Below are 121,896 nucleotides of genomic sequence, written 5' to 3'. Positions count from 1 at the left end.
AACACTCAAAGGTTTCTGTGCCTCTTTACATGAAGAAGCTGGAAGGGAGGGTAGAGCCATACACCCCTTCCCAGCCTCCCACGGAGAACTGGGGGGCTCCTCTCCCTCAATAGTCACAATCCATGAATCAAGCATGGAAACAGACACCAGTCTGCCCAAGCAAGCCAGCCATATGATTGAAGACAAGGTTTGTTCCTCACAGGTGCAGTAAAAAGAAAACAGCAAAATTAAACACATGCAATGCTTCAGGTCTTTATTGTTGCTGTAGAGTAACTGGTACATGGTTAAAACATTCTAATAATATCATCAGTGAAATCTGAAAACTAAGGCTTTCTGTAGGTTTGTAGTGTCCTGGTGTTTCTTTTCACACAGTGCACATATAAAATCAAGTTATTAAAACACAGATCTTTTTTAAACAACACCGATTAATGCAATGCAAAAAACTAGGAACTACATTTCCTATGATCAAGACAACACCTTACAGACCAGCTTTGGGCCTTGCAGCTTTGAAGTCAAGAGAAAAATGTCTTGGTCTGACATCCTGCTACCCAGATGAGCCTGGTGACACACACAGGTGGCATGATATCAACCTTCTGTTCTGAGCAGAGAGAAAGAAACCCCCTGATGCTGATGAGGAAACATTTGATTGAGCAAAGGGGAGCAGCATCCTTAAAGCACAGCCTTGATCCCAAATGATGCATGCAAGACCCAGCAAGACCTGTAGGCCCTGCAGACAGAGTTCAGAGGGGCAGCTGCTGGGACTACAAGAGAAGATGAACTGGGACAAACCTGCTGCTGAGTAAGAGGAGACCCAGTGCCAATCCACGTCCCATGGAGAGGGCTATGTGATTCCTGACAGATTAGCACCTTCATCCCAACAGTATTGAAAAAAATTTCCAAGTGATTTACCCAGCACAGAATCACAGAGTGATGCAGGTGAGAAAAGATCACTGAGTCTAACTATAAACCCAGCACAGCCAAATCCACCACTAAACCACGACCCTAAATGCCACCTTAGTGATCTTTGAAAAGGAAGACAGGGTAGGAACGAACTAGTCTCCAAGAAATTTGGGTATCAAAACCTTTTGATTAAAAAGCTGCATTTTCACCAGAGGGGAAAAAAAAGCTTTCACAGAAAAGTTTTCCCCAGTTCCTTAATCACATTTTAAACAAAGAAGCTTCTCTATCCACAAAACTTTAAGTTTTCATTCAACATTTTTCCCATCTTGCATTTCTAATTGACCTGGAAAATGATGCACATAATCTAAACATTTACTAGAGACACAAAGCCAACACCCTTCCCTGTGAGAGGAGGATTCTTCACTTACCACTCACTCTGCATCATGGAGTTGGGCACTGCAAACACAATCTGTTTGACAAGCAGATTATTCTTTCTCTTTGATCCAAATACATGAGAGAGGAAGACAAATTACAGATTTTGTGGGATGTTTTAACCACATTACAGTAGGTTACATGCTTGACTCCTGCTGGGAGAAAATCCCTTGTAAGGGTAAATGTTGGATTGCCCAACTTTAATTACACAGAGACATAAATCCTGTACTGTGCCATGACCAAGACTCACACTGATGTTGCCGGTACATTTGATGACACCACAAAGTTCTCAGACCGACTGAGAAAAACGTAGCTGGTATTTTATGTCACCAACACCTGGAACCTGTCCTCTGAAGTCATTCCTGAAGGTGATGTTAAGGCTATTGGAGTAGGCTGGCTATGGTTACTCCTGGTATGAAAGCACAGCCGTGGCTCAGGACAGACTGGAAGAAGCTGGAAGGTCTCCTCTGCATTAACCACAAATGAGGTTTTTAGGTTTTCCCTTGCAGTGGGTTACCTGAATGTGCAGGGTATTAGCTGAAGAAAAAACAGGCTATGGAGGTTTAAGCTGCAACCATGCCTGTGATATCACAGAATTGCTTTAAAAAAAGACCTCAAGGCGCAGAAATTACATCCTTCACTCGTGACAATGCAACACCAGTTGTCAGGTACACAAATACAAACATGAAAAATCATTAAGAAACATAACCCTAAATAGAAACCTACTTTTATTTATTTTTAAGAAAAAAGGGATTAAAAAAATTGGAGTAAACCAGATGGCTTCAAGTACTTTGCGCATAATAAACAATTAGTTATTATAAGCATAGATTAAAAAAGACTTGTCACCTTGCAAGGGACAGTTGAATAGAGGCTGGTGATTCGTTCAAAAAATGATCTTTGAAACAAACACATTAGACATGCTCAGTGTTGTAACTTAGAAGCAAACAGGTGTGTCCACCATGCTGACCCAACACTTGGGATATGCAGCACAGTATGAGATACATTTTGCACTCTGGACTTCCACATTTCATGGCAATGCCACTCAACAAACAGAGCTAGCCATCTGGGTCCAGCTCAAACAAGCCCTCATGCAAAAAACCCCAAATATTTAGTAAGTCAGGAAGGAAGGTTTTGCAGCAATACAATTGATCAAGTTGTCTAAAATTCTGGAGGTTGCAAAACAATTTAACCTGAAGACCTGAAGTGTCTTTGAAGTGCTGGCAATGTTTTTGTCTTTTTCTACAAGAGCTTGAACATTACTTTTACTAATATGAAAAGGGATACACTTGAAAGTGCCTTGTCTGAGTTCAAACGTTCAGGTTTTCTGATTGTTATGAAAATAAGGGAAAGTACCAAAAGTTGCGAAGAAGGTTGAAAAAGTAACGATGTCATCAGGCAAACAAAGCCAGTATGCAAAGGGAAGATGCAGCTCTTCCCTGTGCTAAGTCTAGAACTCAAACCCATCTCTTGTACACCAAGGAGAGAACTGTTGCATTTCAACAGGTTTGTCTGACATGCATGGAACAAGCAGTCTTCCTGCTTATGTACATGGACACGTGAAATGCCAAAGGAACCAAAATTAATACTAAAAAACAAATTTAAAAGAGAACAAAAAAGGTATTTTGCCTACTCTGAAAACCAAATAAAATGTTTTCAACCAAAGAATGTCTACAAGGATACAAGGAAACCTTTTTGAAAAACATTTTCCAGTTACTCAGAGACAAATAGCTATTTTTGCCTCTGTGAGAGAAAAATACCAAAAAAACCCAATAAAAAACCAGCTCCCCTATCCTGCAGCTCTACATACTACAGTAGGAACAAGTCTCCCACAGCTAACAGGGAGACTAGAACAGTATGAAACAGTGAGATATAAAACTTAGGTCTATTAAATAATCAGCAAACACTTAAGTGGAGGCAGAGTGAGCACTGTACTGCTTTCTGTACTATGATGCAAAACTGCAAGGCTTAAAAATCCTCCTGAGTGACCAAGCCAGAATAGCTGAATACTTGGTAGGTTCAGTAGTGTTTGGAAAAGCTTATGCAAAAATATTACTTCAAAATAAGTTTGAGTACTTGAAATAGAAAAAAGAAACAGAACAATCTCTCCTTCAACTTTCACCTACCATCAAAACTTACCAGTTTTCCAAATTAGGTGCTTACTTCACACAACGTGACTCTAAAGAAATCCTACATCTGCCTCTCTTTGCTGAACTGTTTGGGTTTCTACATGAAACTTCAGTGCATGTCACATTTATTAATGTCCTTATGATTGTTCAGCAATCCAGCAATTCTTTTCTTAATGACAGCAGAATGCAGTTGCTAGCTGCTTGTGAGAGCAATGTCGAAATTACATTCAGAGATTAAAAACTACCATTTTCACGTGTAGCAATAACTAACATTGTTCTTTCTCTTCACAGAATCATGTGCAAATGTCTAACAATGGCAATAGTAAAAGACAATTCTCATGCAAAAATTGTTCCCTGTGCATAAAATTTGCAGGGCATCTCAAAACCACCCTTCCTCTCCCCCAGAACTAATTGATTTTTACTTTCATGTCGTGAAACTTCTGTTGCTTTTTAAAATACCGATGGCAAGCGAGTTCAATGAGTTCCAGCCCACCAAAGATCTTCTGCTGCACAACGAAAAAGACGATCATGGCTGCGAAGTACCACTGTGCAAAGCTGTAGAGGTACAGCAGCGCAAGCATTGCCAGCGGGAACACCGTCCAGTAGAGCAGCGAGGCGCACTTCACCGCCAGGACCCTGAGCTCGGATTTGCAGGGTGGGACAATGCCCTGCCCTGCCGCGCTGAAGCGTTTTCCACCTTCGTAGAAGTGTCGCAGTCTCTCCTCTTTCTCTTCCCAGCGTTTCCGGCACCAAAGCTCCAGCTCCTCCTTGGAAGTGGGCACTGTCTCTATGGGGTATCTCTGGACGTGGAAGTGAATCTCCTTTGGGAAGTTTCCTTTCAAAAGGTGCTTCTCTGTCTGAGGAATGTTTTGGGGGTATGCCACAGTTATGTCATGAATGGCATCCAGATTGTCACCTAGAAGAAAGGTTTGGGGGAAAAAGGATCAATATAGATCATGCAACAGTCAGAATACTAATCTGCTTCAAGACATGATTGAAAACTGTCAAAATTATGGCAGAAATCCCACAGATACATTAACTATGCAGACTGTGTTTCATCTGCTAGAATATCTAAGGGCTGAAAGGTCAAACTTTTCCCAATCACTGCCTGTTCTGAATCTGAACAAAAAGCTTGGGAACAAGATTATACACAGTACAAACTAATGCAGAATTACAATAGTAAGAGAATTAAGTCAAATGTAAAGGAGAGAAGAGGCACATCTGGTCTTGGATAACGAGTGCTGTATGTGAATCTGATGTTCAGCTGTTTGGGTAAAGGGAGCATAGCTAACCATTCAAACAGCAATTGCAGATTAGAAATTCAAGGGGCTATTGATGAAAAACCCCCTACTCTTCATTAGCATGCCTGATTGAGCCAACATTTTTGAAGGGATATTAATATTACCAAAGCAGGGCTTGCTAGAGCATCCTTGTACCAAGTGTTTTTACATTTTGCACTTTCTAAATACTGTCTTTATCCCCCAGCCTCCAAACAGACATTCTTTTTAGATTTCATAAAGTAAATTCTGCTAGTGTAAAACTGATCTAAAAATAGGCATGTGGTGCACTGGACGTTGCATAACTGTTAAGTTCTGCCAGCAGTGATTTATGTTGCTGTTTTTATTTGGCTGGCTGGCTCAGGGCAAAATAGAATTGGAGACTAAAAGCTGTCTCCAGTTGCAGCAATTGAAGACTTTTGTTCTCACAGATGATGCCACTTCTTGCAAAGATGATCAAAACCTACTCTTTAGTCCCACTCTTCATTTTAATTTCCTTTCCTTCCCTGGCATTTTGGTTTTCCTTTACAGCCCTAAAAATGACAGGGCAGGAATAGAAAGTTACTTTAAAAGGCCATGCTTAAAATGATGTATCTAAAGTTCAACTCCAAATATCACAAGAGGGGTAAAAACCCTATTCAGCCTTTGAGAGTATTTTATAATTGTGCTGTCTTGAAGCAATCTCTCTCGGACAGTTTTGTGGCAGGTTACTTGGGGTTTTAAAGAGATTTATATGGCTCCTTGGAGGTCTATCAGAGCAAAACTCAATATTCCATATTTTGTCTAGCTCTGGGATCACCTCCAAACTGAGCAGAGAATCCCTGTTCTGTTCGTTCTGCACAAGTAAAACCTTTCAGATCTCTTTCCAAGAGATGCCAAAATCGATCACGTCTTAGAATCTCAGCCCTTAAAAAGGGAAATAATTGCCAGCCTGTTGCACCTTAGCACAAAACATTTTACTTTTGAGAACAGCTTGTATTTTAACTGCCCTATTCCACATATTTCTACCATCAGATTTAGAATCATCCTTCAGGACAGACATCCATCTCTTCATTTCTGGCCCAACCAGGGGAAGAGCTGCTACATAAACCTCCAAGAGATTTCCATCTCTTCCATTTTCCTTCCTCAGGATCCTCCATAGATCCCCAGGCCTAGTGGAACATAAAACCTACACACTTTACCCCAAAAAGAGAGGATAGAAAAGTCCAGCCTTCCTGATACCTTTGCATCAAAAAAGACTTTTATGAAATGAGTTTTTGGCCAGATGAGTTTCTTGCACATCTTGCAGTCATTCATGTCTGGGCAGCTAAACTATCAGTCCACTAGCTACATGGACTACTTGAGAAATCAAGGCTTTACATTTAAGGGCCACTGGCATACAGACCACAGGTAACAAATCATCAGATCCGCTAAAGACAAAGGATTTCTGACTCTGGGCAAGCAGGAATGGCAGGATTCTGTGCACTCACATAGCTGGTCTGATCTCTTTAGTATGCAGGTGTATTTCTTCCCATGAATTCCTGATCAGAAAGAGGAAAGCCTCTACTCCTTGCCTATGGATCCATACCATCCCCAGACAAGATACCTTCCAGCAGGGCTTCCCACCAGACTGTAGAAGGTCTAGACTACATTATGGCTTCTTAGTGACCCAGAACAAAGCTCAAAGAGCTGCACAGAGGAGGGTGGGCATTACTGTTTCAAGATTACACGTGGGGAAATCGAGGCAAAGAATGATTACAGGGCCTACTCTCTGTGTCCAGCTGGAACCAGCATTTCCTAATTCCAGCTGCAAGGTTCACCTATGAAAGTATTTTACACAAGAAGAAAAGAAAACTTTAAAGGTATAATTAGCATATCTGAAAGAACAGAAATATCAGAAAGAGTGAAGACCAAAATACCAGGTTTCACATGCAAGAGGCCCCTTGCTTGGGTCACCCATATTTAACAATTCCACACAAGTGGCAGACTGAAGCTTTAATTCCCTGGCAGGGCAATCTACAAGACAATCTGTAAAAAGAAGAAAAGTCACCATAGCAGACAAAGGTAGATCATCTATGAGAAGGGACAAAATTCCCTTAGGCTAGGTTTAATCAGGCAGCTCTGAACCTGCATGCTTTGAACATCTTTACTGTCTCTTTCCCCGTGAAGTTGTCTCTGCAATCTGGAGATATCTAACAACATGTGGTTCAGATCCATAGCAAAGTGCAGGTCAACCAGAAAATCAAGTGATCATAAAGTGAAGAAGACACAGGGCAGTCACTGGCTTAAGGATGTTTTTTCCACCTGAATTTGAAGATCTCCTTCAGCAACTTGTTTCTGCTTGTTTTGAAAAAAATTTCCCCACAGGAAACCGCACCATTCTACATCTCTAGCGGGTCAAAAAAAAAGTCAGCAAATATATCTGTTCACAGCTCAGAGAAACTGAGGAGGGCAAAGCACTTCTGGCAATATTGTCAGTGACATCTGAGGGATCATCTTTATCCTCTGAGTATCCATGACCCCTTGAGGAAGGAATGAAGGACAAAAGAAATCAAATAATGTTCAGAGATTTGCATCTGAAATCTAATTAACCTAAGAAACTGCCATTTAGGCTAAAATGTCAGGCAGGTAGCCCAGCTCCTCAGGACAGATAGAAACACCAATTTCAGTAGCTTTACAGTCCCATGACTTTCTTCCTGTAGTAGTAGAACTATGTATCCTTCATACCCAAGAATAATATTTTGTCCTATGCTTTTTAAGTGCACCTCAAAAAAGGAAAGCTTACTGCAATGCTCAGGAGTGAATATAAAGTTTATTTCTAATTACTGTTAAGCGGCTGTAAACTGCACAACATGCAGATGATGATTAATCCATGTGGCAGTCTGCATTTTGGGATGACAAAATGCCTTAAAAGCACTATTCTTTAACTTACTGAACTTCCTGTGCCTAAATCAAAGTTATTTGTACTTCAGTTGACACACGACATTACTTCAGGCGATTACAATGCACAGCTGGTTGCTTTGGGCACTGGACTCAGAGGTGACACAGAGAGAACTTGACCAGGCTCAGGACCAAAATATCAGAATCAGAGAAAGACATGTTTTTTCAAAAAAACACTTCCAAGGAAAAATGAGGATGTTTTCTTTCACTACACCAGTTGTTCCATCAGAATTTTTATCCTGCAGCATCTGGTAGCCCTGTACAGCTGAGTTTCTGCAGTTCCCTGCCCTGAGCACACATTCCCAATATGCTCACACACAATACATGCGCACTATACACGGGTACAGCTCATCACCTATTATAAAACTTTACAACCAAGAGCCTCTTACTAGGTTCAAAATAAAGATGTTACAGGTAAACTGAAGATTACTTTTAATTGTGTGTTCAGTAATACAATGCCAGTACAGTATTTTAATTCTAGGGGAAAAAACCCATCCTGAATGTAAAAGGCAGGATTAAATGATTTTCAGCTTCCTTCAAACATATTCACCAAGAGAATACTGCAGTGCAGCTACAATTGGAGACAACTGGCAAAGGTGAAGCTCAGCCCTACAGAGCAATCACAAGTTAGTTGGATGGACCCAGCCCCTGGTCCTGGATGGATGGGCCCATTCCCTGTGCTAAAGCTTTGCTTTTGAGCTCAAGCATGGCCTGTTCCTCAGTTCTGATTCTCACCAGCCACAGGGTTGTTTGCTCCTATCCAGTGATGCTGAGCAAGCTCACCATGGGACAAAGGGATCTGTACAAACAGGGACTGGAGTGCCAAAGTAATGACTCAGAATAGGACTTCTGAAAGCCAAAAGGACTATCAGTGAACTAAAAATGAGGATGGCCCCAAGGCAAATCCACGCAATGAACTACTCAGATTCTCAGCAGCCTCAAAGGTGAATTTGAGTCTCCTTGGCATTAACAAGGGTGGCTATTACCCATTTCCATCCCTAGCAAGGATCTCAGCAGCCCTAATTTATCCTACTTTGGTTATCATTGATATTCCTTTAAACCTCACAAGGATTATACTGGCTCTTTTCCTGCTCTGATCCAGCAAAGAGGATGCTATTCTTAACCAGGGTACATCACAGAACAGCATCTGATGAGCTGCTGAGCCACCATGGGGAGAGGCACATGGAGATGCTCTCACAACAGAATAATCACTCTTAAATTAAGCTGCTCTGTTGAAAGTGAGACCTATATTGAGGCTCTTGTCCATTCCACCTCCCAGCTTAACATAACTGCCTTCTGCTGCAAAGTGACATATGTATCCCTCTATTGCACAGCTCCAGGTATTTCATACATTTCCAGGCTTCCATTAAACACTGGCTGTCACTTGCCCACCTATGCCTTAATATCCTCCACCCTCATCACATTTTCTTATGAAACCGATAGGAGGAGGCTGGGACTTCTGTAAATAAACTGATCAGCAAGATAATGAAAGAAAGATGGAAACAAGTAAAAGAAAACTTTTCAGGTTATACAATATACCTGAGTATTGTATGTTAGCCTTGAACACAGGACATTAAAACAAAAGCCATCTAAAACTGCTTGCTGGGAAATATTACTGTCTTGGCTCACGAGATTTGAGTGATTTTTCTTTGAGAACACAGTATCAGGAGGGAGCAGCTTCAAGGATTTACAGCTCCTCCTGGGAAGTATCACGCTCATGAGGATTTAAAACTTCAGGCAGCCCTCTTTAAAGCAGCAGTGTCAGCTGGGGTTAATCTAAATCACTTTCAACTCAGTAAGTATTGGAAATCTTTTTTAGGTAAGTGTAGCAATCAAATAAGCAAACAAAAGAAGACAGAATGATAATGCTGCTTTGATTAACAGAGGAGAGTGATCCTGCATACCAAATCTTTCTATACCTATATGATTTTCCACTGGCATTGTGATACAAAGGAGAGAGGGAGATCTTCCACCTGCTGATACTAAGGAGTTAAGGACACTGCCCCTCTGGTTCCTGAGGATGGGAGCCAGGGGAAAGGACAGCTCTGTCTGTTTTCTGCTGCCCAGCAGGAAGGAAATGTGCTCTGGATGCTGCATAAAGGAGTAAAGTTGTACTGGGATCCCATCTCAGGTACAAAGATCAAGAGATATAAGGATATCCTCACAGCTATCAGCAACCATTACATGTGCTTAATTCTTTTGCTAAATACATTTAAATCACATAGTTTTGCAGCCTGATGCTACATCTCATTAATATGTAAACAATACCACTAACTGAAGCTGCTGAGAGGGGGGTGGTGGGGAGGGAGATCCGCTTTGACTTTGAAATCTCTGTAAATACCTCATTTAATTATTTTAAGACCAGACAGAATGTTATCATCATCTAATCTCCTGAATGACACAGGAGCTTATGCAGAATGCTTTGGGTTTTGCCATGGGATATGATGAGAGAGACATCCCTAAAGCTTTTACCATGAGACAAGCAATTCCCCTAATTAATCAGGAGGGAGTGTATGTGTCTGTGTGCATTATTTTTGTACTTCTACTTCCTGAGCATGTAACTTGGCTAAATTAGAGAGCTGTCTACTCACAGAGCTACATGATGGTATGATCTGTCAACCTCCTAAGTTGCTCCTGAACAAACTAAACCTATTTAGTTTTTGAAATCTCAATATGAAACATGGCTTTTAAAGCTCAAATCACTTCAGCAGCTCTCTGAATCTCTCCTAATATTTCAATATACTTTTCAAAGCATGGGTGAATTTTCCAAAATGGCCTCATTAAGTCCATACACAGGCATCTAGTACCAACATTCCCTCTCGTTTCTTGTTTTTCTACTCTTAACCTGTGACAGAGCCTGACATTCTTACACCCCAGGCTGGTGTCTGCTAATAGGCTCCACCAATTGGGCTGCATGTGAAGCAGCACGGCCAGCAGGTCCAGGGAGGTGATTCTCTCCCTCTGCTCCCTCTAGTGAGACCCCACCTGGAGTGCTGCAACCAGCTCTGGGAACCCCAGCACTAGAAGGACATGGATCTGTTGGAATAAGGCCAGCAGAGACGATGAAGGTGCTCTGAGTGCTGGTGCATCTCTGCTACAGATAAGCTGAAAGAGTTGGGGTTATTCAGCCTGGAGAAGAGCCCTGTGGAGGCCTTAGAGCACCTTCCAGTAGCTGAAGGGGGCTACAAGAGAGCTGGAGAGGCACTTTTTACAAGGCATTTAGCAACAGGACAAACAGGAATGGCTTTAAAGCGAAGGGTGAGATTAGATACTAAGAAGAAATTCCTTACTGTGGGGGTAAGGCACTGGCACATGTTGGCCCAAAGAAGCTGTGGATGCCCCATGACCTGAAGTGTTCAAGGCCAGGTTGGATGGGGATTGGAGAAACCTGATCTAGTGCAAGGTGTCCCTGCCCATGGCAGAAGGCTTGGAACCAAATGATCTTTAAGGTCCCTTATTCACACTTATTGTTTGAACATGTCTCTCCCCTTGCCCTCTCCATTGGTCAATTAATAAGGAGGACTGCAGTTAATCCTGCCAGCTCCCTTCTTGCTCTCCAGACCAAATCAGATGATTTAATATGGAGTAGTCTAGTTATGCTATGAGAAGTCAGTACTGTGGGAGACCTACCAGCTGATGAAGAAGTATCTTCTGATCTGCAAGTTAAGATGTATCAAGTGCTAAACCGATCCTTAGTTTGTGGATTAAACTGGACAAAAATGCTGGGCACGGGAGTTAAAGCAAAACACAGAAGATTTAGCTCAGAATTATTGCAAGCATTGTTTGCACAGCTGTGCTTTACAGGATAAATACAAGTATGGGTTGTGGTGGTGGATTTCATGCATTTCAGAACAGCTTACAACCTCCACTAAGATTTCACAGCCTTGCCACCTCTCCAGACTTGGGGCCCCTGACCCTGCTGCTGTCGAAGTCACAGCCAGCTGGTCTGAAACATCTCACGTGGCTCCTGTCAACACAAACCCATTAATGACTTCAGGAACCAAGGCTGCCCATGCAGATGTGGGAAGAATGTGCACAGGAAAGGGGGGATCCAGTCACAGCAACAGGGAATGATCCAGTGGCTCCATTGTCAAGACTGCCTAGGAGCTGCTACTCCTCAGTCCTCCTGACTCTGAAGGGTTATTCTACAAATTGCAAAGGAAAAGCTGGTTGAGCTATAAATAAGACACAAAAATATGTGAAAGAAAGAAATGAAGGGATAAAAGGGTTGGAATAACAAGTTATTTTCAGTCACTGGAGATGACCAGGCAAAACTGACTCACCACTCTTTACTCTATCATTCCCAAACTATATTTATCAAATCCAGATAACAAAAATGCCATGTTTATTCCTTTGCCTGCATATTTGCTCTCTCCCAGCCTCCCCTGCTACAGGTTTTCTCTACACATACATATGGGATTTGGTTTTCATAGGTATGTTACAATTTAGGTAGAAGAAGACGCTGTTGTTTCTAGGCTTATATTACACCACTGGTTTTTCAAACAGAAAAATGATGTTTCATGTAACAGACAGACACTGACACACTGGTATGCAACTTTCCAACTCCTCTGAGCTCAAAAATGCATTTCCTGGCAAACAGCCAAGCAGCTCAGATGAGAATCACAATTATGCTTGAAATGAAGATAATTTGCTACACTTCAGTGAATTTTTTTCAAAAGACTTCATGTGTACTCTACCTTGTCACGATAAGATGTCTTGCTAGGCAGGCAAATGTATCTAAATTAGGAAATGGCTGAGTTATTTTTGTTTTTGGGGAGGGGGAAGAAAAAAAAAAAGCATAACTAGTCATCCAGGTATTTCTGGAAAGCTAAGTATCATTACAATTAAGCAAAAACAAGACACCAGATACCCTTAAAATAAATCTTACACAGACATACAGAGCATATTCTTATCTTTAAAATCACGGACTACCCACCTAATTTTTCTGTTACTTGCTGGGCATTTCAAATCCCTGGGAATCTGGGAAAGAAATAATCCACCCCTGTACATTTCTTTGCTGTCTATTTGAATGAACAATCTCTCTCCAGTGCAGAAATTAAGCATCAATCTCTACAACAGAAAACACATTCCTATTTGAGGTTATCCAGTTCTACCAGAATCCAGCTGTTGTATCTGCAATTTCCACTGCCATTTCTGACTGGTCTCTCTGAGTTAACAGTAAAACAAAACACTCTGGAACAGTTTACATACACAACTGTCATACCAATGATGCTCAACATTGCAGGATGTTACTGCTAGGTAAACAATGGAGCTGGCTTAAACGCTGGAATTTTTGGAGAAGAAAAGTGGTACATTTTTAAAGATGCAAGCAGTAGCAGTATGTATGAACTGCCATGTTGTAGTACAATAGCATATGCAGGCTTTCAGGATCCCAATTAAAATACAAGGGTTAAAGAGGTTATATTTCCCGATCTCCCTGGTCTTCTTATTAGATGTTATTTAATTCCCTCAGTTCTTCCAAAGCCCTTGCTCATACTCTTTTCAAATGCTTCTTTCTCTTTTCTATACTTTTAGGATTTGTCAGCATGTAAGGTAGGAATTTTCTCATCATTTTTAATCACTTTCACATTGCCTTAAATAAACATTTTGCCAAACCTGCAGACTGAGCATGCAACTTATTTTGAGCCTTGTCTTTGGTAAAGTCACAACCAAAAAAATACAGTGAGTCACTGTGAGTAGAGGAAACTAATTCACCACAGATACTCAGAAGGAAGCAGCTGTGGCAGTTCTTGCTTGCTAATCAACAGATCAAAGTGCACCCCATCTCCTCGGAAATGCCATGGATTCTTGCTGTCCATCAGGTCCTTCAGGCCAGTGGAAGGATGGTGCTATGAATAGCAAAACACCATCCCTGCTGCATTGCAACAGTAGCAATAAGTAAATAAACGATGAATATCAGAGAAAAGACATTTTATTCTTGGCTTCTAGCACATTACAACTATTCTTATTTGTAATTCAGATATAAAGGTCAGCTTCCTTTCCTCACATTGCTGTGTTTCTCCCTTTTCCCAGTCGCTACAGATGAGTACCCTTTCCTTCATTCAGTGCACTTTGCTCTCTGTCCTCACTACCCACAACCAACCGCTAGAGAGAACTCTTCAGCTGCACACTGACCTGACACCGCCTCCAACCCTGCCCCTGCACACTGTCCCAGGCATCATCACTCTCGGGCCTTCAGCAGCCCCAGGAACAGCAATCTGGGATCAGCAGGCGGCTCTGATTCTGTGCAATACAACAGACCGGCTAGATGATATACCCAGTATCATTACATTTGGGATACGCGACACTGAAAACGCATTTTGAGATATTTGATATTACAAATACAGCCCATCCCAAACCAAAACACTAGATGAAAATGTACCCTGCACCAAAAATAGAGTCTGAACTGGATATTGAAAAAAACACCTGCTAGCTGCCACCTCAAATATTTGGATGGAGTGCTTCTGCAGATGTCCTGAGCCGATCTCTTGCACGCCTCACCAATCTGTGCTATTGCCATTCTTGGTCACAGTGGTTTGTTTTCATTTCTGTGTACAAAGCAGGAGGAATGCAGAACAGCACCAGCAGCCCCACAAGAAGGCATAATTTCAGCTCACAGAAAACAGTGATGCCTATAAGCTCTCTCCAATGGATACATACACTAACGCCATATCACACTTTAGTTTAACCTTGATTTTGAAATCCAGGACAAGGATTTTGCTCTGAAAACATTTCTTTCTCTGATGTTAGAAGAACTTTTGTCAGGAACATCTGTTTTATTATCTGAATTTTCACCTGAGGCCTATTTACACTGAAATTAGCTCATCTATACATCTCAGGGACAGAAAACGGTTTGGGGTAGAAAAGCACTCAAGTGTCAACTCAGCAGCAAAGCCCTAGTCATGAAAGAGTCAAGAAAACAGAGCCTCTAACATACTTTAATCTTCCCTTCTTTATTGCAACCGTCTAGATATAACTCAGCCCTTTGAAATTTAACTCTAACACTGCTAATTCAATTTCCAGTTTTTTTTTCCCACCGCTGGTCGGCCACACAAACCATAGAGCCCCCTGAAACAAGAGTGTACAGCACTGCACAAAACAGGCATTTAGACCCATGGCTGCCTGCACCAACATAAGAACTTAAAGTTCCCAATCCCCTGGTGATAAAACCGTTTCCACCAGACCATGATACACACAAGTGAACAAATCTTATTAAATTTAATCAGCCCGGTACTTGGGGGAGCCATCTTAATCAGAGAGGGATTTAATGAAAAGCCGCAACGCCAATGAATACTCTTTAATTATGACTGACTAATATTTATCCAGAAAGAGGAATTTGTTTCAGGATTAGTCTGAGACCTGGAGGAAGCCAAAGACATCAATTTAATAATGGAATGCCTAATTAAAGTATAATGGAAACCTAATTGTGATATACTGCTTTGTAGCGCACATGATTTATTTAGGACAATTGCTTTTCACTGGGCTCATTAGGGAAAGTTAAACAAAACACGATAGTAAAAAAGAAGAGGGAAAAACAGACACACTGGAACTTCCAAGATGATTATAATTAACTGCTGAAAGACAGTGATGTATTTGTCAGATAAAAACACTGCCATCTCTCCACAGGCTGTGATCAAACTTTCTAAAAAGGATAATGATGATACAGTTTCTTTCCTCCCTAAGGACACAGGATCAGACCCAAACTCTATAGCAGCTAGTTGGTGGAGCTCCTCTGATGGAAATGAGCCATAATGTTGAAGGGTCTGATGAACTCTGGATCTTCCTCATGCAGAGAAACCTCACATAACACATGCACTTCTTTAAGAAGAGATGGCCCTACAGGTATCTGTGGCACATAACTGAATGTCTCCTATTTTTTTTTCCTAAATAAAAAATAAAAAGCTGCCCAATCCATTCTTCTTGCAAAACCAAACATCCTTCTGATGGCATCCTGGTGGCACTGGCATGGTGGTCACCACAGAACACTGGGCTAGTTGCTACCCCTCCCTTCACTCAAGCCAAGGTGAAGGACATGCACTGTTTGTCCTGCAGCACATTTCTATTGTCAGAGCAGTGCTCCTTCCCTTCACTGGTAAAATGGTAGGAAAACTGAAGGAAGTGCTCCTCTACCCAGCAGCGCCCTGCAGAAAACAGACATAGAGAGGTCCAGGAGCAGATGAGTTTTCTCCCACAGTGACTGCTGGAACAACTGCGCAATCCCCTCAGCTGCAGCTCAGTTATGTTTAACTGGTGATGTGAGAATGGCTGTACCAACAGAAGCTGTCATGACAATGCCATAGAAAAGACAAAGGGATGCTACATACCACGGGATGTGTGAAAACACAGTACCATGGCCTTACAGATGCATGAGCAATTGATTGCAGCAATTTTAAACGCACAGCGACAAAAAGATCTGTCTCCAGTGACAAAACAATTTGCTAATGATTTTTCCCAACTACTGTTATTCATAGAGATGCTTATAAAAATTACAGTAAAATCAATCCCTTAAATGAAAATGAATGAAGCCTGCTGGGAGTGCCTGGACAATCATTCCTGTGCCCAGACAGAAGCTGAATTTTGCACACCCATCTTGTACCCCCATATGTGTGATGCTGCCAGTCTGCCAATCAGAGAAGTAAAAACTGAATTCCTTTTGCAAGGACAGTGAAAGAGCCAGATACAGGCCACTGGTTCATCTTCAGATCTGGTCTCAGTATCATAAGAACAAGGCTGAGAGAGACCATTTATTCCAGTATGCAATGGCCTAACTGAGCCCACACTGAGCCAATGTGCTTCTCTGCTCAAGGCAAAGATAACAAGGTTTAGGGTCATCCTCTACGCCTTGTACCTTCATATTAAAGATGTGTACAGCAGTGGTCAGCTGGTTTTTATACTGATCAGAAGGCAAACCCATGCTGGCAGCTGAAGTCACAGATGGGAAATGTTGTAAATCTTTCTTGTAGAGGCATCTTTGAACAGAAGTCTAAAATTGGTTTCCTGAAAACATCTGCTATAAACTTCCATTTCTGAACTCCAGTGGAACATTTAACTCCATTGGCACTGCATGCTAGAAAGCTCTGAAAGCACTCATCACTAATGTTTTAAACATTGCCTTTTAACGCAAATATGAGTATGTACATAACTAAACCACAATGAATAGAATCAACTTAGGCAGTTGAATTTATTTCACAGGAATTATAGAGACAAATGGCCTCCAATTTAAAAAGCCCATTGTTGTCACTACACAATTGTTTTCCTTAAATATTTTAACTGAAGGAAAAATGTAGCCCCCTAAATTTCACATAGTGCATGGAGAGGACAATGCTTAATTAAGGGGAGAAACTATGTGTCACAACAGAAAATCCTTCTGAGCAATGTTTTCCACAAATACATTTTGCTATTCTTAAATCATTTGAGCTCAGAAACATTTTCCCTCAAAACTACCTGAACAATCAATCTATCTGCATGTTGCTCCCTAAGGCTTACCACTGAAAGCACAAAAGGCATCATGAAGATCCTCATTCCACAGCTTCCTCCACTGGGAGATCCCAAGGTGTACAGGAACAGCAAACAGATGGGAAACACACCGGGAGGACATCCAAGAAAACTCCATGTTCCTCAGCAGAATGTTGCTATTTTCCCTCAAGTGCTCCTGAACATAACCCTGTACACTGCAAACAACATTAAGCCTTGCTAAATTCTGCCTTAGTGCCCATGGACAAGCTCTACACCACCTGCACAGCCTTCAAAGGAAGACTGCTATTCCCACTCATATCTGGCCTATGGACACAAACAGCTGTGGAGGGCTTCAGGCAGGAGGGAATAGAAAAGAGACCTCCTGAAAACCACTAAACACACCAACACCTCTGCTCTGTGGAGGAAGAGGCTGTCCTGACAAACAAGAAAAAAGAAGTTGCTGCTGGGTCACACGGCAGGTCAAAAAAGGTGGTAAGAGTTGAAGTTTATCTGAAGAGCATAATCTCTCTTCTGAGGAAGAGTCAGGCTTTTCAAGAGCTGCTGAATGATAAACTGCCAGTTAAGTCTTCCAAAAATAAACAATGGGGCGGGTGATGAAAAATCCAGTGTAGCTGGGCTGAGCAAAGATAGTTTAGCTCTAAGAGGCAATTCTGGTCAAAGCTTGTCTCTTTTTGGGCAAACACAAGTCAAGAAGAACACCTTTTGAAACATGGAATGCATGGAATGTTGAAACCTACTGTCCACTGCAGTATATTTGCTGCCTAAGCAATGGTGACACAAACTACCTCCCACCAACTGTTCCATCTGCCCTGCTTCCAAGAGCACTAAAACAAATAAACACACCAAACAATAAGCAATCATAGCATGAATATCTCTGGAACTACACACACTTAGTGACTGAGACAAAAGAAATGCAAACCAAACAGTAATATCTCTTATTTTTATTCTCCCAATGCCATGTCAATCCACAGTCATGAGCTCATGAAGTGATGACAGCAACATTAACTGTGTTGCTCTATCATAGAAACAGCCTTTCAAATATCCAGGCTACAACAAAATTCGTTTGACCATCTGATGACAACTGTCCAAGCACCTGCAGTAAGTCATGTTTAATTGGCCTGCCACTTAAACCAAAGTGATAAATTCCTTGATTAGCTTGTAAGACATTTTGTAGGACAAATCAAAACACAGTGTTAGAAGAGTAAGTATGCTGCTGCAGTAACAGCTAATGTCTCAGGTTACAAATGGAATATTTTTCTAGATCAGTCTGTGATCTGAGAAGTTGTCATAGTATCACTCTACTCACCAACCTCAGACATGAATGAATAATTCTATCCATAGAGTAAAACCCTGGCACATTTTGGCATTTTAAATTGACTAGTACATTGAGTTATAGCAGTGCCTGTGATGAAATAACATTGTAGGCAAGAGACCCAAGATGGAAATGAACTGGCTACTGTCCATCTGTCTTCACTGACTTTCAAAAAACTTTTCCCTCAACACTAAGAGTGAAAAATTAGGTACCAACATGTTTTTAGATTCACTGGTAAATTATCTTACTTAATCTGAAATAGAACTTACAGAAATCTGGAATGCTAACTTTATTCACACCTTTTAAGCTATTTTAGCTACTTCTCAGTTACAATTGCAGAGCACGTTTTTCTGTTGCTCCCTGTGCTACGCATCTTCAGAGAAGTAGCAGAAATGTACACAGTAGTAGACTGATAAAGCTGCATCTCCACTGCTCTCCTGGCAGTCTGAGGGCAAGCAGGAGGCCAAATTAACTACCTGTTCCTAGTTCTCAGGAGCACCCTCCTGGGGCAAGCTGCAGGGAAATCCCACTGAGATTCAGAAGGAAAGCTACAGATGTGTCCAGTGGTTAGCAAAGAAGCCCTCCTTACTTGCTGTATTGGGACCTGGTGGTCTTTGTCCTCTGCAGCCAGGTTAACACAAGGCAGACCCTATTCATTGTCCAAGGTCCTGCACAGAAGGGCCTTGGCGGGATTTGTACAGAGCCTAAAGTGACAGATCTGCAGGGGACAGCAGGAGGACCGTGCTGCTGAGTGTTGTCACCAGCCCAGACCCAAGGGTGCCATCACAGCCCTCTGGCTGAGCACAGCATTCCTGAGCCAGGCAGCTCCACCAGAGATGCATCCTAAAAAGCCCAGGCAGGCCCTGATGCTTGGATTTACCATCTGCAACAGCAGCAAACAGCTCATCCATCCAGAGATGCCACAGGCACACTAACACACAATAATCATTTACACAGCACTTCGAAAAATACCCAAGAGTGCTTGTACTCTTAAAAAAGAACTGCATGCAATAAAAGGGGAAAAAACCAGATGAACAATTACCTTCTCTTGTTTCCCTGCACTGAAGACACACTTCTACTGCCAACAGCTGAACTCAAACTGTGACATACAAATTTGAAGTACACAACCAGAAATGTATCCCCTAAAGCAAGATGAAGATGACTAAATGCTGAGGACATACATATTACCAAGGAAGAATTTCAAAATTGAGAAAATAATTTTGTTCTGTCATAAGTAGGACCTCAATTAAAAATGTTGTGTAGCTACTTCTGATTTACCACACATCACTTTCCCTTCATGATCCACGGTCTGAAAATGTTAGCCAGTAACAATACCTGTCTCATTTTTAAATACTGAAAAAGGGAACAGCAGAACAAAATACCAGTAAATGCATGATGCCCTGAATTCCTGACTCTTAAGTATACATTCTCAAAGGGCTTTTTAAAGAAAATATTTACTTTTTGGTTGTTATGGTGATCATCTTTTCACAGCAGTTTATAAAAATAGGGATGGCTAAAAATAAAAATCCAAAGGAACCTAAGGCACTAAAAAGGAATATGGCATGCAGATTTGTCTGCTTCAGAATAAATCTGCATATAGTGTCCTGCAGCAGCACGTTTTACAAAGGGAATTAAAGCCATGAAATTAACATTTTAATGAAGTAGAGAGACCATTGACGTCAGGACTACTCACTGATTGTTGCTTCCAGGTGGCCTAATGAGATGAAAATGAAGTTTATATCTTCAGCTAGTCTAAGCCAGCCTTGTTTTGTGACTGTGATTGAATTTAAATGAGAAGATACTGCTGTGTGCAAACATGTCTAGGCTGGTAAGTAGCCTTATCAAATCTAGGCATAATAAATGCTTGATTTTAAATATTTTATGTTAAGAAAAGGGATTTCAGTCTTCCTTTCACAGTGCAATACAAATGCAAAGCGCAAGTCTTATCATTAATTGTATAGAATGCCATAGCTTTTGTGCTGGCTGCTCGAGGAATTCCCACATAAAATTTTTACTGCAAGATGTGCTCATTTATCTATCCAGGCACAGAAAACATTCTGCTTACGAAGGTGAAATAGGAAATTGTAAATCCACCATAGCCTGTGGATAACCCACAGTGAGATGTTTTGGCACCAGAGGCATGTCAGGCATTAAAGCACACTGATGGAAACATGAGACAACCATATATTGTGAAACACAATAAACACAATAAACAAGGAACTGCAGCACATCATAAATTCCATATGTTCCTAAATGCCACTGAGAGCACTGTGTTTCATTTTCTGTCTTCACTATCCATAGTGAATAGATGTGTATAAATATTTTTCAGTATTTTTTTATTAGAGAAATGAACTGACACTGGGTTTGCTTTAAATAACATATTTCTACCAAGAGAACAAGACAATTATTGTGCTGGGGACATACCCTCACAATTTCTGTGAACTCCTGTGAACAGTTTAGTACTCTTTCACTTTTAACCCCTTGACACCATATAAAAAAATTAATAAAGAACCTAACCCAAAGCCAGTTCTGAAGACTACACATATTACTTAGGTCTAATTCTCACTTAATTCCTGAGCTGAAACATCTGTGAAGTAGTCTTCAACAGTTCTAATTTCTCACTTCCAAAGATGTCCTGACATGCAATCTGCTAGTGCTGTTCTAATTGATCAGCAGTAGAGACTGGAGAAGGGCTAGAGAAACACAGGAAATAAATTGACTGACCTTCCAACTCAGCTATTCTCTGTAATCTAGGGTTAAAGAAGAGTTATGAGGGGATTTATTTTAGATAATCTCTATTTTGTCCATTATAATGTGCATACTTTTAGGTTCACCTCAAGAATAAAGGTAACCCATCAACAGCTCCTTGCTCTTTTTCACAGGCAAGCCCCTTGTTTCTCTGTAAGATGGGACCACTAATATTTACTACTTTTAGCAGACTGCTTCTAAGCCTTTTAAAGAGTCATCTTGCTTTCTAGGCAAAATGCATCTCTGAATACAATATGTATATTTACATTCCTATTTTTTTTCCTTTTTTTTTTTTCTTCTTTTTTTTCCCTCTCTTCCCCATGGGAACAAGGACTGTTGCACACAGGTTACATTTAAGGACTCTGTAACAAGGTCTAAAAAATGGCCCCAAAGGTAAGGTAAGAGTCATACCATGCTGAGCTATCCCTAGCCCCTACACAGCATGGCCAAACAATCTTCCTGCCTGTGAAGGTAGAAATTTTCAGAAATTTCTTCTTGTTTGGGATCTTGAGATCTCCAAGAAAGCTGGTGAGGGCCTTTTTATAAGGTCATTTAGTGACACAAGGAAGAATGTTTTAAATTGAAAGAGGGTAGGTTTAAGTTAAGTACTAGGAAGAAGTTCTTTACTGTGAAGGTGGTGAGGCATTGGGAAAGGCTCCCTAGAGAAGCTGAGGATGCTCTATTCCTGGAAGAGTTCAAGGCCAGGATGGATGGGACTCCGAGAAACCTGTACCAGTGGGAGGTGTCCCTGTCCCTGGCAGGGGGTTGGAACAAGATGGTCTTTAAGGTCTCTTCCAACCCAAACCATTCTGCCAAAGAGCTGTACTGGGGCTGCTGAGCAATCTGAACCCCAGACTATGGATAGAAGTGAGACACAGGTATTCCTAAGGCTAGCCTGTGCAGCCAGGGGAGTTCATCAGGCTGGATGCTATAGGAACAGTATGTTTTCCTATTAGAAACCCCTTCCTTCATCCACCAAAGAGAGTAAGTGCTGTTTCCCCCACTCATCCGAGATGTGGGTCCAGACTTGTCCTCTCACAGCAGAAGACCCAACCTGCAGCTGACATCTGTTGTGTTGGTAAGATGCAAAAACAAGATTACACAGAACACAATGTCCTCCTGCAATTCATATGAATTCTGGGCCAAGGGCTGGGACATTTTTTCTTCATTATTCTCCCATTGCCTAGAGTAGCATTTTCCTCTATTAGCTGCTATTGCCTAGAACAGCATCTGGAACAAGTTAGGTAGCCAGAGGAGAGCAACAGACATGAGCTCAGTGTGTTCCCAAGACCTGATTTTCAGAGATACAACACACCTGCAGCTTTCAGCAAATTCATCACAGAGCTAAAGGGCTCAAAGATATCTGAAAAAATCAAGCCCATGCTGATTAAGTCTTCTTGGGAAGTATGCCACTGCTTTGTGCACACCAGCTAAATGCTCGGGAGACTTAGGAACATTTGCTCCAAGTATGGATTGCAGTATTTCAGCCTGGGAGGTGACAAAGACATGAATAACCTCAGCAAGATCCACATCTGAGAAGGATGTTCACAAATTCCTGGCTAGCAACAGATGGAAAAACAAAGGCATGGAACCACAGCTGTTCCTTTTCTGAAACAGTGAAGTGCCCAAGAGGACCTCCGAGGTACAAACTCCAGCAGAAGTGAGGGGCACATCCTCTCTCCTCCCTCCAGAGGTGTAGGCATTCACTCCATCCCTGCAGACAAACATGCACATCATTGCTGCTCAGAACTCAATCTCTTAATCACTGACAAAACACAAAAGAGACTGGATTACATACAAAACAGGTACCTGCCTCGTGTGCTTTATCCCACACGTCCCCAAACTAGGTGAGAAGAAAACAGCAATGATAGCCTCAAGTTGTCAAGAAACTGTGGGATTTAGCACTTTTTAATCCCTCCCCCAGTATCCTTATGCATTCATTTACCTAGAACAGCAAAAGTTGCTGCATATTCCTGAAGTTAAAAGTTTTCAGGGAGGAAGAAATCCGTATTAAATATCATCCTGTGCCATCAGCTGGTGCTCAGCTCTGACACCTTCATACTAATAAAAAGGTTCCCATTGTCAATAGGAGATACTCAAAACAGCAGTGACTCCAGAGAGGTGCTGAATGCAGATTGGGCTATGGCACTGCCTCCAGATGTATAGCCATGAACTCCTGGATATCAGAACTTTACAGATCCCATTTTTAAAGAAAAATAAAAGTGCAAACAGAAATACAAGTGGAATAGTTTCTTAGAATTTTTTTTTTCCTTCTCCACCAGCAGAAAAAAAAGCCAAAATTGAATTCAATTTGTAATTTTAGGTTTAGGGGTTTTTTCCTTTCTTTTCCAAACTGAAGGTCTGTGTTTCAATACAGCAATGTTTACAAGATGCTTCCTGCATCTCATCAGTCACCCAGCTCTTGATCTGATGGGGAACTGACAAGACACATATATTCCTTATTACACTGCAAGATACTTAAAGCCTCCTCTACGACATATTGAGCTGATATTGTTTTAGTAAACAGTGCATTTCTGCCTTTCAGTGCTTTTCAGTTTCAACATAAGAATTCTTACTGAAGACTTAATACATTCACTTGTAAACTGACAGATCAAACAGTGCTAACGCTTGATGCAACATAATTATTTCTGCAACAGAAAGCACTGCTGAAAATGAGTAACTATGTTTTTTATAAGAAGAAAAAAGGAAAGAAAACAACCCCTGCTTTGCCTAGTCCTTTAGTCTTGCTTCCTTGAGTTTATACTGCTTTCCAAATGGCAAAGTGCTTGACCAAAAAATTAACTGCAGAGACAGAAACAGTAACCAAATCCCACATAGGGTTGTTTATAAGAAACCATGCGAGGCCTGAATGCACCTCTACAGTAATAAAACTCTGAGTAAAGGTCTGCAAAAAACCTAGTTCAGACAAAGAAAAAGAGATTTGCCATCAAAAGGGCATGGAAGAGACAAGCCTGAACTAGACACTTTTGTTACAGCTATGAAAAAGTAGTTATAAAATGATGGTTAATGCATTTTCTCAAAACCAGGTTGTAGTCTGTGTGCCTAACACTTGGAATTTACAATGCTTTAGGAGACAGGAGTACTTTTTCCACACACAAGAACCATGCATGCTTAAACCTGTCTAATTTTATTTTCTGCCTTTATGAAACGCATCTAGAATTTCCATCCTCAATTACACCTAGGATTCTTTATTGTAAATGACGTGACTCACGCCTGTATAGGTAATCTGCCAAAAACTGCATGGCAGGCACATTACTGGCACCCCTTTGCATGGATTACCTCAGCCCCTGCTCTCCCACCCACCAAAAAGGGATCTCCAAAGTGTTCAAGTTCAAGGATGCTTCATGCTGTTTTTTGGGAATGCTCCCACCATGTGCAAAATGACCAAAGTTCTGCATGGAAACAATTTTCTTCCAGGGAGGATCCGTATCTTTTTTGTCTGTTTATCATGTGTTCTCTGTGCTTTGCAGATATGAATCAAACCTTTGGGTCCTGGTTGGAACCTGCAGAACATTATTAAAATGCAATTCATTACAACTACTTTCAGCTTTATGGATGAATTTCAAAACAACCCAGTGGGTTCCAGGGAGGCTCTCACTAGAACAGAACACATAATTTATCATTACAATTACCCAGACTGCTAAAAACCTTGGTTCAGGTTTTTAAATGGTTTCTATGATGTTTCACTGCCTGTTTCTGAAAATTAGCTTCTGAGTGTAGCAGATTCACTTTCTCCTGTTGCTTAACTGAAGTACTCGACAGTTCAAGGATGCCTCACTGAAACAGAACTTGAGTTTGTATTTTTCCATTTCTCAGGTGCAAACAAGATCACACAACTAAATGCTATGTACACGTCTTGCTTCACGCACAGAATTGCAATTAAATGTTAACTTCATACATTCAGAGAGATGAACCAAGGTTTCAGAAAAGGTATTTTTATATTCCACTCCAAAACAGAAAGGAGAGGGGCTATTTGGAAAAAATAATGCAGTCTTTCTGAATTGAGGATGATTGCATTGCATTTGTTGAGGTAAAGTCTGCATTCCTTAACCACTTTATAGCACTGGATATCCTGTGTGTGAAAAGGACTCCAGCCCAGGTACTACAGAAAACATGGCCAATTTTGGTTTTGAGAGAAATGCAAAGACAATTGTAACTTACTTTTGCATTCTGTAAATACATTTTCATGTACCAAGCCCTACTAAATTAGCCTAAAAAGGAATACAGTTAGAGTTTTAAAAATTTACTATTAAAAGTATCAACTGCCCATCTGGAAAATGACACATTTATATGTACATATATACACACATATATATATATGCAGCTGTATTTGTTTATCTACATGTCTTTAAAAAGCAAGTTGAAGGTTTTTATTCCTTTAGTTTTAGAGTGAAAAATTATTCAAATTGGACAGAAAGTGACTACTGACAGCAGTTAACAAAATGTGCAAAATACATTTGGAGCAAAAACACAATAAAACAGAAATCAGGCCTGTTTATTTTTAGTTGACAGGGTAACTAATAAAAATATATTGTGTTTCAACATGTTTGAAAGAAAGAAGATGCCTGCAAAAGATGAATTACATAAGGAACGCTGTTTGGGTTTCATATAAATGGCTTTATTTTTATTTTCAGAAACCCAATGCACTAACAGTCCTGAAATCAGAAGTGCATAACTTGCTCTGTGTATTTGTGCAGTCCCTTGACCACAAATGAAATTGCTAGATTAGGATCAAAGAATTTAAAGAAGCCCCTTTCACCTCTTGTATCTGTTTATTCATATGCACGGCCACCAGTGCCTTGAACAGTTTGAACCCCTCTGTGCATGCTTATTAATTTTCCCTGTGCCAGCTCCTTCATATCTCTTCATTCCCTGCAATCCACAAACCACATTCAGGGCAGGCAGAAGAAGCCATGAAGTGGTCAAATGCGCTTGCTTAGGCAGTGAATAGGAGAAGCAAAGAATTATATAAGGTGTTATTCTCTCCTCACATACATGATTTGATTTTCTCAGACACACAGTTTTGAAAGGAGTAACACAGAGCCCATGTCACTCTTTGCACACACAGCTGCTGTAACAGGACACAGCTCAGGTGAATGCACACACAGTCATTCTGAAAAGTACCTTTGCATATCCCGACCTACAGAGCTTGCTGTGAGCCCACCTACCTTTAGTGCTGTAATTTTTAAAACCAGCACTAAAGGTTATTTTCATAGATTTGACTTAGCTTATGATTAAAAGTATTACCTCTAACATTTACCAAAAAAAGACTCCTAAATCTTTGTTTTTTAAAATCTGCCAGTGAAGCTAGGAAGACCTTGGTTTTTTTACTGTTCTGAATTGAAAAGATTTAAAGAAAGATAATACTTTTTAAGTTGCATCTCACAGACCCTTAGTCCTCACTGGAAAGTGTTTATATAACATTTCCAAGTTATTCTATGTTGATATATAGACCCTGAATTTTATTAACAGAATTTAGTGTGATCAAAATCCCAGTAGGGTATGCTGACATTGCTCTCTCTCCAGCTGCTCTTCTCCATCTGAAATGTTCTTCAGTCCATAAACAGGAAAAACTACTAAGAAGCCGACAGCATCATACACTGCAGACACATGGGTCCCTGCAAATGTGCAGTTTACAATATCAACAGCTGTATGGAAAAAACCACCCAGAAAACAAAAAGGAACATTTCGTAACAAGATTAAACAAAAAAAACCCCCTCTTAACAATTAAGCAGTTTTTCATTGAAGAGCTGAAGCTTATTACAAATATCCTGTCTAAAAGTATTGGATTGTCCAGATGCAGAAACAAAGATAATATAAAAAGACAGATGTCACTCTGAATATGGTGCTGCATGCAAAAATGTCCATTTTCACATCTACTAAAACACAACAGAGGGTGTGCAGGAGGTGGGATCCTTCTGCCAAAAGGACAGAGAAAAAAAAAGGAATTTCAATATGGGATCTGTCCAGAGAAAGAGGTCAGAGAGAAGAGAAAGGAGAAAAGGTCACATTCAAGCTTTTAATAGGCAATAACATTTTCTGGAGGATATAATTCCAAAACTATTTGGCAAAACTTCAGGACATCCATCAGCACAAGCAAAATGAGGGTCAGTTGGCTATTCTGTGAAATATTGAGCATTTTATGAGTCATAAATTTAATAAAATGTGGATGTGCTAAATTTACTCCACTCCCAAGTCACACACACCCTTTTTTGGTAACCTCTGTCCATGATATTCTTCAATGCATCAATAACTGAAACCCTCCAAAAAAACTAAACTCAAAGGAATTAAGACTGAATAAAACCAGACAATACATGAAAACTTAAGTCCCATTTAAGGTTACAAAACAATAGCGTAAAAACTACACTCATGCAAAAAACCAGATATGTCATTTTTGCTGCAGGGTTGTAATTACTGATGGAAGAACCAACATTTCACTAGGCTCCCCTAGTTGAAGGAGCAGAATCTCATGAATAGTTTTGCTAGCATCTGATAGATGTTTGGCACCTATTCTACCGAAAATCTCAATTTTTAAGCTGAGCCATTTCCTCACACACCTGGTACATGACACTACAGAGCTGCAGAATGTGTTCTTTCAGTCTGTCTGCCCTCTGCCACAGGTCACCAAAGTAAATTTTGCCACACACAGATTTATAGCACATACAAACCCATGTTCCTCTCTGTAGCAAACCAGCAATGATCTAGGTGGCAGATTCAGAGCATTTACATATTTAGGTGATTCCTAGATAGTCTGGCTATTACACAATTTCTCTGTTTCTTGTATCTCTTCCCAAAGCAGCTGCTGAAGGACTTTGGATATGAGTTACTTTATTTTTCTTTCCTTTAAAAGACCTTTGCCACTGCACTATATCGCCTGCTCAAACACCATCCTCTCAACCACAGTTTCAGTGGACAGGGCTCCAGTTCCTGAAGTTTTCAAAGGGAGCATGGGAGACTTGCTGCTACACCACCCCTTCACAGTGCTCTGCCCAATATTCTTTTTATTTTGACTGTGAGTTCCTTGGTTCAGCACTTAAAATTCCAATGGAATGAAGAAAGAACTATTGCTACATTAAAAAAACCCAAAAAAACCCCAAAAATACCTGAGCAATGTGCCCCAAATAAGTCGGACTTTACATGAGTTACTAAGAGGTGGAGACTCAGGCAGGATTTGCAGAGAGCCTCACAGATATGCTCTGTTACAGTTTAAAATAATTCCTGGAAGAAAGTCAGGAGTGGCAAAGGGACAATCTGTAGATCCCAATACTTTTACTACCTACAAATTAGCGTGAGTCATGAAGAAAATGCTGGGTGGAGTGGGAGCGCAGGGGAAGCAAGGCCTAATTCAAGAAACCACCAAATGGAAACCAACACTTTCTATGTTTCCTTTTCAGGAAAACATGAGAGAGAAAAGGGGACAGGAGGCTAAATAGACCTGAAACTGGAAAAAGTCAGGTTGCCAGACAAATCTTCATGTAAGAAACTATATCAAAACCACCGATAGATTAATGGACCTTTAAAGACACTGTTTTAAGGAAACCCTTCTGTGGCTGAGGCTTTGAATTTCAAGCTCCAGCCAAGAAATTAATACAAGAAAGTCTCTTATTCTTGGAAATTCAGAGGAGAAAATAGGTTATCACTGTTTTACAAGCATGATTTAGCCTGTATTTTTGCATCTTTCAAAAAACACATTTATTTTTATATTCACTTTTTTGACTGCATATTTCCTTAGGAGTTTCAATTCATCAGATGTTCTTGCACAAGCTACAATGGTCAGCACAAAATGACCCGATTTCTTAAATTGCTGGAAAAACAGTCACCACAGGTGACAAATTTTTACTGATTACATGTATTAGATACATGCAACTACTCTTCAAATCTCCGAAACAATCTTCTGAAAATACTCCTGCTTAGTTAAAACTCCTAGGATGGTCAAGAAGAAAGGCATTTGTTCCTAAGGCTGTGCCTGCAAATAGGTTGTTCTCATCATTACCCTAAAGTTGGCTGCACCCAGGGGTTCAGCTTTTACAGCTCCTTTTGAAGTACTCACGCGTTAAATTTAAATTATGCAATCTCTTGCAAAACCACTAAAATTGCAACTGCTGGTAAGGGTACCAAACAAGGTCATTAAACTGCAAAAAGATGCTTTGTTTCTGTCTAAGGGTTTTTGTTTATTTGTCTAGAGTGAGGAGGATATTTGCTCCTTTTGGAATGATCCTGTCTCATATGAAGTATAGAAGGCCATGCCATGATTTTATCAAAATAATTTCTTTATTATGGTCACTACAACACACAAGCCACTGCTGGCTTATAATTTCACGTTAAGTACTTTTAAATACAGGATAATAGCCACATTTAGTGGAACGTTTAGTTTCCTTTGTTATGACTCCTGTTGTTTAAAAAGCAAAACAATAATTAAATCCAACAATACCTGCAGTATGTGTATAAAAAAGTGCATACATTAAACAAAAACAAGTGATGAAGCTGTATAAATTCTGGTAAATATCTCTTATCTTTTGGTATTTCTAACATATTCATTTTCAAAGGGAGATTAATCCAAATTTAGAGACTACCAACACTTTACTGAATTATTTTATACCAAGCACAGTAGGTTTTTTAAGCTTAAAAAAAATTTAAAATATCAAAAGAACCCCACGACCTAAAAGATATTCTAGAAAAGAAAAATGTTTAACTGTTCCTTGTTAAATACTTGTAATGAATTGCTTTGCCAGGTTGGATGGGGCTTTGAGCAAGTTGGTCTAGTGGAAAGTGGCCCTGCCCATAGCAGGGGACAGAACGAGGTGTCTTTAAGGTCCCTTCCAATCCAAACCTCTCCATGTGTCTGAGATTCACTGTTTTTTGGAACCCAACATGGGGCTCGAAGAGCTTAAGATAATAACAGATTGATCAGAGAGTATTAGAAGGCATTTACACTTGTTAATAGTTTTGGGTTATATTTGTGATTCATCTGTATCAACAAGACACGAGCAATTTAAAAACAGCAATGTCGAGACATAATATCAAGCTGATTTCTAATGAATTCGTGTTTTTTCCTGGATCAATAGAAATAAAGCATTGAATTCTCAGCAACCTCTCCTCATATACAATAGGAGACAGCAAATACTAAATTTTGGGAGATGACAGTCAACTGTGAAAAACAGAACAGTACCCCAGAAAATGTCCAGTGTACCAGATTTACCAATTTATTCTGTAGGCCAGCAAACAGAGGAGGTTGAAGAGATCAACCTCTCAGTGTGAAGAGGAGGTTTTGCAGAGATCTGGACCTGCCATGTGCCCATCCCCCTTGAAAGTAAACCAGTTCAATACCCCATGGTCTTTCCAGATGTATCAAACTGAGTCATGTGCCTATTCATACATGTAAGAATCAATGATTTTCTTTTGCCAGCTGGTCTGATTGCCCTGCTGCTTTAGATGAAGCACAGCACTTGAGGTGACATTCTCCATTGTCATCAAAATGAAACAGCTTCATATACCTCCCTTGTTTTCTAGCTGTGGCATTGTAGGTTTGCTCTTTCCCTCTACAACCACTGCTTGTGACATCAGGATTTGAAGGCCAGATGGTGAATCATGTAAGAAAAATTCTCCTCTTGTAAAACAATCCTTCTCCAGTATTTTCCCCCAGTGGCAGTCGCTGGTTTACATGCACATAAAACTACACAGTTGGTTACAAAACTTTTGGGTGGACTAATAATCCCCCCATCCCCTCCACCCCAGTTGTGTAACTTGTTGAAAACCAAAGCAACTCATGAATGGCTTCCTGGTTTTTCTTTACTAAAGTTTAGCTGGGAAATTAAAATCTGAGCTTCCAAGTGCAAATCTACACATTCTAGCTAAAATAAGTCCAAATACTTGACTGGATGTACAGTGACAAATTGTATTTCAAGACAGCTGAACTAATTCACCTCAGACTTGCAAGAGTAAGGCAGAAAAGTAGCAAGAGCTGGATTCAACTTGGAAGGCAGTAAAGTAACACTACCCATAAAGGGCAAGACACTATTAGCAACAAAATTCTTCACATTCTTGTCACAAAAAGGATGTTTCCTATTGCAAGACGATATCCTAACAAACCAGCCTTAGATGGTTGGACCGAGTCTGCACAGTGGCAATGCCAACATAGCACACGTTCTCCCGACCAAGCAAGAACTGCAGTAGGACAGATTGTCCAGTCCAGACTGGGCTATTTCATCTAAAAACAAAAGTTCCTGAACACCAATTTTATACTAGTATGAAACAACTCAGGAGACAACAGCCAATTTATTTTACCATAAAGCAGGCTTAGTACCTCCACATTACAATTTTCCAACTCTTTAGTTACAAGAACCTACTGTAATTGCTATGTGCAACAACAAGTTTAAACATCTTGGACTGAAGCTGTTTAAATTTCCAGGCTCTTTCAGACTCAGATTCTTTCTTTCTTTTTTTTTTTTTTTTTTTAAGGAAAGAAGAAGCACCATGATCTCAGTTAAAGCAATTCAGCTGTATCAAAGATTAGGCTATGGAAAAAATGTTTTTGTTACTTAAAAAGTCACAAAGAATTTCAGATGGTTTGTTCTTTGGAAATTAATAACATCCCCAGGCCTTGGAACCAGGACTTGAAGTTTGGCAGGAGATGGTATTTGTGTCAGTAATATGCCTTTTGCCAACTTTCAAGAAAACATCCCAAATTTGGCCAACAACTATGAGCCTTTGAAGAATCTTAATTTTGCACATGCTCAGCAAACATTTTGTAGCTCAAATTTAAAAAAAATATGTCCTTACTGAGTATTTTCAACTTCTGGTCCTCAATTCATGCACCATTCCCTCTGAGTACAGGATCACACTATATCCCCATCCTGTTGTGGCTCCTGCATGTGACCACCCATGCAGCACGGAGAAGGAAGCCATCTGATTCAAATGCAAAGGGGACAACTATTTAACAACTCTTGAAGGGAATTTGGCAACCAAAACAGAGACCCAGCCAGTGGAGGGATGGTGGCAGTATCTGTTGTGTGATCAGCAGCTGATTTAGTGTTTGAAAACATCAGTAGTTAAGAACATTAGGTTGTAAAGTCAATTTCTCAGATACAGGGAAATGCCAGATCTAAGGCTGCCTGTGCCTATACAATGGATACTATCTTTAGTTCTGTGGTGATATACTACTTCTCCCCAGGACCTGAACCTGCAGTGAATCAGGGCTGTCTAACAGCTGAATGTAGGAGCTTTGCTCCATCTGCTGCATAAAGCTCTGCAGCAAAACAGAGTGTGGGGGGAGCAAACAGGCCAAGTTCAACTTTAGGCAGTTGAGCCTCAAACCAATCTTCATGCTAAATGAAACACAAGAGAACTGCATGGTATTTCTGCCTTTTTCATAAACAGACTTGAATTTCTCATCTTCTGGCTGGCTGAGTGGACGTTTCTGGGGTCAGCTCTGCAGCTGCTGAGCAGGCTGAGGTGCAAGGGGCATGGAAAGCACCATGGCTGGAACACAAACCCACAGGTGGTTGAAACCACGCAGCAGACCTGACCTCAGTTTTGCTGCACATTTCCATTTCTCAACACATGAGAAATACAGGCATTGTGAAAACAAATTCTTTCAAAATTGGGAAGCACTGTAGTACTAGAGCAGCAAGCAGCAAAGATGCTTGTATAGAAAATCTGTTTGCAGAGAAGAGTTTGAATAATGCAGCACATAAGCCCCAGGGCCACACACTGGAGAGGAGAGGAAAACAAAATATTTAAATGTTGGTCCTTCAGTGAGTGCTCAATGAGGCAGAGAATGTGTGTGTGGAGAGAATGGCATGCAATCATTTAGCTAAAGACCAAATCACTTCATATATACATGTAAGAAAACCAAATTAAGATTCCATAAATAGTTTTATGATGTTGGTCAACTTCTGAGAGTCAAATTTTCCAAACACTGCAATCTTTTCCTCCTTCTCTCTCTTTTTAATTTTGTTTTCATTGTTGGTTTCATTCAATTAAAATTACCAGTTCTGCAACTAATGGAATAAAATAATCTTGTAAGATTTAATGATATTGGATGCAGAAGTGTGTTAAAGAAATTTGGCCTCAGTCCTAAAGAATATGCTAGATCTTCAAATATTCAGTTTTGCACCAGTTTTGAAAACCAAGGCTTAAACCTGATCTGTGAAGCAAGACACAAATTTTATAATGTCAATGATGAAATCTTAGCACTTTCCATGTAAAAAAACAGTGCTCTTTAGCAACTATAAAGCTAATTCACTATGTTTTTTCTGATTCTGTTTCTCAGACATTTATAAATACATTTATTCATTTAGTTTAGACTTCAAATCCATGTGAAAGTTGTAGATTTGGAAACAAGTTAAGGAAAAAAATTAGAATTTTGTAATTTTGATTTTCAGCTCAATTGTTAAAGCCTCATCCACAAACTTTGCACATGTAAACTGTTTGCAATAAGAGTCTATATTTATTTTAGCCATTACAATATGAACTCAGATGATACTTTTCAATTTTGTTAATTATCCCTAATACAAACACTTGTCCTCAGCCCTCCCAAAGTTATTCAAACCTCTGTAATACACAGCACAGTATAACACAGAGGTAAAACACTGTGCCCTGCACGCCTCTGGCAGTTTATTGGCTGATGAAGGACTCCTGTCTTACAGGAAGCTGAGTGGTGGCTCAACTAATCAAATTCAACAGTAGATTAGAAAGAAGGGATAGCACCAAATTCGCAGCTTCAAGTTCAACTCTCTGTCATGACAAACTATTTGACAGCCACTGATCTAAATGCCTTGGGATTTGTATTGCAAACTCGAATATCCATATGCTTACCACTGAAACGTGCCAAAGGCAGCTGTTCTTTCACAGGCCTTGAAGTTTGTTTACCAGTACATATTAATTACAATAGATTTCATAATGGCTTCAATACCTTCCTCCCTCAGCAGACTAACAGCTCCAAGAGAGTTTTAAAATGTATATATATCTACATCTGAACTTTCTGTGTATCCATGGACAACTCTGAGATGAAGTAATATGAGCAGCATAAATAAACCATGCACAAAGTCACTATAAACACTGCCATTGATCAAGCAGTCTGCAGTAGAAGGCTGAAGACAAATGCATCCTCTTTTTGAACTTTTTCTTCCTCCCCAATGCTCCTCAGTTTTTATTCTCCACTCAGTCACCACAGGTGAGTTTTCTTTCTTTCAGATAATAGTCTTGAGCTGAATTTGCACTGGAGCTGTTGCCCAAGGAAACAGCAGGTGCGGAGGAGCCCACTCTCAGAGCATCTCCACCTCTGCCAGACCAGTCTACACCCAACACTCTTCCTTGGGAGGGAGCACCCCTCTTCATTATTTCCACAAAGTTTTGGAAATAAGCTAATCCTTCCACAGTCTTGGCATTCACTATGCTTTCTTATCACACTGATTCAACGTTAATCTCTTTAATAATTATAAGAGAGAACAACAGACATGAAACTCACTAAAGAATTAAATTAGCTTTTAAAAGCCTAAACTGTCTGATTGTTTCTGGACAAGATGTTACCTATGAGGACCATGGTTTTTACTGTGAATAAAGCAGACATTAAATATCTAGCCAGGAAAAGACAGTTTAAGAAGAAAGGCTCTATTTCAAGTGTGAATTTGCTGCTTTCTTCTATTCAAATGCAAAACAGTGTTGTTGCTTATTATATTGTCACTTTCAATGTTGCTTAATTTACATAAAAATTAACCAGTCTCTTATGCATGCATCAAGTATTCATGGTTAGTTATCTATGTATATTTAATATATTTCCATGTCATCATCCATTGCTAGTTAATTAGTTCCTGGAACTCTTACTGTGTTTCCAACGGTGAAACATAAGAAGATCTTATTTAACATCAAGTTTCCATTCAACAGATGAGTAGCAATTTCCCAGTCATCTTCACCTCTTTTGTGTTTTGATTCTTTTTTTCTGATGTTTTACACTTAAAGGAGATGCGCATTTCAGTTTCACTCAACTGAGTTCAAACACACATCTAAAGCTCTCCCTCCTTTGTATTGCCCCTTCTCAAAGTCATTCTACCTATCCCAACAGACTGACTACAAAGTAGCAGAGAAAACCTCACTGAGATTTAGAATAAACACATCAATACCTGTTTGACACACTGGGATTTTAAGAATTGCTGTATATAGACATTATACATTTTTCCTTTTGTCACATGCAAGAACACATGCAACTGGCTTTCTAGTACAGACAATATGAAATTTCCTACTAACTTCACCAGGAGAGGGATTCTACAAATATCTGGTGACCGAAACAGACACCTAAAATTATCTTAATGCAATCATGCACTAAAAGTCAATGAAATTCCTGCAAAGTAATTTCTAGATTATAACTAGATAAGACAGAACTGCTATACTTTAAAAAAGCCCCAAAACATTAAAAATGTTTGCATTTTGACAGTGTACCAAGACTGAGCAATACTGAGATACTGCAATATCTGGGGAACAAAAACAACTTTGCCATTTCCCTCCCTCTTAAGATACTTAAAACAGTTTACAGTTCTGGGATTAGGATCCACTCACATCTGCTATTCCTGGGCTAGACACTTTGCACCAAATTTCACCTATACTTAACAAGGTGACTACCTGCTGTTTGTTTGCTTGCAGAGGCTTAATCTCTTTTCCTTTCCAGACTTGGTGTTCCAGACATTTATTTTCAAGCCCAGTCAAAAATTTATGGCAAAGCTACAGCTGGACACCTTCCCCCAAGCCTCTGCCTTCCGCCCAGAGCATCATTGAGGTTCTGGTACAGACCTTCCTGTCCCTAGGCAGAGTTTTACTCAGACATCCTCTGAGAGCTTTTCTCAACATGGATCTGCCTTCCAATCTGATAGATAAGATCATAAGCACATCACCTGCTGGAAGCAAATTCCTTTGAGAGTGACCAGATGGCTGGCTGTCATCTAAAACACAAGTTTGGGGGATTCTACTGTTCATGACTGTTCATAAAAGACAGTTAATTTAATTTCACTCAGAATGTCATCTATGGGGTGCATTATTTACACCAAAAAAAAAAAAAAAAAAAGAAGAGGAACCAACTATACCTCAGCAGTGTTGAGTAGGAAATTCTACTATCACAAGTGTCTGTTGTGTGGGAAGAAATTCTATCCATTGCATGCTGGATTAAAACATTATTGTACTGGGCAACTTCGAGGCACCAGCACAACCAGGACTGCCTTGGATGGAGGTATGCAGAGCAGAAGTCTCACAGAGGCTACAGAAAGGTCCCTCTGACAAACACCTGATCTGGAGTGACTTTCTTGAAGAAAATTAGCAAAGCATCATGTTTTTCATGCTTGAGAGAGGGGCCTATCCAAATTATGCTTCTTTAAAGAGAACAAGTTGAACATAACACAGAAATTATGAGCAATTAATTGCACTGTGGTCAATTCCAGAGCAAGAATATGGTAGTGGGTGCACAGAGAACAAAGAAGAAATGTTCAATAGCCAAAATCAGGAATGCTTGAGACTCCTTAATTCTCTTGAACTTGAGTTTCTTCCCTCTGCTCTCAGATGAAGACAGAAAAAAACCAGGTGGTCTACAGAGAAAAGAACACTGAAAGATGAACTGTCTTCTGCAGGACTGAAATACCACTTAGGACACTCTTGCAGGCCCATCTGAGGCAGGGACATCAGGACAAGCAGAAGACAGACCCACAATGACTTTAAAGTATGACATGGAAGTGTACTTGGAGTGCTTAGAGCAGGGAAGTGTAGGAAGAGAGCTTTCCTAAAAATCTTGCTAGTGTTCTAACCAAGTATGTGGAAAAGACTGAGAATTTGGATGACCCTGAGCAATTGTGCAATAGCACACATGGTAATTCACCTCCAAGATCTTACTGGCTGATAAAGAGGTAGCTGGCCATCAGGTTAAAATCTAAGCATGCTGCTGTTCAGGATGGGGTACAAGGCAGCAAATTCCAAAGCTGCTGTAGGCTGCCAGGTCAACTCCATTTTAGCAGAATTGCACACTATGGTATTATTAAGGCTGCACCAATTTGACCATTGGGAGTGATGCCCAAGCGCCCTGTGGTGATCACAGTTACAAAAAGGCACTCTGCTTCCTCTTCTACCCCTTCCTTGTCAGCAACTTGCATCAGATGGCTTCCAATTAATCTACCTTAGCGCCAAGGTTCTGCTGATAAGAATCTGCTCCTCTGGACTGGATTGCTTCAATCTCATTTTACCTTGGTTGATAAATCAGAATGTTTGTGATCTTCATGTAAATTTGAACCACAAATATGCACATATATTAGTTACTGCTCTTTGGTTTTGACCAAAAACCAACAGAAAAACAAAAGAAGGAATATTTTATCTCATCTATGTCAGCATTTTGTTTCTCTTGTAACTTTAAGTACTCCTTTGGTTTATTCCTATTTAACCAGGCTCCCTAGTGTATTTATCTGGTTCTGAACATTCTTTTGTATAATAAACACTGCTGAAAATAATATCTTATGAATTACAATAACAGCCTGAGCAAGACACTTTATCCTTACACTATTCTAAAACCATTTTCTGGTAATAGTCCCATTTAGATATGCTCCAAAATTCACCCAACATTTTCAAACACAAAATTTGTTTCCCCAAATCTTATTTCCCATGAGTAAGAATACCTGGTTCTCAGAGTTCATTGTAATGCTAATGAAAACCTTTTTTCATACTGACTTAGTTGAAGGATATCCTGTCCTTCTGCTGCATTATTAATACTGCCAAACCACTGGAAAACTAATTGCAAATGCCAATTCACTTAGTGCTATCCTTCGGCTCTACAGAATTTTCCATTTTAGCTACAGTGTGTGCAAAGCAGCAGACAAAATATATTTTACATGCAGGTCTCAACAGTCTTTGTTTATTTTGTGACAAAAGCCTGACCAGCATACTGTTCATGTTCCTATTCATTTATAATTGGTTTCTTAGTGTGTTTAATATTTTTCAGGGAATGATTATTGTGAAGTGTCATACTTCTGGGATTAAAACTATGCTGGTGCTCCTTTTCAAGATAGCTCTTAATTTTTTCCCACATCAGGTATACATAGCAAATTCCAGGGAAGAAAAAGTAACATGACACTTCTGCTCCATAAAGCAGAAGTAAAATTTTGTAATGAAAGTTAACAAAGAAATGTATCACTTGAAAATTAAAAAAACTTTCCTGTGGTCTTTTACTTCTTTGTTTATTTTTGGGGGTTTTGTCCTTATTTTTTTAAGAGAACAAAATCTGAGAGCTAGATACCTATTATGTAACCATATGCAAGTATCTGTTTGACAGACCACTGTTTCCCAAAGTGTAGTCTGGATTACTCATGGATAAACCCCATTATTGTATTTACAAGATGTGGATGTATGTGCTGCTGTGAAAGCATGAATCTTCAAGCCTCTCATTTCTTTCATCTATCTCCACTACTTCCATCCTTTCATATTTGCCACAACTCTTACTAAAATAACAAAAATATCTTAGGAATGTGTTTCTGGATAGCAAAATATTTTGAGAAAACAATGCTGAAATAACAGCTCTAAAAGAGTTACTACAGAGTATTTGAAAATGAAGGCAACATTTCTGGAGTTACAACCAGATATTCCTGAATTCTACCTTTCCCCTAGGAAGAAACTGCATTTCCTCAGGTTCATAGCTCTTGGGCTCTTCTAGATAATATTACAGATTATGGAATTTGCTTTATTCTTTCATAGCTTCAAAGCCTTGCCTGCAAAAGCTCTCCATTCTGACTTTTTTTTTACTGCCATTCCAAATGAAAAAGCATGAAATACATTGTTAGAAGCTTGTCATTCTAAGCAAAGAAAATACCAAACTGGCAAAACACATTTGTTCTCTTGTTCCAAAGTGAACACCACAAGAGGGCTGCATTCAATCTCCCTTTCTGAAATTCCCATTTCTCAGTATTTGGTTATGCAATCTGAATGCCTGACACTTTCTTCCTGTGTTACTTTGAAAAGAAGCGGTGGCCTATGAGGCTGCTTCACTTGCAGATCAGGACAGGGCATTCTGATAGCAGATGCTTGAACAGTTTCCAAGCCATGTGTACCTACTCAATTGAGTTCCTCCCCTCACCCAGCTCAGAGGCACCAATGGGCCTTCAGCAAGAGGCCAGTGAAACTAATTCTGAACAACAATCTCTTCAGTTTGGGTATAAAGCAGCCCTGGGCTGCCCACGGTGCTTTCAGTCAGTTGATAGGGAACGGCAAAGTAAAACCATTTTGCTTGTAAAAAATCATGGGGCATATATCTTTATGCATAAATTCACAAAGGGTAAGTAAAATTTGTTTTCTGTAATTGTGTTAATGGGGGTTTTACAATATGATCCTCATCCTAGACAGTTTGCAAAGAAAGATGGCAATCAGCCACCAAAACTCCTCTATACACATACACACAGTTCTGTATGTACTCAATATACCACACCTTACAGGAAAAAACCCCCACCATTTAAGTCACAGGCACATTATATTCTATCAGCATTTTGGTTGTTCAGTTTTAATGAATTCTGTGCTGTCCACTACTGTTCAAACAAGAAGACATGAAAAAGAATATGCTGCTGGTAGATTACATGTGCCAGAATACAGAAAGGCACAAAACTGAAAGCCAAGAGAATTTATCCCTTCAAGGAGGAGAATAATCCTTTGAAAATGTTCTATCCTAATGAGCAATACTGCTATTATAAATCAGAAATTATGTAGATATTGGATCATTGAGTGCATACTTACGTGCGTGTCTCTGTGCGCAATGTCAACTGAATTTGCCAGCACCACAGGTAGCATAAATCCTGATGAATCTCCAAACCTTCTATGGTTTGGAATGTATTATTAACAGGTTTATTAAATATTTGCAATGTTGTGGGCATGCAGAGTGCACTGTTTGAGACAGTTGTGGCTTAACTGCTATCTGCTCCAATAAAGCAGTATATATATATATACACACACATATACATATATATATACACCAGTGAGATGGGTGTTTCAGACACACCAAAACAAAATACCCACCTCAAAAAGACACAGGCCTCACAGACAGGGTGTGAGCAATGGGGAAGAAAGAAGGAGCCAGAGCTGCTGAGAATATGTTTCATTTAAGTCTCTGATAGAAGCTACAAGAGCAGGCAAGCAAAGAGGTTGATAAAAGCAGGGAGCTTTGTTGGAAGGAATGCTTTTTGGATAAGTGAAGGCAGAAGTCAGCTGGTTAAATCACACTGGTGCTGCTGACAGGATGAACCTGCAGAACACTTAGACAAAGAATCCTTTTGAGGAAAGACTTTTCAAAAGCATCCACGCAAATGTAAAAGAACACTAATTCTTACAGGATCTTAAATGGGACTTATGTCCCTAAGGTCTGCCCTCTGTGTTTGCCAGTACCCATAGAAACTTCAGGGCAACACAAAGGTGCCATTGCTCACAAATTCCAATGTCTCTGAAGCATTTTGAAAAAGCCTCTCTTCCTTTTATTTATTGTGCATGCTTTTCTTTTCTCCTAAGAGATGTCCTTACTGCCTGCCATGCCAGAATCCATCAGGTCATGCTGGCTCTTTCCAGAGCAGCACAGTGAAGGACCAGTCATCAGGAGAAGCCCTGCTCAGGTCCCTGCTTCTGGAATTATTTCATAACCATCAAGAATGTTTATTTTTTATTGTTAGACTGCAAAGGAAACAACGAATATTGTGCAAACAAAATGACAGTTTCGCATAAGTCTAAATATAGATGATAGGCATTTCAGAGATGCTTAAGATATTATTTGTTTTTAATGGTATGAAATAGAGCTAGAGAGAGACACTACTGACTCGAATGTATATTAAAAGAGTTTTCCAGCTGTTAACTGGTAGCCATTCTACAAACAAATGAATTTATGGGAAAATATATTCAAACCCTATAGCTGTAATATACTTCATTACAACACTTAATGCATGTTGCACTTCAAATTACTGGCATGGCACACAGGCATAAAGGGAAACCCTTCCTGTACCCCACTAACGTTTACTGAGAACACAGAGAGCCAAGACCTTATTTCCTGCCCTCCAAAATCCTGCAGTTCGAAAAAGGTTGACAAAATAAGTCCCAAAGACAGGAATATTTCAGATTACATATAAAGTGATGAATGAGGTGTAGAGTTGAATTTATGCTGAAGTTTATGTTTTGATAAAAATCTATTTTAAAAAGCATTTATGCTCTACTACAATTTTTCCCAAGCTCCTCTGCCCTCTGATGTTTTTCGTTTTTCAGTATCAGTCCCATAGCAACATCCAGGATTCATGGCTGTGGCAGCACTGCTCGCAACATCTCTGGAGCAGAGCCTTGCAAACGATTGCTAAACTCAGGGATCTGAGTCAGCTTGGAAAAGTCTGATGCTGGGTTCACTTTTTATATCCTGGAAATAGTGGCAAGGGACTGGGAGGAGGGCAAAGGGAAGGAGAGCTGAAGCTGCAACAGCAGAAAGGAATGAAAGAAACAAACTATTTAAGGTTTAATTATACATAAGCAGCATACTTTGCAAGTAGATGCAATTGAAAGTTTTATTAGTATCTTACAGATTTGGAGGCTATATCTGAACAGTTTGAGGATTCCAACATTTCCAGTAACTGAAATGATACTCCATGGACCTTCTCCCCTGCCAGTAATTACTCATACAGAAAAGTGGTTATCAAGAATACACAAAACACATTTACAGCAACCTTAATGCAGCTGGAAATAAAAATAACTAGCATCTGCAAAAAGTGGAAGAGTGAAGAATCAAAAAAAATGATTGAGAATCTCCTGTACAATAGGACTCTTGATTTGGGATTAGTCTATTCAGCCTGTAGATGCTGCTATTTTTCTAATAAAACACATCAGGAAACATCATCTCCTAACGGAAACTAAAGTAGTTAAAAAAAAAAAAAAGAAAAATAGAAAAGAGAGTATGGAAAAAGTATGTTTAGGTTCCTCTCTATTCAAGACTGCTTGAAGCAATTATCTGCCTTACTAATAAACAGAGCTGAGAAACGGGTGAGCTGTGTAAAGCATCTGGTAATAGCATGTGAAACAAATAGATGCCAATACTATTCCTCTGTTCATAGGAATTAATTTCAACTTCAGCAATAATCAAATATGCTACCAATCCAACCAAGATCATCTGAAAATCCTTGGATCATTGGCTGACAAGAATGAGCAGTAATTAATGAACTTGTATTTTACCTTGGGCTCACCTATTCTCTCTGGTCTTTAAAAACAACCACAAAGCTCAGTACTCAGAACACTCAAATTGATGTTTCAAACCTTTCAAAGCACACACCCAGAGATGCTGACCCAGTCTAGACCAGCAGATACACCTTGTTACTCACACTCCTGGTCCATCACCTAGTCAAAGCACATTAACTCCTAGAAAAACCTTTCTTAAAAATATTTTCAAGAGGAGAAAAACAATAGATTAAAATCAAAAGATGGGAACATTTTCATAATTTTGAAGAAAATAATTCTAGTTTTTTCCTGAAAAATCATTTTTCCTGAGCTCATCTGGGGCCAAGCTTTGTTTTTACATGTGCAATCTGATGAGCTAACATCGTTCCAGGCCTCCAGTTGAAGCAATTAAAAAAGTCCACACTCGCCAAACATTACCACATCGTTACCACAGATACTGTGTATTCTGAGTCAAGGGAAAACAGTGGAAACCTCTAATATCACTGTGGGGTAACTGCTGGCAAATGATAACTTTTTAGTATGGTTACCACTGCAACTATTAATAACCTGTGAGGAGGTAAATGGAAAATGAACCACTGCATGGTGTATCTGCCTGTCACAAGCCATGACTCACACGTGAGAGACTGCAAGGGAATTACTGAAGTAGGTGGATGCTGATAGGCTCGAGAACGTAAAACCTGAAATATTTCCGATGAATAGCACAGATGTGTGGTGACACAAACAGAAACATGTCACCCTGCAAACACTAAAGGAGCAGCAATTCTTACACCATAAACCCTCCAGTGAAAGGTTGTGTTCCCTTCTCAAGAGCAGTGGGGGGTGGAAAGAGGAAAGGATGAGAGCTGACAGAAAAGAGTGGTTCAGAAAAGCAAATCCTTCCCAGGAGGAATGAAACAATGGACTGTTTTCCACAGAGGTGGGGCGAGCAGTGTAGAATGCTGCTCCATTAAGACATGAAAGAAGAGAAACAGAAACTCCAACGTGTACCAAAGGCCAGAAAATATCTAACAGAAAGCTGGTGCTCATTCTGAGAAGTACATCACAGCCAACACACACAGATGTTTGCAAGACATGGTAATCATCAGCAGTTAACATGATTCTGGAAAAAGTCGAGCTGCCCTTTCCCATGTTCCAGAGTACAGAGACAACTGTCAGTATTTGCAATAAAGTACAACAGCTTGCATCCGATATTCTGCTTTGCAGAATTTCACAGACATGCCCAATGATAAAAGTGTGCTTTTTAACAAGGTCTCTGCTTTTTTTAAATGTAACTAATGTTATGAATTTTTTACTGACACACAAAAGGCATAAAAAGTATGCAAGCTTCAATTTACATACTGATATTTCTGCATCAAAGGCTATGGTATTTAATGCACAGGATCCAATTCTCATAAAAGCAGAAGATCAATTACAGCAGTCAGTGAAGCTCTAATACTGCATTTGCAGCTAAAAACTTGCTCAAAGCTCTTTCACAATAGCTCAGTAATTTCAGAGTATCAGTCCACTTAGTAACATGACTCTGGGAGGAACACATGCACAGAGGAAAAAGAAATTGTGAAGAAAGAATTTCCTTGCATTAAGGAATGATGGTTTAGAGCTGCTGTTTAATCTCTGCAAATCTGATGGACATATGGGTGAAATTAGTTGATTGAGGACCCAAAGCTAAGGCTGATGTGGACACTTATGTTTTCCTATTTCAAAAACAGACTGGTTTTAGTTTACACAACCGAGCAACCAGCACAAACAGGCAAGAGCTGCTCTGAGAGACAGCAGTGCTGGTCAGTGTGCAAGCTCTGGCCTCGCCAAAACCCACAGAAATTTTGGCAGTGGTTCAACATATAATTCTAAGAGTCAGAAATCTGTTCAGTCACAAAGAGGGAGGCTAAATTTCGTTGAAACAACAAATCTAACCTTTCCTGTCATTTGATGTGGGGCCTTTCTACGTCCTGTACCTTGGTTATAGACAAGACAAATTATGCACAAGCCTGGAAACTGCTGCAGTCCTGCTACATAGTTTTGCTTAAGCATATAAAACCTCTGCAGGTAATTCAGCACTTCTGTGTCAAGACCCACATGCCTCACTCAATATATATGTGAAGAGGAAAGAAACTGTGTAATCAAAATAAAATGCAGTTTATTTATTATGTATATTTATTCATTCATACACCTCACTTACCACAGCCTGAACATTTCAGTTGATGAATAGACCTGATTTTCACACTTGAATCAATTTTCTCTTTAAAAAAGTAACACCCTTAGAAGTTGTATTACTTTGATTTATGTTTGAAAGAATGAATGGCACCTGTCTTGTAAGCTGTAGGTGCTTTGGATGTGTCCTCAACACCAGAAGACAAGCCCTTGGCAGTCTCCTGGTATCATTTCTCACTGACATTCCATCAACTCATACAAGCAATCTCCTACCTCTCTTTCAAAGTCATAGTAAGAAAAAAGCTCTGGGTGCTCATAAACTCTGGCTACTTCAAGCTGAAGGGCTTAATTAATAAACATTACTAGTGCACAGCAAGGACATCCAGGCATTGCTGACAAAGACCTGCAGCCTAACCCTGGCTACTTCACACCTCAGCAAAGGGAAGCCAAACCATGTGCCAGCTTTCAGGAACTGTTAATCATCATCTCCTATTGACTGCCTTTTACATAAATCTGCAAATCACAAACTGTCTCCCTATATTATTAGCTCAAAAGTGTCATGTAAACAAATTGCACCAGAATCCAAATAAATGCCATGAAAGTTCATATGTGTTTGAGTTCATAAATATGTGTATCTGGATACTCTAACTCCCAAAAAATCTGAATCTACACTACTACTGAATCTACATAATGGTCACTAAGCACCCCAGGATTAAAACATTTTCATAGTTTTATACAGAGATAACCTGAAGACCTCAAGAAAACTTCCCTGCCCTTGCAATGAATCAGGTTGGAATACCAGCTACTAAAAATGTAATTACAGTAATTTCACAATTATAAGCCACACCTGATTATAAGCCGCAAGTTACAATACAGAGTGTGATAAAAGGTATCTATTCTATCACCATCTGTTGAGGGTGGGGGCAGTGATCCTTATCTACGTGGGAGATACTCTGCTAATGGGCCATCCATTGAAACCAGGCAGGGCATTGTTCTTTATCTTTTCACACCCCATCCTTCCTCCAGCGAGTCATTTTCTGCTCATGGCCATTGAGTCCCACTGTGGGACTGATAAAATTAATGCATCCCATCGGAAGTTGCTCCAGCCAGGAGGAAGAGCCCAACATTTCTTACCAAGATAAAAACAGAGGTTTTGGGACACTAAAGGAGCCCCTTTCTCCACTGGACTCCAGAGGGAAACCGGATTTCTCCACATCACCACTGGATCTTTGGAGGGAAACTGCACCTTGTACAGGAGCACTGCTCCAACTGAGCCACATCTGTCACTGCAGGAGGATGCAGCCACCATTTAATGGGACTGCTGCCAACACCCTGCCTGACGGGGTGTCAGGTTGTACTCTGACTGTGTCAGGGTTTGGAGTTTGTTTCTTTGTAGTACTGTATTTCTATTTTAATTTCCCTAGTAAAGAACTGTTATTCCTAATTCCCATATTTTTGCCTGAAAGCCCCTTGATTTCAAAATTATAATAATTTAGAGGGAGGGAGTTTGCATTTTCCATTTCAAAGAGAAGTTCCTGCCTTTCTCAGCAGACACCTGTCCTCCAAACTAAAACAGCAACTTTTCATTCTTTGTCCATATATAACCCGCACCTGATTATAAGCTGCACTTTGGGTTCGGACCAAAATTTTAGTCAAAATGGTGCGGCTTATAATTGTGAAATTACTGTAATTACTGAAGCAACTGTAAAACCCAGGTATGAAGATTACAAGATACAGATTAGCTTCAACTGTGTGTATATAAACATTAATTTTAGGGCAAAACTATCAATTCTGAACCAATCTTGGAAAAAAATATGAGAATCACAGTTGCTTTCCATCAGTAAGAATGTGCAATGAAGGTAAGCATGTTAAATTTGTATCTTTCTTTATTTTGGGATGCTGCAGTTGGCAGACGTTATCTGCAATATATTTTTTCAGTTGGCTAATGATGAACCAGAAATAAATACAAAGCTGAAATACTATAATAAGACAACTAATTCGGAGTAGTCATTATACCATACAACCAGTAAAATATAAACCCACAATGGGAATATCCAGTCCAATGTATCCAACTATTAAAGAGGTCAGTTTAAATTTAATGTTGGCAGAAATGATTGTCTACAAAAGCATGAGTAATCTTCTAATGATGCTTTAAAGCGTTAACTCTCTCTTAACACTTACTGCTTATTTAGTCCTGAGAAAATGCTTAAAAGCCATGAAGTAATTTTAAGAAAACATTCGTAAACAGTTATTTTCTCTTGACAGACTATTTGGCTACAATTACAGATATTATGCCAAGATAATATATGTAATTCAATGAATCCAGACAATATTGAATCAAATCAAACCAGTATTATTTTCCATCTCTTTGAAACTGAGCATTCAAGTCAGCTGAACTTTCAACGTCATTTGGTACTTCAGAAAAAACTTTATAAAACACAAACAGGTCTGAAAACCTATACATAATTTTTGAGTAACCTCCTGACCTTTTATAGAAGGATCTCGCAAACTGGATCTTCAAGAACATTTTATAAACCACAAATGTTTTCAATTAACATTGTTAAAGGCATGATTTTATACAAGTCTTCTTTACATTTCTTCACATTTCAGTCCTTTTTGAAGTCCCACATTTTGTAAAAGGAGTTGAGTTACCTTAACCCGAGTTCTGCCAAAAATTACTCCATACATAACATCTACTCAAAATTTCAGGCTTTAAAGAAAAGGACTAAATACTATTTTAGGAGATGGTTAAAGAGAGGGATGAATTTTAAAAAGTAATGACCAATCCTCATTTTGGAGCCTGGAGTTCACTTTCTGTTGCTCATTCACATTTACTCTGTCTTTCAAAAAATGCTCACCTTTGTTCCCCAAAGAAATACAACAAAAATCTCTAGTAGTTTTTTACCAGGTGCTGATTGAAATCAGGATTCCTTACAGCTCAGACAAGACAAATGATTCACTTGATCAAGTGAACAGAATTAGAAAGAAGCAAATTGCCTATTTTATTTCTCTTAGTTTTCCATCAATAGTCAACCAACCAGGTATCCCTTGCTTGAAAACCAGCAACAGTTGCAGTCCTTACTCTCCTGAGTATACATATTATTAATCATACATCTAAAGCATATTCGTAGTTTGATTTTCCTGAAAGCAGGGTGATTCTATGGTTTCTATGAATGAGAAAACAATAATGTGATCATTTAAAAATAAAATATAAAATATTTTCACAGTTTTGGCACCTGAGCATAATGAAAGGAAAAACCAGTCAGCTTCTATGTGGGTTTCTGTTTAGAAGAGTCAGCTTAGGGGCAAGAGCTACCACTTAGAAGAACCAGAATGGAGAAAGACAAGGTATGACTCAAAAGCCAAGGAGATGTATTACCTAAACAATTTTTATTGCTTTTTGGTGGATGTCATACAGATCTTTTTTCCTAAGCTTCCATAATCTCAGCAGTGACTTAGAAACCATCATAGCAGTATCCATGGGCCAAAGAGACCAAATATTGAAGTAACGACCCTATAAGAGAGAGAAGCCAACCAGAGGAGTTTGAGCGCTTTTTGCCACCTATGCAAAGCAAAGAACAGAAAACTGCTCGGTTTATGCTGGCAGGGAGCAGACAGTGCTTCCTCCAGGAATAAACTCCTCTGCACAGATATAGGCAAAGTTTTATTGAAGGTTATCTTCACCTGATTCTTCATTTCCTATTCAGAAGGGTCACTAATAGTTATTTTTATATAATAACATGTAATTCTTTCATGCTACAGCTTGTGATGCATATTAATCAGGTTTCTCGCCAAATTAAATTAGTTTCTTCAAATTTGAAAAGCAGTTAAACTTCTAATGACATTTTCCCCTTCTTTTCATCAACCTATTTTTGAAGCAAAATAATGTACTCAGGCCTGAAGAAAAGACATTTAAGCCTCAGGAATGGAAAACAGCCACAAGCCAAAATGTATTCACAGGAGAGCTATAGGGCAATAAGGTTGTCATCTATGCACAAAAATACTTTCAAAGACGTAAACATGATGTTAAAATCTCCACCACTCCCTCCTGCATGTTAAAGTCACGCACACTGCTTTGTGCCTGCAGTTATGAGGAGTAAAAAAAGAATATAAATCTATTTTTATTATTATTACTATGATTGTAGCATTAGGACAGTTCGGAAATGGGGACTTAGATTAACACTATATCCCTTGGCAGTCGTAGTTTTTATTTACTACTGCTAGTATCAGAAATTAGGATTGTAAAAAAGACATTCTATCAGTTTATAACTCAAACCAGTGCTGCACAGTAACACCAACATCAGCATACCAGCATTGATATCTGTATTGTACACATGAAAAGATAGAGATAGATATAGATTTGCACATCTATATATCATAATGAAGTATTTTAAAGTCCAGCAACTACAATTGGGTTGTGTGTGTGTGTGCATACATATATATTTATTTTTTTTAAAGTAACCCAAAACTTTTCAACACAAACGGTCCCCATTTTGCACACTTGGAAGAAGTTGAAAACCAATTCTTAAATTAACAAGTAACAACCAAGTACTTTAAAATGCTACTTGAACTACCTTCTCACACATAATTTACTACATAATAGCATACAGTTATAATACATACAGCTTACGGTGCCTATCAAAGCACCCAGTATCTAGTAAATTCAACACAAAAGGGATATTAATATTTTACACAATATTTGCCTGCCTTAAATAAAAAGGAGATGCAAAACCACTTCAAAGGCTGGACTATTATTGTTTTTTCCCCAGCTTTCTACTGCATAAAATCAGTTAATCAGCCTCAAATATTTTCCTTTTTATAACCCAACAGCCTAATTTGCAAAGATTGCTCATACAGCAATGGAAGAGAAAAGCATTTTTATAAAATTAGAAAATTACGGCAAACCACAAGGCTTGTTCCTGCAGCAAATACAGAATTTTTTTAAAGTTATTAATATTTTGAGTAGAAAACATTTCTTTAACTGAAAATTTATTCCAGGTCTGAAATACTATTATGCACTAGGTTAACTTGATGCTGTGAAGTTTTCAGTAAAGCCAGCTTTTGCTATTATGTATGTGGCAAATTTTTTTACTACAGCAAATTGAATAATAAATATTCAAGAGGGATGAGTATCTAAGGTGTCCAGCTCTGAATGTGCAATACATAGGGTCAAACAGATACATGGGATTGTCCAGCCGGACAAAATTCCAAAGTGTTTGCAATGATTTTAGGACAACTGCCTAGGAGGAAGCAGGTAAAATGCAAGCCATCTGCTTGGAAGATCCAAGCAAAGATTCCAGTTAGCAAAAAAACCTACCAGCAGGCCCCTATTCTTTTTTATAATCTCAAACTTCTTCTTTTGGCAGTCAAAATAACCAGCATGTGTTAAAGATCTAGAATTGCTTTTCCCTGAAGAACCAGCCTATAAAAAAGTCACTTCATATCTACTGTACATGTTTATTTTCTTCAACCATATATCCTGCAAATATTCACTCATCTACGCCTGAATCCCTGCCACATTTGTACCATTTAAAGGTTACATCCTGATGGCCTCAAACCTCATGAAACACCCATTCCCAAAACAACTCCCAGACATCTCAATGTAACAATCATATCTTCATACTCTGTTCTGTCGATAAAAGGGATTCAACCCTGACATCCAGATTAATATTGGAATGAAAAACCGCTTCTGGGTAAAAAGTGAGCAACACACATTCTCTTGCCCACTACCCTGCCAAGCAGTACTACTTGTATTTCACACAACTTCTCTAGTTGTGAGACACCATCACCCAAAACATCTGGCAGCACTGGGCAGCTGACTTGCTGCATTTCCATGCTGCTGTGCATTGCCCTTGTCCATTTAAAATAACAATTTGTTTACTCAGTTCTCAGACTTAAACCCAGAAGCCTTTTCAGAGAGGGCAGTGACATACATGCCTGTGTGCTCAGTGTCAACCACCCACTTGGGGTTGAGGACAGTACAGGCTGAACTTCCTGGGGATTTTTTCCACTAGTTTTCTGAGGTAAGACCACTAAACAAGCTAAAATACTTAAAACAAACAACACAAAAGTAGTCTTCATTCACTGCATACCTCCTGAGGATAGCAGTGTCTGTTATGAACTCTCTCAAATCTCTCCATGTAACAATCATTTTAGAGGAAAAACAAGGACAGAGCAGGATTACCTTCCCTTAGACGCCCAACCACAAAGGTGAATCCGGTCGTTCGCGGGTGTAAGACGTACTCGTATTTTCGAAGTCCGTTCTTCTCAGCATATTCATTACTGCGGGCTTTGGTATTGGCTGAGGAGAGAAGGGGAAGCACCACTTTGTGTTACTGTGCAAGCAGACCATGGGTTAAATGGAATGATTACATGACAGGAAGGGTACAACAGCAGCTCACACAGTATGGATGTGGAGGCAGACACAAGTGTGCTTTCAGCTGGCCATACCATGATTGAGGAACAGCCATGTGGATTGCAAGAAAAGCCTTTTTACCCTCTCATTTAACTTTAGCAAATCATCAGCAAATATGTCATCCTCATCAAATGCAATCTGAAATTTCTAAATTAACAGTCTGTTAATAGTTGTCTGTACACTTCAATACCCATTCTACAGTAAAATGTATTAATTGGCTCAATTGTACTTTGGGGGTTTTTTCAACTCAAAAGGCATAACATATAGTAATGTAGATTTGATATTATGAACAGAAAGACTCTGAAGTCAGTGTTTAACCACACTACACTTATTTCAGAAAGACAACATTAAAAAGAGGAAAACAGTTAATCTAATACCTTAAAATGGAATTTTACATCTTCATTCTGAACTCGCCACTTTTTATTCATCAACCTGTGCTGCACATACCCTACCCCACTTTAACTTTTAGACCAAGCACCTCAGTGCCAGAACATATGCCTGTCACTGTACACAGAGTACATACAAGGCAGCTGGAAAGCACCATGGCTAAACCCCATGACCAATGTATTTCAAACCTCTGGTAATGAAAGCCAAAGGCCTTACAGGGCTGCTGCTAAGAGAGGCCACTAAGCAAGGAAGACATGAACACGAAAGCAAAAACTTCTGGAGACAGGTGGACAGGAGGCAATTTTTTCTCCTGTGATGTGCAGGGGGCTCTTCCAAGCACCCTCAGTTCAACAGCCAAATGAACTTTGCTGGCTACACTCAGTGCTTTACTTTGGGTCCTGCTGTGCCTTCCCTGGAGCCAAAAGGCAACGGACTATGTAGTGTTCCCTTGGCAGCATGGCAAAAATCAATTTGATCAAATAATCTATTTTTAATAACTCATATTTATGAAGTTTTACAGTTGCTTGAAAGACAAAATCCCAGCAACAGATGTATGGAACAAATCCACTGTTTAAGCAATTTTTTTTTTTTTTTAGGAGAAAAAAATCTTTTTTAAGGGTCCACAGTTAAACTTAACAGAGATGGGACATAAAGTAATGGAAAACATATCGTTTAATCATTTAACAGAAGTGATACTTAAAGATAAATCCTTCCTTTTACAAACCTCACAATTTTTCCCTGTGAAGGCACAATAGCACAAGTGAACAAATCAACAGCAGTGAGAGATTTCCCTTCTGCTGCAATGTAGCATATTCCCCCATCTTTCTTTTTTCCCTAAATTATATGACTTCTTTATTTATCAAAAATGCTGATGCCCCTCCTAAAGGTTTGTCTGCCAATTAATAAATGCTATAACATATTGCCACACTAAATATTTTTTCCCTGTGACCTACTGTTTCCATGCCTGAGTGCTGTTTTTCATATGTGCAAACCTTAAGATTCACTGCACAGATTTCCTGATCATGTGATTTGGAGGAAAGAAAAGCTGTTGCACAGTAGCCAAGCAAGTGATTCAGCAAAGAGGATCCAAAGATTTAATTCTTGCCAAATTGTTAAAATGTAGAAATACTTAAAAAATATTACAACTTCAAAAAGCATTGCTAAAATTACAGAATGTGTGAAATACTAAAATTACACTTGGCTTTGTAACTTTAATTTATCTTCCCTTGGACATATACATTATGTCTTTAACCACATGGTCAGAATATCTGTTTTTGTCTGCTCAACTACTACTCCATTCAATACTGCAAATGACTATTCTGAATCAGCAAAGGGGAAGTTGCCTTGCAGACTCCCACTGCAATGGCAAAACTCAAAGTGAGCCATAAGCCAGGCTTGGAATGGCTGAAGAGGCAACAGTAATCTGGTACCTACTGAATACTCTTCCAAAAACACCAGGTTCTACCTCTTAGGTGCACCAGTAGCAGCTTAAGAACTAAAACTACTTTCTAGGAAAAGACACTGATGACGAAGTGTGTTCCTATAAAAAATATCCAAATAAAGCATTCCCTTCCAGATTCTGGGATGATTCAAGTAAAATGGGTTAAATTAATTTATCACAAAAGTTCTTAAGGTAATCTATTTTTGTTTCTGAAGGATGGAAATACCAACTTCTTCACTTTCTGCATATCCAACTTTGGGTTTCACTTCAGAAAATTTGCAATCTGCAAATCAAGTCAATCAGACCTTTGAGACAAGTGCCATATAAATATACATAATGTTAAGCAGTCTGAAAAAAATTTCTAAGTTTTAAGCATCTCAAACTGCACACAGTTAGTGAACACTCAGAAAAACTATCTCTGTCTGCTCACAAGCATGCTGGTTCAGAGGGAGCAAAATGAAAATTAACTCCTTGGTGCTTGCAAAACACTCCTACTTGCACCAAAGGAAAACCAAGGAGTGAAAGGGCACTTATGTTCTCCAAGTAAGATGGAATTGATGCAGCAAGAAATATCTGGGACCTCCAGTGCCTATTGCCTTGAAGTAATCATCTTCCAGCTTCCTCTAAGTGCACCTCCCTTTACTTGGAAAGAACTCACTGTAAACATCTGCAAATCATCTTCCAAATTTCCCTTTACTACACTGCTGTTCTGAAAAGTGTGAACAGCTGGACATCGGCACACTGGCCAACACTATCCAGCTATTTCCTGACATTTGTATGCCTGTCTTGCCTCTGGACTGAGTTTTATATAACAGAGACTGTTCCCCTCCCCTTTTGCATGACCCTAGTGTAATGGGATTTTACAACTAGAATAATGCTCCCAGCTAATACAACGATCATTGTCATCTGGAAAAATCATCTCCCTCTCCCCTTCCTAACAACTATAAAGCCACAGGTCTTTGTGCATTAAGCGTTATTTATTACAGCAAGTCAGGAAGGTCAATGTGCTTTGATGATATACTGAAAGCAAGGGTAGGATAAGCCTCCACTCTACATAAAAATAGGAATTATGCCCTTCCTCCCCCTCCTGTAATCTTGGCATTGGAAAAAAACCAGTTCCTTACTTTTTATTACTTATGACTAAGTGCTCTGACTGCCATCTCATCCAATGTAAGGGCCCACTGCTGTTTGGGATCCTTGTGCCAGACACCAGTGCCCATACTTCTGGGGGGAGACTCAGAGCTGCTCGGAACCAGAGCCAACAAAAGGCAGAACATGTGGTGTTCCCCATTCTATGAAACCTAGAGGTTAGAAAACCGATGCAGGAAAATTAGAAACCCATTTCTATATCCTCTGTAACTTGAGGGAATTCACACAACAAATGCCTCTAAAATCCCTTAATCAACAGACCAGGCTACACTGTCAGTGCTTCAAAAGTGAAAGATTCCTAAAAACTTCCTTAAAAAGAGGAAACACATGTTCTTTTCTTCCAAACTACCAACACAAATAGCATCAAGCAGCTCTTGAAAAAGGGCCTGGAAATGCACTTGGTTCGCCTCAGTCCCAAAAGGCCACTCACTTGGCTGGCTACAGGTAATGTCCCCTACCTCCAAAACCTCTGAAAAGTTGAGCAAGTGTTGCTTTCTAGGAACAAGTATTTTCTTTCTTACAATGTATATTTAAGTCAAAGCCAATTTACTTCCCAAGTTTTTGCTCATCACTCCTACTGGAAGTAATTTAACCCATTGGTTCTATTTGCTGTTAAAAAAGAATAAGAAAAATAATTTATTTTTATGGAAAGCTGCCAGTTATCAATTGAGGCTGATGTGGGATGTTTCCAGAGCTGCTTCATGCTCTGTCTCATCAGGTCTCAACCCAGCTTGCCTCTCCTGCCTTGTCTCCTGCAGCTAATGCATGGAGCCCCTCAGAGCATGTTCTTTGGGTGACAGGTATAACCATTCAGTTTGAGTCTTTTCACACTTCTGCAGAGCAGCTATCAAAGTACACAAAAATACAAGAATTTAGGGGTCTGGTCAAACGTTTTTGTGCTCTCATGCCACCTTTGGTAAATAATTTAATTATTATATCTTTTCCATTTTTCTCCAAATTCCATTTGTCACACTTTAAAATTACTGGAAAAGCTCAAAGTCAGCACTTTCTAGAAGTGTCACACTTCAAAATTTCATTTAAAGTAACTGGAGGAAGAAATGATGCTAAAACATTTTCTTGATTTTTAGGTTACAGATTTTAAAGAAGGTAAATCGCTTTTGCTCCTGAAGAGTGGCACATAAAATGAACAAATTCAATTTTTTTTAGTAAAATGGTATTTTTAGTTTTGTGAGCTGAAATTTGACACTAAGAACTACCTTTTCCTTTAATTTCACTCGTGATAAAAACATGCATGTTCTTCTATGACTTCAAGGACTCTTCAATTATATCAGTGCCTGAAAGACTAAATGAGTACTCCAAAAGTCTCTCAAATGAAATAAAAAATAAAATCCTCATTTACCTATTAGAGGTTCGCATAGAAATGATAAAGCTTTACTGGCTCACAGTTAATATTTTAAGAAAAAAATGAAGCAATTTTTCTTACTTGTGCTACTTTCAACCTATTCCATGTAAGAGCAACTCCTACCAGTGCTTCTGATCAGTATTTTCTTGGTACTACCGGAGCACATCACATTTACTAGCAAAGCTAAAAATCCAACTGCAGTTCATTGTTACCTTCTGTCAGCGACACAATTACTGCCAAAATCTGAACTTCAGCAAACTCTCCTACTTGATTTTTAGTTGTTCCTCAAGGAAAAAAGCTCTGTGCAATCACACTGTCCACCCATTTGTTCCCCTTAACTCTTGAAGCTATTGTCCCCTGCAAACAAAGTTTATCAGGGACAAGAGGTTCAAAAATAATCAAGCCCAGCAGAAGTTTTAGAAAAAGCTGGGTAAAGGGAAGCTTCTGAGAGAAGAGATGTGAACAAGGGCGAATCCAGGGCAGGGTCTATGGCTGTTTGTGTGCCAGGGTTCTCAGCACAGCATGCAGAGTCCTTTGGGTGACACAGGCACTGGCTAGGGGCAGCCACAGCAACGATGCCTCTTGCCAAGGCAAAGGGAAACGTCACACGCGAGGGAACACACGGAAAAAGGAGCATCTGGCATGAAGGAAGGACCACGGACAGGGATGCACACACAAATCCAGAGGAAATGAGGCTTTACCAGGCACAGAGCAACACAGCAACCTTTTTTGTTTTTTTCTTTTTCTCTCATTGCTTTCTGAAGAATTACTACAAACAAGCTCGTAAGGAACACCAAGAGAAACAAAAGAACAGGCAATATGGTGGGTTGTATTCCACCTTTTTGGAAGCATGAGACTCATGGTTGCTTTGTTTTCTTCAGGGCTTCTGAAAGTCTGGCTACATGTTTACCTGCTGAGGGCTTCTTTTTAAGCAATTACAATAAAATACCTTTGAGCTTTAACCTTCAAGTACTCCAGAGTGAAAAGATGGCCAACCTATCAGAAATAAGTATACAATTATATAATTATTACCTCAGCCGCTATACAATCCAGTCTGCAAATAAAATGTTCAGGGTTCACGGCATTACTATTTCTAAAATTTATTTATGTAGCATCTTCCACAGTGAAGCAGTTCACCACCTTAAAAGTCAGGCAGCAGCCCATATATAAATACACTCTTATTTTACATTTCTTTGACATCTCATTCTCAAATGCCTAAAAATATTATAAAGAGGAGAAAATCTATCATTGTCACGTGGCCATTGAGAGGATAAAAAAATGGCAGCAGTACAGAGCTGCACAGCAATTCTGCTATTCAGTGATGTAGAATGTTACTCTTCATTTTAAGCACCAGAGGAATTTTGTTTTCAGAAGTAATTAGCAGTTTTGCCATTTGGTCAAAAAACAAGAGTGACTGCCTCCATTTTTGCAAAATGTTCCTTAGAATGTTGAGCAACTGTTCAGGACACAGTTTATTTCTTTTCTAAATGATGGAACATGAGATTGCAACAGGTCCTAATATGTCAATAATGCAACAGTTTTCTGAAAATATTCAAAATGGTACATTTTTGAATGGTAGCATTCTCATATGGCATAAATTTACTGCTTGGTCAGGATTTAACGTTTGTCAAGGGATTTCTTCCTGTCTCCTACAGTATTTTAAAATGTATATTAAGCAGTATTTCCTGTGAAGACATCAGAGAGGGAAAGCTATTTACTTCCAGAGAAAAAAATCCCAGGGTTTTGTCCATCTCTATTCATAATTTTTTGCACAAATGTAGTATCCAAGTGATATTCAATACTTGATGGTAATTTAAGCACAGTTTAGCATGTCAGAAGCCAGCACAGCAGTGCCCTATTGTCTTCCCTTCCCACCATTCTGCTTCCTCCTGGGCCGCTCACACCCACCTCTGGTGGCCTCAGCAGAACAGCACAGTTAGTGCATCTCCACTGGGCATTGTGAAGTTAAAGAGAACATTTTACACAGGTATAAAGAAGGAGAATCATAACAACAGAATTATCTTACCGAAAGATAAAAAATCTAAAAATTCAAAAATTCAACTAGATTTTTTATTATTATTAATTAAATAAATAAACTTGTTCCCATGAGTTTCCCAGTGGATGGTATCAAAAGCATATACCCAGGCTTAGCCTAAGTCATTTATATCAGTAACTGCAGCACAGAAAAAACCCTGTGTTTGCTTAAGCAGCTTTACATTCAGCTGGGAGCATCCTCACCACTGTCTTTTGGACTCTGCAGGACAAATGTTAACACACTGTGGCTGGCTCAGTCCTCTTCCAAATCTTTTTTAAAGTTTCAGTATAAAGCTTCCTCAATTCTTTAAAAATCTGTTGTCTCTCAGGAATATTAGATTCCTCTAGAGATTAGAAGGCATACATAATTTATGGAATAAATTCCAAACAATCCAATTCTTTCAGACATCTTGAGATGGAAACACCTATTCAGAGAGTGTGAGTGCTTTAAGAAGGTGTTTCCTGACTCCATGAGTAAGATAAAAATTTTACCTCATAATTTAGGAGGCAGTTCCTCATGCACTCAAAGAAAAAATGTTGAAGTGAGATAATTTCATAGAATCATAAAATGGTTTGGGTTGGAAGGGACTTTAAAGATCATCTCATTCTAACTCCTTGCCATGGGCAGGCACACCTCCCACTAGACCAGGTTGTTCAACGCCCCATCCAGCCTGGCCTTGAACACTTCTAGGGATGGAGCATCCACAGCTTCTCTGGGCATCCTGTGCCAGTGCCTCACCACTCTTTCAGTGAAGAAAATTCCATCCTTCTTCCTAACCTTAGATACAAGATAACCAATTCAACAAGAGGTATCATGTGAAGCAGTCCAAGAATGTTCAATGAATTTATCCTCTTTGAAGAAAGTTGATCAGTGATGACAATTCCATACACTGTGATAGTATCTGAATACTACATTTTAAGGATATTTGGAATACAGAAGAAAAATAGCACCATATGCTAGTTATTTTTATACCATATCTAGTACTTACTGACATACTGGTTTTGCAATAAAATATTATTTGAGAATATCTGCAACACAAAGTTTAGTAAAAATCTTTTAAATAAGCTAAAAGCTAGAAGCTTAATTGCAATTGATTTTCTATTTAAAGACAATGCTTATCAAATCAGGCATCATGCTGGAGGCACGAGCCACCACAAAACATTCACATGATATTTTCTTTTATAGGCACTTGAGTTGTCTTCAACATTGATTAACAGCTTCCTAATGATGCCATAAGATACCTGTATTAAGGTAGATATTTGATTAAAATTAATACTACAGGGTCAAACTCATTCCTTTTACTACCATGATAATCTCAATGTTTGTTTTACAGAGATATTTCCCTTACAGAGGCAGATACAGACTGCTTACAGTTCTTACATGGCCTAAGGAACACACATCTCCATGTTCCCTCTTAAAACATTAGGTCAGAAATCAAACAAAATAATTAGTCCTTTTCAATCACTCTTTCATAGGAATGAATGATTTTATCACAGTAATTAAGGAAATGGGAGCATGTGAGTGATATATTCTAGGTCTTGAAACCTGGTTTTGCTAATGCACTGTATGTACAGTAGTGACCAATAAAAAGCAGTGTCAATCATCAGATGTTTTGCAATGTAAGTTATTTCAGGAAGACTGGCAAAGTCTCCCAGTGGAACTATGTTCACATGAATCAGCATGTTGTTTGATTATTTACTATCATTTCTACTACCCATGAGAAACAAGTCTTGCTCCTGCCTTTGACTTTCTAAAATTCTTTCCATAAAAAACAAAGAATTTCAATGTTGAACATTCCCTGAGAAGATGACAAATGCCGCCTACCTGTGAGATCAGTTCCCTCTGGAAAGATGAGGAGTTGCAGTGGTTCACGAATGTCACAGAAATAATCCAGCATTTTTTCAAAGTGACTCTTGTCATCTTCCCACTTTCTCTGAATGAAAACAAAGGCTGCAACCTGCATCGCCCAGCCTAAAGTTTAAAAAAATACACCTTTAGCAACATTTCACTCTGATACTTCCACAGTGTTGGTTATTCCAAAGAATTTTATAAATTATGTTAGACCCAATCTCCTACCCACCTGTCCTCAACTCTCATTAAGAGCACTTGATTACCTTGTAAAAAGACTTTTGGATTAGTAAAAAAAAAGAATGCATAAATGCATTCAAAACTTAAGTTACCAGACCAAGAACAGGGTTAATGTTGTCCTGAAACAAGGCTGTAGCGAGGTGGGGGTTGATCTCTTCTCCCAGGCAACATGCACCAGGGACAAGAGGAAATGGCTTTAAGTTGCAGCAGGTTTAGATTAGGAAAAATTTCTTCACCAAAAGAGTCAAGCTAGCCCTGGGAACAAGCTACCCAGAGAAGTGTTTGAGTCACCATCCCTGGGAGTATTTAAAAGCTGTGTAGATGGGCTGCTTAGGGATGCAGTGTTTAGGGATGTGCTCAGACTTGATAATCTTAAAGGTTTTTTCCATTCTAAACAATGCCATGATTTTCTGAGGTAAAGCATTAAAAGCAGAAAGTATCTGATCCTTTGAGGGCTTTATTACATATACCTCCTTATAATTTTCATTACTCATAGAAGAAAATATGAAGCTTTTCTTTACACTCGATTACAGAATAAAAAACAAATTATATATATCTATTTGTTTGTGTTAATACACACAAAGATTTGCAGCCTGCCATCAAACTGACAATGGAATGCAGTGAAGAAAGTGCAACTGCTGCTGAGCCTGCAGCTCAGGGGTCACACCCCATTATCTTCACTAAGTATTGACGGCTCTTTTTGGCACAAGTATATAGCGTACAGCAAATCACATAATATTACAAGTTCTGTCCATTAGCTCAGACAGGAGGATGAAACATCAGGGTTCCAGCTCTACCACATGCCTGAAATGCTCCCTTCCTAAACAGGGTTCAGAGGAGCATGACATTGCCTTGCCACTGTACTTGGTGAGCTTGTACCTCATCAGAAAACCTGCAGAGAGAACCTGCACATCAAAGAAAAACATCACAGCTGCCCATTCTCCTCTTCGCCCACCACCATTCTCAAAGCCTGTTTTTCCTTTACTGATGACTTACAGCATGTTATTCTTGCCCTTCATTTCACCTCCTCTTTACAGGATTCCTTTATATTCTGTTCATAGCAGTATCCCACAAGGACCATATACTACAAAACTACAGTAATTTCACGAATACAAGCCGCAGCAATTTGACAAAAATTTTGGTGGAAACCCGGAAGTGTGGCTAATAGTCGGGGGCGGCTAATATGTGAATAATTTTCTGACATTTACAACCCCAGACGTGCCAGCCAGGGCGCCGAGCCAAGCACCTGCCAGTAAAAGCCGGCATTTCGCGATTGTTACAGTGTTACTGTGTTGCCCTGGCTCCCTGCAGGCAGCACGGGGGGCGAGGAGAGAGGCGGGAGAGCTCTCTTTCCTCCTCTGCTGCAGCCCAGGGGAGGAGGCGGGGGGGCGCCACCATTGCCGCTGTTCGGGGAGGACGGGGAGACGGGGGGCGCCGCCGTTGCCGCGGCCCGGGGAGGGGGGGGGAAGTGCGCGCCGCCATTGCTGCGTCTCGGGGAGCCGACGGGAGCCCTGCGCCGCCATTGCCGCGGCTCGGGGAGGAGGCGGGGTGCTTTGTCCGCGCCCGCCGCCAGCGCCACGGGCGCGGGAAAGTTCCGTCCCCGCCCACCGCCGCTGCCGTAGGAGCGGGGGAAGCTCCATCCCTGCCTGCCACCGCGGGGCAGCGCCGACCCGGGGTGACCGAGCCCAGTGGCAGCGGCGGCCGGCCCCGAGCTGCAGCACCGGGCTGGGCCACCTGGCCCCGTCAGCGACCCCTAGCGGGCCGAGCCTGCACAGCCTTAGCTCAGCCAGTAAACCCCGCCCTCCCGCGGTTCTGTTACTAATTGCACGCGGGTCCTCGCTGCGAACGACAGAGTGGCTTATATTCGGGTGCGGCTTATCTATGGACAAAAACCAAAATATTTGCCAACACCAAGAGATGCGGCTTATACTCAGTGCGGCTTGTATTTGTGAATTTACTGTACTTATTAAAGTCACTCAGTTTTCAATCAACTTTGTAAGTCAGTCAGCCTGGACAATACATTACCCTGCTGCATTATCTCTTCTGTATTGGTTGGAAACATGAATTGGTTTTTTAAAGATTTGTGACCTATACCATGTGGTAAATATTTGTAACTTTTAAATCAGTTAAACAGATGGAACATGAATAACTACCATGCTGTCTGCAATCTGGACCTCATGCATCTCAGAAAATCAATGACATTCAGATAACTGAATATTAGAAGTAGTTATATGACTTAAGAAATGCCCAGAATGCAGTCTCAGCAAATCTTCTCATATTTGCACACTATATTTGTGGAAAAACCCTTTGTAAAGGAAACTCAACTTTGACCACCACATTTTATGTGCATTTATGCACCTATCACATTCCCACATCTGCAGTATCAAGAAGTGTCAGTACAGCTTTATTAACAGAGGCTATCCATGTTTAAACAAACTATTTGCAGGAAAAAAAATAAAAGTACATTTTACAGTAACTTTAAAATAACTGATATAATTTAACTATGCTATCATTTGGCATGTAATCCTCTCCACAATACATGGCACAAAAATGGTGCCACACTAGCATTTGAAATTGAACTAATCAGGGCTTGATTTCCACACTAGTGTTATATAGAGACAACACCTTTTCATACCAAATGGTGCTCAAGCATTTGGTTTCTCTAGAAGATAGGTGGAGACTGCACAAAGCTGCATCAAGGGTAATTCAGAATGGATACTGGAAAAGGTTCTTCACTGAAAAGGGTGGTCAGCCACTAGAAAAGTCATTACAGCATCTTTGAACCTGGCAGAGTTCAAAGAGCACCTGACACAGGCTCATCATCATCATGGTTTGGGTTTAGGTAGTTCTGTGAGGAGCAGGGAGTTAGACTTGACAGTCCTGATGGGCCCCTTCCAACTTGAGATATTCTGTGAGACTTCATTTTATATCAAATTCATAAAAACGGACAATGCAAAGGACAAAATCCCTCTCAGCAGAAACAGAGATGCCTTGAACCATACCATTTACAACTGTGAGGATGAAGATGCTCCACAGGACAGAGTGGAAAAATACACAGGAGTAGGAAAGTTCTCCAGTGGTTTCAGTGTTTTCCAATCATTCTCAGCCCTTAACCCAAGACCTTTTGTATGTTTTATGTACACAGGATACTATGGCTAAGTTAGTGCATGGAAACCTGTACTGTGCTAAGCCATTTTTTTGTGTGGTGTCACACGTCAGGCCTAAATTATTCAGTCCTTGTGTTCCCATTGCAGCATAGTCTGTAGGGTGTAAGAATGGAAGCAGAAAGAAAAATAAATTCTCACTTAAGCAAGCCTGCTGATACTTTCCCAGGTCAGCAGCTCCTTAGGAATGATTCTGGTCCATAACAAAGGGAATATAGAAAAAGTCACCAGAGCCCATCCTCTCTCCTATCCTTCTTCAAGCAGGACAAGGCTTTAAATAATATCAAAACTTGCACATAAGTTCACTCTAGCTATCATTCTTCAACAGCACTGTAAGCATCAAACTACAAACACCTTTAGTCACTAACAAAAGATGATGCTTGGGTGGTCTGTACTTTACCTGACTAAATTGCATAAAGCAGGGGATAAAATACAGTAGTTTCCCATTCCTTCTCTAAGTGGTGGTGTTATATATGAACTATGAATAATTAAACAGAGGCAGTAATGTAATGACAGTACGATGTCAGGGAGAAGGAGGGGGAAAGGAGTTGGGAGGCATCCAGTTTTTAAGATAAACAACAGGTCTGATTTTCTAACCTTTCCAATAAATAACATCCAGCGTTCTGGAAGAATGTGTCTATCTTTAAGTGCATATCTAATTAGATAAAACAGTCCTGACTGTTCAAATAAGAAGAGATTATCTAATAGATAGATGACTAAGGCCAAAGGATCCAGGTTTCCTCCCAGGTTACCCCAGCACAGCACACTGGGTCAAGCTATTTTACCATCTATTACAGCAGGAAAATTTCTACATTTGCTCAAGATTCAAGGCCTCCAGGTAACAAAACCGTGAATTTCTGATTTCTATAAAGCCTCGGTTCATGCACCAGCAGGGACAGTGCCTGCTGTTCATGTGTCTCACCACCCCACCAGCATCAAGTGGAAAGGAAATCCCACTTCTGTCTGCCTTTGAGCAAAACTAAAGCAGCTCTTGCTTTGATTTCCATTCCAGTGTGTCTGCATCGTGCTGCTGCAGAAATATGTTACAAGTACAAGACATGATGTGGGAGCCAAATGGGAATGTGTGGGGAAACTGGAAGAATTCAGTAAATCAATGGGCAGAATGAAAGGTTTTGTTAATCAGTAAGATTTACAAAAATGCAGCAGAAGGTGGTCTCTTCTCATGTTCAGCCTGCAGTAAGACTTGCTATTTGGTTTAGGTCAACATATTGTTCAACAGAATTAAATATATCTTGCTCTCTTTGCACAGCATTTCTGGTTGTCTAAAAGCTCCTGGACAACAGAAATTTTCCTAGCAAAGGCAGCATTTACTTGACTAGGGAAGAATGGTTGCCTTTGGATTTGCAGATTCTTATGAAATCATTGATGACAAAAACACAGCAGAGAAACAGCAAAGCTAAAGAAACCATAACAATGCACATCCATTTCTCTGCTAAAATAATCTTCTTATCGGAGCCGACATTTTGGATGACTAACATTGCTTGGAAAGGCACACAAAAAGCATCATACTGCACAGTTCTTGTTCCAAATTGCTAAACAGCAGTGCAAATACCTACCAGAGAGAATAGCTAGCCACACTGACCTTTAAATCAACTTTTCAGAGAAAAAATAAACAAGCAGCTTAAAATCTCTAGGAACACAGACATGGTAATGATATGTATGCTATTAGGACGTAATTCCGCACAGGAAAATAAAACGCTCCCACAGAAAGAAAAGCTGCTATTGAAACAGAGAGATGTGCTGTACATAAGAATTTCCTAACTGCCTTGGGGATAAACTAAACTACAGCTTATGCAGGTCAAGAATTTGCAGCATTGTATTAAAAATGCTAGCTCCGAGTCTAAAGCTTTCTAAATTCTAAGACCCTGCACCTTTATTTTCCTCACCCCAAAATCCTTTAGAAGAAAACAACACTCAAAGTTGAAATTTCTTTAGTGTGCTTCCATTGCAAAGATAACTTGGAAGTAAGCAGATACCAAAAATGGATGTGACAATGAACAAGAGGGAAAGAGCTAAGTTGTGCCAAAAAAGGGTTTTTGTTTGCTTTTGTATCACAATTTTATGTTCATAACCTCAGAAATTAGATATCCCCCAAAATGTCACATCTCAAAGAGGGGTATTATGGTTGATATTGAAAGCAAACATACACATACACCCCTCACAAAAATGGTATCTACATATGTTACCTGCAGCAATGCAACAGAACAATTAATACTAAACCCCCTGAAAACAAATTCAATAAATGATTCAAAATTACAGAAACAAGTAGGAAGGTAAAAGGCCTAACTATGGGGCTTACTGTTATATTCATTCATTTTCTCTCTTCTACAACTGGATTATTCACTGTATTTTCATAGCACTACCTTGTCAAAAATAGAAGCCTTATTCAGTGTGCCTGCATTCAACAAGGGTCTGGTCCTGATCAGGGCTTTTGAGGCATCAGGGAACCAGACATCCAGGCTTAATAAGGGAAATCACTCGGAAGCTTGTGATCCCACACAAATAATTGGGCCCATTAACAGTTTGCTACTCCAAGTGCTTTGCTGCATAAAATTACCACAAGGCAACAAGTATGCAGTTTTGAATGTCCCCTATTTCAAAGATATGTGGGTACTGAAAAGATGCTGGCACATAGAAAATCACACAAGAAGCCAGGGTGTAAAGTTACTGTGCATACACACCACTGAGTTTTAATCAGTATACACTCATAAGCACAGTTCTGCAAATTCAATTAGAATTGGGCATTTTGCTGTTGGTCCTATTTCCTAAATAGTTTTATGTCTAAAATCCCAATGCAAATTAATTTGGTTTTTTTATATTTAATGTAATGGCTTGAGAGCAGAAAATAGGAAAATAAAGAAAAAAATCTCTGCTCCTGGCAAGTTTTCTTTAACCACGCTCGTTTCCAATAATTTAGTTAATAGGAGAATAATGAATTGAATGATTACTATCTGATTGGGTGAATTCTTTAAGCAAATTACAATATAAACCAAGAGATAAAATTCACAAATACAAATTCACAGTAGTGCTCCTGGTTTTACAGTGAATCATCTGATTCAGTCTATTTGTTAATTTGATTCAATCTGTGAAGTGTCCATTTAAAAACCACCATGCTTTTGCTATTGCCTTGCCCTAACAGACTGAACATTAATCTACAACTGTTTTTAAATTATTTTCATGGTCATGTCAGGTTTATGTTTAGATATTTCATATATATACCCCTATGTAGTCTACCATGCATTCTACAGAATATTATCTCTTTCAATGTATGTGGTGCCTAACCAATCCTTTTTTCCTTACTAAAACAATTAACAAACAGCAACGTTAGAAACACAGATTTTCAAGGTAACTGAAAAAAACCAGAAATATTCTGGTGTTGCTTTGATTAGTTAGTTTATCTTTGACTTCCATAGTTCTCATGCATTTATTATTCCAAATTTTACGTTCATTTAAGTCAAATTCAAGTATTAATTCTTTCTGCATGTCCTTAGCTCTGCCTCATTCTCTTGTGGAAGAATATAGGATGTGCCAGTAAAAACCCCTGCTTTAGTTTATTGCTTACTTAGAACACAATTAGAAGCTTCTTCAAACAAGGTTTGCAGCACAAGATTTCCTTGTCAGTGCAAGAACAATGTTATCAATGAGCTAGTCAGATACAGTGGCCTAGTCTCACTTAATCACTTTGGAACCTTCTAGAAAGACTATTCCACTGAAGAACTGGTATCTCTCAGCCAAGGAACATACACAGAGCATGTGGAAAGAATGGGGGAAAAACTCATTACAGTAGGAGTAAGATACGTGTGTATTTAAAGCACCCAGAGAGATACACCGATGTTATTTGGACACTTCATATTCAAAAATTCATTTAATTTCCTAAATTATGCCATTTTTATAGAATATGGACAATTACATAATTAACTCTACCATTATACTAGTGCCACTTACAAAATGCTATAAATGTCACTACGGACTATTAAACCTCTTCAGTTACAGTATGCATCTTAAATGTTATTTTGAATTTTATTTTCAAATTAAATTTTATTTAATTTGATGCACTGTGTAAAATCAGAATAACATAACAGAACATAACATCTCTCAGAAGTAAAGCAAATTAAAGCAAAGGTTCTGGGATGGCTGGAAAGTAGCATTTTAATGATGTATTTTAAAAATACACCAATACAGTGAAACATCACATGAAAACCTAAGTGTTAAAAAAGATGAGTCTTGCTCAATACATGTCTGGAGAAAAGCCCCACGTCACTCCAAAATCTCCCAAGATGTGAAGAAAACAACCTCCAGTTGTGAGACACTGAGACAAGCAGGCTCTACCAAACAGTGTGAAACTCTCCCACGATGTGTCATCTGAACTGCCAGTCAGGCATGGGGAGAGGTTACAGTGAAACACCTCTTCCAAACACCTGCATCATCTTCAGATGCTTCATCTCCTCCGTGGAGGACCATGAAAGGAACCCAGCCTGAAGAGCTGAGTTGTACAGATGCTGCACAACCCAGTAATAACAGGAAAGAATGCAAGTCAGGAAAACGCCAACCTAATTCTGCTCTTATTTGTTCTGTGAGCTTGGAGAAAACGACCTCCACCTCCATTACTTATTGTTTGTAAAATGGGGAGAATGAAAGAAGTTAGCATCTGATCTCACACTTCTGATGTGCATTTTGGAGATGGAAAGGGGTAGAGAAAAAATGGAGTCATTATATAGAAAGGATAAGGAAAATTTAATGGAACACAGGCTTATTGGCTTTGGTTGTGGGATTTTTTTTTCCCTTCACAGGGGTGGGAGAAACCTATTATGCCTTTCCTGGATGAGACAAGCTGGGAAACAGTCCCCTAAGCTTTTCTTCCCTATAAAAGAAAAAAAAAAAAGGAACATAAAGTCACAGCCAACTTAAGCTGCATTTTTGCTGCAAAGTAATAGCCATTCAAACGTAAAACTTCTTCAATAGAGTCTTCACCAGGAATAACTGGTAGAATAACAATTGTGCTTGCCATTAGAGAGCATGCTTTTCAACTTCTACTTTCAAAATCACGTAGGATAACAACTCTATGGTAATTAAGTCTGGCAGCTCATAATTGAATTGCTAGAAGACAAAACATCACAGCTCCTCAAAACCCTCAGCCTATTTTAATGTAAGATACTTGACACAGGAATTATACGAGAAAGTTGAGTAGGCTACAGTTTTCTACAGTTTTAATTTTTTTAACCAACATGCTCTAACGGTAAGAACTTTAATGTAAATCCAGCTATAGATTTGCTTTTTCCTGAGGAAAGAAGCTTTATGCTGAAGCATTTCCATCCCTACCTATGGAAGTAGCTGTGGCAGCACAAACACTTCCATGCCAATATAAATGTGTACAGATCCTCCACAGCGTGCTGCTTTAGCTATACTCCAATTGAGTTGAGTGTTAAAATTTTCTGGGCTTAGCGACAACAATATTTTACTTCATGGTAGCTGATCCATCATAGCTGTCGGTGTGCATGCTCTTAGCCTGTGGCAAAGGCAGGATAATTTGAGTTGTTTTGCCCTGCTTCATTGAAAAGCAAGATGACTCAAATTACTTTGAGCTTGCTTCAGGCGAGGCTCGCACACTTGGACAGCTATAATGGATCAACTGACGTGTAGCAGAAGATTGGTGGGGCTAAGCACAGTGCTGAAATAGAGCAAACGTCCTTTTTTTTATCCCCTGGCACTTAACTTGAGCATTTAAGAGCTACAACACGTGAGGGAACAGATGAGGGAAAAATGACTAAAAAGCTCCTATGTCTTGCAATCTTCTCTGAGAGCAGTGCTAGCCACAGAATAACTTGAATCCAGAGGTGAAGATCTGGACAGAGCTACTCAGTTATCTCTGCTCCTAACTACTCCAGGCTTGTCAGCTTTGTTTATTCTCCTCTTCCTTTGTCATCTTCTCCTTTCCTTACCTGTTCCTGTCCCAGTCTGCTTCAACTATAATTCCCTCCTTTAGCAGCCTTAGTGAACCTTTTCAAAACAGGGAAGTCTTCAAGATATGTCCATCAGTGGCGCCTGCAACACCTGCATACTTTACATTTTTACACTGAATTAGAATGGTATTTATCTTTTCCATCTGCACTGAGCAAAACCAGAATTAATATTATCTCATGCGGCAGCCATGCACTGACATTTGTCCCTCTGGTTACCCTCTCTCACTTTTTTATATATTGATCTCATAGTGCTCAAATTAAATCCAAATTTCAATTTATTTTTCCCATATATGTTGAGGCATATTTAACCATTAAAATTCAAATATTGCTGTAAGCTCATCCAACACATTCAAACTGTCCATCATTAAAACACCTAACTCTTCTCAGTGAAGTCTTACTGATTATCACAAGACAACTTTCACAAATGAAACTATTAAGAAAAATATTAAAACCATTTCCTAGTCACTATCCGGTCATCTCACACTATCTTGTGTGTTCCTTGTATGGAACAGTATGTGTTCCACAGCACATTGTGAACATGACAGCACCACAATCTGTATCCCTTCCCCAACTACTCCTAATTAATTGAGAATAGATGAGAATATTAATTGCTCCTATCTATTACAAGTACTGTAGAGAAATCCTATCAAGTCAGACCATGCAGGAAACTGTCAATGCCATTAGAAATTCTCCTTGAAAACTGATACTGCAGAATGTGTCAGTAGCTTCTGATGATGTCAGATGAGAAACTGCAGCAACAGCCAAGAGCACACTAGTGCTCCCTCCAGACGCCAGCTTTGGCAAGATGCACTGAAATGCTGCAAGAATGTTTCTGAAATTGAGATTACTGAAACGTAATATCTCTTTTTGAAAACTTTACTGCACACAATTCATCAAGCCAAAGCTAAAGTTCCAGGAAGAAAGGACCATCTGTTTTTCCTTGGACTTTTTTCAAAGCTCACCTTTAATCAATTTTAAGGTTTTTTTCATACACTGGAATGCAAGGAATTAATAACTTAAGAACTAGATAAATGACTCAATGTGTCTGCTTGAAATAGTGAATCTTCCCATTTTAATTTTAATTAACTAAAAAATAACTGCCTAGTTGTAATACAGGCTCATTAAATCTGATACCTTTACACTTTTAACCTACAAAGGGGACCACAAGAACTCTGGATCTATTTCCATTCCCAGCTTTGGCCTTCACCTATCATATATGCCACTGGAAAGAGCATAATCTCTCACAGACCTATTTTTACACCCAAATGGGAAACTACTTATCAAAACAAAAGTGCTGTGCTGAATACAGCAAGGCTTTCAGAAACATGGATATGGAAGGTTTGCATTACAAACCTTATCTTAAACATAATTTTAAATTTAATGCTTGCTCAAAAAAAAAAAAAAGCATTTGAAAGATCACCACAAAATTGCATCGAAAGAAATATGGTATATTCACTCAAATATTTCTGAAATTCAAAGTATGATTATCACTAGATTAAGATCTATTAGAAGTTGCATTTAGGCAGTGTACCAAACTTCCCTAATCCTATACATCTGACTATGTACAACTAATCCATATAAACACATGAAAAGATAAAACTGAAAGACATGATCAAAGTAGCTCATTGAATTATCACAAATATTATACCTTAAATGATTAACATCTAAAGTATCAATTACAGATGGAGTGCACTGAAATTATCTGGTTGATTTCCAAGTGATCTTCTGGCTTTTACAAGCTTCTATAATAAAACATTTAGTTAAAAACCACAGGATGCAAAAAACAAACCCAAAACCTGAATAAACACTTATTAAGGGTCTATCATATAACACAGCATGCTCTAGAACAATAAGTGGGAGAAATTCTACTGTCACATGAGATTTAGGGTTTAGACACCATTCTCTGCAGTGATCCTGCCCCAGCAAACTTCATACAGATTCATCTTTTTCCATCAATCTTCATTAAATCCAGGAGTCTCACTTTCCAACAATCCCCTAATTACACAGATATACAGAATACTTCATTTTGGCAAGAAATGCCACCCAAAATGCAGCCTGACTGAACATAGAGATATGCCCTTCTAAGGCCTCCTTTCAGATACACTATGATAAAACAGAAGCTTATCTTTCAGAATTTTTAGGACATCAAATCATGGCTCCAGTGAAGGATGCAGTTTAGTTGAACTTCCCTTCTGTGATTAATAACCCAACACTAACAGTTCACTGAAAAATAAGCTATAATTCACAAAATTGCAACTAAAATCCTCAAAGTCCACATACTGTGGTGAATTTTTGGGGACCTGGCATAAAAATAGTGGTTTATAACACTACAGAACCGGGCGTCAGCTCTGCCACCAGAAACTGTCACCCTGTAACAGAAACAACAGGAGCAAATGTCTGTATGTGTCACTTCTACATCACAAAGTGGAGGATGAGCCCAGAATTCTGTTAGTGGCATAAGCTGCTGCTACATCAGAACAAAGATGGCATCACAGTCTGCTAATATTGACCTGACATAGATCCATCTGCCCGAGCCCACTGAACAAATCTGTTAGATCTGCTCAGTTTATGCAGAAAACTGAGAATTGAATTAAAAAAAAAATAATTTAAAAAATCAATCTATAAACGACTTCTAACACCCTTTCAGGAACCAAATTTCACCAAGCACAGCTTAGCACCTAAGCTCCTGGAGCTACCTTCCAATTTCATTAAAAGCATTGACAGGGACACACACATATGGTTTTTGGGTTTTTTGCTTTTTTAATAACAAAACATATTTTTGAAGAGAGAAATCTTTGAATCTTCCCCATGATACTCCTGATTTCATCTTCCATCACTGCTATAAAAAGTTGCATATGCAGCTGATTCCAAGATTTCAAAACATCTCTGCTGTATAATGAAGATATCTAATATGTATTTTCTCATTTCCTGCCACATTATAAGAGATTTGTCCTTTGTCAACTAAAAGTGACCTTAATATGTGGTTGTTAAGGAAAAAAAAGCACATTGCCCTGTTGCTACTGTTACTTAAAGAGTACTGAATGCAACACAATGCACCAGTCAATGCAATCTAATGCAACAGTAGGAGAGCTCCTCAGGATGGAATCTTGCCAAAATTATCTGTTCAGATAAATGGCCTGACAAAAAGCAACCATAAATAAGGTTACTCTTTCGACATCATAAAGTTGACGCATATCCTGCCCAAGCTAGTTTTGTATAAAACAGCAAATAAATCTAAGAGATAAATAAAATGCAGAGTTGCTTGTATTTCAGATAAGTCTGCCTATTTATTCAGAAACCATTTGTGCAACAATTTTTGGATTATCTGAAACAATTTCTCTGAATACAAGCAACTCAGATCTCTTTCCAGCCTACATCACTATAAATCCTGATGATTTCATATCCTGCACAGAATATTTTGCATAGCCGAGTTCAATTTAAAATTAGTTATTAAAATGAACCATTAACTTTGCAATTGCCTACAGAGCTTTTTTTTTTCATTTTCACAATAGTATACATCAGATAATGAAGAAAGCTTGATGAGAGTATTTGGAATGTGGGGTGAAATAGCACCCAAACCACAATGCTGAAAGAGACTTTGAAAATCATTTTTCATCATCCTGAAAAATGCTTTTGGTATGTAAAGCAGAAGTATATTTACCTACAAGAAACAGCAGCACATGTAGTATCTTAAAAAAGACATGCTTAGGCATGTAGTCCAGGTGTCCTCAGGAGATTTATGGTTTAATTTGTCCACATGCCACATATTTTACAAGTGCTTTTTTAAACACTGAAACAGAATTTAAACCTATGTCATTTAGCAAGTTATGAACTGCGCTGGATATAATTTAAACATACTTTCTTTTCAAATTAAAGGGTTTAGCAACATACCAAATCCCGGAATGCTTTTGAGACTGGATTTGAGACAGATTTTTTCAAGTCTGAGGTAGCTGTATCGCAGCAGGCAGTTCCACAGGAACATCCAGTCCATTCGTGTGCGATGGTTCATGATAATGACACTCCTTTCTCCAGGAACAAATCCATCTCCAGTGACAACCACCTTGGCACCACACACCATTTCCAGCAAGGCCTAGAAATAGTATCTCAGTATTATGGCTTTACTCCCAGAAGAAAAGCACCACCCCATTAGCAATAAAAATTAATTTGAATTATATAATTTCACTTATTCACTCACATTACAACTGGTAAACAAACTTCTGCTTTCTAATAAAGCAGCCAGCTTTTCTGCAGGAATAGCTGTCTAATGGAAGAGGAAACAACAACTGAGCAGCACTTCTTAAATAGCACTCTATTCCCATCACTGCATTATACTTACCTTACCCTGGTTTTCCAGGAATGTTATCATGAAGTAAAAAAGTGAGTCACTATGGACTATAACTTGGTAGGTAATGTAAGGAAAGACTGGCTGCACAAATATATATTGCCCCTAAGGTCAGGGTCACTGACAGCACACTGTCCAACCCAGTCAGCACAGAAAAAGACCAGAAAACCAGCAAAATACCATAGAACCTCTACAGGCCTTAAAAAGGCCTTCAAATTACCTCCTTACCCTCTCTTCTCATTCTTCCTCAAAAAGAACAAACACTGGGGATTTAAACAGAGATCCAGAAAGTGAAACAACTTCTGTTCATATTTCTGCCAACTCTGTGTGTGCTTAGTACAAGCCAAACTAAACTAAACTAAACCCACCTCACTGTCCCCTGCTGACTCTCCTAGAAAGGAAGCAAAATGTGACAGAGTGAGGAAGGTGAAAATTTCTTACAACACAGAGGTCAGGGTCAGAGTTTCCCTGCTGGAGTCCAACTGGTACAAAAGCACTTTATTGTTTGGAGACACAAACCAAGAACCTGTTTCTCCTGAATGAGAATGCAGTGAGTGTAAGGATAGAAAACTAAGGTGGACAAGGTCTGAGCTTCAAAATGGTTGGTTTTGAGACTCCTTTCCTGAACCTAAGTCCCCAAGATTCTCAAAAGACAGAATCCTTTTCACAATGATATTAAAATTATTTTGGTCTAGCTCTAGTGTGGGTTAAAAATCAAACTTTTAGACTGAAAAAGTTATCACAAACTAGTTTTAATAACCCAGAATTATAAAGCCCAGGCACCTAATTGATGAAAAGACCACTATTAGCTTTTAGGGAGTTTGAAATTATAAAAAATTTGAAGGCAAACAGAGAAAGAGTTATTTTGTGACAGTATCAGTACTCAGTTAAATTTCATCATTACAAGAAATAAATTTCATTTACTGGTGATTAAATTGATCCTCCCAATTTCACTACATTTAGTCATGATAAAAACTACAAAAGTTTTAGAATAAGAAACAGTTGAGGCCCTTTTAAAACTCACAAGGCAGAAACAGCAAAAGAGAAACTACTGGATATGCAATAAGGATAAAACTTCCTCTATGCCAGAAGATACATTCTTCTGCATACCAATATGGCATTTTACTTCAGAAAAAGTTGAACAAATCTGTAATGGCCTAGAGGAACAAAGCCCCCTAGCTTTTAGAGAACAGAAGAAGAGACAGATCCTATTCACATTGCCTTTCCTTTGGAACAATTCAGGGAAGAGCTTTGTTATTGATTTCCAGACTCATATAGTTGTAAAGCTGATGCACTGTAAGTGAGGAATACCTCCTTTCTAGGGGAAGCACTTATTTTTTCACCTGAAAACATCTAATTCAACTACAAGGGCTAAATTCTAAAAGGATTAAGTAACAGAATGGTGAAGGTTGACAACAATGTACCAGACAGTGGAAAATTTTTCTAATACAATACTTGGAGCACATTCCAATGAAAGAGTTTACATGACAACTCACTTAAGGAAGTTTACAGTCTAACACAACTTCCTCCTGCTTACTAGAGTTTCACCTACTCCTCTCTGCATCTGACTGACACTGGATGAAGATGTCACAAAAAGGCCTTTTCAAGCATAAAATGAACACACAACAATACCTGATATATAAATTAAACTGTCAAAGAAGAGGGGGACTGTAAATAGGCACACAGTTTACACCACTGAGCTAAACCCGAAGTCTCTACAGACAGTAAGTGGGGCCTGTTTAGACAGAAGCATAAATAGCTTTAAAAACTCTAAAATAAAATCCAAAGTGTTGGTGAACAAGCTAAATTGTGGGATTATGGACAACTGCCCAGAGCTGGATTATGTGCCACTTACCACAGGGAGGGTGAGCCAAGTGGCCACAATGCAGTCGGTGATCCAGCGGTACCAGGCTGGCGAGATAAACATCAAAGGCAGAAAAGGGCCCAGCATGAATATACTTCCAAAGAAACTTCCCAAGAATAGTGCAAGTGCAAAGTACATCCCCTTCCATGACACCATGGCTCTGAAAAACACGGTTGGCATTACGTTAGAGAGACAAACTGAAAGTAATTACGCAATTCTTCAAGTCTGCAAGCCCAGTCTGAGGTTATATTCCTCCTTTTTTCCACAGCTAACAACACAGGACAAAAGTAAACACAACCAAAATGTTCTTCTTCCCCAGCAGCAGTAAGAGAAGGACTTTACAAACACAGTGATTTGTAAGGTGAATTGGGATATTAAAGGGGCCATAAAACTATCAGCTGCATCATAATATCCTTCCATTACTACAATATGTAGTTCCACTCAAAAACCTTCAGCAAGCTATTTTTATTATCCAAAGGTACAAAAGGGCTATATAAGAGAACATGAGCTACATTAAACTTTTTGGCCATTATCTTTGTCTGTGGTGAAATACTAACATTACCATTTCCAAAAGACAGGAAACTTTGCTCTTCTATTTCTCCATCCCATTTCTTCTTGCTAAACACAGCGCTGCAGAAACTCATCTTCCCCATCTAACAAGGCTGTCCCTCACAAACCACTCAAACCTGGCAAGACACACTAGCCCTTTCCAACACCAGTTCCCTTTTCACCCCAACAAGGCAGGCAAGCAGTGGCTGAACCCTCCCGACCCACTCTGGCTTAGAAAAACTCATCACTTTTTGAAGTCTGCCGAACAAAGTGCCCTTATCAGTTATTTTCCAACTTGCTGTACCAAAAAGTCAATAGCCTGTGTTTTTTAAGGCATAGTCTAGACTTGAAATATTTCAGTGTCTGTGCTATCAGCTACACTGTCTTATTATAAATTGAAATGTACAGTACACTGAGCTCCTTAGTGCATTATGGCAGAACACTCAGCAATCCTCCAAGCATTTGTAACAGTTACAAGCTTTCACAATTTAGCTACTACCAGCTATGACAAAGCAAATGTGGAAATATCAATTCTCTAAATTAGGCCCTAAAAATAGACTGTTTTCATCTATTTAGGACTCAGCCAATTGTTTATAAAAATCAAAGGTTAAGTAGAAGTCACTTTTTAGTCACTTTACCGAATTCCTTCTCTTGACAGGTTATTTTAGAAATTATAAGAGCTCAGAAAGACAGGACTTCAGGACAAGAAAAACAGGAAGCTGGTGGGTTTAATTTTAAAATGAGCAATGGAAAAGCAATCCATTAAGCCTTGTGTATTATAACATACATGATTTATCTCAAGCATTTTTTGTACAATGTCCATAGCAATGATGTTTGCACAGCAAAGTATTTGACAGTCAAAAAATGGCAATGCTAGGGTTGCTAGGAGACGAAATTTGCTTCTGTTACTTCATGTTGACAAGTAACAAGAAAGTAGCTCTACTCTGAGATACTTCTAGGTTTAAACTATTTCCTAAACTGTATGGTATTTGGAGAAAGGCCGAGACAAGAGGCCATGCAAATTTTTAATGCAAGAAGGATATACAGGAAGCTGTATTAACTCACTTCTGCAGAATAGTAAAAAACAACACTAAATATAAATGTTTCCTGATAGCTGTATCAGAAAGATTTTAATACAACGAAATTTGAATTCAAACAAATATATATTATTTATATCCTGGAGTAAAGATCTCTCTCCTTTTGCCAAAAGCAGGAGCTAAATAACCCCATCTGCACATATGCAATGCAAGGATCAATAGGATCAATTCTGCACGTTAAGGAATCCTTAAAGAATAAGGTCCTGAAGGAAATGTTCCACCTGACTTTGTATATTTGTTATTGCAAACTTCTGTGCAGGAAGGCCAAGATAAAGGCAGAAGACCTCAAAATAAAAAAAAAAAAAATAAATAAAAAAAAAAAAATTAAAAAAGCCCAGAAAAGAACAGGAACCAACAGAAAGGGAGGTTGGGGGGGAATTATTAGTTGCAGCAAGACCAGAAGAAAAAGCCTTCTCTTGACATTAAGATTTGAGACATACTGCAAAAGGTAGCAGCAGACAGAATTAAAATTCTATGTACTTGATCTAAACAGGCATTTTTTGAGGAGCAAATGTATCTAAACAACTGGGAAGACAGGTAAAGACAGGTAAAACCTTTAAGACAGGTAAAACCCACCAGCAGACACAGAGCAGGCGTTTGTTAGGCTTTAGCCAGCTGCTCTGGTCCTCTGTGAGGTTCTCAAAGCCATCAGTCAGACACAGTGACATTTACCAGACAGACACCATGGCTCCAAAAGGCTGCTGAGACAACAGGGATGGAGGACACGCTCCAGTTCCAAACACCTGAGTGCTGCACACAGGCACCCCCAGAGCTAATGAGAGGAGACAGTGCTCTGTCATCCTTCTAGACTCCTAGAAAAGCAATATGGGTCACTTATTTTGAGGCTGTCCTTTTCACAGTTTACACTGGTCCTTCCCTCAGATTGTTACATACAACTAAAGATTTATGGGAAAAAAAAAAATCTTGCTGTATTTTGTTTGTTTCAGATGAAAGTATCTGAGCTATGCAAAAGACCTGAGGAAGTTCTGAGTTTCCTTTTCTTCAACCAGCACCAAGCAGTACTTTCTTTTACATTCCAGTGTATACATTATAAGTTATAGTGCATTCCACTGAGTTAAACATCATGGTGTTTATTTCTAGACACAAAAGATACCGTGTGTGTTTTCAATCGATGCTATTTATCACTCTTAAAGCCACATTTTTTAGTGTGATAAATACTGCATTTTGCTTAGTGCTTCTATATAACACATTATGTATCTTTACACATACATTTATCTAGAGTAACAGACAGACTTGGTCTCTGAATTTCCTCCACCACAACAAAGGAGAGAAAGGGAGAAAGTTTCAGCAGATCCAACTGGGAGTGCAGTGCACAAGTTTGTAAGGGTTGAGGACACAGTTTGTAGGGCTGGCACACAGCTGGGCCAGGCCAGGCTCTGCACACCTGGGCTGTTCTACCCATTCACCATTCCAAACACCTACCACCAAAGACAGGCAGGAACTGACTATTTTCATCCTTTTGCACTCCTCAGCCCTTAAATACCGACCTCAGAAACAAACTGTCTCTAAGATATGTCAGCAATTCCAAAGCTAACACATGCATTCAACAAGTAACAGCTAAAATCAATGCAAAATACATGCCTGCAACCTCAAAACAAGATTAAAAACCAGCCAAAGAACGAGTACAGTAATTTCATTAATATAAGCCGCACCTGATTATAAGCCGCATGTCTGGGTGTCAGCAACTGTCTTGGGTTCCAATACAGAGTGTGATAAAAGGTATCTATTCTATCCCCATCTATTGAGGGTGGGGTCAGTGATCCTTATCTCTGTGGGAGATATTTGGCTAATGGGCCATCCATTGAAACCAGGCAGGGCACTGTTCTTTATCATTTCACACCCCATCCTTCCTCCAGCGAGTCATTTTCTGCTAATGGCCCATTGAGTCCCACTGTGGGACTGATAAAATTACTGCATCCCATTGGAAGTTGCTCCAGCCAGGGGGAAGAGCCCAACATTTCTTACCAAGATAAAAACAGAGGTTTTGGGACACTAAGGGAGCCCCTTTCTCCACTGGACTCCAGAGGAAAACCGGATTTCTTCACATCACCACTGGACCTCCGGAGGGAAACTGCACCTTCTGCAGGAGCACTGCTCCAACTGAATCACATCTGTCACTCCAGGAGGATGCAGCCACCATGGAATGGGACTGCTACCAACACCCTGTCTGACGGGGTGACAGGTTGTACTCTGACTTTGTCAGGGTTTGGAGTTTGTTTCTTTGTAGTACTGTATTTCTATTTTAATTTCCCTAGAAAAGAACTGTTATTCCTAATTCCCATATCTTTGCCTGAAAGCCCCTTGATTTCAAAATTATAGTAATTTGGAGAGAGGGGGTTTACATTCTCCATTTCAAAGAGAAGTTCCTGCCTTTCTCAGCAGACATCTGTCCTCCAAACTAAAACAGCAACTTTTCGTTCTTTGTCCATATATAAGCCCCACCTGATTATAAGCCGCGCTTTGGGTTCGGACTCATGTCAGAGATAAGGCACCCAAAAAACTAACTACAGGATTCAACAGGAATAGGATGCAAGCATTTCCAAAGCACAGAAGTATTCTCTTACTGCTGCTGACAGCTTTCTTTCTAAGGCAACCATCTCCCTTAGCATGTAGGATGGCCTTTACATATCTTAAAGCCACTTTCCGTTAGTTATGTGGGTCACAGCTGGGGGAAGACAGTCAAAATTATTTTACAATTCAAACTGAAAGCTGCAAACAGTGATACAGACAGCACCCTCATACTGGGCTTGTAATTCTTCATTTATTTTGTGGCAGAACTCCAAGTTATTGGGGTACTGTACTTCACATGTTCTTGTTGCCATAGCAGAAGGAAAACATGCTCTGTCTCCAGGTTACTGGAAGCAATAATTCTTTAAATACAATTTTGCTTTCTATTTCAGTTAATTTGAAAAATTCTTGACTACAAGGGGAGAAAATAGCTTCCCCAAAATATTTTTAAACTTAATTCTTATTAGAATATTTACTTGAAATTATTTTGATATTCTACACAAACAAAACATTTACATAGTAACATAAAGCACAGGTACCCTCCCATGATTGGATTTTGCCTTGTTTTAACATCTAAATGCTTTTATTGAAGGTGAAATTGAAATGACAGACAAACCACAGCTTGTTGTGATGATGATTTCAAAAGGTTTTAAACAGACTGTTCTATACAACAAAACTTTTCTTCACAACTGCTTCTGTGGCTTGTAAATGGGCAAAGGATGTAAAATAAGTTTATCTGATAAAAAACAAAAAAGTTCTGAACTTTAAGGTCTAGAAGTCTCAGCACAGTCAAGACTCAACCACCTGATTCACATTTCCTTAACGGCTCCCAGCTAATTCAAAGTGCTTGTACAAACAGGTCAATTCATCTTCCAGGCTCAATGTAAAACAAGATTGTAACCTCAGCATAGCATTGAGCAACACTACCTGACAAACAGAGCCAGCTGCCTGATAACAAGAGAAATTTTCAAGAACTTAGTACTATAAAGTGAGCAAATCAGGTTTTATTACACCATTGAAAAAAAAACAAGAAATGCTCTTCAGTGCCAGTAAAACAACAGTGTATGATTGATTACTGGTCAGCACATTTCCATTCCATCAGCATGGGCAATAAAACTGTTCATTAGTCTTCAAACCTGAATGGGAAATACTAGGCACTGGATTTAATGCTTCTTCCAGTCAATTACCAGTAGAAAAGGTAAACATCTTCAATTAAAATCAAGCAGAAACTCAGGCACCCAGTGATGCCTCTTCACTAACAGTACTGCAAAGAAAGTCTAACTACAAACTGACTTAACTTTTGCATTTCCTCCAAGCAGGGCAAGTGAAACAGGTGAGCTGGATATTCCAGCTGTCATGTTCAATTCTGCATTCAGAAACATAATTTCCAAATTAGAAGATACCATTTTTACAACAATTTTTAAAACCTTTGATCTGGGTGCCGTGAATTGAAGTTCCAGGAGATGAGCAAGAGGGCAACTAAGTTTGCCAACTACTCGAACGACCAAAACTTTCACTTGTTTATTGTTTTAGGTTACTAAACAAAATCATCTAGACCAGAGAGCAGGCAGACTGACAGCCCTTCTCAGCTTTAGTGATGCAAATAGAGGTCTGAGCAGGTGCCCAAGCAACAAAACATCAGCCCAGCAAAGATGCAGTGCAAATAACACATTCTAGCAGAATGTTTCAAGTCCAACAAAATCACCAGGCTTTTCTATTTGAACATTTTCTAGCTACCCTCTATAACAGCACTTCAAAGGAAATTTTTATGAATTCTTGCACCCAGAGCAAGAAACTAGTTTTTACATAGCACCATATTTAAAAAGAAACTTGCTCGCAGCACGTTAGTGTAGACTTACTCAGTTGTATTTCCAGATCTACAACTCATCCCATCTTTTTGATCATGTAACTTCTCACTTGTGCCTCAGTTAAAAGAACTGCAGAAATAGAAGAGGTTCTAGGGCAAGGAATGGCAGGAGGAAGCTGAATTATTAATTGCAGAGATAGTCACTCTAATCAGAAATCCATGCAACACAGGCAGGAAGCTCCATCAGTCTCCACAGAACTCTTTACGAAATACATTTTATTTCTGATCTTCTCAGTATTTTAAGGAACATTCAAATATGACACAGACCACTATCACTGAAAAAATATGTGAAGAAATGGGCACTTGACCACTAAGACTACTTCCTTTTTCTACAATTCTTGCATTCAAAAAACTTAAGAGAAATGCACAGTAAAACAATATAGGACAATAAAAGTTAAATATCATCACAAGCCACACCCCGGACAGTATAGCAGATATTAGCTTACACATGCACAAAATAAAAAGTACAAAACTTAATGAGCAATTTCAGTAAATACTACAAATAAAATATTATTATTACTGCATCTTACAATTTATTATTTTTTTTATTTGCCAAGACTTAATCTATTATAATTCAATAAAAAATTAATAGAATATCAAATTTGCCCTTCCAAGTAATTGTGTCTTCCCAAACGCAAAAATGCTAGCTGAGATTCTTAGCAGTACAGCCTTTGGATGCTGTAAGCAGGTAATTCAGTCAGGGTATAGACATCAAATCAGTCTGATGCTTTTTCACCCTTGTTTACCTGTTCTATTTCCACTGTTGCTCCAGACAACCATTAGACCAATAAAGCTTGAATGAAAGCCTGAGCTAAGGTATTTGAAACCATTTGTAAGAGGGTATCATGCAATAGCTACAGCTGCTTCCTGAAAAAAAACAAACAAACAATGATTTATGGAAAATTAGCTTGCTTTTATTCCTTACTATAATCAGAAAATCTAGATGAATTGACAAATTTGCTGTAGGAGGAGCTGCACAAGAGCTTTTACTCCCAAAAGCTACCTCTTTTTTTTTTTTGGTATGCATATTGCACAGACACAAATAATTCTGAATTACTTCTTCATGGCTTTCCATGCATAGGGTTGTGCTCTGCACTATCCATCAAGCTGCTGGGACCCCACAAACTTGTATTAAACAACAACCAATATAAATACAGTGCCCTGGCTGACAAGTCATCAAGAAAAGGTTTGGCAGATGAAAAACAGTTGCTGTATTCCTCTCGTCATGCCTTTATATGAAACAAACAAACAAAAAACCAACATAACCTTGCAATAAACATGGAGCAGTGTCAGTTTTAGGAGTTTAATAAGGATTTTATAAAAAACTTGCAAGTCAGCTTGAGGCCCAGTCTATTTTTCAAAAAAGTTACTTGTGGTCAACAGCTGGCAAATCTGATTCTTTTGGTTTTCAAAGTCCACAGCAGACCAAAAAGCTGACCAGCACTGATGGATAACAAATCCAAATGAAAATTATGAAAAACAGATAAAATATCCCACTTTGTAATTGGAGATGTTACAAACAAAACAATAAATCAATTTCTTTCCCCCTGCATAAGAGCACCCCAACACTTTAGTTCAGAGCTATTTTTGGTAGGAAAGGGTGACATTTAAAATTTCAGAAGTATCTATTTCACAATAAAATCCTCAGTGGGGAAACAGAAATAAAGGACCTCATGCTGAAGAACAGCTACTCAAACAGAAAACTAGTAATTTCAGTGGAGTATCTTTAAATCTCTACCACTGGCACTGCACTAAAAATCATTCTCAGAGAAGGAGATATCCATGAAACTTCTAATGGTGTTTTTTGCCCTCATCAAGACAGAATTTTCTCATCAGGTTAATAACTCAAAAGAAATACAGGAAAGGCATATGAACAAAACTCATGCAGCCTAGGAAACCCAGTGACTACCACCAGGACAGTAAGAGCATCACAGCTTATGTTAAATCATATTATTCAGAGAGTGCAATTATGAAAATAAAGAGAGGGGATGTAAAAGCAGACTTTCAGAGGCCTTAAGCAAAGTATCTAACTTGGAAAAAGTTCCATTGAGAGTTCTGTATTTGTGACCATCCCCTACAAAAACCTCTCTCAGTTTAAAATCAGAATATATTAAACCAAATAATTCCTTCTTTTCCAGTTATAATGTATGCTGCAAATGGATTTGATTGTGATTTGTTTTTCTTTCCCAATGCAGCTTTGTTCTTTTTTAGCATCTTTTATACTGTGACAGTCATCACCTACAGAGCAACAACAATTGTTAAACTACTTTTTTCCTTTTCTCAGTAGCCCATTATATGCTGTAGAAGCTCAGCAGGCCCCATGCTAAAAATCCCAAGAGCATACTTACTGAAGTCAGTGAGTTTCCATCTAAAATCAGCTGCAAGACCAGATTATGGATTTTATCTACCCTCAGAATTACTAAATGACTGAAGAGAAAGACTAGACGCTTATCTTCATTTGTCCATCATGGAAGAGTTTCTGGCTCAACAGTATTTAGATGAGAGATGGAGAAGAGCACCTACAGACAAATTTATGTCACTTTTTTAAAAATAATAATAAAGATAAATTACTATTATCAATGGAATACAACTCTGCCAAGCCTCTGAGTCTCTGCAACCGCCTCAGGCTTTCAAAAATCTACTTCCAAGACAAATATCAAAGAAAAAAAACATTTGCAAATAACACTAAAAATGTTCTAGCCGTTTAATTGGAAAATTCCATTTGAGAACTTGAAATTTTGCAGAGCTGCCTTTGTGTCAGGAGTACACAGTACTCTGAAGCGTACTTACACATCAGCAAGTATCAGAGGGTTATAACAACTTTAAAAGTGAGCTGTGCTTACAGGCTGGCTGCTTTCCAAGGTAAGCATAGAACAAACAATAGATGGGTTACCTGGCAGGTTCCAAAGCAAAAGAAGAAAAATGCAGCAGTTCTGCAGAAAATTTATAAACGTTTCATTCCCACTGAAAGCAGCAGAAAACAGTTTATTTGCATTTGCTCCATTTCTGGACATAATAATATTGAAAACAGGATTTCATGTTTTGCTGTAGTTCAATATCCAAAGCATAGTCAAAACCCATGAGCTGCCAAACTACTGTCCCACTATTAACTAACAGTATTTCTGCTTCAGGACCTTACTGTCAGAGATGAAGATTTGCTGTGTTTTTCAGTCTTACAGACAGCAGTTTTCACATCTCGTTTGTAAAGCCCACCAGTAGGATCAGTCAACAACATATCTGGCTATTTCTAGGATTGCATTACAAACCTCTGCTAAGAAGAGTAGCTTTAACACCATCTTCAGCTCTGTAATTTCCTCTTTCCATTAGCTACAATGGGAACCTTTTCTCTTCTGACAGGACTCCAAAGGGATGTCCCCACAGGCGGACTGAGGTCTTCAAAGCCATTTCTAGCACAGCATTTCAGGGTGTAAACCATCAGTACTGTGCTGTGCATGGATGCAGGCTGTGCCCGGGAAGATGCACAACTGAGTTCATCCATCTGTACCTGTGCTAATGAAGCTCTGTGGCTCAGCAGGGATTCTCACATCAGCAGCCTCATGCAGACATGTTGCCTCTGCTTCCAGGACTACTGAATCTGATTCTGCAAACCATTTTTCTTCAGAGTTAAATGCTCTCAAAGCCAGAAAATGTCTCATCAGTACAGTACAATAAAGCAACTCATGTTTCTTGTTAAAGCTGAATGGCTTTGGTCCCTCAAACACCTACAAAGATACAAGCAATAATTTGATTCTTACTTGTAAATTTTTTGGCATTTAGATGCAAAGGAAATAAGGCTATTGACAAATGAGTAACAAAATGTTTTGCATGAACATTTATCAAGGTCATTTTAGCCTAAAACAAATTACCAGCATAAGAAGCTAAATAAAGTAATTCAGTGGTGAGACAACCAAGGAAGTTTATCTGCCAGCACTTATGCAATACTTTACTAAGCTGCCAGAAGACAAGCAGAAAAAAAAAGCAATATCTAAGATCATGATTTTTAGCTTTTTATTATGTAAAATAGTAGCTCATTTGAAACAGAAACTTGGTTTCTAATGAAGTTTGCCAGAACTGAAAGGAGTTCATAAAAATAATTAGAAGTGGTTTTATAGGTGCTGCATTTCCCATCACAAAGACCAAGTCAATGTACAGTAAGAATGAGCTTCAAGTCAGCTGCAAACACATTTGGCAGTTGCAGATGCTTTTGGTAGACACATAGATCCTAGTCAATCCAAAACAAAGTATCCATTAAATAATTACAGAACAGCAAGTGACCTAGTCAGGGAAATAGCATATTACAGCTACTCAGGGACTAAGAGATTTTACACATGTGAGCAATGCTCTGGCTTAACAACAGCTATCAGGAAAAAAGGGGGGGAAGAAGGAAAGCCTGCAGGAGCTACAGATAAAGAGCCTCTCAACAACATCTGAGGCATCACTACAGACCAGGTGATCCCCTTTCCAAGCTCTGACTCGGTATTACTGATGTTGGTACAAAAGTGCCTTAGAAAAAGTGACTGGGGAAAGAAATGAAAAGAATGACTTTTAAAAGGCCACTGAAGCAATAGAAAAAAAAATTGGATCATTCAGAAAACAACACTGCTCATACCTAGAGAATGAGAGGCCAAAAGATAAATACCCTGACCTACACCAAAGCTATCATGTGGAAGATAAAGGAACCAGGTGACGAGGCAGAAATAGTAACAGTCTAGAGAAGGCTATTTCTTGGTATCCCCTCTCCCCCTTAAAATAAATAACAATAAAAAAGGAATCAAAGAGGAAATGCAAGGAGTCAATCTTTACACTAAATAAAATCTTAGCCAAAAAAGGAAATCTGTCCAAATCTGGCTGTGTAGGTCATGCTACCAGAAACACCTAAATCAAGAATCTTCTCACAGCAGCTCCTATAGTATGACACATGTTTAACATCAGCCATACCTAGGCTTTTCTTTAGGGCCAGAAAGATTTAATGAGCTACCAATCCATTTTAAGGATTTTTCTTCATTTTTCTCTCCCTTTTCTCTTTTGCTACCAGAATCTAGAAGACCTAGTATTTTCTGTTATTTCCAAGTAGGAACACACCCTGGTGTGTGCTTCCCCTTTTACCAAGGGCCCTGACCTTTCAGGAAAAGATTATACAAAAACACAGAATTCCTGGAAAGAATTTGCTCTTTCTGATTAGCACAGTATTATCACAGAAACAAGCAAGAACTTAACTTCAAGGTATAAAACATGCTCATTAGTAACTAACTGGGTAACTAACTAAGGATGTATGTGAGGAAGCAAGCACATCTTTCTAGTTGCATTTGTAGAAGGATTCTCAAATGCAACCACAGCTCTTCAAATGCTTTTAATAAGTTCATTGCAATGCATATTGATGAAGTGATATTTTTACTGGGGAAATTATAAATTACGGACTTGTCAAAAATAGTTACTTACAACATTCCACTTCCCTCTCTTCCTCATCAGGTTGAGGTTTCTCTCCCATGTTGTCTGAAAGTAAACATGATGCTGAAACTCTCAGAGTACTTTCTAACAATCAAAGGACAGTATGCTTTTATTTACTGAGACACTTTGCATTCAAACACAACAGTCTCAAGAAAAATACTCCACCTGAGGTGTGACTGCAAGGCATGCTCAAGTTAAGAAAAAACATCACAAACACAGGTACAAAGTCAAACAAAGAAATGCCAACATTAAAAATAAGAGCATTGACTATTGAATATTCTTATGTTCCAGAGTTAAGTAACATTTTTCATCTGGGCAGGGAAGAGACAACTATATTCGCCTACACTGAGATGTTCAGCTCTGAAATATTTTTGTTGCCAGCAAGGCCATCAAAAACAGCTTGATAAACAAGAGCAAGAACAGTGATAGCAAATGATGCAACACAGATCAAAGACCTGAAATTACACAGTGTCACTTGGAGCCTATTAAAGCCATTCATTTATGCTAACATAAGTAAATACATGGAAACTATTTAGAGAAACTGTAGTTACATAATCTACATCAAACAAGGGACAGGGAAATTGTTCCAACTCTTTACTAAAATATTATGAATTAATTAACTGGCAGCTGGGTCGACCTGCTGTCTTTCCCAGAGGCACAAACCCAAGACAACAAACAGGGATGCCACTTTCCAAGCTCATGGGCAGAATGAACAGTACAGGAATTTCTGTTCTAGTGGAGGCACTGAATGAAGCTAACTTATTCCTATGTCTTAACTCCTACTGAGCAGGGTTTTACATCTAATTCTCCATAATGGCACTGAAATAAGAGCTCCAGGGACAAGCAAGGTCTTGCTCTTCATAGGTTCTGACTTCTTCCCTCAGCAGGCCCACCTTGAATAGTGGCTGAGGCAGTGGCATCCCTGAAAAGATTAACTGTGATTGTTAAGCTAAAAAAATCCAACTTCCATAGGAGAACATATGTGGACACTTCTGAGTACTTCCACTCCTAACACTAAATATGAGTTCTTTTATATACTTTGATCTGAATTTATACATGGCTTTAAAAGCTCTCCTTAGAAATGCACAAAGCATTGTATTGTTTTGTCTAAAGATAAATAATGCATTTTTCATAGTTTAAGTAAAAGATAAAGTTTGCAACTTCTACTTGTATCTACAAATATGCTGTGAGAAAAATCCCTGGCAGTTGCAGTATCAGTTATATACCTGGACTAACATAAACAACTTAGAAGAAAGAAGGCCGTAATTTCTCAAGGCTAAAACATATAAATATTAATTTTATGTGAAGCTGTTTAACATTCAATACTTTCTTCTCACACAAATAATTTTCACCTGCTCCTGCTTTTGTTGCAGATGAAGAGCTGGAGAGAGAGGACAGAAAAAACCCAAACAACGCAGTGTTGGGAATGAAGGAACACACTGTGTCAAAGGGGAAGCCTAGAGCTATTGGAAAGCCCTGTGCTCCAGTTAAGCAAGGCAGTACAACATGCCTTCTAACAAAGACAATTTGAAACCAATTACTACCCAGAAGATTAATGCACTGACTCGGGTGTGGATGAGCCTGAGTTTTCCACCGCCCATATTTCCCAACAATCCTTGTCTAAGTCGTGGAAGGAGGGGGAGAGCTGCTTAGAATTTTCAAAATGCAGTTAGGAGAAAATTTGAAAACAACTTGAGGAAACATGGATTCCTGCTGAGCACAGAATTTTCAACAACAGCCAAGATTTATTAAACTGAAATTTTTTTTCCAGCACAGATACAAGCTACAACAGCGTGTGCTTCCTTTCCAATTCAGCCACAGTAGAACATTTCATTGAACCATTACAGTAAGAAAAGAAGCTTTCACAACAACTTTAGGAAGCTCCCTTCTTTTGGGACCAAAAGATATATTATTAAAGCAATGCCCGTAAGAGGAATCAATCACTGGACTACGTGATGTCAAGGATTACTGGGCAATTAAATCTGATTATTAACTTTGACATATTGATGAGAACTTCAGAACAAAGTATTGAGGAAAATAAATTGAAGACAAATACTCATGAAACTATTCTTTTGAGTCTTTACTTTCCCTCTGCCCCAGATCTGAATAATAAGAATTGCAAACAAACCTCTTCATCAATATTTTAAGAAGTTTTATGGGCAATGTATACAGTAAATTCACTTTCAAATAAGATATTATAAGCATATTTACTAAGCAATCAACGTTTTATTTTTTTTGGGGGGGGGGGGGTTTACTATAGAGAAATGGGAACAGACAAAGAAAGTGACCCCTTTGAGAATTTCTGGTACAGAAGGTAAGCTAGCAGTAGTCATCCAATTCAGCATTTTTAGATCATTCCCTCACCTTCACTAGTTTAATGATATGACAATTTAACACCTTTTTCAAAGAGAAACACATAACCAATGTAATGCAAACCCAGTGAAATAACACAGCCATATGAACTCTGTTTGGAAGCAGCTGACTGGTCAAACAGCACATGGGTAGCCCTCATTAGTCCCAGTGTGTGCTGCTCTTTGATTTGTTTCCATCAGGCAAAGGACATCGATGTAAAGGTACAGCTAGTTCTTTGAAAGGAATATCATTAAGGGATAAAAATAAAAAACTCTAAGTATCAAGGTCTTATTATAGAACAACCCATTTTCTAACATCAGATGAACATTCTCTACTTTTCCTTACAGCAAGAAAACACTTTTTGCAGAATAGTAAGTATTTACAATCAAATAATCTTTATTATTTACATAAGTCGCTTTTAAAACCTCTCATTGTAAATCACATCTAATTCTATTATTTGGTTTTATTCTATCCTTTTCTCTCTTCTTTTTTTTTAAATTAAATTTTGCTCTACAAAACATCAGCAATTATGCTTAGTATAATGGGGTAAGAAGTTCACACAAAGCTCTCACTGCACAGGCAGTGATGACAGGTTCTGTTAAATATGCATTTTCTCACCTTAAAGATATTTCACTGGAAGAGCCTGAGCAGCAGAAGAAACAGTAATGGTCTCTTGGCAAGCACATATAAGCTGCCATTATTGTGATGAAACATTAAACCACAAGCAGCTTCCACAGCCAGACCTGCTTATGTAAAAGAGCACATTTCTTCAAGTGTTTTAGTTTAAACAGAAATTAAAGTACCTAACTACTAGTACTAAAGTACTTTAGTACTTCAGTATTAAAGTGTTAAGAATTACCTTCTAACCTGGCTTTCATCTCTTTTGCACATATAATCATTACTGTGTTTTTGGAGTAAGGGTTTGGTTGCTTTTATTTTTTAAAGATCTTTGAGAAAAGATTAAATTGAAAAGAAATTAGCTGCCTTCTGCTTCCTACCAGTAAAGTAGTACAGACTTTTTAAAATCCTGGATCAAAACTACCTTATGCAATTTTGCATTTGCCAAGCCTAGTACCAATCCATCAAAGAAGGATTTCCTTCATCTCATTTTGGGCATTTACATAAGTAACTTAAGTTGTGTCACCAGAATTATTCTCCCTCATTCCCCATTCCACCCCACTCCATTCAGAAAGCTCACCTTATAATCTAAATTCATAAAACTGCACTTTCTCTCCCTGTGAAGCCGCAAATATGCATAGAGCTTATTTTCATGGAGGCTTGATCTACAGGGGGTTAATATTTTAGAATTCCTAGGTAAAATTTGCAATCACAGTAGGAAAAGCTAAAGAGACACTTAACTCCAGGAATGCCTCACATCTTTGTGACATTAGGACCCTCCAAATGCAAACTACTACGCAGGCAATGTTTTTCCAAGTTTTTCCTCTGAGAAAAGGGGGTGAAGGAAAAAGGTACAAGATGCCCTGGAAGAGCTTTCTGTTAGGAATAAAAGGGGTTTTTTACAAGAACATGCTTATCTCTGTAGACACACACAGCTTGGATTTCTGAACTGAATTTCAGAATGCAATAAAATTTAGCCCTTTCAAGCTGATTTGGAGATCAGTTCAAGTGAAGGACATCAGACTCACCGAGAGATGTAAAGGATAAAAAGTGGCAATAAAATTCCCATTTTTCTCTTTACATATTAAAAAATACTAAATGAGCAGAATCATAACAAACTGCAGTAATGAAAAAAAACCTGTTTGCAAAATTAATTGCTTCTGCAAAACAGCTCCCTCTTCAGTTGGGAGCTATTTCAGTTTGATTTTGCTGATTAGAACATACAAAAGATCCTTCAATCAATACCACCAGTTGGAAAAACTGTGTTAGATTGAGGGGGTATTTTAATTACCATGAGGAGGACTAGTCCTCCTCAAAGTTAAAAAGCCAGAAGATACCATTAGATAATTTAATCAAATATTTATGGAATGCTATTCCACAATATTCAACAACAGTTGTTCTGCAAAAAGGTTTTCTTTCCCCGTAGTTTGATATGGTAATTTTGATCTATAAAGAGAATTGCAAGCTAACTCAAAACTCCAGTCTTCATTTAGATAAACTGGATAATATACCATGAATAGCCAGTCTAATAATTCATAATCTAAAAGAATAAACAGTGACCAGGCTCAGAAATTTAATTTTTCTAGTTTAACAAGGGACTTTCTGAGCATGTATAAAACTTTGAAGAACTTGGCCTTTCAACAACTACTCCTTAAATTTATTTGTATGTTCAGAGACATGAACATAAAAATGAGATTGCAAAGCTTTTGCTCAGGGTTCCTATCTGGTTGAACAAACAGTGAGAGAACATCTATCAATATTTAGATGCCTTCATACCCCAAAACAAGCTAAGAATTCACACTTTACACATGGAAATGCAGAACAGAAAGTGAGCTGCAAAACAGCTACTTATTCCTAGATGGAAAACTCACTTCATTTTAGAAAGAGGAACTAAGACATCATTGCCACAGCTGAGGAAAATGCCATATATTGCAATATGCTACCAGGTAACAGCTCTAAGTTAATGCAGGGGACATTTTTCTAGTTATACTGGGACAGGAAGGTGTGTGTGGGTAGTTTTACATTTTTATTAAGTTACTTAAATCTTATTTTGGATTTCAGTTTCCAGTTTGTTCTTGAGACTTCTTTTTGAGTATCCTGAAATAGTTTCAGATGTAGCAATTTGTCCAACTAGAAGAAATTATGCTATTAATAACATAGAAAGGGCATAGATAAGAAGTCACTTAATTTCTCTACAAAATAAACTCTTTTTTCATAAAGGATGAGGATGCTAAACCTGAAATTTTCAACATTTAGGAGGAGTGTACTGCTTAAGAGCAGAGCAGGTATTTATAATTGAAGAGTAAGTGACGTTCTTCTTCCAAGGTTCTCCATTTGGTTGCTAATGTTTTAAAAAAGGGAACACTTAGTTATAGAAGTGGTATGTGTTTATGTAAATCAAAGGTATCTCTACCAATAGAGATGAAAATCTAATTAACCTGAAGTCAGTTTTACTTATAGTATTTATGCTTTACTTTCCAGTAAATTAATGACTGGGAATTTAAATAATTTTGCTTCACTGGACAGATCATATGATTTTTTTAAATACTCACACTGATCTATCTGAGGCCTGGATGAGGGTAGGGAGAGGAGTAGCCTTAATTCACTGTGAGGAGCACTCAGTTTGGTGAGCTGATCACACAAACTGCTATGGAATCAGATATTCCAAGAAACAGTGCCAAGGTCCTCAAGAGTTTACAATTCTTCAGATGCACTGAATTGCTTTACTAAACACTAACTGCACGAGAGGAACACAATTTTGTGTATATATCCACAAAAGAAGTCTTAGCAGTACAACAAGAACCCTGAGAGTATTGGGGTTTTTTCCCTTGCAAGAGAAGTCAGAGTGTAGAGCTTTAAGCATATGCAAGAGCTGGGTCAGACTAGATGGATTCACAGTAAATACAAGCATTTTTGGGTTCAAATTTTGAGTAGCAATGACTACATCTTGGTGAAAGACTATCATTCTGTCGCTTTTGCATCTCCCACACTGGACAAGGAAAAGGAGTTAATTATACAAGTTTTATAATTATACTAATTTTCAATCCAGAAAAGAGCTGCCTTTATTACATTTCAGGAAATGAGTTCTAGAAAATTCTATATCCAGCAGGGAGTGTAGATCAGCATGAATGAAAAACTGCAAGCCAGAAGCTATGAAACCATTACAAACTCCCTCAGTGACCTTATTTCAGCACAGGACCTTTGCAAGCATCAATCCACATCTGCTAAAATAAAACCTGCTTCCCACCACCTCTTCTCTCACACAATACACGTGTATCCATTTTCTGTGGAAGTATATTCCTTGCTTCCTGTGTATTCCTTGCTTCCTGTCTTTCGTCTGTGCAGAGAAATTGGAGACAAGAGGACAACTGCCCATATGGAGAAGAGACTGCAATGTCCACATGCAAAATATATACCATTGCAAAATTAACATCACATTGGGCCAGAAAAAGCTACTAACCTGTCTTTGAAAAGGAAAAAAAAAAATTAAAAAGCCCAAACTACAGACCTAAAAAGGAATAAAAGGGAAATGAGTCATGGGGAAAATTTCAGGGAAGTTTCACATGAAAAGGAAACCCATAAGCAATTTATAAAGTTTTCCATCCTGTTGTCCTCCCCCCTCTTCCCCCTGCCCTTTCTTTTTTCTTTCCCAGAAGCTTGATGGAAGTGGACAGACCTCAAAATACTTTTATTAATCCTGCTATTAGAAGGAGAACAAAACAGAGAATAGGCCACACTGTGTTCTGACATTCTGAAGATTTGTCTGTTGCATCTTTTTATTCATGGAATAAAAAAATGCATTGCATCAAGAACTGGCAACTACAACCATTCAAAAACTATGAATCAGATTGCCAAAACCCAAACACATTAAATAACCATTCCATCTCCAGTTTTCAGACATGCTGTCAGGAAATGAATGGTTTCTTTCTTCTCCTACGTCAAATGGGCAGGTGGAAAATTCCCAAGCACGTTCTTCTCATGGCTATGTTCTCAATCAGCTGGAAAGCAAATGTATCACAGACCCAGTAAGGCCATTAGATTTATATCTTAAGTCCCTCCCTGACACTCAGAGGCAGTCTTGCATCTTTGCTCCTGCACTAGAGAAACCAGAAACTTGGGAATGTTCACATGCAGAAGGGGAAAAAAGATTCCAAGACATAAAGATGGCTCCTCAACATCCTTACTACAAATTGGCTTTACTTAAGCAAATTATCTTCTTTCTTCTGTAAATATCTTAAGTCATCACCTAATTAAAGAAAGAAAAACAAGCTGCTTTGCTGTTCCAGGCCAACATACTTTTCTTATGGAGAGCACAATAGTTTGGAGAGCAGATGGAAACACCTGCTGGAAGCTCTGAAGAACACTGATCTTCCCAGCTGCTCAGAAGACTGAAGCACACTGCTCTGCTTGACACATTTACCTGTTCACAAGCTTACAACCTTTGCAGCTTCTAAATATTACTCAGAGTCAGTCTTGACTCTGAACATGGCCCAAGAAAAGGCTTTCTCAAAAAAAGTTTACCACAAATACAGTCTGCAGGGCAATTTGTTTGAATTTATTCAGAACAAGAAAAATTGAGTCCTCATGCAAAACATTTGTTTCCAGGAGGCTCACAAAGGGATTCTGCTACTGAAATGACATAATGTTTGTCTTGAACAAGTGTGGTTTTCCAGGAGTCTTCCAATGAGACATTGTCTGTCAGTGAATCAAAATTTCTAGCTTTAGCACTTTCCAAAACAAACAAAAAAATAAACTGTATTAGCAATCAAAATAGAAGCAAAAGCACAGGAATTGAGAAGCTCTTTTCCTACACAGACATGGTACTCAGATTCCAGACCATGTCTCAATTTGGATGGCTGTTCTCTTTGATTTGGAATTCTACTCTGACAGTCATTGACCGGGAAATACTTTATAGATACTTAACCCTTAGAGAATGATCACAATTAGGATCCTGAAAAAAAAAAAATTTAGGGAGGTCACAAGTCCCACCATGACTCACACACATAGAGATGGTTTCAAGGAATCAATTATTAGCTGTTTGAATATGCCATGGCCCAGTTCACACACAGCCATTTCATTATACAGATCAATTGTGTAGATCTGACACATCAAAAGGCAGCAATCTCAACAGTTTGAATGGATAAATTCAAACAGAATTTCTTCTAGTAAAGCCATTGATGAAAAAATTATTTTTTCTTATCACACATATGAACATGTTTAAGTTCAACAGTTTGTTCATAAAAAACACCTCTGGGGGGAAAAAAAAATCTCTTACAACTCTCATAATAATGAATTCATTGTAGCTGCTAGAATTTCAATTAAAGTAAGAACAACCTGTAGAAAAAGCAGCATGTGTGACTCAAGAGAAAAGCTGCACCAAGCCTCCAGCATAACACGAGCCAAAGAGATGACCTTGTGAACTCCACCAGTGGAGGCTGCCACACACTCCTGGTACAGAAGAAACCCAAACAGGCTTTATTCTGTACCTACAGATAACATCTTGATTATTGCTCTAAGAACCTGTTTCCTGTCCCTCTTGCTGCCCTTTGGTCTTAGGTTCTGATGCAGCAGTGCTCTTTGGTCCCTCAGTCGTATTAACTCATTCTGCCAGCACAGCCTTGGTTTCTAATCCCACCTCTGGTCTGTTTAACACTAATTCCTGGACCTCATTGCCTACCATGCCCCCTCCCCTTCCTACTATTTTTAAACACTTCACTGACACTCAAGGAAGAACAAGCAAGCAGAAGAGAACTTCTAGCCCAGAATCACTCTCTGGAGCTTGGACCCCCTCATTTTCCGCTTCTGTGTAACACTATTTCGCTCCTGCCTGCTCTAAAACTACAGATCTGTCTACCCACTCGTGCCCCAGTTAAGATTCCTTGCAACAAAATAAAAGCAACTGGCACTAAACCCAATTGAAACCCTAGAAACAAGAATAACACCTGAGCATCACCAAGGACCTACCAGTTGCCCTAGAGTTTTCTGCAATCTTAACTGACGAGAAATAAAACCTTAACGATCAGATAAATCATATACCCTTTACAGTACTTGCTCTCTACAATTTTCCTTATGGCATCTATTCTGAATTGGAGTAGAAATTGAAAAAGAGTTTGTTTTATTTTGTGGATTTTTTGGGAAGTTTTGCTATTATGCTGGGACAGGGAAGGAGAGAAACATTTACAAAAAATTTGGCAAGAAGTTGCAACACCCACTTTTCTTTTGTTATTTTGGCGCCCATTGCCAATATTTTTGGATTTTCATTCTGGAAAAAGAAGAAAGATGAGGAATTGTCTGAAGGAGTGTTTGCTGGGCTGCTTGCCCTCAGAAAACTGGAAAATTGCCGAGGCTGAAGAAAGAAAGTATTCTATAAACTCAGATCTGACTTGTGTTAAACAGAACATTTCTAGAGAATTAATATTTCCAGTGTCTTGACCTGGGAAACTTTATCTTGTATGATGTTCAAAGAAATGACCAGTGGAAAAACCACTGACACACAATCAGCAGCAGCACAGCCAGTTGTCCTGTCTCACAGGGTCTTGTCAGACACCTCGGTAAGAAGGTGCAGAAGAAAGCTGCAAGGGACAGAGATGGTGAGTTTAGCCTCTGTTAACATTTATCTTATGGCATAAAATACTCAAGCTTACATTCTTCTCACTATTACTCATTCATTAGCAGACTGATCTTGTCTTCTATATAAAAATATCTAATCCTTTTGTTCTGCAAGCAATCTTTAAACCTTCTTCATTCTTGCTGAGTACCCAAATTCATGAAGGAAAAGGACTGGCAGCAGCCAGACAACCTGCCCATTTAAGCAACAATGGTACAAATCATCCCTCGTGTTCACTCAGCAACCAGTAGCAGGTAATCAGTCAGAAGCCCCACACTTAAAACCCTGTGACTTTATTTTAAAGTCTAAATGCTGTATCTTGTTCTAAAGAAAAGTTCCCATTTTATGGAATATCTTACTAGCAGAGATTGTTAGTTGTGAATGGTGGCTCAGAGTATATCAACAGATTCAAAGCTTCAGGGAGCACAGTATTACAAAGGAATAAAATAGTAAGGAGAAGATTAAATCTTACATCTGGGATTTGTTCAGTTATGACAGAGCAAGGGATGCTCTTGAGAAGCTGCCTCTCCAAGCCAGGGAGGTCTCGTTGGGCTGGCCAGCTGCCCAAGGTGCCAGCTACTGAGATTTAATCAACCTTTAACTGTTGGAGGGAATTCTCATTCTCCTGCAGCAACTCCAGAAGGGGAACTGGACAAAGGAAGGATTCAACCATACTAAAAGGCAGCCCTGGCACAACCTTCAAAGAACAGCTGGGAGCCACCAGCTAGGACAGCAGAACCAGCACTAATAGTCATGCAAAAAGACCAAGTCTGCAGTGACTCCTTGTAAAACAAGTATCTGTAATCTTACCCAGCCTACGTGCCTAAAACTACAGGGGGTAAAGAGAAGGAAAGGTGCCAGCTGGAGAAGGCTAGTCTAAGAAAACAAAAAGATGAATTCCTGTTGCCTGCCTTATTTAGAGTATAATTTATTCATCACCACACCAGACTGAAATGTCTGAGCAACTTCCAGAGCACTGAGAAGTTATTTTTGCCCTCCAAAATATAAGGAGTACAAGAAACACAACCAACAATCGCTGTTTAATACAATAATAATGCAATACTATGATTCACTTGTATTAAGTCTGACTAAATATGTCATTATCTTTAAATAGAAATGGCAACTAATAATTTTAAAACTAAAAATAGAAAGATATGTGATGTGAATCCTATGTTACTTACTCCTAACATATTATGCTGTCTTTCAAATGTTTTCCTAGGTGCTTTCAACTTCCGCAATTTTCTTGTTTTTCACTCAATTTTGCTTTATATTTCTTTTGTGAACCAAGACAGCATCTAGTCACAGAAATGCATTTCTAGAATTTTGTACAAAAAAGGACCACATTATTCCACTACTACAGAAACCATGCTGATATGAAATGTAGATGCCATTGTAACTAAAGATGTGGGAGCAAATACACAAATAAACCCTTTATAATGAAAGGAATACTAGAAGTCTTCTAAAAATGTCAGCTAGGGGAACTCAATAAAGGTCAAGACACTTTGAAAAGGAGAAGTTCATCAAAGATTTTCTGTATTTACTGTCTTTTGTTCCATAATATAGTACAATGTACTCCAGGTTACTTTAAAGCTGTGACCTTTCTTGCCAGCATACACTGTTCACTAACAAAAAAGTCACAAGTTTTGCTTGAAGAAGCCCAACCTGTTGATGTGTAAATTGTGAGTCTCCAAAAGCACTACTTAAATGACAGAGCTTCACCAACAGGATTACTTTTGACTGTTCTTGCATAAACCAAAATAAACAACAGGTGGGGAATGACCCAGAACTCCCTTCATATATTTTAAACAGCCTTTAATGTTACCATTCTCACCGCTAGCAAATGAAAATAGGTGGGGCAAATATCTTTGTGCCAATAAAAATGTTTCATTTAACAACAAAGCATGTGTGAAGAAGGCCAATTAAAATGTACAGGCACGTTTTGAAGTCACTGAATTTAGAATGGTGGAAATAAACCAGCATTTTCAAAATGGAAGCATTACAAAAAAGACAAGCAGATTTCCATCAGCTTAAGGAAGGTTTTCAAATAATTTTCTTTAAACTGCCACTATCAAAAAGAAAGCAAAAATCAAGAATGAGAGAGATTGTGAATAATATCAAAACCACTCTTGAAACTGATATTTTGTGGCTCAACAACCACATTTTCCCATGCATTTCAAAGTGCTTCTTTCCTTTCTTACAGGGCAAGACCATTAACACAAGAGGAGAAATAGCCTATAGCAAGACTACACAGAAAGTGCTTCTGTCGTTTTCTCCCTTAGGAAAGAGTATTACTTTCCTAAGGTGGCTTAGTTACAACATACATTTAAGTTGCTTTACCAGCAGCTAAAACTACAGCTTCCATTTTCAATCCACACAATTCCCAAGACTTATAAGTGGAAAGGAAATCTGTTTCCCAAATAACACCCCTTACTCTGCAGTTTATTTAAAGCTAAGTAGTTATTTCCTGTGAGATTTTTACAGGAGTTAATAAGACATCTTTTTCCTTTAAAGATAATCATCCGTGAGTCATCATCTCAAACCAATATAGACAATACAGACAACAGACCCACACAGAATGGCTGAGGTTGGAAGGCACCTCTGGACGTCTTCTGGTCCTGCTCAAGCACGACCAACTGCAGCCAGGCAAAGAGCCCTCCAAATTCAACATGAGGGGGTTTCTTCTTTAGCCACTACCATGACAGCTTTGGTCCTGGTCCTAACTCAGAGCAGAACAATTAATGCCAACTTTCAGGAAACTGAATTCTGTCTGAAAATATCTCCCTGCTAGTTGTAAAATAAGGGGACTATAAATTAATTTTAAAATTCACCAGTCCTCAGTTTCATTTCAAACAGTTTAAGCTTCATGAAGCAAATAACAAAGCTGATAATGTTGTTGTGAAATATTTCAAGGCTGAGAGAAAAAACCAGCAGCTCTGTGTCACAGCACGACCTATCAAAATAGTTCAAATTACTTTAGGAACCATAAATATCTTTAAAAAAAATAGTTCACTGATCTTCCAACTTTCCTCCCTCCACATTTTGGTAAGAGGACCAAATACCTAGGCAGACTAGAAGACATGAGCAACAACTGCGAGTTCCTTTACACTTATTTATATTAAGTCATTATTCTTACAGTAATCTGCAGTATGAAAAAGGACATAACAGACAAAGAAAATGAGAAGTTATGTCATTAGCATTTCTCAGGATGTCAATTTTTAATAACTAACCCTGTAGCAAAGAAGAAAGAGATTGATGGGAACAGAGCAAGCAAAAAATGAGATTTTAGGTATATTATGAAAAATAAAAAATTGGAAGTGATCTAAAACCTCTAACAGCATATTTATAAGTCTTTTTACTGGTAACAGATTCCGAGCTTCAAATCAGGTTTGACTGCATTAGTCAGTAAGGAAAAATGTAATAATTTCCTGATACTTCACTGAAATTCTTAGACCAAACTACAACAAAAATAAATAATAATCCCTTTTAGAAGGAATATTAGACAAGGATTCTCCTCCAGTTGTTCAGGAACGTTAGGGATTTAAAGTATTTCAAAATGTCTGGCTGCAGTTTAATACAACATGAATATGAACTCTCCCGTAACACTTTATCTAGTCAAATAATTTCTCTTTATAACTTTCTACCTGTAGTTTCCATACTGTCAGATACAGATATCAAGCATATAAATGGGAAACTATATTAAGAGATATCATAACTGACTCTTTTAAGCTCAAAGTAGGTTTTTCTATACATTAAGAACCACCTCAAGTCAGCTGCAAGATACTCTATAAAATAACATCTATAAACTGCAGTTTCTGTAAAGCTGTTGCACATTTTGATAGCATAATTTAGTCACTTTCTATTATGCAGACAACATAACAGAAATATGCTTTGAAATGGTAAAACTTTTCCCTATCAAAGTTGAAAAAGATTTAACTGATCACCAAATAAGGAAAACTATGATAAATCTAAAACTCCAAGCTTCACACCTCATTTAAAACAGATCTCTCCAAGTTATCAACTGCAAAGATGTCTGCCAGTTTTGACATCAAGTCAGCTTTGTCTCATTCTAAATGCCATAAAAGACTGAGGTACATTTACATCAAGTAACTTCAAGTATGCTTTTAGGAGCTGAAATTCACTGTGAAAGCCAATAAAGATGATGGAATGCTGTCTATCACCAATTAGTCAGTAAAATTCAAAGCACAGAGGTTCAGTATTAATTCCTTGGGAGAAAGGCATCCCAATCAACATCCTTCACCTTGACTGCAGAGGTAGCAGTCTGAAACTGGAAGAGGTGGTCCTGGATGGCCAATACAATTTTCACAAGTCACTGTGAGGAAGACTTCAGAATGTGAGTTGAGAAATTAGAAAAGGTTATTTTCCTCTTACTTCTTGGAACAATAACCACATGCTCAATCATGCATACGTAAGCAGACAAGGAACTGTTTCGCTCTGGACCAAAGCAATATTTGAGTAAGAGGCATAAAGCAGAATTCAGTCAAACTGCAAGAACCATTTGCGATTGTAAATGACTTTGTAGAAATAACTTGGAATACTGACAGATTTTTTTTCTGGTAGTCTTGATCCTATATTCAGGAACTCAATCCTGACCTCTCTTTGGAGTCAGCATTGATCTCAGGTATCTGTCATTTGCCTACAATAAAAGAGACTGCCAGGAAATCATTGCCTCAGACTACAGAAGAAGTGATTCTGCAGAAATCTAAAACATAATGATTAGTATCAGCCGAAACTTTGGTCAGACACAGCAACACCAGAATTTACAGGAGGGAGAACACATTTAGCAAGGGGTCATCCTCAGCAGAAGCACAATTTGCTACATTCACAGCTGAGATCAGGGGATTCAGTATCACTCAAAAAAATATTTGGGATACTGAAGCTGCACAATGAAATAGAAATTGTAAAGCACCAGATTTAAGGCTGTTGCTCCCTAGCTGGTTTGTTTTTTCACACAGGAACCCCACCTTACCTAATGCACAGGCCTTGACAGCAGGGTGAAGGAGGAGAAATCACTCTGGTATTTCTTTTTCCCCTTTCCATAATAGAGTGCTCAGAGATTAAAATTCTAGGATAAAACCCTCTTTTTTCCCCCTTTTTCCTCCACCTTAAGTTTATTATTTTCACAAAAGATCCTATTTATATTTTTACAACTCAAGGCCTACAGCACACAGCATATGAATTGTGTCTGCTTAATCTGGAATGTTTCCAGACTAATTTTTTTTCAGAGTATTTGTCACTGTGCAGTACATCACAAGCACAATTCACAGTTGTTATCAGCTTCAGTTGCAGCTGTGAAAGCTTTGCATTCTTTATTTTATAGATGTCCAATGTGGAACCTTACCATTCAAATACACGGATTACAAGTAGTTACTGTTAATAATGTTACATATCTTGCTTTTAAAGCAAAAAGTAAAATCCAGGTCTTCAGTGGCAGTTAACTGCAGAAACCTTCAGATGATCATCTCCAATCCTTTATTCAGTTCAGGATACGACATCAACCACATGCAACAAGTAAAAATGGGCTCTACAGACCACATTCTTAAAATACAAGCCATGGTAAACAGCAGTTTTTTAAGGGGAAAAAAAAAGAGAATGTCTCAGTGGAAATAAATCTTGTCAATTCAAATACAGAGATATGGGTGACATTAAAAAACTTAAGTCCATATATCACTTACCACTGATGTTTCTGTTGGTATTTTAATGAAGTCTAAGATTATGAGCCCACTGTGAAGACAATCTGGGACAGTAACAGCTGCTCATCTCTAATAACAATCATGTAACTTAAGAAGTGTCATTTTAGTATTTTCAATGAACAAAGGAAAGGAAAACACTCCAATGACAAGGTAGCATATCTTAAACAGAGGACAACCCAACATTCCCACATATAATATGCATGCTTTCCTAAAAATCAAAACCTCAGCACTTAAGTTGGTCAAAACCTGTAAGTTCCAAGCATTCCCTTCAAATTCTTTAGCTAAATTTATTAAAAAAGAAATAACAACAAAAAAACAAAAACAAAAAAACACCATGCTCCAAAAAATAGGAGTGTTATGTAGAAAGGGATCAGACATATGTTTCTGTATTTGCTACATTTCTGGGTAGGTCTGATAGCACTAACAGGTTAATGGATGAAAGAGTAAAGTGCTAATTAAACCAAAATTTTTATTTCAAGCCATTAGAGTAAATCTGTATAGTCAGTGTACAATTCCTTAAACCAGCAGGCTCGACTGAGTTAAAGAAAGAGCAAATCCTATAATTTTTAATGCTTCTCATGCTTAATATATAAAATGTAGGTACCTTTTTATGAGTACTTCACTATTTTCCCTTAAAGAAGCAAAATAATGTCTTCTAGTGCTACTGAATGCTCATTAAACAACTGATTTTTAAATAAAGATATTAATATGAAAACCCTAAAATGTAACCTATTTTCCTTTTGAAATAAATTCTGTCCATCAAGAAAAATCAATGAAAGCAGGCTTATAGAATTTGAAAGTTAAAAAGTAATGATTCCAAGTATTTTCTTTTTTTCTTTTTTTTCCTACTAGTTACATTGTAGTCAGAAAATTTCTTTATTCTACATTAAGGAATAACTTATCCAAGCTAACTTCCTTCTGAAAAAATTGAGTTTTTATTATGATTGCATTTAAAATGCTTATATAGAAATTTCCTAAGCTTTTCACAGAGCAAAAACAGTTAAATTTTTTTAATTAAACCACTTTTCCTTGAGAAATACTTCCTTTACAATGTTTTTAATATAACTCAACATTGGCTGCATCTTTCTTGACAGATGGTATTTCCTTAACAGAGAATGTCTCAAATGGTTTATGTATAACATTCTTTCTAAAATTCATTTCCTTTCTGTGTAAGAAGTTAATACACCAAGAAAAAAAAAATACTAGAAATGTTTCATGCCATATAACAGTTCTAGAGTTTTGCTTTAAATTAGCCAAGTAATATTTTTGTAGAAATATTATTAACGTGGTTGAAGCTTAACATTTTGAAAATGGAAAAATACTTGCCCACAACACTGCTTCTCTCCAGATCCCACTCCAACATTAACTTCTCCCTTACGTTCTACTCCTCAGCCCCATGTCTGGTGGAAATCCGACAGATCTTAGTAAGGCTCAGCTTAGGAGAGAAATGTTAAGTGGGTGATTGTTTTCAAGAACAACAGACTGGTAGTTCTGTAACAAATAGCTCCCAAACCAGAGAGGAAAGTACTTATAACTTCCCTCCAAAATAATTCAAAACACTGAAATCAGCAGAAAAGCACACCATAATCTTTCTGAGGAGGAGGACACACACTGAGGTCTCACAGAAGTAGATGCAGCTCCTAAGGGTGGGCCACTCCTGTTTTATTAACATTAAAACACAAGGTCTTAAGAGGGAGACTTGTACCAGCTGGGTGCAGAAGAACTAAGGTTCCACAAGCAAAAATCCTGGGAAAATGACATCTCTGCAGGATATTAAGGCCAAAGGTATTGGGTTTGCAGCTTGTAATATATACTCCCTATAAAGGTTGTAAATGTTTGGCCAAATGGCTGGAGAGCAACAGCAGTAAGAGCAGTCTTTAAGTGATAAAGAAATACCTGTTGATAATTTCTTTTTCCTCGTTATACTATAAGCATTCACTGAAATATTACTTTTATAACCGATCAAATAATTTTCTGTACAGCCAAAAATTTTTATTCTCAAATACTCTGCAGCCTGTGGAACTATACTTACAACAATACTACCTTCCATTTTTGGGCATCTCTTAGCCAATATGCCATTTTGTGATAGAACTGATGCCTGGAAAGGCTGACCTGGAACAGAGACTAGACAGAGCAGAAGGAATAAAATAGGTATTTATTGAAAGGATGCACCTTGGGCAATGCAAGAGCCCGGCTGGGGCTACACCCAAATAGAATCCAAGATGGATCCCAGTCATGAGTTTTTACACTTTTGTAAGTTTTGGTTCATCTACATATTGGGGTCAATTGTCCAACTACAGCCCCAGGCTATGAAGTCTCAGCCCCCTGGCTTGCCCCTTTCCTTTGACATTGTTTATGCTTTTTTGGGTAAGGGGTCTCCTTGATTCTCTAGCTGGGAAGGGATTGTTCTGTCTAACAACCCCTTGAACAGAACTTAGTAACACCTAATATGAAGTTTCAGAGTTACACATTAAGCAGCAGAGAATCTGAAAAATATAAAAGCTAAAACCCAAGGCAGCATTTCTAGTAAACATTATCATCTGTGTACATAGAGAATATCTTGCACTGAAATCCAAAAGCTACAAGACATTTTCCCTAAATTTTAAGGTTTGCCTATTTTATATTTATGAAGAAATTACATATTTCTAAATTTCAGCAAAGCCTGTCCTAAATATTCCTTTTCCAGCTACTTTTGTACTTCAAAACGCAGTGAGAGATCATGGAGACTCGGAATATAATCCTTCTTTCTAGTATCCAAACTCATTTTAGCCTTTTGCTCACAGCAATGCTCCCTTCAGTTCTGAAGGCAAGCTGAATGCCCAGAGCTCATAACAAAGCTTTGGACAATATGTGCAGTGCCAGTTTGCCTAAAAGATTTCTATGGATGCCTCATATAAAGTTAAAAAAGAAAAATCAGCTGCATCTAGCATCTCTACTTGCCACTGACGACATGTAAATTGAACAAGGACCTGAAGGAACTTGGGGCCACAGACAACATGGGAATAACTTATAGCTTCCCTTTAAAAAGGGGAAGGATTTCCTACAGCCACTTCAGGGGCCTGCTGCTGTTGCAGGAATGTGAAGGTCTGCCAAGCTGCAAAGGCACAGAGAGAAGGCAGACCATCAAAAAGCCCAGCTAAAATGTGACTGGAAGAACAAAACTTTACTAATCCTCTAAATTTTGAGTAAGGTACTTTCTTCAATTCAAAAGTAACTGCTATTAGTATGTTTTCAAAGAGAACTACTGCACAGGGGTGCTCTGTAACACATAATAATTGTTCTTCAGAACACCAGACTACCCCAATTACTTCAACAAAACCCTCATAATCTCAGCTATTTTTCCCTTTAGACAGAAGATAATATGTATTCCTGTGTCATCAACAACTATTTTAGTAATATCCCTGTTGTGACCACTCCAGTCCCATTTGCTTCTGCCTAAACTTAATTTCCATACTTCCATAACTACAGAGCCATTGTCTCAATTTAGCAGGTCAGTCATCTCTCCAGGTCCTTTGATGGCCTGCTGTAATTAGAACATACACAAAAAAATAGCTGTTTGACCTTTGACAACTTTGCAAGCATTTGTCTTTCAAAAACTATTAAGGTGCCAGACAAGATAAACATGCAGCTTTTTTACCCACAGTGTCATGATCTAAATGAGATGTGCTGTTTAATTCAAGCATTGTTTTAAAGTGTGGGGTTTTTTATTGCTGAGTGGAGTTGACACAGTTCAACATGTAACACTGTATCCAAGAGAGGTGAAAAATTAAATGCTTCTCAATATTTACCAAAAAGGCAAAGATTCATAGTAGAACTGAGATACAATATATACAATGCCTATCTTTATAGAAACACAAGTAAAAATAGTCTGTGAGATACATTTTTATAGAAATTATTATTCAAAGCAAATTTTGGTAATTAGCATTTCAAGATAGAATAATTTGTGACAGAAAAATGGAGTATTCACTCTCATGAATGGTAGACCCATGCAAGTGCTCGAAACAGCGGATAAGGATTTAATTTAAAACTTGGTATTCAAGAGAAAATTTAAACCCGATGTTTCTAATAAAAGAACACACTTCTCTGAGCAAAGCCATAATTTTGGGAGAGACACACCCTTTGTCACTTCCAACGGTTAGAAATAGATGAGTCTGCAAAACATTTATTGTAAATCACACTGAGACATGAGTATTTTTTTAAGGAAAATCTAGTGCAAAATCTATCCATCTCATGGAGGCAAGCACAATATGCAGCAAGGCCAGTCCTTTCCTCAAACAGTCTATCACCTAAGTTTAGAACGATCAAACATAACCACAACTCTACATTCCTTCTTCCTAGACAGTCTGTAATTATTTAAGAAAGATTGGAACAAACAAAACGCCCCCTTTACAAATGTGACATGCATGCCAATTCCCAGGACATTAACTGGGAATTCCACTATCTGATGAAGAATTACACATAAATAGCTCACTGGCAGCCCATTTGGAGGACAAATCTACTGACCTGGGCAAGAGATCCTAAAAGAAATTGCTAAAGTTGTTTTCTTTTTAAAGGAATGCACTAGGTAAGTTGACAGACTGAAGAGGGAGGAACAGAAGCAAGCTACTGTCTGTTTAGGAGGCTGAAAGGAAATGATTAGCCTTACCTTACCAGATTACAGGTTGTCTCAATAACCTTGGCATGAATGTATTACCTCACACTTTCTAAAATGTTGGACTCAAGAAAACAGGATTTCCATGAGTGAAGAGTCAAAAAAAAATGGACTGGTTCCCAACAGACACTTTTACTTGTTTTGCTCTTTCAGAAAACTTTTGCAGTTTTCCTTGGCTTTGTTAAAGAACCAAGCAATTACTTCCCTGGAGCACATGGCTCCCAGCTCCAGCTGATGCACAATCTCAAAAAATTTACCCAGCAGAACCAGAAACAAGCTCCTAGTTCTGACCATAATCTGAAAGCCCATCTGCAGCTTGGCTCACTTTGAAAAGTTGTATCTTCCATGGATCAGCATGTGGTCACTACTGTCTCCTGGCTTATCATACCAGACAAGTTAAAAGTTGTTTTTCAATGAGGACAAAACTTGTAACTGCTACTCAGTGGGCACAATGCTCAAGAAATTCTCACTGTACCACAATTCTGGGGAGAAAAAAAATCATTGAGTGAAATTAGAAGTGCTTAATCATATATGTTTCTTAAAAATAATATCACAAGCTGCAACAATTAGAAGAAAAAAGAAAAGCTTTACCAGTCATTATTACATTTATTATTGTTTATTCTTGCTAAAGTACTATCAGCTTTTTCAAAACCAATGCTCTTTACACTTAAGCAGATCACAAGCATGAGCTTGATAGCAAATGAAATTGATCAGCTGAACAAATGCATGATTAATATATGGTTTTTAATAACAGAAGGATCTAGTCCTTCTAGCATAATAAAATTAAGCATCTAAAAAACTGAATGAGCTTTCTCACAATTCCATGTCCAGACTGGGACAGAATTTTTTTTCACTACAGAAACAATTTATCAAAGCTAACCAGCACATCTCATATAAAAACACATAATGGAAATCCAGAGGATTTATCATTCTCTTACGTTTGTCCTCACACTTAGGGAAAGGAATTCACTCCACCTGTGATCAGAAATGGTCTATCTGAAGAGAAGTCTGCTGACAGATTGACTCCATCTCTGAACACTCTGCCAACTGGAAAACTTTCTCAGTATAGCCAAGACCTTTTTTTCTGTATTCGGGTAAAAATCAGTGATACAAGACTGGTAACAGTTCTTGAGGTCTTTTTACTTGAGGGTTTTTCTAGTTCTGTTCTAGAAACTGAAACTAGCCAGTGTTTAGCAGCAACTTGTAACAGTCACCTGAGAGATGCAATAGAGATTCCTTCCCACTTCTGTGTGGGAATATATAAAATACTGAATATCCTCTACCCAGAGCTTTACACTTGCTATACATCTGTTTACAGCTTTAACTCACCAACTGAAAATGGTAATTATACACTGCTCAAGGACATACAAGACAACCAGTGAAAACTTCAGCAATCTCCAAAACTTTACACACTGCTTGACAGAGAACTTTGGAAAAACAGAAGCATTTTACTTTGTTTTGATGTTGTAATTTAGCTGCTTGATGAGTGGCATTTACAGTTTCTGAACAGCTACCTTTCAAATTTCAGAAATACAACATGAAGTGCTTTCAGTGGTATTTATTTCAAAGAGACTACTAGTATCCTATTTGAGGCTGTCTATAAACAAATGGTAAAAACATTTCAAAAGCATTAATCAGTTTAAAAACATTAATTTCTGCATACATCTTTCTACATAAGTTAAATCACATTAGGATAACATACTTTCTAAAATATGGTTTGAGCTAATTTTGAAGATGGTTGGAAAAGTTTGGCCTACACTGATTAAAATCTATACTTAAATGAAAGGAAAATTTAACCACAAAAGCTGTGCTCATTTTAGAAAAACAAGCATATCACTGCCAAAGTGCTGTCCTAAGTTTAGATTGCTGTCTGACTAAAACATTATAATTATGAGAAACTGAAATGGATTTCTAAACGTTTCAAGATGAAACAGCCATTGAGTAATTTGCAAGATATGCAATTATCTTCTGAATTCAAAGACATAATGCTAATACTCGATCTGAACAAATGCAGGCTGTCTGTGTGAAGACTGAGGAAATCAGTATTAAACATCAATACCAACACTAGATAGGAGTAACCATAACGAAATCTAAGAGTAGAATTACCAAGTGATATGGAATTAATTACTTCAAGAATTTTCTTCAAGGAGAAAAAAAAGGCTTGGCATCTTTCTCTGCTGCTTTCTCTGTTGCTTCTGTCTCTCCAAGAGCTGCTCAAGCTGAACAGAGGATCCTCAGCCTTTTTATCCCCATTAAAACTGCATTTCACCCAAGCTCTCATGTGTAGCAAGACAGCAACATTTTTACCTTCAAACACCAGAGAGGTTTTCAAATAGATTTGAAGGGTCATAGAACATATGTTCTGTTATTTCACAATTAACATTCATATCCACATGGGATCACTACCACACTGACCAGGCAAAAGTTAAAAGGAAACAAAAATTAAGCATTATCACAGGCTCACCCCAGATCTGTTTGTCCATTTCATGTACAACCCTTGTAACTTTCAGCTACTTTGAAATGTAAGTTAAATCTTTATCTGCAACAATCATTAACAGTTTGAGGCAATTAGCAGGATTGTAAGAAATTCAAAGTAACTCCATTCCTGTTTCAAAATCATGATTGCATGTACTCATCAGTACCTGCACTGCTTTTTATTGCCAGTCTTTGATTTGGGAAGAAAATTTCAAGATGTGTTCTATTTCTTGGTCTCCTTTGAAAGCCTGAGCGTTCAGTTATCTTTCGACTCTTCTGACTACAGCCTAGTCTGCTGTTTCACTGATTTGGTGAAAGGAGTACAAAACAATCTGTCATTTATATATGAAAACACAGGAACTGTGAGCGTGTCTGGGACACAGCAGTTCACAGGACCACCATCATTCAAACTGTAATTTTATAAAGGACCAGAGAAATTTGCAGCAAAAGTTATTTCTCTTTCTACCAGCACTGTGAGGTGATCCACACAACTGCTTCATACACACTCGTGAAGCAGCCTTCATTTAGCCTTCATGGCACCACTGGAGCTGCCATCAAAGGAGAAGAGCAAACAGAGATCAATTTCTCTCAACAGTAAGAGATGCTGGACGCCTTAAAAATAATAAAACCATTGTAAGCTGAATGGAAAAGCACCTGAGATTAAGAAATGTCTTTCAGAAACACTGAAATGAAAGCAATACCTGTTCCCTTGATACCTAAAATAGCATCAATAACAGGTTTTATACCCAAGGATGCCTGAAACAAGCTCCTCAAGAGTCAGAGGAGTTTTGGTATCACAAATGCAACATCTTGGAAAAGCAAGGTGAAAAAAAGCAGTTCTGTTCTCAAGGGGAAAACACCTTAAGCCTATTATCAGATTAAAGGCAAATTAATTTTCTCAAACTCATGAAAGGATAGCGTGTGAGCCCCGTGAAGCAACTAATTTTGCATTGGCAAATAAAGACTCTCCCAGTTATTAACCCCTAAGCATCCAAGAACTCTAATACAATGTAAACAAATGTACTTCAGTAAATTAAATTAAAGGTCAAGTTCACGAGCAAACTAACTCAGCTAAGAGAAAAAAATAGGAAAACAAAGAGACATTTTGGGTATGTTAGAAGAATTCTGCTAACATAGCTCCATCACATATCACTGTGCCCGGCTACAGCAAAAAAATTGGGTAATTCACAATGCAGAATTGTCTTTCAGGAGTAATTTACTTGTTAGGCCAAGGCAACAAATAGTAAAATCAAACTGTGAGCCTTTGCCCACAGTCGGCAAGGACCCATTCCAAAAATTCAACTCTCCAAAGGTTCCATCTCCCCCTCTCTTAGCCCTAAGTGCTGACCAAGCACCACACACACGACACAAACAAGCCAGCTCTCCTCAGGCCAGTGCCAATAAAACATTTTACCAGACTGTGGAGCTCAGTGCCTCATGTCTGTGTGTTCCCAGCACCAAGACATGAAGCAACAAGGGAACAACGAAGGGACAGCCTTGAACAGACTGTAAGTGGAGAAGAGGAGAATGAAATAAGGAAAGAAGGACAGAGGAAAACACTGATTATTTGCAAACAATAATGAAGTAGGAGGAAAGCATAAAGAAGCTGGAAGAAGCAGCCAATAACAGTAAAAAAAGATGTGCTTTGGCAAAGCAGAGTTGGGAGGAGTAAGGGGAAGCAGCACATTGAAGGACAGGACAAGTGACAGGAAAGAAAACACATACATGAGACTGTCCAAACAAAAATTAAGAGAAGGAAATTCTACGGGGAAAAGTCTTGGGCAGAATCAGGCAGAAAGCCATCTGAAGGACAAGAGGATTTACACCTATGGCAGTTCAGATTAAGAATCTAAGAATTAAAAATCTGGCTTTACTATAAATAGCTGCTGAAGGAGTAGAGACTGTGCAGGAACAGATGAAACATGTGACAGCCTCCCACTTGAGCAATTGGAGAAAGGGTTACTTGATCCAGCAAATCCTAACACCGCTAAAACCCCAGGTGGGTGTAAAGATGACACCTCTTTCCACTTCCAATCTTCTTTCCAGATTGCTTTTGTGGGGAGGGCAGGCAACTCCATGAAAGCAAAACTCATTGAGACTGAGGAGCTGGACCACACCAGAATCAAGGTTTCCCTGCAGAATCTCAGCCTGGTTTTCACAGTAGGGTACAAAATTATCTTTCCTTCAAGATTCTGCCTCACTGAGTACACATGGTGGACCAGCCCCTGATGTCTAAATAAAAGTTTCTAACTGACTTCACTTTTTCAGCACAGAAACACTTTGGCAATAAGTGAATGGAGAAAAAACACTGGAAAGACGAGAAAGTTCCTTCACAGGGTTACACTCTCCTCACTCTTACCACATATTCCCTACACAAACTTTTCTTTTTTCCCCTACACAAACTTTCCTTTTTTTTTAATCAAACTTTTCTGAAGTTTGAGGTATACTTCTGATTTTCTGAATGACCAAGTTGAGATTGGGTTTCTTGAGGTACAGTTTCACATTATGGTTGACCCACAGCTGTGTTAAATTAGTGCAGAAGGAGAAACAGCTTTCGTTCATATCAGAGCAAGCACTCAATGGAATAACTTCCATCCCCATAAAACTGTTAGATCAACTGTCCCTGAAATCATCCAACCACTAAATCCACTACAAAGAGAGTAACAAAGACCCACAGCCAGCAATGGAAAGGAGTGAGACTACACTCTTCAGCTGCAGCCCACACACTGACCAAACTGAATTCACACTGGGAAAGGGCACCTTGATTTGCAGAGGTACAGCTTCCACTGCAGCTTTGCATTCAGACTATTAGGTAATACTGTAAAACATGACTGCAAAGTCAACCAACTCATTTTAGATTTCTGTGTTCAATTTAAGACATATTTTATTTTTTTTCAAATCCTAGTTTCCCCATTTGCTACGTAAGAAGCAGGATGGAGGGGGACCCGTCTATTAATTTCTGTTTTACAGTGGAGTAAGTTCATGCTTGAGCAACACTAAAATGCTACCATTCTATCTACAACTAAAAAGTCCAAAGGTCCAAAAATGAAATAAGTGAGATATGGTGATGTATTCAAGCAGTAAGCAAAACACACAACCCATCTGCGTAGCCCACTCCACACATTAACAAAAGTAGATTAAAGAAGTCCAGTGACCAAGAACCGTATTGCAATGAATACACACAGGCACCAGTGTGAAACCACACACCCAGTTTAACTCCAGTGTTTATTTTTAGTGTGTAGTTTCCTGCAGCCCCAGCCATGTCCTGCACAGCCCGGTTGTGCAGAGCTGCGAGCCCTGGTGCAGCGCTCACCCTGCATTTACTGCACAAGAGAGCATTCGGGTCAAAGTTTAGCTCTGCCAGAGGGCACATCCAGCCCAGACAGCAGCACACACGCCGATACTAACGGGAAAAGTGACAACACACACAATCACCAAGAAAAACCACCCAGTTTCAGCTGGGAAAAAAAAAATCCTGACTGGTTTCTGTGTATGTACAAGCCAAAACAAGACACGCTGCTTTTTTCTTCCCAAAATGAAGGATACTAAGGATGAGAGTATTACAACAGGCCTCTGTCTATTTATTCCTCCATGTGCAACAAAACCAGCACTGAAACCGAGGTTTCGGGTACCGTACACGTCTCACACACACGGAACGCCTCCGCAGACAAACTCAAGCGCTCTCCTCCATCGCCGCGGCTCCCGGCCCTCCTACGGCGCGGCGACCATGCCTGCGGAGAAACGGGAGGCGGGTGAGCACGAACCGGAGAGGCACGGCGAGCTGCGGAGCCCCGGCGCCGCTTTCACCGCCAGCCCGTCCTGCGGCCCTCGCTCACCTGGGACGGGGCAGCGCCGCGGCGGGAGGAGCTCAGGGAGCCGCCGCACCGCCGCCGCCGCCCGCGGGCACCAGGGTCGCCGCCATATTCGCGTGGCCTCTGACCCCGCTCACTTCCGGTCACGGCGGTCACGCCGTTGCCATGGCAGCGCTCCCTTAAAGGGACCGCGCGGGAGAGGGGCCCGCGGGGCATGGCCGCCTCCTGTGCGGGGACAGCGAGAGCGCGGCGGCGGCGGCCGGGGAGGGAAGCAAAACACGCGTCTTAATTCGGGGATTAGCCGAAAAGAGACAGTGATTCATCCGCCCCACAGCGCTGCACGGAGGGGAAAACCGTAGTGCTGGTTAGCTGCGGAATTTGTCATGAGATAGCCCGTGGGGTGGGAAAGTAGTGGAAAACGACCGTGGCATGATTTCCACTGCTGTGAGGAGATGGTTTCTCTTGACTTTCCCCGAAATGGGCTGTGTTTTCATGGGGTTAACCTCTTTATACTCTTTCCACATGTATGTTTTTGTAAGGTAAACAAACCCGGTGAAACCCCCGGTCTAAGAAGGGAAACTCCAGGAGGTTTTAAATAAAGTTTTATGTGTGAAACCAAACTGAGTGCATTCCCGGCTGACAAGAGCTGCTGGATGAGGACCAAAGCAACCTGGGCTCTCCTGATTCCACATCAATTCCATGTGCATAGACAAACGTGACCCTCTGCAAACCTCCTCCAAAGCACAAATGAAGGGCAAAACCTGATCCCACACCCACTTAGGGATATATCCCCCTCTGGGATCCTTCTTTCCCACTGCAGCTAGTTTTAAGGACAACATTGTCTCTTCTGATACACCTGCAATGATCCAGTTCGAATTTATTGCCTTAGAGATCACCTTTGTGGAGTTGAGAATTGGTCGTCCATTTGGTCAATAGCTGAAATAAAAATAGTCGATAGGGAAGGAGCCTTTGGGGAATTTCATCCCAAAAGTGATAAAGATGTTGGAAATTCCACTCTCATCGCTTTTTGAGGGCTCTCATTTGTTCATTCAGCCTGGAGAAGTAGGAGCTGAGTGGGGACTTAGCTGTTGCCTACAAGAGGTGGAAGGTGACTGAGAAAGTGGAGCCAGACTCTTCTCCAAGGTGCAGAGCAAGCAGATGAGAGGCATTGGTCCCACATGTCAGCAGGAGAAACCCCAATTAGTTATTAGGAAGGAATTCTTCACAATTAGAGCAGTCAAGCACTGGAATGGGTTTCCCAAAGACCCTGTGCAATCTCAAACCCAGGACGGACTGTGTCTTATGTAAAAGTATGAATAGGATCCCAAGTCCTTCAAAATGCCTTAGCTGAAGCCATAAAGCTCCGTGTTGGAGCGCTCTGCCTCGTGTGTCAGGAGGCTCTTTGTTGTGTGATTCACCTCAGCTGACTTGTGCTAACCAGGAAACGGGCATTTAGTCAGACTTAGTCACCAAGATTCCCTGCTCTAGGCAGCTCCAAAAAGTGACCCGTTCTGTGCCAAACTGGTTGTCTGAAACAGCTCTAGGGAGCTGAAATGGCTCACCTTGAGATCACTCTGACTGATGACATGGTTAAAGCCAGGTGAAGTGAATCCTCACTGATACCTCTTGAAAATAAGGACAAGATCAAGACAAACTCCTGAATTTTAAGTAGCAAAAATAAATAACTTAGGATGAAAGACATAACATCAGCAGAATGTCCCCAAGGGTAACATGTGCTGTAGGCTGTCAGCCATACATTTGTGGCCAGGCTTCTGGGCAGCCTCAAAACTTCGAATAGAAACAGGGCAGTGATGGCATCTGCAATATCTGCAAAATTCCTGGTGCAACCCTGCTATGCTAAATGGAAAGCTGTCCCCAAATTATTGTGCTGCTTGTCTAGGAAGGCAAGAGGAGAGGATTTGCAGTGATGTCTATGTGTGGCTTCTGGTATTTGTACCATAGGGCAGTCATGGCTCTTTCGTTAGTTTGATAAACTGGGCAAAAATGCATGTGGCTGATTGCCTCTTGGGTTGAAGCTCTCTGCATGGAAGTAATGCATGCTAAAATGAGCTAATAAAATACTGAGAAAGATTTGTAAATAGCTAAGTAAGAAGCTTTGGCACTCTGTGCACCAAAATGGAGACCAGAATCTTACTGTAGCCCATTTCCAGGGTGACCTTGGATAAATCATCTCACTTTCCTATCAGCATAGTAGGAATAATGACATTTTCTTCTTGCCGAGAGTGCTGTCAGAAGATGATAATCAAAGTTTGTAATTTGATTAGAAAATGTGAAACATTATAGAGCATTCCTTACAATGCCAACACCTTGTTATGTGAACTTTCAGTTAAGATATTTTACTTAAAACTTTGGAGAAAAGAAATTGGTAAGACAAACAATAATAAGTAATCTTGTTCCTGTTTTCCTAAAGAACCCCAGAGCAATTCTGTACCATTTGGAGATAAATCTCTGTGTCTGTCACACTGACATGCAGGCAGCTGAAGAAGGACATGACATCTTTTCAAGCATTCACCATAGCACTCTAGTAGAAAATATGAAGGCAAATTTAATTTTCAGTTGCAACTACACAGGCAAAGTAGATAAGCACCTTGTGCTTTACACACACACACTGAAAGCTGAACTTGTGTGAAGTGAGTTAGTGTAGGCATTTTGTTAGAAAGCAAGAAGTCTGCTCAAGAAAAATACAGGCATTCATAATGCCCCTACAGTTTTTGTGAAAGTGGAAAGTACAATTTCTACAGCCAAAGACAACAGTGAGGGGAAGAAAAGAATGTTCAGTATTCAGCAAAAAGGAAGAATCCATCTGACTGGAAATGTATGTGCATTTCAGAAGGCTTTGTTAAAATAATATTAAGGTATTGGCTTTACGTCCAGAAAAATAATGCCATTTGATGCCAAAGTCAAGCTTTCCACGTGTTTGAAATAAAACAATATAGGTTTAATTTAGCCACAAAACAATTCCTGTGGGGAGAGCTGGAAGCAGCAAGGCCTGATTCCCAACAGATGTGCTCCCTGTGCCCCTCAGCCCGTCTCCATCCCCACTGCATTAATTTTGTCTCCTTCCCACTCCATGGACAGCATCCCTGCAAAGCAAGAAGCAGTAGGTGCAGGGGGGCCAGCGAGTACCAGCTGCCAAGAGAAACAATAATGTTTGCTCAGTCAGAGCATGAAGGCATGAATTTAGTTCTTACTCCTCTGTCATAATATCTGTATTAACAGATCTTGTAAGAGCATGGCTGCTTCTGAGAATTCTGCCTTTGTGCCCTTGTATGAAATTTGAGCAAATTCATCAAGAAGGTTCAAAAGCTCTTGGAGAAGGACTTGCAGCCAGACATGAAAAGCAGCATGGCCACATAAGCAAAGTTTGTGTGAAAAAAGCAGATTGAAAAACTAAAAAGTTGCCTACAGTGGGGGGGATGGACCTCACAGCAATTAAAATCTTTTTGTAAGAGGGTGAAATTGAAAATGGTTGAGACTTTCAGGTTGTGTTAGCACCTGAGAAATAGAAAGTGAAAACAAAATAATGCAAGCTTCTATTTGTCCACTGACAGGACCTGGAAACATATGGCATGAAGAATTTAAGATCTTCATAGGAACACAAGAGAAAGGGATTTTTTTATTATAGCTGGGGTTAGTTTTACAAAACATTTTTTGACTATATGATTTGTATTCATCTTGTGCTGGCATAGCTCAGCTGGATAACAAGTGGCATCATGGTGCTCATAACAAATCTTCAAGAGGGGACACAGAGAGGAGGGAAATAATTTGAAACCAGTGTTACTAACAACAGCAGTATGCCTAAAACATTTTGTGTTTTAATCACTATTGCTTAGCTCTGTGTTTTATTTGCAGACTAAGTCCCCTTGGGGCCTATATCTGAGCTGAGGGAATGATAGACCATGTGGCACTCAAAGGGAAAAAAAGATAAACAATATGGAAAATAGCATTAGGCAGCCAGTCATGCCTCTCTGTAACTGCCAAAGAACAGCAGAAAGATAACTCATGTTCTCCTGTTCCTTGGAAAAGCCTCATTCACTTGAATAAAGAGACTTTCCAGGAGCTCTTGTTGAGAACCGGCCTGGGCTGTGCTTGCATCAAATGGTTTTCAAATTGAGACTCACAAGCTACTTATGGATCTGCTATTTACATGGCTATTTCTGCTTCCTAAATCTCATCAGAATGTGTTAATTGCTTTCCTAATGGACCTACACCATGCAAACAGTTGCAAAATTAGCCTCAGAGATGGTATTAAATGGTAAAATCAAGGAGAGGAAGAAGAGGAAGAGGAAAGGATTGAATGACAGAAAGGGAAATATGAGAAGGGGTCATTAAATGCCCAAGGTGGGAATTCATGAGGTGCATTCCCCAAAGGCCTGTGCCCCAGAGAGCAGTGCAGGTGGGATCCTCAGGGTCCCTATTGCCTTTACTCCAGGAACACTTTGGGATGGCTCTGCCATCACGCCCCTGCTCTCCCCTAACCTCGTGTAACTCATTTGCTGAAACTGCCATACTCCACATCTGATGCCGTAAGTTTTAGCTTCCACATTTTCCAGTTTCTGTACTGCATTGGTGTGTAACTCCTGTGTGAACTTCATGTAAAATGTTAGTAAGTTCTCTTCACAGTTTAATTAGAAAAAACAATCCTTTTCCAGCCTGAGAACCAAGGACATTGTTGCAGCTTCAGGGCCAAAACGTATAAACAACAGCGAATTGAGGAAACCAATCTGCGAAGATGGGACTTCATAACCTGAAGCTGTAATTGGACAGTAAACCCCAGTATGTAAATGGACCAAAACTTCCAAAAGTGTGAAAACTCGTGACTTGGGGTCCATCTTGGCTGTAGCCACAGCCAGGCTCTTGTACGGCCCAAGGTGTACCCTTCGAAGGCCTTTTAATAAATACCTGCTTTATTTCCTTTAACACTGTCTAGCCTCTGTTCCAGATAGCCTCACAAGGCATCACGTCCTGGGTTTTTCCTCTCCTGGGTTTTCTAAGCAAATTTCACTGTCTGTGAGAAGAGCTAAGTTACTTGATGTCTGGATAATTCACCATCTCACCTCTGTTTGCCTACTTTTCTGGAGGGTTTGAGATAACGATATGTCAAGCCCACGTAAGGATTTTCACCTCTCCATCTGCTTGCAAAGAAAATCAGATATCTGAGCCCACATACCCTCCTAGGTGTGGAAATTTGCTAACTGTTCATAACATGCCTAAGCTGCACTTGTTAATTTTTTCTTCCAGAAACAGTAGAAGTAGAGAAGGGGCCTTGACTCAAAGGGTATCAGCACAGCAGTGAATAGAGATTACCATCACCAAATCCAAACAGGGGAGGCAGTGACAGCATGGAAAGCTTGCACTGATTTAAGCTGGTATAATATTTCTGGTGCCTGCAAAGTAGGTGTATATCTCTGGAGACAGACTAAGCTCGTTCTTATGCACAGCCCCATGAACAGCAAACAATAAAGGCCACTGTTTACTGCCCTACAAATATAGTAACTGGCACAGGTGATATAATGGATTTAGCTGATTTGGGAAACATTATGAGTTTAAATGTTTTTACTATCAAATTCAAAAGACATCTGTGGTACAACCATAAAAGGTGATTCAATAAATTACAGGGATTTTTAAACTCTCCAAAGCTGAAGAGAAGATGGAATTGATTCAGAAATGTTTATTTGATTTAGTTGCTGTTTGATTCACAGGAGACTCCCCACAGGGGCAATAAAACCCAAGGCTGCCTTTTTTTATAGTGCAGAGATTTTACATTGCAGTCCTCTCCAGTCTGTTTAAACATGCCCCTCTCTTGCTTCAAATACTAAGAAATTCCATTCATCACAACTCAGAAATTTCAGAGATGGAAATGATCTATTAAGCCCTATGATCCATCTCCTGAAAAATGCAGGATTTCTCCCTATAGTGCATTTGTACTTTTAATGTTTTGTCCATCAAGTTTATAAGGTTACATTAGTAAAGTGTACATTTCATTACATTTCATGTTTATATCAACAAATAATACGTGGTTGCTTAATTTCAGTGTAATTGGTCTTACGGATGTACCAGGGAAAGGAAGCAACCAGTAGCAAGCATAAATGGCAGATGCCAGGATCAGGAGGGGTTGTTTTGTTGTTAAATGTGATCAGTGCTGTGCACAGTGGGCTTTCAACTATTCCTCTCTGGAGAGTGGTCATTCTAATGTCAGTCATTAGCAATTTGCTGCTGGTTACTTGGGAACAGCATGTTTTCTACAAATTGCTTCTATTAGTCACCAGTTCTTGTCCAAATAATTGACTATGAGAGAGAGACAGCCTGTGTGAGATGGGCCTTAGCAGGGTGGCAGAGTGTAGGGACACATTGTTATAAGACACACACTTTACGTTTTTTGAATGCCAAAAATTAGTGGAATGGGCTCAGATGTGTTTTATGCTGGGGTCAGGCTGGAGCTGCACCACCAAAGTCCAATGGAGCCCTTTCAAAAGCCAAGGCTAACGCACATGAGGTCAGATCTGGCAGTAATACAGCAGCACATTTGCTTGTCTCCGAAATGCAGTCACCTCTGGCATGAAACCTGGCAGCTGTTTTACATAAAATGGTCAGGATGTGGACCAATATCCTTCTGGAAAGGAGGAAGAGAAAGAGGAAGAAGAGCATGGAAGCATCTCACTAGTTCGTACCCTCCGTATTCCTGTCATCTGCCCCTTTAGTGAGAGCTCTTCTACACAGTGTTGTTAATTCAAGTACCTGCTCTTTTGACAGCCTTTTATCTCACTGAAAATAGGTATTTCAGCATGACAGAAAATACAAGGAACAACAAAAAAAAAAACTTACCTACTAAAAAGAAAATTGCTGCGGAAAAAAAAAAAAGCAGGTCACAGTAGCATCAAGAGTCAGCTATGTCATTCTCATCAGGAGCTCCATTCCTCTCACCACACCCCTCATCACACCATCTGAATACACTCTGCTTTAGGTTATTGCTGGACTGCTCTTCTGGGCCTGCTGTCTTGGTTTGTGGGGGCTGAACCTGAGAGAGTATGTGGCTAAGAGGTTACAAATGCCCTCCCAAAAAAACTCATGTCATAATCATAAGGAAGTGTCAAATATTGTCATTGATAGAGAGCTTCTGAGATGCCAGAAAAAGGGGCTTTCAGTTCATACAGGTAATTCTGGAGGCTCTGAAAATATATCTTGTGACCTTAATGCAGGTGACAGAGGTGTGGAGGGAGGAGCAGCAGAACCTTTGAATCCAAAGCTGCCAATCTCTGGACTGAGGTAGAGGGAACTTGATGCTAGCTCCCTAAAGTCTGGGTAGCCCTGCTGGGAAAGCAGGGCTTAATTCTTGCTGTCATGGGATGAAGCAGCAGCAGGACAATGGATGGGGGTCAGAGAGGGGATAGAGGAGCTGGCCTTACGTAAGCCATTTCTCAAAGTTACACAACAGAGTAAAGTAATAACACTAATGCACTTTTATAATGCATTCCTATGGAGATTTAAAATGCTTTGAAAAGATAAGTAAATATTATATCATAAGGTGGCAGATGGAGAAACCAGAGCAATGAGGAAATTAGTGGCTTCCTTGTAACTGTAGGGAGAGTCAGAGTTGTGGTGGGGAGCAAGAGAAAGGTCTCTGGAGTTCTCTGAGCACTTGGGCACAGTGTTCCAAGTGCCCAGGTGTGCTGGACAGGAGGAAAACAGGCAGGTTAGGAAGAAATTTTGCCTAAATCAGGAAACAAATCAGAAACAAGAAATGCATTTTTCAAGCTGGAAAAAGATGTTTGGTGAAAACAACAGAGAAACATTTTGGGTTCCAATGGTTTTATTACCTTTTCTAGTGTGAGCCAAAGGATTCTATCCAAGTTTCCAGAGATTATTCCTCACAGGAAAAGCAAAACTGTTATAAAGAACATAGCAATGGCACAGTAAAAACAACAACAATAATGCAAAGATGTCTTTTGTTTAATCACCTGGACAGATCCCACATGATGCAAAAAAATGTGGGATAACAAGTTCCAAGAGGCCGGTCACAGCTACAGGGGCTTGTCAGGCCAAAGCAGCAGAGTGAGACAGAGTGAGGTGCAGGTGAGGGGTGAGGAAGGGCAGTGCTCCCAGGAACACAGATCTTTGTTGTAGCTTCTCTTTGTCATGAGTGCCAGTGACCCTTAGGAGTTGTCTGCTCTCCCAAAAAACTTACTCAAACCACTTACTGATTTCCCACTGGCAATAGACTCTCCACCCCTCCTTATAACCTCCCTGGGCTGGGCAAGTCCCTTTGGGGTTACTGTGGGAGGAATAACAACCTCGGGAGCAATCACTGGCTGCAGAGGGCCCTCTATGCTGCAGAGAATGTGTTCTGTGCCTTTGAGCATGTCTGTCCCATGCAATGTGGAGTGATGAGGCCACCCTGCTCATCCCTGACCATTAGTTGCTGTGTGCTGAGGACATCCCCTGACTGCTGCTTTGCTGGGCTTACAGCTCTCAGTCCATTCCTGCTGCTCTGCCTCCTCTCATGGGTGCAGCTCTACTCCTTCTCCCAGAACAGGCAGCTCCTGTGTCCTGTGTCCTCTCTCCTGCCTGTGATACTGCTGTGGGCAGGACGGATCTTCCAGGAGATATTTTAGCTGGGGAGGTCAAATTATGTGGTTCAGGACTTTTTCTGCAAGACAGAAATGAAGCCTTCACCAAAATACTCAGCTCTCACCCCTCCTGGACTGAGAGGAGGGCTCAGCCATGCAGCCAGAGGTAACGCTGTACAGATCTGTAGCACCAGTCCTGTGTTTTCTGTGTTAGTTCAGCTTTTAGGGACTTAGGGAAAAATATATGTCCTGTCATATGAAATGCAGTAACTAATAAATAGTGATCTGCATTTCTGCACCATTTAGCAACTGCTCATGACTGCAGTATTGTAACAGGTCAGTAAGCAGCCAGGTGTTGTCCCCATTTTTGTTTGGGGACACCTGGAGCACAGGACCATGTCTGAAGATAATTTTCTTTTCCAGAATGGGTGGTGCATGGCCTCCTTCCCTGGGCATAGTCAGTGCCCTGTTATGGACAATTCTGCTGCCAGGAAGAGCTGTAATCTCCCCTGGGCTGGGAAATGGCACAACAGGCACGTGTCCAGGTCACACTCACTGGCTCACTCATCCAGCAGGCTCACTTATCTGCAGGTCTGGAGGGGAGCAAGGTAGTAAAGTGCCAGCCCTCTCTGCTGGAAAGTCTGTACCTGTGGCTGCCAGGAAGACTTTGGCCGTGGTAACATGAAATCCAGTGCTGTTTGGTCAGTCTGAACAGCTCTCCTCTGCTCTGGCTCATCTGGACAGGATCCAACATTCTGGGCAAAAGTGAACACAGCAGCTGAAGCTGGCACAGAGGAGG

The 121,896-nt window shown here is 39.2% G+C and overlaps 1 protein-coding gene across 3 annotated transcripts; it reads right to left on the bottom strand.

Annotated features, from left to right (window-relative positions):
• Positions 1-238: 238 nt before the first annotated feature.
• On the bottom strand, positions 239-112,577 carry LCLAT1 (lysocardiolipin acyltransferase 1). 3 transcript variants are annotated; one of them, XM_033055874.2, is made up of 7 exons: positions 112,534-112,577; positions 112,335-112,428; positions 74,785-74,953; positions 72,479-72,677; positions 59,179-59,325; positions 50,749-50,865; positions 239-4,374 (listed from the first exon to the last, which is right to left on the bottom strand). In XM_033055874.2, exons 3-7 carry the CDS (start codon positions 74,947-74,949, stop codon positions 3,866-3,868), a joined length of 1,137 nt encoding a protein of 378 aa, XP_032911765.1. In that variant the 5' UTR covers positions 74,950-74,953; positions 112,335-112,428; positions 112,534-112,577; the 3' UTR covers positions 239-3,865. The 3 variants fall into 3 exon arrangements, with proteins under 3 accessions (XP_032911765.1, XP_032911766.1, XP_032911763.1); XM_033055875.2 differs by lacking the exons at positions 112,335-112,428; positions 112,534-112,577 and adding an exon at positions 81,582-81,698; XM_033055872.2 differs by lacking the exons at positions 112,335-112,428; positions 112,534-112,577 and adding an exon at positions 80,828-80,886.
• Between the last annotated feature and the right edge of the window lie 9,319 nt (positions 112,578-121,896).

Source organism: Catharus ustulatus, chromosome 3, assembly GCF_009819885.2.
Source record: "Catharus ustulatus isolate bCatUst1 chromosome 3, bCatUst1.pri.v2, whole genome shotgun sequence".
Taxonomy (NCBI): domain Eukaryota; kingdom Metazoa; phylum Chordata; class Aves; order Passeriformes; family Turdidae; genus Catharus; species Catharus ustulatus.
This window is presented reverse-complemented; position numbering and strand designations above follow the sequence as displayed.

Bases quoted from the DNA above. Each gene is read 5' to 3' on its own strand.
- LCLAT1 (XM_033055872.2), bottom strand. From the start codon at position 80,856: ATGAGTTGTAGATCTGGAAATACAACTGA. The intron at 72,678-74,784 runs GTAAGTGGCACA...TACTATTTCTAG, and splicing joins CTTGGCTCACCCTCCCTGTG to GCCTTGCTGGAAATGGTGTG. The intron at 4,375-50,748 runs GTAATCCTGCTC...CCTTTCTTCTAG, and splicing joins GGTTGGGCGTCTAAGGGAAG to GTGACAATCTGGATGCCATT.